The sequence below is a fragment of the Salmo trutta genome, chromosome 39 (assembly GCF_901001165.1).
Source record: "Salmo trutta chromosome 39, fSalTru1.1, whole genome shotgun sequence".
In the NCBI taxonomy this organism is placed as follows: domain Eukaryota; kingdom Metazoa; phylum Chordata; class Actinopteri; order Salmoniformes; family Salmonidae; genus Salmo; species Salmo trutta.
In genome coordinates, this window is record NC_042995.1 from 3532294 (window position 1) to 3652468 (window position 120175).

General features: G+C 44.7%; 12 protein-coding genes across 23 annotated transcripts; 4 read left to right on the forward strand and 8 right to left on the reverse strand.

The window, feature by feature from the left end:
• Positions 1-21123: 21123 nt before the first annotated feature.
• On the forward strand, positions 21124-27382 carry LOC115179131 (PCI domain-containing protein 2). The gene is made up of 13 exons (XM_029740414.1): positions 21124-21211; positions 21777-21831; positions 21985-22074; positions 22204-22343; positions 22524-22565; positions 22672-22726; positions 23302-23405; positions 25789-25864; positions 25970-26212; positions 26340-26413; positions 26530-26655; positions 26948-27071; positions 27185-27382. Exons 2-13 carry the CDS (start codon positions 21796-21798, stop codon positions 27272-27274), a joined length of 1200 nt encoding a protein of 399 aa, XP_029596274.1. The 5' UTR covers positions 21124-21211; positions 21777-21795; the 3' UTR covers positions 27275-27382.
• Positions 27383-27391: 9 nt separating this feature from the next.
• Positions 27392-30529, reverse strand: LOC115179130 (vitamin K-dependent protein Z-like). The gene is made up of 8 exons (XM_029740413.1): positions 30339-30529; positions 29413-29576; positions 29220-29244; positions 29007-29120; positions 28765-28896; positions 28590-28675; positions 28319-28439; positions 27392-28206 (listed from the first exon to the last, which is right to left on the reverse strand). Exons 1-8 carry the CDS (start codon positions 30427-30429, stop codon positions 27581-27583), a joined length of 1359 nt encoding a protein of 452 aa, XP_029596273.1. The 5' UTR covers positions 30430-30529; the 3' UTR covers positions 27392-27580.
• A 735-nt stretch (positions 30530-31264) lies between these two features.
• Positions 31265-35878, reverse strand: f10 (coagulation factor X). Its single transcript, XM_029740410.1, has 10 exons — positions 35861-35878; positions 35428-35579; positions 34730-34890; positions 34457-34481; positions 34084-34197; positions 33774-33905; positions 33262-33539; positions 32856-32973; positions 32399-32586; positions 31265-32233 (listed from the first exon to the last, which is right to left on the reverse strand). Exons 2-10 carry the CDS (start codon positions 35486-35488, stop codon positions 31811-31813), a joined length of 1500 nt encoding a protein of 499 aa, XP_029596270.1. The 5' UTR covers positions 35489-35579; positions 35861-35878; the 3' UTR covers positions 31265-31810.
• A 429-nt stretch (positions 35879-36307) lies between these two features.
• Positions 36308-40239, reverse strand: LOC115179128 (coagulation factor VII). The gene is made up of 8 exons (XM_029740411.1): positions 40079-40239; positions 39765-39928; positions 39581-39605; positions 39201-39314; positions 38527-38664; positions 38250-38356; positions 37722-37842; positions 36308-37594 (listed from the first exon to the last, which is right to left on the reverse strand). The coding sequence occupies exons 1-8, from the start codon at positions 40134-40136 to the stop codon at positions 36879-36881; spliced, it is 1443 nt and encodes a 480-aa protein (XP_029596271.1). The 5' UTR covers positions 40137-40239; the 3' UTR covers positions 36308-36878.
• A 3792-nt stretch (positions 40240-44031) lies between these two features.
• On the reverse strand, positions 44032-49626 carry LOC115179129 (coagulation factor VII). Its single transcript, XM_029740412.1, has 8 exons — positions 49506-49626; positions 49092-49255; positions 48933-48957; positions 48685-48801; positions 48453-48593; positions 46297-46424; positions 46073-46193; positions 44032-45984 (listed from the first exon to the last, which is right to left on the reverse strand). Exons 1-8 carry the CDS (start codon positions 49561-49563, stop codon positions 45359-45361), a joined length of 1380 nt encoding a protein of 459 aa, XP_029596272.1. The 5' UTR covers positions 49564-49626; the 3' UTR covers positions 44032-45358.
• Positions 49627-49821: 195 nt separating this feature from the next.
• On the reverse strand, positions 49822-52924 carry LOC115179356 (coagulation factor VII). The gene is made up of 8 exons (XM_029740791.1): positions 52759-52924; positions 52246-52418; positions 52114-52138; positions 51522-51635; positions 51254-51397; positions 50979-51073; positions 50764-50884; positions 49822-50635 (listed from the first exon to the last, which is right to left on the reverse strand). The coding sequence occupies exons 1-8, from the start codon at positions 52853-52855 to the stop codon at positions 50091-50093; spliced, it is 1314 nt and encodes a 437-aa protein (XP_029596651.1). The 5' UTR covers positions 52856-52924; the 3' UTR covers positions 49822-50090.
• A 9435-nt stretch (positions 52925-62359) lies between these two features.
• Positions 62360-71324, forward strand: LOC115179142 (histone-lysine N-methyltransferase SETDB2). 6 transcript variants are annotated; one of them, XM_029740437.1, is made up of 10 exons: positions 62360-62808; positions 66522-66598; positions 66736-66849; positions 66921-67073; positions 67210-68059; positions 68190-68359; positions 70016-70291; positions 70476-70681; positions 70761-70849; positions 70966-71324. In XM_029740437.1, the coding sequence occupies exons 2-10, from the start codon at positions 66571-66573 to the stop codon at positions 71090-71092; spliced, it is 2013 nt and encodes a 670-aa protein (XP_029596297.1). In that variant the 5' UTR covers positions 62360-62808; positions 66522-66570; the 3' UTR covers positions 71093-71324. The 6 variants fall into 6 exon arrangements, with proteins under 6 accessions (XP_029596297.1, XP_029596294.1, XP_029596300.1 ...); XM_029740434.1 differs by lacking the exon at positions 62360-62808 and adding an exon at positions 66153-66237; XM_029740435.1 differs by lacking the exon at positions 62360-62808 and adding an exon at positions 66161-66237 and having other exon boundaries at positions 66525-66598.
• On the reverse strand, positions 62813-66108 carry LOC115179143 (uncharacterized). Of its 2 annotated transcripts, none has more exons than XM_029740442.1 (8): positions 65547-66108; positions 65098-65308; positions 64789-64911; positions 64384-64616; positions 63984-64121; positions 63465-63738; positions 63253-63336; positions 62813-63157 (listed from the first exon to the last, which is right to left on the reverse strand). In XM_029740442.1, exons 2-8 carry the CDS (start codon positions 65282-65284, stop codon positions 63060-63062), a joined length of 1137 nt encoding a protein of 378 aa, XP_029596302.1. In that variant the 5' UTR covers positions 65285-65308; positions 65547-66108; the 3' UTR covers positions 62813-63059. The 2 variants fall into 2 exon arrangements, with proteins under 2 accessions (XP_029596302.1, XP_029596301.1); XM_029740441.1 differs by having other exon boundaries at positions 65514-66108.
• A 3466-nt stretch (positions 71325-74790) lies between the features above and the next one.
• On the forward strand, positions 74791-78302 carry LOC115179452 (protein CREG1). The gene is made up of 4 exons (XM_029741001.1): positions 74791-75156; positions 75777-75896; positions 76514-76744; positions 77074-78302. Exons 1-3 carry the CDS (start codon positions 74872-74874, stop codon positions 76742-76744), a joined length of 636 nt encoding a protein of 211 aa, XP_029596861.1. The 5' UTR covers positions 74791-74871; the 3' UTR covers positions 77074-78302.
• A 319-nt stretch (positions 78303-78621) lies between these two features.
• LOC115179451 (T-cell surface glycoprotein CD3 zeta chain) lies at positions 78622-89194 on the forward strand. The gene is made up of 7 exons (XM_029740999.1): positions 78622-78961; positions 87460-87560; positions 87688-87729; positions 87842-87916; positions 88021-88050; positions 88149-88238; positions 88546-89194. The coding sequence occupies exons 1-7, from the start codon at positions 78661-78663 to the stop codon at positions 88612-88614; spliced, it is 708 nt and encodes a 235-aa protein (XP_029596859.1). The 5' UTR covers positions 78622-78660; the 3' UTR covers positions 88615-89194.
• A 77-nt stretch (positions 89195-89271) lies between these two features.
• On the reverse strand, positions 89272-103111 carry LOC115179450 (POU domain, class 2, transcription factor 1). 6 transcript variants are annotated; one of them, XM_029740995.1, is made up of 13 exons: positions 103005-103111; positions 98527-98589; positions 98163-98245; positions 97092-97283; positions 96891-96999; positions 96712-96800; positions 96406-96582; positions 95955-96096; positions 95636-95790; positions 95193-95439; positions 93967-94201; positions 93798-93868; positions 89272-93579 (listed from the first exon to the last, which is right to left on the reverse strand). In XM_029740995.1, the coding sequence occupies exons 1-13, from the start codon at positions 103096-103098 to the stop codon at positions 93311-93313; spliced, it is 1926 nt and encodes a 641-aa protein (XP_029596855.1). In that variant the 5' UTR covers positions 103099-103111; the 3' UTR covers positions 89272-93310. The 6 variants fall into 6 exon arrangements, with proteins under 6 accessions (XP_029596855.1, XP_029596853.1, XP_029596858.1 ...); XM_029740993.1 differs by having other exon boundaries at positions 96873-96999; XM_029740998.1 differs by having other exon boundaries at positions 93810-93868; positions 103005-103110.
• A 390-nt stretch (positions 103112-103501) lies between these two features.
• Positions 103502-114638, reverse strand: LOC115179487 (inactive dual specificity phosphatase 27). Its single transcript, XM_029741033.1, has 6 exons — positions 114496-114638; positions 113589-113755; positions 111658-111776; positions 108848-109079; positions 107954-108171; positions 103502-106842 (listed from the first exon to the last, which is right to left on the reverse strand). The coding sequence occupies exons 2-6, from the start codon at positions 113699-113701 to the stop codon at positions 104087-104089; spliced, it is 3438 nt and encodes a 1145-aa protein (XP_029596893.1). The 5' UTR covers positions 113702-113755; positions 114496-114638; the 3' UTR covers positions 103502-104086.
• Between the last annotated feature and the right edge of the window lie 5537 nt (positions 114639-120175).

Here is a 120175-nt window from a genome sequence, read left to right on the forward strand (position 1 = left end):
GGCCTAGTCTAGGGGTGCCAGATAGGGACCTAGTCTAGGGGTGCCTGAGAACCTGCCCCTTTGCCCTACTATGACAAAAGTGCCCTTGCAGTTTTATTTTATGAATTTATGAATGCCACTAAGTTAATGTCAAATTCACAGAACCCCCTTTACAGTGTATATGTAGTTAATTCATATTTAAGCCAGAGAGCTAACAATGGAATTCATGTAGGATAGAGACTCATCCCAGGCTATGTTCCAATATCCACACTAGTCTTCTGATGAACCACTAACCTGTTCAGAGGTAATGTGTGTGGGGGAGTTATTTTGTCTACAGTGTGCCAGACACCAGTCACCTCCAACCCATCCTGCTGGTCTGAGACCTTAGGCTGTTTCATTATTCCCTATCACTGTGTCTGTGTCCCAAATGGCATTCCCTATGTAGTGCACTATATAGGGACTATGGTGTTGTAGTGCACTATATAGGGAATAGGGTGTCATTTGGGGGACACACCATCCATTGGCCTACATACAGCGTTCTCCTTGCATTCACTCTCTCAGCTGTCAGACTCATGGGAGGTTTGGCTGAATTGATGACCTTGTTCAATATTCCCAGATAATTAAATGCTGGGGAGATTGATTCAAGCCGTTACATTAGATGAAGCTCTGACATTTCAGCCGGTCCAGATTCAATTACAGTCTGTGAACAACATGCCCATCAAGAAGCAGCACTCGAACGTGTAACACTCTCCCCTCCTCTCCACCACAGGGGAGTTGTCAGAGGGGTGGCACCCCCCTCCCTTGATAGTTGATCATTATTCAGTGCCAGTGAGTTACCAATGAACATGTATCCAACTTGAATATTTTCCCTATGTTCATTTTCAAATGTTTTTATTTGAATAGATTAGGAGCACATACAAATGAACATTTGAAGCAGTTATTCAATACAATGCATCGTAATTTTAGCCAATTTTCAATGCTATTTGTGATATAGTTTTGCTGATTTCTTATAGCCACCCCTGACTGGTTCTTGGTCCCCCCTTTGCCCTGCCATTAAAACCTTCCTAGAAACGCCCCTGCTCCTTCAGCTCAGAGTGAAACCATGTTTGTTGACGGTGTAGCTCTCTGGGTTGTGATCCATAAAGGCGGTTGTCGTCACAATAGACCTAGCGTCGTCCGGCCGGGGTGTAATCAACCTCTTGCCATCTACAACCCTCTGTCATGGTAACAGTGTCTAGACAGAATCCCTAACAACTACTCCAGGTCCATCCTTAGCATCAGGTATAATGTAAGAAGCTCATGACATTGATGACAGGATCCTGATCATTTCTTTTGACCAGAGGATATTGGATATTCTTGCCATGAAGGAGACTTAGTCCTGATTTCTGTAGATAAAGTACTAAGCCCATCGAGCGTTTCCCTTCACCTTGTGCCATGTCAAGGACGAGCTGTAAACTGTACAGTCAGTCCCATTTTCAGATGTCCTTTATGCACTGGCGTGTTGAGGGTAAACGTTGTCCGGAGACTTTGTTTTACCTTTCAACACTTGCTAATTCTGGCTCAGATCTTGGTACTTTGCATTTCTCTATCAGAGAGTGACTCAGTAAGGGATATGTAGAGGGCACCTCTGAGCAGGGACAAGTATGTAGCACAGAGATCTCAAACAGCGATCCGAAGAGTCTAAGTTCACGGTTCAAGGGGTTCATGGTCAAACACAGAGAAGAGAATAAGGGTGGTTCTGCATCCCAAAGGAACCCTATTCCCTATTTAGTGCACTACTTTTGACCAGGACACTCTCGGAACTAGCGAGCCATTTGGGACGTAGTCAGGGTAGATGGGATGGTTCAGGGAAACAGCTCATTGAGGGAAGGATGTTCATCTCAATATAGGGGAAATCTATAGGGAGCTCCATTCACCCTATAGAAAATCCCACGATTGGAATGGAGAAGTCCCAACTACAGACAGAAGACAATGGACTATATCACTGGGTTTTATGCAGTGGTGTAAAGTAAAAATACTTTAAAGTGCTACAAGTAGTTTTTTGGGGGCATTGGACTTTACTATTTATATTTTTGACAACTTTTACTTTTACTTCACTACATTCCTAAAGAAAATATTGTATTTTCCCTGACAACCCAAAGTACTCGTTAATGCTTAGCAGAAGAGGAAAATTGTGAAATTCCCGCACTAATCAAGAGAACACGTGTGTTACGACCGTTGTTGTCATGATCGGACCAAGGTGCAGCGTGGTAGGCATACATCTTTCTTTATTAAATGAACACCAACAAAACAAATAGAAACGTAACGTTCAGAAGGGCTACACAGCACAGTACCAAAACAAGGCTGCCTAAGTATGATCCCCAATCAGAGACAACGATAGACAGCTGCCTCTGATTGGGAACCATACCAGGCCAACAAAGAAATAGAAAAACTAGATTGCCCACCCTAGTCACACCCTGACCTAACCAAATAGAGAATTAAAAGGATCTCTAAGGTCAGAGCGTGACAACGTGGTCATCCCTACTGCCTATGTTCTGGCGGACTCACTAAACAAAAAATGCATCTTTTGTTAATAAAGTCTGAGTGTTGGAGTGTGCCCCTGGCTATCCAAACATTTTTTAAACAAGAAAATGGTGCCATCTGCTTTACTTAATATAAGACATTTGAAATGATTTATACTTTTACATGTGATACTTAAGTATACTTTAACAAATACATTTACTTTTGATACTTAAGTATATTTAAAACCAAATACTTTTAGACTTTTACTCAAGTAGTATTTTACTGGGTGACTTTCATTTTTACTTGAGTAACTTTCTGTTAAGGTATCTATACTTTTACTGAAGTATGACAATTGGGTACTTTTTCCACCATTGGTTTTATGGGAGCTTCCTCTGATTCTACACACAGTGGCTCTCTGCCCTAAACCAGCTCCATAAACCCATAAACTAATACAACTCTGGATATTAATTTGTTTACTATGAATCTGGCTACATGTGGTGCTGACAACCTCAGCCAGTACACATTAGCGATGCATACGCTATTTGTTTTGGAACGTTGTCTGGGGGCCTGAGACCGTGCAGAGAAAAAGAGACGAAACACCAGCTCCAGTGCTCTTTGAGAAAACTCATCAACGTCAACAATAGGAAAAGCCACTGTTGCAAAAGAGGAGAATGGGGTGAAACATGAAGAGATCTCTGAAAGGCTCAGGAAACAAGGAAAGGAGGTTGACATTCATTGGAGTTCCGTGCCAAGACAAACAGGAAATATCAGTCAGGAAGTAGTGTTCATGTAACGACTCAGCAACACTAAGAGCCGGCCGGACGGCCAGTCTCTCTACAGGACGTCAAAGAACACAGTCGGACAATAGGGAACTGCATCATCACAGGCTGGCTAAGGAGCACTAGACATTGACATTGAACAAACCTTGGGACTAAAGAGAATCCTAGGGCATTATCGTGGTGCAAACAGGAAGAGACTGGACTATAATGTTGGCACTGCAGGTCAGAGAGTATCTTCACATCATCCATTGACATTTGCTGTGTTATTAGTCATATGAATTAAACCACACAATATGAACAGAAATTGAACTCAAATTAATTACGTTTCTAAATCTTGTACATTGCAATTGTGTCCTAAAATCCTATGGTATGGAAGCAGCAAACTCAGAATCTGTGTTACTGGGACAGTGGAGTGTTTAGTGAACCCTGCTGCTGAGCTACAGGGGACTAATAGAATTCTAATGCACCTTGACCCCATCTCTGATGTTAGGGCCTTTATAGCCTCCCTCCCTCCCTCCCTCCCTCCCTCCCTCCCTCCCTCCCAGTGTCCTATGGAGTCATCAGGTGTTCTCTCAGTTCATGAATTCACACATTCTCATTTACAGAAAAACGAACATAAATGAGCCACTGGTGGTTTTCCTATTAAACAGGTGTGAAATAATTAATGCATCGTTTTCTAAATGTTTTTCTAAGCTTTGACAGGGTATTTCCAAGCAACCACACCATGAGCAAGAGAGAGAGAAGAGAGAGCTAGAGAGAGAAGAGAGAGCTAGAGAGAGAAGAGAGAGCTAGAGAGGGAGAGAGAGAATCAGCAGGTAGCAGAGTGTAATTTGACCGCCAGTTTGTTCCAAATCATGTGTCCTAACACTTGCCATCGCTTCTCAGTGTGTGTGTGTGTGTGTGTGTGTGTGTGTGTGTGTGTGTGTGCGCACATGCGGCGTCCAGCAATTCTAGTTCTAATTTTGTTACTCTGAAACTAGTCAACAGTTCTCTCACGGCTTCATGATAGAATGGACACATCCTGTATGTCCAGCTATATACAGTACAAGCCTCATTCACATGTTTCGCCTTAAACTGAGATGGTTTGGAATTTTCTACAACCAAAGCCTGTAATTATTCCACCCAAGAGACCGTTTCCTCACAAAGGTATAACCCACTCACAACAAGAATGTGCAAACATTTAATACTACATCTCCCTTTTCCATCCCATTTCTCCGCCAACATTAATTGCCATGGTAACACAGGGTGATGCAGGTCTGACTGGCACTTAAAGGTGGAGGTGGCTATGAGAGGATCTGCACAATGGTCTGGCATCTGACTTCCAATCAAGAGTCTGACTTCCAATCAAGGGTCTGACTTCCAATCAAGGGTCTGACTTCCAATCAAGGGTCTGACTTCCAATCAAGGGTCTGACTTCCAATCAAGAGTCTGACTTCCAATCAACCAACCTTTTCCTTCACTTATTTAACCTACAAAAGCAAATGGCGTCATGATCATTATGACTCCCTGGCCTTTAGAAGAGTCATGATCATTATGACTCCCTGGCCTTTAGAAGAGTCATGATCATTATGACTCCCTGGCCTTTAGAAGAGTCATGATCATTATGACTCCCTGGCCTTTAGAAGAGTCATGATCATTATGACTCCCTGGCCTTTAGAAGATAGTGTCATGGTGTCACTGCAGGGGCTGTTTCAGCATATTACCCAGCATGCCTATAGGCATTTAATTTGAAATGTTTGTACAATAATGCTAGGCTATATCTGGATCATAATAAATTATTATTTTATAATATCATTCTGCCATAAAGTCCTCTTTATTCTGCCTACAATTCTTTTGATGTTTTAAAATTAATTGCATTAGCCCTCATGAATATCTAGGGCACCATTCAATCAAGCTCTGTCACCAGGTTTCCAGGGTAAAAAGTTAAACATATCATTTGTCTTCCACTGCAACAAGCCAGAAACACATTTCCACGACAACGGTGTCACAGTGGCATGATCAGTAGTGACACTCTGAACACTGTGGAAAACAATGACATATATGGAAAGATGCCATAGTCAACATCTTACTGGAAAATCCCATCGGTCCGTGTCTAGACGAACATAGTCAACATCTCACTGGAAAATCCCATCAGTTCCTGTCTAGACGAACATAGTCAACATCTCACTGGAAAATCCCATCAGTTCCTGTCTAGACGAACATAGTCAACATCTCACTGGAAAATCCCATCAGTTCCTGTCTAGACGAACATAGTCAACATCTCACTGGAAAATCCCATCGGTCCCTGTCTAGACGAACATAGTCAACATCTCACTGGAAAATCCCATCAGTTCCTGTCTAGACGAACATAGTCAACATCTCACTGGAAAATCCCATCAGTTCCTGTCTAGACGAACATAGTCAACATCTCACTGGAAAATCCCATCGGTTCCTGTCTAGACGAACATAGTAATCTCTGGATTTTTTCCTTGCTAGAGTGCAACACTGTACACGCCACTTACTACCAGGTTCTGTTTGGCTAGTCTAGTCCACGGCCGCAGGAAGATGTTTTGGATTTGGGGTGCTGTCGACGGGGGGTGCTGACGAGTGTCTAAATACCACACTAATAAAGGCCTAGTTCACACATTTTGTGAAAAATATTATTATTACAATATATATATAGATTTTTTTATTTCGATTTATCAGGGGGTGATGCAGCACCCTCAACACCCCTACTTCCCACGGCTATGGTCTAGTCCACTTGGCACTCCCTCTGCTCGTCTGTCTGTCTGTCTGTCTGTCTGTCTGTCTGTCTGTCTGTCTGTCTGTCTGTCTGTCTGTCTGTCTGTCTGTCTGTCTGTCTGTCTGTCTGTCTGTCTGTCTGTCTGTCTGTCTGTCTGTCTGTCTGTCTGTGTTAGGTGGCAGTGAGTGGGGGTGGTATTTGTGTGTGTGTGTGTGTGTGTGTGTGTGTGTGTGTGTGTGTGTGTGTGTGTGTGTGTGTGTGACATCTGGCCCATAAGCTTGGTGGCTCTCAGCATTACACTTTCTATCTATTCATGGCGACTACTTGGCCAAACGTCACAATGGTAACTATCTGTTCCCATGGGTCTAGCTGTCAACACTGTAACACTGAGTCAGGCCTGCTTGTGATGAGGCACAACACAAGTGTCTTAGTGTCAGCCTGGAGTTAGGCAGATCTATTCATAGTCCCTAATCGAATGCATTCATAGTGCCCTCTATCAACCAACAGTATATTATAAGACCATACCCACTGAGCACAGAAGTTAGTTTTGATTTACATTTGGTTGAGTTGTCAACTAACTTGAAATCAATGTAAAATCAACAAAAAATGATGTGGAAACAACGTTGATTGAACCAGTTTTTACCCAGTGGGTATAAGCATTCATAACAGTTCATGGCTTCTTATAGCAGCTAATATCAATACATAAATCCAAATACATTCATTTATAATGTGTTATATACAGCTGGCTCATATAAAGGGTTATCAGCTGTCTATGTACTATATATAACTCCGCAGTAGGAAAAACTGCAGCTGGCAGAAAACCTGGTGGATTCTGGGTAACAAATGTCCCTTAATGTGTCTGTATGCGTGCACATGTGCATGCATGTGCGTGTGTGTGCTTGTGTCCCCATCTCTGGGACTGACAGCGAGGGACAGTCAGTCGGTCGGTGGAGAGGATTACACTTTTCATACACAGCTGCATTCTCTGCTGAGTCATCTGCCTATGTTACCATGGTAACGGCTGGTAGTACTGTAGCATGGGGGCGTCCATCTGTCTGTACTGCGAGAGTACTGGCTGGGAATTAATTTCACTCCCGAGCAGCTCCGGGAGGCAGGACGCTGCATGGATGATGAAACTGGAGCAGGACCAAGTCACGACTTCTTTGTGAGGAAAGATGGGACACGGAGCAATGCGCATTGTGTTTGAGCCTCATGACATTCAATTAAACAGCTGTCTCTGGTAGGGAGAAAAACATCCTTTATGTTACCAGATAGACAGTATATACAGTAGGTAGAGGTAGGTGTAGAGGTAGGGGTAGAGGTAGGAGTAGGGGTAGAGGTAGGGTTATGGGTAGAGATAGAGGTAGAGGTAGGGTTATGGGTAGAGGTACGGTTATGGGTGGAGGTAGTGGTAGGAGTAGAGGTAGGGGTAGAGGTAGGGTTATGGGTAGAGGTAGTAGAGGTATGAGTGGAGGTATGGGTAGAGGTAGGGGTATACATAGAGGTAGATATGGAGGTGAGTAGAGGTAGAGATAGGTGTAGAGGTAAAGGTATAAATAGAGGTAGGGCAGATGTAGGGATAGAGGTAGGGGCAGAGGTATGTGTAGAGTTAGAGGTAGATATAAGGGTAGAGGTAGAGGTAGGGGTGGGGGTAGAGGTAGAGATGGGGGTTTAAGGTAGGGGTATAGTATTTGAGAGAAACACTATGTTCCATTCCATCAAAAGCAGTGTCTACTTCCTAATCAGTGACGTAATCAAAATAATTTGAAGACACAGTCCTGTCTTAGTTTGATGATTGTAGCTACTACTTACAGTATATATGTACATGAAGCAAGAACATGACTTGTGTCTTCAAATTCAACCTGATCAACGAAGGATGAAGAACTAGGCCGGAGGCTGGTGGTGGGTCTGGTAGGCATGAATAACTTGAACCCACTGATCCAGACAGCTGAGAAAACGCAACAGTGGCCAGAATGGCCCCTGTGACCCCCACAGAGGACACATACCTCAGACCACCCAGAGGGACACACACGCGCGTGCACACACACACACACACACACACACACACACACACACACACACACACACACACACACACACACACACACAGAGAGACAACCACGCATGTTACTCAGAAAGCCTCCAGGATCTTTCACTGCTCTCCCTGGAAAATGTAAACTATTCCATTGCATCATGTCCACCATGCAGCAACTGTTAGTGATGACAGTAGACGTCTACAGTCCCTCACTATATATACACTACCAAACATTTTAGCACTACGGTATATGCCTTTTTAGGGGTGAGGAAGTTCCCTTTCCGTTAGACAGCACCTCACCTTCCCACCTTACAAACTTTTTGGGGCATACATCTACTTATTTTATAGACTTAAACCCACACTGGTAAACGTCTCCCAACTTGTTCTACCGTAAGCCTAAGTAATTATCCCTCTGCTTTCAAAACAAAACCTCATGCCTTGGAACACTGGTAATGTGTATACAGTAAACCTGGGTCAATTGTTCCCACAACGCTGACCCTTCACCGGGCACATGCACAGATAGAGGTCTAAGGGTGCCTGAGCACCTAACCTTTTCCCTCCGATGAGAGAAGTGCCCTTTCAGATTGGTGGCGGTTTTGAATTATAACATTTTAATTGAATTTACTCTCGTTATTTAAATGAATTGCCCATCAAACTAGGTGTTTTCTCCTTTTTGGATCTTGGAAAAATTCCCCTACCCTGCTTTTATGCCCCACAACAGCATGCGCACTGCGCTACCGGCAACGGTAGTGTAGAAGGGCTCCCTTGTGAGTAGCATGTGTGATGTCACGGTCAGGAACAGGGAAGATTTCAATTTGACTGTTTGTTAGGAGGCCTAAGATGCAGATGTCAGCAGCAGAACAAACTCCAATCACAGGTAAAGACTAGTTAGATTGTTTCAACAGCATAGCTAGCTAGCTAACTAGCTGATTTACATAATATATTTTCATTATGATCAGCTGATAACCGACCCCTCTTTGCCCTCTCTTTGAGCAGTAGGCTGTAGGCTTGCTTACAGTGGGATAAGTGAGATGATTTTGCAGAAGGTCAATGAGGCCTATGCTTAATAATATATGTTGAGCATTAGATAATTAGCTATGAATGTAAGAAATGTAAGTAAACTTGTGTGTGTAACTTTGAGCACCTGCCCCACCAAAGGTCTGTGCACGGCCCTGCCCTTCACACTGTGTGGGATTGTGGAGATGGATTGGTGACATTCCTGATAGGCTTGGACAAGTTGTAGATTAGTTCTCAGTCATATTAGCTTTGGCTTTCATTGACTTCAATGAAAGAATCCTCAAAACATAGGCCTCCCACTGAGGGAGACACACCTAAATAGCATACTTGAGGCAGGTGTGTGAGCTAATCAAGGGATTGTTGATTCATTGAATCAGATCAGGTGTGTTAGTGCAGGGCAAGAACAAAAATGTGCACCCCTGTAGGTCCCTAATGACCAGATCAAGAAACTCTTCATCTAAGTGAAATGGTAAAATAGCATGATCCCTTCCCCCTCTCCTCCTTAGCAGACACCACTACACCTGTCTCCAGCATCTGTCCCTGACAGTAATGTGCTGCTGTTTCATAATGTAGTATAATTAGTCACTAACCCTCCTCCACACCGCTTGGCCCAGCAGCGTGCCATTTGCACTAGCACCATGCCAGTGGCCATGTGGGCAGCGGGATTATCCCCAACTTCCTGGTGGAGAGCCAAAAGCATGATGGGAAACAGGAAATTGACAAGTGGCCTGACAGGAGGACTGTCATCTGCTGTTGAGCTGAGTGAAGCCAAGATGACATAACAACATGGTTGCTAAAACGTTTTGTTTTAGATTACATTTCATTTTGTTTTACGTGTCTACATGAAATATCTAGGTAAATACTTGGTACACAAGCGTACATTAATGCAATAATGTACCATTCCTCTCAGCGGTTAGTACTGTGTATTTAGCTAGATTGATATGTTCTGCTGCTTGACTGACTTTGGATGTATTACAAATGGGAACAAATGTGAACAATGTGAACAATTGATCGGAACAAATGTCTGTCTTTACACCGCATGTGAACATGTGTAACCGATGTGAAATGGCTAGTTAGTTAGCGTTGGTGCACGCTAAATGCGTTTCAATCAGGTGACGTCACTCGCTCTGAGACCTGAAGTAGTTGTTCCCCTTGCTCTGCAAGGGACGGGGCTTTTGTGGCGCGATGGGTAACAATGCTCCGTGGGTGTCAGTTGTTGATGTGTGCAGAGTGTCCCTGGTTCAAGCCCAGGTTGGGGTGAGGAGAGGGACGGAAGCTATACTGTTACACATGACCTTCATGCAGGACCTCTCCTGAAGGACAAAGACAGTCTCATATTTCACCCATTAAAACAATTGTTCTGCTCTAAAGTCACCTTGTCCCTGCAGTAGCAGCAACACACTGCATAGAAGGCCCTCAGCTACTCTCTATCTCTCTCCCCCCTCCTCTCTGCTACTTCCAGGGTTGGGCAGTAACTGATTACATGTAATCTGATTACCAAAAAACCTGTGTTATCAGGTACATTACCAGAAAAAATATTGCAATCAAATTACACATACTTTTGAAAAAAAAGTGATGATTACTTCTTGGATTACTTTTCAATTCAGAAAGGATGATTGCGAAAATAAATACATTGACACCATTCTGTTTTCTCAATGACATTAAATTCAGCATTGAAAAAAGTTGGTTCAAGTTGGTTCCACCTGAGCGAGTCTGACCACAAGTCAGAGACCACTATGATGTCAGAGACCACTATGATGTCAGAGACCACTATGATGACTGAGACCACTATGATGTCAGAGACCAATATGATGACACAACAAATGTGTTTGTTGGATCCCTTTTGTCTTCTTCTAATGCCTCTTAAGGGGAAAGTAATCCGATTACATTACATTACTGAGTTTGGGTAACCCAAAAGTTACGTTAATGATTACAATTTTGGACAGGTTGCGAGTAACTAACGGATTACAAGTAGAAAGTAACCTAGCCAACCCTGGCTACTTTCTCCTCTACCTCTATCTGTAATCACAGTCCCATTAAGTTCATGCTACCTGCATAGGTTTAAGTTCCTCCTGAGTGCCGACAGTAGTGGTTTAGTAAGGTGAGCCACCCAGTTTACAGGGATGGATGGATCACTGCATCTCCTCCATGCTGGTCAGTGACAGACAGTGTGGGCAAACCCGTCCTGCAGGTAGGTGTATGAGGACTCTTGCAGGAGTGAGAGTAGAGGACTGTGGCTGTGGTAGCCGACCGTGATGATCTCTAGATTATTGGCACGAGAACTATTCTACGTGCGTGAAAAGCAAATCAATCACCTGCACTGACTTACAGGGGCCCTTTTCCTTGCAGCAGGCTCCTCCTCCTTCTGAATCCTCCTCCTGTGAGTGGAGGGCTGGGAGAAGAGGCCCCGCCCCCAGCAGATCACATGGGATAGGGGAACAGGAACAGGAAGAAAGTGAAGACTGCTGCAGTTACTGTGGACTGGAGTGTCCTTCCTGCATGCTAACCTTCAACTTCCCAGGCTCTCACTCCCACAACAAACCTACAGCCTACTGCCTGCTCCTATTCCCATCATAGATGCACTGTTCCCTCATCAGATAATGCCCATAATGCAGCAGATAGAATATATGGAATAAAATATTTAAAACTGAAATATACAGTATGTGAAATGTATTGTGATGCATACTGCTCCATGTATTTCATAGATGACTGCCCTGTCAGTCCTATTCTAAGTAACGTTGGAAGAGAGATACCCATGAAGCCCCACACAGCCATGAAGGTCACACAGTCTTGTTACTGCAATTATAGTTGAGAGGAGCCTTCAGTGTGTGTCCTACTCCCACATGCTCCTCCACACACACACACACACACACACACACTCAGCCAGGAGGGAAAGAGCCCTTTGCCCAGCCCGGGAAGCTGTGTTATTAATAGCAACAATGCATTTGGAGCTCAGAGAAAGAGAGTGAGAGAGAGTGGTAGAAAGAGAGAGCGGTAGAAAGAGAGAGAGATAGTAGAGATAGAGAGACAGAGACAGAGAGTAGGAGAGATCGTAGAGAGAGGAAGAGAGAGAGTCAGATTGCAGGGAGTTGTCCTATAAGTGCAGTGTTTCTAAATCAAGGTTTTGTCCTCCACAGACATCACTCGGAGTGACGGAAAAAGTACCACAGTTGACCGACAGACCGAGCGCTGCTTCTCTCTGTCTGCACCCCTCAGGAGCACATTGGGATTGAGAGATCATCAATCTTCACTCTCATTTATCTCCCGTCTCAGAGCCCAGCAGACAGGGAGCTTTGTCTTTCTATGAAAGAAGCATTCCTTTACTTGTCACTACAATCACCTTCATCTTCCATATGCTGTAAATTGGGTTGTAGAACATGAGTAAGTTAGTCAACACCATTGTAAAGTGTCAACATGCATCTCAGTGCATCTTAGTGTGAATAGCATGTTCTGGCTTCAGTTTAGATCAACATCTGAGCATGTTTAATTAGGATGAAGCAGAATACGAACACTTATAGGAATGTGTGGTTTTAAAGCATAAAGAGAAACTCTAAAGGTCATTCCATTTTACTTGAAATTATTAGGTTCAGTTCATTTTACTGATTAAAAACTAGAGGTATGCACCGATATTAGCCTTTTCTCAGACTGTAGACTACCCCGTAATCACTTTAATAATGGTTACATATTTTGCATTACTCATCTCATATTTATATACTGTATTTTAATCTATGCCGCTCAGACATTGCTCGTCCAAATATTTATATATTCTTAATTCCATTCCTTTACTTTAGATGTATGTGTATTGTGTGTCTTGTTGTACAATTGTTAGCTATTACTGCACTCTTGGAGCTAGAAACACAAGCATTTCACTACACCCGCAATAACATCTGCTAAACATGTGTATGTGACCAATACAATTTGATTTGAGTTCTAGTTTGATGTCACAGATATTGGAGGTGGCCCCCTACTGACAGACAGCCTCCATTGCAGGCTGAGCAAAGTCAAACAAGGCCACAGGACACAATTATTGAAGTTTTACATGGCTAGTCATCTCTAGTGGACATTGAGCATCTGACCAAATTACACACGATTTGGGTTAACTAAGATTACATTGCTAAGTTATCTTCTAGCTACTTACTGCCACTCTAGCGCCCAATACCCACACACTGGGACTAATCAAAGGCCCTAATATGCTGGAGGCAGGGAACCTGTCCTTGACTGTCCTTCATCTCCAGACTCTGTGCTCCCTAGCTACCCAGACTCTATAGGGACTAGGCTAAGAAGAGAGAGAAATAAATTAACCCAGAGCTCAGAAAACTCATCTATCTTTGCGGCTTATGTTTGGATTACCCCGCACTAAGCGCGTCAGTGGCATCGGGCAGAACGAAACCTATGCCAATCAGTCGGTAACAAAAGATGCCAACATGAGAGAAAAATGTGCGTGTGTGTACAGTGTCGTTTTTCCCCATGGTGAAAGCAGAGACACACCAACACCGTATTAGATAAACATGGTCTTTGCGGAGCTCGTAACCAGAGCCAGGTCACTTGAAACCCATCTCAATGGTGTCATTGTCCTGCTGAATGGTTTGATTACCAGGGCAACAGTCAGGGTTGTCATTATGGCTGACATAAGCTTTTCTTCCAAATCAAAACAACAATTTGCCTTTTTCTGGTTCCCTCGGGATGTTCACTGTATCTAATTTAGCAAAGGCTTTGGTGTAGTGTACAACTTATTTTGCGCTTTGCCCCAGTTGGAAATAGTAATTCCCTTGTTCCGCAAGCTATATTTACCTTAATACAGTACAGATGTTGGATCTTAATTTGACCTATATTGGCACACAAAATAATCCTGCAGCAACAGGATTTGAACGTTTAATTGCTTGATCTTTGGTAAGGCTAATAACTGGTCAAAAGTAAGCAACATGAAAAGTGCCATACTGTTAATAGAACTGTGTGTTAGTGTGGGTTTTCAGTGAATTTATGTAAATCACAAAGCTGCAGAAAAATTCTCAGCAACAAAAGAGTGATCAAATTAACATCCTACACCTGTAGCACCACAGAGAGTCCTCTAAGCTCTGACAATGACAAAAGACCACCAAGTGAAACAATGTCACGTGAAAATTACAGTATTAAAACTGAATTAGCTTTAGGTCCAGGGTAACAATAAAATGTTTACTGTTGGGGGTACTTGAGGACTGGAGTTGGGAAACACCGGTCTAGTGCACTAGATCCTGATCACTGTTCCTGAACACTAGATCCTGAACACTGCTGACTGTCAACAGAGGATGCGAGAATGTGCACCGCCCTGCAGACAGTGCTTACAGTACACACTAAACATGCACAAGATCACAACTGGGAAATAAGTGTCTAGCAACCACCACAAGCATAACTCCTCATAATGTATTACTGTACCCATTGTGTCTAGGAGTATACTTCTATTTTATCCATATTTGATCTATTATGCAAACTGTAAGAGTTTAATTTCTCTGCAAACTATGGACGGTTTTAGATTCATACGACTTATCATCCTTTATCTCCCTCCCTCCCTCTATCCCTCTATCCCTCCCTCCCTCTATCCCTCTCTCCCTCCCTCCCTCTATCCCTCCCTCCCTCCCTCCTCCTGCTGCGTCTCGCCTCACCTGCTCTGCGTCATGGCAGGATGATAAATAGAGACAAAGCCTGCACCGTGCCTCTCCATATTACTGCCATGCAGTAGGTGAACTCTGCGACACTCCATCCAATGAGAAAGTGACTCGCATCAAGGTTACTAGACACCGCCTTCAGTCACAAAGGAGATCACTCACTTGACATGTCACTACACCTGAGAAATGAACCACTTTCAACAGCTACAGAACTACTAATCAGAAACAACATGAGTTTCCATATCTGCCGCTTTCACTGCAGCACAAGTTTGGCTGAAATCTTAGCTTTCTCTCTTACAGGGACAACAATCCACACTATAGGAAGATGAGTGTGCATTGGTCCTTACTGCTGACTAGACTTAGACTCAGGACTCTGCGGCCCTATAGAATGTGCCACATATGCAGATAGTTCACGTCACAGGCTGAAACAGTAGACCTCAGCTGCAGAATGCTCAGGCTCTGGAGCTCAGTAACAAAAGGTAGAGAACCCTTTTGGGTTCCATGTAAAACCCTTTCCACAGAGGGTTCTACATGGAACCCAAAAGAGTTCTTCTATGGGGACAACCAAAGAACCCTTTTGGAACCCTTTTTTTCTAAGAGTGTACTATTTTTTGTTATTGCTGATAACTCTCAGAGATCCTATTAAATTACTAAACCTTATTTGTTCATCAAAAATTGTGAATAATTCACCGCAGGTTAATGAGAAGGGTGTGCTTGAAAGGTTGCACACAACTCTGCAATGTTGGGTTGTATTGGAGAGAGTCTCAGTCTTAAATCATCTTCCACACACAGTCTGTGCCTGTATTTAGTTGTCATGCTAGTGAGGGCCGAGAATCCACTGACATAGGTACGTGGTTGCAAAGGGCATCAGAGTCTTAACAGTGTGATTTGCCAAGGCAGGATACTCTGAGCGCAGCCCAACTCAGAAATCTGGCAGTAGCTTCTGATTAAATTACATTTTCACAGAACCGCTTGTTGCAATTTCGATGAGGCTCTCTTGTTCAGATATCGGTAAGTGGACTGGAGTCAGGGCATGAAAGGGAAATCCGTTTCGGGAAAGTACCTGCGTAATTGTGCACTCAACTGACTCAGGTGCTTCACTATATCACATTTGACATTGTCTGTAAGCTTGAGTTCATTTGCATACAAATCATACAATGATGTAAAGACCTGTGTGTTGTCCTTGTTAATGCAGACAGAGAAGAGCTCCAACTTCTTAATCATAGCCTCAGTTTTGTCCCGCACATTGAATATAGTTGCGGAGAGTCCCTGTAATCCTAGATTCAGATCATTCAGGTGAGAAAAAACATCACCCAGATAGGCCAGTCGTGTGAGAAACTCGTCATCATGCAAACGGTCAGACAAGTGAAAATTATGGTCAGTAAAGAAAACTTTAAAATTGTCTCTCAATTAAAAAAAAACATGTCAATACTTTGCCCCTTGATAACCAGGGCACTTCTGTATGTTATAAAAGCGTTACATGGTCACTGCCCATATCCTTGCATAGTGCAGAAAATACACGAGGGTTCAGGGGCCTTGCTTTAACAAAGTTAACCATTTTCACTGTAGTGTCCAAAATGTTTTTCAAGCTGTCAGGCATTCCCTTGGCAGCAAGAGCCTCTCGGTCGATGCTGCAGTGTACCCAAGTGGCATCGGGAGCAACTGCTTGTACGCGCGTTACCACTCCACTATGTCTCCCTGTCATGGCTTTTGCGCCATCAGTACAGATACCAACATGAGCAGCAGCTACGTTTGGCTACATACGGACAGTGAGAGAGTAACAGTTAATGTGATTGGATGTTAATTATTTGACTAGGCTACCTGTTATTTGACATTGTGTTGTTATTTCGCTGAACACTAGATGGTTTAATTTTATTTTTGGCAGTGAAACGAGGCTACTCAGGCGAGAAAAGAACCTCACCTAAATGTATAGCCCCGTTGGAATTTGTTTATCACATTTTTATTTGGTGTACCCCCGACGGCATTGTGCGTACCCCTGGCGGTACCCCAGTTAGGGAATACCTGTTGTAGACTAACATTTCGTTTTCAACAGTGGAGATTTGTATACATCTTCCTGTCTGTCTCTTCGACATTTGCTACATTGTTTCAATATTCAAATTAGATCTCCAGCTGTCCCATAGTAATGAACGTGTCGGGAGTCGGGACGAAACAGACAGGCAGGCAGGCAGCGTTTCTCTGCCAGTCGAAATCATGAATCAGCTGGCATCATTTTTATGGATATATACAAAGAACTGTCAATTGAAAAAAGGTAAAACGTGCAGCTAGTTAGCAGTCTTTACTGCTTGAAGTGATTGTGTTAGCTGTGTTGTTGGCTAGCTCCTCTGAACAACAGTTAGCCGTAGTTGACTAGCTAGCAAGCAAGGGATAAGAACGTTTCCAGCCAGTATGGCAATGGAACATTTAAAACCAACGACAGGGTTGCGTCCATAGATACAGAACAAAAAGACTGAACAACTGGGTTGCGTCTCTAGCAACCGAACCAATAGAACGAGCGACCAGCCGGCTTGGGTAGCAACCCTAGATTTGTGTCGGGACTACATCTTGTGGAAGGATGAAATAGTATGAATAAATTCATTAAAATAAAGTTTTTAATGAAAATATGTCAATCACTATTTGAAAATGTTGGTAACCCGTTGTATAAAAGTGATAATGCCCTCGAAGACGGTGTTTGCAGAATATATTGACTTCGTCTCGGGCCTATCAACACCCGTGCCAATATATCCTCCAAACACCGGCTTCTCGGGCATTATCACTGAATTAATCAGAAAAATGTATGGAGTCATTCTTCTAAAATTGGCTGGCTAGCTAGCTAAAAAACATACAGTGCAGATAAATTCTTCACATTAATTGTTTTACTAAATATCTTATTACAGCACTGGCAAACCATGGTCAACCAACATGGCTGACCTTTGGATCATCATAAGAAGGTTCATCTCCATTCTAGTATTGTAATTCTTAATTCTATGATATTTCTTACTGGCTGCCACTTTTTCAGGTGGCTTTGTTAACCCAATATCCACAGAATATGCAATGCAAAGCAGCATTGTCACCTGTGAGAGCAAATGTGTTTAATACCTGTTGTCATATATTCTAAGACATTTATCTGACTATTTTTTGCTTATTGGCTTCCTGGGATTTTTTATTCAAATTTACCTCATTAAAGAGGTAGGAAAAGTAAAATAGCAAAACTAAATGAGTCAGCTAAAGCTGACGTTACAGGGCAATTAACTAAGGTCAAAGCTAATGTGACTCGAAGGAGGTTTTCTGATTAGTGTAGCCCAGCCTGCAGTATTACAGTGCATCTGTCAGAGGGACGCCAGCAGAAAACTTTGATTCATGTCAATTCACAAACATAAGTATTTAATCTACTTGTCTTTCGATTTAATTCATTAGTAATTACAAGTTATGTGACAGGAAGGTCAGACTGAGGTCAACATAAGGTTCCTCTGCCCTCATCGGCTATTGTAAATTATGCATGTGTGCAGTTACTGTATGTCTCATCATCACACAAACTAATCTGACAGCCGACCTCATAAGTGTGGTTTATAACGCAGTTTCGTGAGGAGAGCTTTAAGCTTCAGACAACACAGCTAATCCACAGCAGGAACTTCCATATGTGGGCATTGTCTCCGGTATTGAAATTCAGCCTTAGAGCAGGAACTCCATATATGGGTACAGACTTTCATATTGGAAGTTGCCCGGAGGAGGAACTCCATGTATGGGCCCAGACACCCAAATTGGAATGCAGCCTATTAGCAAAGAACTTCAAATATGGACATAGAGCCGTGACCATGCCAATTGCTCACCTGCATCCAGTCTTTTACGAAACACCCTGCCAGGAAGCCACCTACCGGCCTCAGTCCACGACCAGGGTCTGGCCTCCCCATCAACTCACCCCCTAGGCTTCCTGCACAATGGTGGGCCAGCTCAACCCCGGTCCATGACCAGGGGCTGGCCCTGTCAGCAGGGGGGCTAGCACAACCTTGGCTTACGGCCGGGGATTGGCCCTGCCAGCAGGGGGCAGCTCAACCTCGGGCCACGACTAGGGGCTGGCCTCTCCGACCACCATCCACACCAAAACCCTCATACAAAGCTCTATGAACTACTACCCCTTCCGACATGTTCGTCAGATGGCGAGAAGACGAACCTGTGAGAGCAGACATGGTTAAATCAATACTACATTAGTATAGTAAAGCTAACAATAACAGGGCTTGGGGATTGGCTGTACTGTGGTTTGCTCCATTCACATCACCGACTGATATGCTGTCACACAATAATGATGGGGCACTCGTAAAGATTTCTACTATCTATGCCGAGGCCAAGGACAAAGCTTCAACACTAAAGAAGGGTACAGATAGTATAACTATGGCATAGAAGGGTTTTTTAGCAGGCAAAATGTCCTTGTGAAGAGCACTCAGATTCTATTAAGCACCAATTAAAGGGTAATTCCACCACTTTTCAACCTCATATTTATTATCTCCAGCAAAATACCAGTGTATGCATATTTGAAAATCGACCATTTCTTTTTGTTTTGTAAAAAATATATAAAGTTCAAAAGTTCTACCTGATGACATTATCAAAAGTAAAAACATTTTTAAAACAGTGATTTTAAAACAATTACATTTGCAGTTGTGTGGGTAGCAAGAAAATACCCTCCCTCTGGCTAGAAAGTTGTTGCAGGTTTTGAAAATCACAGTTTTTCCTTCATTTTAATCCAACCCTGTGATGTCACAGAGAAGCATTGTTTTAGGACCTTTCTTCTGATCTTTTTAACCGCAGATCATAGAAACGTGACATTTCACATACAGTATGTAGACACTGGTATGGTGCTGGAGATAATGATTGAGGTTGAAAAGTGGTGGAATTGCCCTTTAAAAAAGAGAAGGTAATTTTGGAAGATTATTCAAACTGAGTGGATTAGGATTTCACACAAGAGCCAACTAGTGTCAGCCACGACATGAAACGCCCATCAGGCGAGCTCTAGCACAATGACACTCATGCCAGCACAGCAAAATGTAGAGGAAGATCAAATAGGGGTTTTATTTACAGTATACAGACTGTATGGCTCCCTGCAAACACAAAGCTATATTAAGAGTTTATAGGCGCCCTATATGTTGCTATGCCAAACAGGTTTTACAGTCCAGAGTACAGATTGTCCTAATTTTTGGCTCTGGGTAGCAGCGTTCAATGTGATACTTTACCCTGTCTTACCCATCAGAGGTACCTGGGGAAAAAAAGATGCTCTCTGAGGTGTTGTGGGGACAAAAAGAGAGCTTTCTCATACAGCTCCCCTGAACACGGATTGAGACAGCAATTCGAAAGAGTCCTAGTAAGGAGAGTCATTTGCAGTCAGTGTAGGTACATTGGTGGCATTTCTGTTGCATCTGTACAAAGACACAGAGTGGGATGAAGGAGGGATGTAGAGCTTTTGGTGTGCCGAAATTGAAAATCATCTGAAAACATGTCACAATTGTGCCCAGCAGCGACCCCAAATAGACGCCTGGCTATTACTGATGTGACTCCTGAGTTTGACATCATCAAAACAGGGGCAGCAGGTTGCTAGGCAACAGAGGGGACAGCTGCTAAATCTACAGTAAGCAGATGTTCTTGGATGTAATGACAACGCTGTTGTTTTATGAGGGCAAAGAGATTTAAAATGTATGATTTTGACAGGTCTTTCAGAGAACTGAAGTTACTGCAGTGTCACCTACAGTGTCCTTGTTCTAGCTGTGCCGTGTCGGCATCTCTGGATGCTGCAAGGCTCCCATAGGGAAGCCTCTCTCGCTCCGACACACACACACACACACACACACAACACACACACACACACACACACACGGCTTCATGGCCTATACCAAAGTCACTTTAGAGGGCATGCCGGCAATCCATACCCCGGCTGGGATCCAATATGCTGCTGTGATACCTCAGCAACCTGAGAAGAGGAGCTGCGGAAGGATAGAGAATGGAGAGAGTGGAGGGGGTTAGAGGGATTTGAGGGGTTAGAGACAGTGGAGGGGGTTAGAGGGAGTGGAGGGGGAGGGACTGGGCCACGTGCTGAGCTGAGGAAGGTAGAATCACTGTGATATCATAACATTGTGAACAGGTTTGCAGGACACACAGGAACGCACACACACAGACACACAAGGCTAGCGGCACTCTGCAGGTTCTATTTTAAGAGCCCATTCTCACTCCTCCATTAATCACACAGTGTAGCGTGAAACACTCCCTCCCACAGGGCCAGACACATCGTAGATCACAGAGGCGCTGTGTGTGTGTGTGTGTGTGTGTGTGTGTGTGTGTGTGTGTGTGTGTGTTTGAGAGCGAGAGATTGCGAGAGCAGAGTCTTCATTGTGCATAGCTTCTAATAAGCACAGGGAGGCGACAAAGTTATATCTAGACTATTGTAGTACGTGGGGGGACTTTTATTTTGAAGGCTGAAGTGACCCGGAAGTGATTCGTGTAGCTACAGCTCAACAACATGAATACATTTTAAACAGAAATTTAACCACAACAGGTAGCTATAGACGGATACATTGGAATTATGCCATTAGGTTAGTACAGTGGTTCCCAACCAACCAGGAGTACTAGGAGCCCTGGCATACCTACAGGGGGTACTTGAGAAGACTCATGAGACCATAGGCTTTTACTGGTAAAATGCGCATGAGGGGGTACTTCAGGAGTACAGTACTCTGGGCAGAGCAACATTTTGTTGGTGCTACAATAACCGAAAAGAATTGGGAACCACTGGCTTTGTAAACTAGCTAGCTAACGTTAGTTACACGTTGATGTATCTTATCAGCTACAATCTAGCCGTCCTTGACAGTTATGAATGAATGCATGCTACCTAGCTAGCGTTAGTTAAAACGATACATAAAAGTTACATTATATTGATCACAATTGAATCATCACACTCGTTGTGATACTGAATTAAATTCTTAGCTAATCTACTAGTAACGTTAGCTAGCTAGATAAATTGCCAATAGCCATAGCACAGTAGTTATGACGTTGTCAGATTCAGAGCTCTTGCTGCTTAGCGGATTTGCTTAAATATCTGTTTTATTATTTACACTTTTTCGTAGGTTCACATCCCTGGCCGCAATGGCGCACATAACAATCAACCAGTATCTCCAACAGGTAGACATTTTTCTATTTTATCTTACCGGTTATCAAGTGAACCCATATAGCTAGCAGTCTTCTTCCTTAGCACAGACTTTCATTTAGCTATTCTTTGTGTTCAACACTAGTCGCGCATGCTCAGTTCACACCATGTTGCTTACCTGTTCCCAGGTGTATGAGGCCATTGATAATCATGAGGGGAGCTTTTGTGCAGAACTGCTGTCATTCAAACACCCACATGTGGCTAACCCACGTCTTCAGGTGAGGCTATTCAGGCTGCCTGAACCTTCCATGCCTTCAAGTCCTGCTGACCTGTTGTTACACTTGTATCTCTTCAGATAACACCCTCTGTGTTTTGCTCTAAAGACATGACTGTATGTTTGCCTACAGCTCGCCAGTCCAGAGGAGAAGTGCCAACAGGTGCTGGAGGTCCCGTACGATGAGATGGTTGCAGCACACTTGAGGTGCACCTATGCAGTGTCCAACCACGACTTTGTTGAGGCGTACAAATGTCAGACATTGGTGGTCCAATATCCTTTTGGCATTTCTGGAGATTACTTTGGATACATTTTCTCATCACTCCTCATCCCTGCCTGACAAATATATACATGCACACAGGATATATGCAGAAGCACATATTGTGCTATAGACTGGTTCATTTCCAAACTGTTCTGTCATGGTTTCTCTGCGGTTCCTCCCTGACTTTCTACGTCATTCTTGAGGGCCTTCCAATCTCACAAAGAGGAGAACTGGTAAGGATAAGCATGCAAAAAAATACATTTTTGATCAATTTGGCCTTAGTGTTTCTCTATTCTACATATACACGTCTGTGGGATGACTGCTCTATGTGCTGTTTAGGGCCTTGCCAGTGATGTTCGCTGTTACGCTGGACCTGCGGATATTTGCCAACAATGTAAGTGAACATAAACTATTGTGCTCTAAAGTGCTTCTGATCCAGTGATGGAAAAGTCATGTCCTTACAAACAACCATAAATGCATTAATTCATATTGACATCCTAAAAAGGAGGGGTTTGATGATTGTAGTATTATTGTCCTATAGGAGGGGTTTGATGATTGTAGTATTATTGTCCTATAGGAGGGGTTTGATGATTGTAGTATTATTGTCCTATAGGAGGGGTTTGATGATTGTAGTATTATTGTCCTATAGGAGGGTTTGATGATTGTAGTATTATTGTCCTATAGGAGGGGTTTGATGATTGTAGTATTATTGTCCAATAGGAGGGGTTTGATGATTGTAGTATTATTGTCCTATAGGAGGGGTTTGATGATTGTAGTGTTATTGTCCTATAGGAGGGGTTTGATGATTGTAGTGTTATTGTCCTATAGGAGGGGTTTGATGATTGTAGTATTATTGTCCTATAGGAGGGGTTTGATGATTGTAGTATTATTGTCCTATAGGAGGGGTTTGATGATTGTAGTATTATTGTCCTATAGGAGGGGTTTGATGATTGTAGTATTATTGTCCAGGCAGAGCAGCAGCTCCTGAGGAAGGGAAAAGGCAAACTGGGAGACATGCTGGAGAAAGCTGCTGAACAACTGATGGGCTGTTTCAGAGTTTGTGCCAGCGACAAGTGAGTCTCACAGGACATGGACACTCTTAACAGCATATTACACTATATATCTAACAGCATTTAACACTATTGACAGCATATTAAACTATATAGCTTACAGCATTGGACACTATTGACAGCATATTCAACTATATATTGAATTGAATTTATTTTGGGTAACAGACATATACAACAAAATGTACTATGTGGACCCAGAGGATATCACTTGAAAGTATTAATTAAAACGCTTGTTTCCAAAGTGGTCCTCAATGGTAAAAACAATAACGCATATTATGATTAAAAGGAAACACAAAATTACAAACAACCATAAATGCATTAATTCATATTGACATCCTAAAAAGTGGCACTATTCATTGCACTTTTCCCTAACCTTAAAAATCAACCATATTCTTTTCACATTAAAACAATCTATTAATTGCCCATCATACCGATCCTTCGAATAAATACACCTGACCAGCAGTAGGAGCCACAAGGGGCAGTGGAGGGGTTTCTCTTACTTAGACAACCTTGTCCAAAAGAAAAACTTTGCCTGCTTTTTAAAGCTATTTTTACTTTTTCTTTGCTTGATTGCCAAGGGGATGCTATTCCATAGACAAAATGCCTGTATAGAAAAACGTGCTCCTCGCAGTACTGTTTACTCTTGGGATTTTACTATGCATAACACTAGCTCTGGTATTGTAACTGTGTTGGTTATAGACCATATCAATGTGGTTTTTCATGTAATCTGGGGCACAATTATTTAAGATGTCAAATATATGATTAAGTTTAAGTTGGTCCACTCTGGATTCCAAAGGCAACAAGCCCACCGCCCAGAACTCCTGTTTCCTTATGTGGGTCCTAGGGGGGACATTTAGCATATACCTGATAACATTATTTTTGCATGACCTGCATTCTCTCTTTCAGCTTTTTTGATAGCCCACTATACCAAGCAGAGCAGGCATAATCAAAATGACACTGAATCAAGGTTGAGACCTGATACAAAAATGTAAATTTGTTCACTAAAGAATTTTAGCAGCAATCAGGTCTCCAGAAATGGATTGATCTAGGGACACACGAATATAAGAGTTGTTTTAGATTCAATCTCCTTGCCTGCACAGTTTACCTTTATTTTGGCGGCCCTAAGCAATCTACGTTTTGTTCCAAACAAAATCGATTCAGTTTTTCCCAAATGTAGTGACGATTTGCCGTCAGTCAACCAATCTCTAACAAAATGCAATTCCTTACTCAGGGTCTCTATGTAAACTGTATCCTTCCCTGATACCAGTATGGCTGAATCATCAGCATAAAGCAAGAGTTTGCACTTTATTGTATCTGGCATATCATTAACATATATAAGAAATAAGAGAGGCCCTAAAATGGATCCCTGCGGTACTCCACAGGATATTTCTTTGGTTTCTGACAGAACATCACCAACATTACATGTGTTCCGTTGGTAAGATAAGACGAAAACCAATTCACTGCTACATCATTTAGACCCATGCATTTCAGTTTCATCAGGAGAATATCATGGTCAAAAGCTTTCTGGGGGGCCTCCCGAGTGGCGCAGTGGTCTAAGGCACTGCATTGCAGTGCTCGCTGTGCCATTAGAGTTTCTGGGTTAGAGTCCAGGCTTTATCGTGACCAGGTGACCCATTTGGCCCAGCGTCGTCCGGGTTAGGGGAGGGTTTGGCCAGCAGGGATGTCCTTGTCGCGCACTTGCGATCCTGTGACGGGCCAGGCGCAGTGCACGCTGACACGGTCGCCATGTGTACGGTGTTTCCTCCGACACATTGGTGAGGATAGCTTCCGGGTTAAATGGGCATTGTGTGAAGTAGCAGTGCGGCTTGGTTGGGTTGTGTTTGGAAGGACGCTCGGCTCTCGACCTTCGCCTCTCCCGAGTCCATACGGGAGTTGCAGCGACGAGACAAGACTGTAACTACCAATTGGATACCACGAAAAATAAGCTTTCTGCAAGTCTAACATGACCATACCTGTATAGTTCACCTTCTCACATTCCGGCTTAATGTGGTCAAAAAGGCAAGTATCAGTGGAATGAGCTGTTCTAAAGCCAGATTGGAGTTCATGCAGAAGTTTGCTTGAAGGTATCCCTCAAGGTGCAGCATTGAACACTATTGACAGCATATTAAACTATATATCTTACAGCATATTAAACTATATATCTTACAGCATATTAAACTATATATCTTACAGCATATTAAACTATATCTTACAGCAGACAGCATATTAAACTATATCTTACAGCATATTCAAATATATATCTTATAGCATTCAACACTATTGACAGCATATTAAACTATATATCTTACTGCATATTAAACTATATACCTTTACCGTAGCAACCATAGCCCCTTGCTCATTGTGTCTTGACTGTTATCGTTTACAGTCGGGCTGGGATTGACGACTCCAAGAAGTGGGGAATGTTGTTTCTCATCAATCAGCTCTTCAAGATCTACTTCAAGGTAAGGCAGTAGTGTGATTGGGTGAAGTTTTGTTTACATGAATAGGCCCTACTTTGTGTGTGTACATCCCTGTGTGTCTAAACGGTTGTGTGTGTGTGTGTCCAGATCAACAAGCTACACCTGTGTAAGCCACTGATCCGGGCCATCGACAGCTCCAACCTGAAGGATGATTACAGTATGGCCCAGAGAGTCACCTACAAATACTATGTAGGCCGCAAGGCCATGTTCGACAGCGACTACAAACCAGCCGAGGAGTACCTGTCCTTCTCCTTCCAGCACTGCCACCGCTCCAGCCAGAGGAACAAACGCATGATTCTCATCTACCTACTTCCTGTCAAGATGTTGCTGGTGAGACAGAGCGCCTCACTGAGAGAGCTCAAACATACACTCATCTAGCCACACACGTCTGAATTCAAATTCAAAAAGCTTGACTGTCAATCAGAGACTAAGACTGGTGTTGCTCATGTTGATTCAGGGTCACATGCCTAATCACCAGCTGCTCAGGAAGTACGACCTCATGCAGTTTGCCGACGTCACGAAAGCTGTGAGGTGAGTGTCACCACCCGCCCGCTCCTCGCCATCTCTCTTTCTCCTCTCTCTCCCTACTCCCTCCTTGCCCCTCTTTTTCTGATTTCTCTCTCTCTGTCTCTCTGTCTCTGTAACAGTGAGGGCAACCTGCTGCTGTTGAACGAGGCCTTGGCCAAGCACGAGACCTTCTTCATCCGCTGTGGCATCTTCCTCATCCTCGAGAAGCTCAAGATCATCACCTATCGGAACCTCTTCAAGAAAGTGTGAGTCTACTCAACCAAGTCCAACAGTACTGGGCTGGCCTGGTTACACTTTTAACACTACTGAGCCAAGTCCAGCTGGACTGGGCTGACCTGGTTACACATCCATCATAGTTGCTGGAACCGCACTGAAAGGACCATGTGAAAATAAATGATCTGAGGCAGCACAGTACGATTCAGGTCAGCCCTATAGTGTGAATTGGCATTTGTGGAGTAGGAACTAGTGTGTGTGTGTTAACCTATGAGCGATATTGACTTTCTGTTAACATGTTTGTGGTATGGACTTGTGGGTTAGGTACCAGCTGCTGAAGACTCACCAGTTACCCCTAGATGCCTTCCTGGTAGCTCTGAAAATGATGCAGGTGGAAGAGGTGGACATTGACGAGGTGCAGTGTATCCTGGCCAACCTAATCTGTGAGGTGAGATCCCACCACACACACCTTTTCCTCTGACCATACTAAGTGCTTCCACCTGATATTTCAGACAGTATTAAAACATGAAGCAGCAGATGAACTCTCTTCCTCTCTTCTAGGGTCACATCAAAGGCTACATCTCTCACCAGCACCAGAAACTGGTCGTCAGCAAGGCCAATCCATTCCCCCTGCTGTCATCATCTTCCTAATCTACATATCCCAGAATCCCAGAAACTCCCAGAAATATATTTCCTTATTATTTAGGTTGCATTTTATTTTGTCATATTTTTTAAATTTTGAATAAAATTGTTTTTTTGTACTCCTTGTACCACATTTTTTGTTTATTAAGGAAGTGTGGAAGATGAATTATTTATATAATTATAGTACACGTTACAATATAACCACTCGCTTTCATTTACATTGTTAACCTTGGAAAAAACGAATTAAATCTTGAACGCAACCTTGTTGGCTGTAAGTCCAGTGTAGGTAGATATCAGGCTAACCCTTAGTTGGGATTACACATAAGGTCCAGGTGGGTCGTGGGTCATCTGTGGTGTCATCCTCATCTCTGTCATCTCCAGGCGCTGCTGGATCCATTGCAAGTAGCGAGACAGCTTGGTGAACAACAGGGTTTGTCTACAGCCATGTGACGTGGGTGGCGAAAGGAGCAGGCCTGTTAGGAACGCTGTACCCCTCTCCACAGTCACAACGGGGGTCCCGGACAAGAGGCTGCAGTTCCTCGTTAGTCCTGGTTTGAGGTCTGTCTCATTAAACCTAGTCAACTCAGTCCCACAGAAGCCCTTCTGGCTCCCCATACAGAACATCTTGTTGGTGAGGGGCTGGGAGACGTTCACCTGGTTTCTACAGCCCTCCGCTTTCAGGTACGAGAGAACAGGGGGGCCGTGGGATTCCCCCCGGAGCTTGTCCGGACCCCTGGCCACCCCCTCCCTTCCTGGACTCATCAACACGTTCTCACTGAAATCCTTAGTGGGCAGGCACAGGTGGGAGACAGAGGGGCCAAAGGGAAGGGGCTCATTCAGTCTCACCACGGCCAGGTCGTCCTCCAGACTGCCTCTCTCGTGGCGGTTGTGAATGTACAATTGGGTCGATAGAGGGATCCTCACACTATTATTTGAAGCACCTTAGGGGATGAATGGAAACCGTTAGATTTCAGAAAGATTTGAATCTGCCTGAGCTGGAGGTTTATACACTAACAGATCCAACGTCAGTGTTTTTATCGCTGTGGGACTCACCTGTCTGCATGCTGTGGACTTTCTTTCCCATGTACAGGCAGCTAGCTGAGGTCAGGACTGCCTGAGGCCCCAGGATCACCCCGCTACACAGCTCCGCACCAGCCTCATCCACAAACACCACCTGCCAATCACAAAGTCACAGGTTAAAGGGGAAGTCCAGTATTTCACAAATTAATGTTCCTCACCTTGAAAGCAGTCTATAGGCCAGGAGAAACAGACTTCCCCTTTAACTCACCTTGCTGTACATTGTGCTGGTAGGGGAGGGACTTACTTGCCATGGACAGCGGTTGTGTGGACAGACGTGATAAGCTGTGTTGATTTGGTTTGTTGGCTGGAGTCTTCCACAGGGGTGCTTAACTAAGGAAACAGGGACGTCTCTATTTAAAGTGTGTCAGAGAGAGAGAGTGTTACAGATGTCTAATTCAAAAGAATAGGTAGACGTTAACCTGCAGGTATGCAGCTCCTCTTATCACTGTGAATCTTGTACCCTGTGGTGCAGGAGCACTGGTATGCAACAAAGTTGGGACTGCAGAAGTGGTCACAGGAGAAGGGCCCCTTGGTGGGGCACTGAGAGATATCTGTTATGACACACAAGCATATCTCTTAGCGTACTCACATAACTATGAACACACACTCACACACATTCACACACACTCATAAAGAGTTCTAAGGTAGGTGTTCTGTTGACCTATTTCACAGTTCTTCCCGTGGTACAGCTCTGTGCAGCTACAGGTGTAACCTCCAATGCTGTCCTTGCAGCTGCCACCATGGAGACAGGGATTGGGTTTGCACTGGTCCCCATCTGGGGAGGAAGAGGAGAAAGAAGAAGGGGGGGTTCAATATCTGGAAGGGGGAGAAAACCCAACACCCCTCTGCCGCGATTCAAAAGAATGAGACTTACCCACGTAGACATTCCAGAAAGTGTCCTATTGAGGTATAAGAGAGAGAGAGACAATGGACACAGGGTTTGAATCAGAAAACTTCTGCATTAGTTGTGGATAATGGGATTGCCTAAGTTGTCAGATCAGTGCAGTTGAAGGAAAGGAATACATTTTAGACTATTGAGATGCACCCTGTAGGCCTAAACTTCTCACAGTTTTGAGTGTGTCTTCAAAGTACTCCCTGGCCTCCTCGTAGTTGCAGGTCTCCTCATAACACTCTCTCTCCAGGTTCCCCTGAAGCATCTCCTCCAAGAAGAACGCGTTCGCTCGCTTCGACCGTAGGAAGACCATGCTGGCGTGCGCAGGGGGTCTGAACACTGAGGGTCAGGGAAGTGGAGGTGGATGAAGAGCAGGGGGGATAGGAGGAGGAGGTAGATGAAGGGGTAGGAGGGGAAGGAGACCGATGAAGAGGAGGGGAAGGAGGAGGGGGAGGTGGATGAAAAGGAAGAGGGGAGGTGGATGAAGAGGAGGAGGGGCAGGTTCATGAAGGGGAGGTGGAGGAGAGGAAGGGAAGGAGGATGAGAGGGGGGTGGATGGAGAGGAGGAGGGGTAGGAGGATGAACGGGTGGAGAGGAGGGGAAGGAGGAGGAATAGAAGGAGGAGGGAGAAGACATAGGGAACAACAACAACTGAAAAGTGAGAAAAACCAGAAGTGACTCATTATTCATTTTTCTCCTTCCAGGTTGAGGATAATATGTTAAATGGTGGAAAGTTAAACATGGAGCAATGGGATTTTGGTGAAGATTATTCACTTTATGTGGTCCCATCATTGAGTTTCATGCCATTGAATTACATACAGAACAGTTTGCTTAATGTATACCTGTGGAAGCTGCTAAGGGGACAAAACATGGTTTTCATGGGTTTGATACCGTTCCATTCACTCCATTCCATCTATTAAACTTCATTCCAGCCATTATTATGAGCCGTTCTCCCCTCAGCAGCCTCCACTGCTGTATACCCGACACTATGCTGGTCAGATGTAGACTGGAAAACTATGCTAGCAAAGTCATTGTCAGCCTGAACGTATGATTAACAAAATGTCTACTTGGTCCTGTAGCTTTCACAGTGCAGTGGCTTACCTCTCCCATAGCTGCAGACCTGGAGGACACTGCTCAGAAGAGAGAGAGACAGAAACCACCATCGCCTGCACGAGCCCATTACAATCCACATCCACACTGTACCCACAAGCCTCTCTGCCTGTGCCAAGGTCCTGTCTGTAGTCCTGTCTATCTCTCTCTCTCTTGCGCTCTCTCTCTCTACCTTTCTGTCTGACACACACAACCATGCTACCGGGTTAACATTGCCAAGTAAACCCCCACCCGCTTGCCAGCCCAAATGTCAGTTTTTATAGTCATTGCTGTACACGCCAACAAAATTGCGCTTATGTTGTGTGAATTTCTCAAAGATAATGTAATTTATGTGGACCTCCCTGTCACCTGATGTAATAAAGGTAGCTGGTGCTAGCTCTAGACATTTTAAAGATGGTGCCTCATTAGCATAAACTGAATCGATCGTATCAGAAAAACAGCAGGGTTCAAAGGTCACCATTGACTTGAATCATTGCTGGTGTAATATAATAGCTAAGAAATATGCTAATATGTTATGAAGATAAATTGAGATGAAACATTCAGTAAAACTCATTGTATCACATTAGGTCCTCACAAACACACAGATGGACTCTAGACTGTACACACAGTAGAGCAAACAGCAAACCCACCTATCCTTGTGTGCTCGGTACTTACACCAGCAAGGATTCAAGTCAATGGTGACCTTTGAACCCTGCTGTTTTTCTGATACGATCGATTCAGTTTGTACTTTAAAAAAACAGTAACAGTAGGAACATTTCTGTCTAATGGCACTCCTGACTCAACTGTATAGTGTGTAATGTAGTTTAATGTTGTTATGTGATGACTGGACATTCAAACAAAACGTTTTTTTTCTTTACCATAAGTTACTTGGTCTTGGATACATTTTGTGAAAAACAATGATAAACCACACAACAATGTTTATTGCTCATAATTCCCCAAGCCTCTTTATTGATTGATTCAATATAATAATAATATAATAGCTAACAAATATGCTAATATGTTATGAAGATAAATTGAGATGAAATGTTCAGTAAAACTCATTGTATCACATTAGGTCCTCACAAACACACTGACCCACAGATGGACTCTAGACTGTACACACAGTAGAGCAAACAGCAAACCCACCTATCCTTGTGTGCTCGGTACTTACACCAGCAAGGATTCAAGTCAATGGTGACCTTTGAACCCTGCTGTTTTTCTGATACGATCGATTCAGTTTGTACTGAACAGTAGGAACATTTCTGTCTAATGGCTCTCCTGACTCAACTGTATAGTGTGTAATGTAGTTTAATGTTGGTATGTGATGACTGGACATTCAAACAAAATGTTTTTTTTCTTTACCGTAAGTTACTTGGTCTTGGATACATTTTGTGAAAAACAGTGATAAACCACACAACAATGTTTATTGCCCATAATTCCCCAAGCCTCTTTATTGATTGGTTCTCCTCTCTCCTTTGTCTCCCTCAAACCCACATCATTGAGTGCATTCTACCTGCCCCCCTTGTCTTCCTCTTCACTCCCTCCTTGGGGAGAAACTTCCCCATGACTGCCCGGATCCAGTCGATGTACTTGGACACCTGCGTGTAGATGCCGTACTTGCCCTCACGGGCGCACCCTTCGCCCCAGCTCACCACGCCCGTCACGAACCAAGTGTCCCCGTAACGGGTGACGTGGGGTCCGCCACTGTCCCCCTGGCACGCGTCCTTCTTCTCCTTATCGTAGCCGGCGCAGAACATGCGGTTGGAGATCTTGTGCTGGCTGGACTGAAGGCAGGTGGCCCGTGGTACGTAGGGCACGGTCAGACGCAGCAGGATGGTGGACGGCTGCTTGGCCTCCCCCACACGGCCGAACCCACTCACCAGTCCGTCGGGCTGTTTCATTAACACCTTGTATTGATAAGTAGACAGGACACCATTCTGTTAGGTTCAGGAACATCTTAACTAAGATATAAACCATAGACAGATTCATTATATACTGTATGTTTATATGCGTCACTGGATAAACCGGATATGTCACACAGAGAATTATGGGTAGTACATCATGCTACAGACCTTCTCTGCAAAGTCGCGTTCGGGCAGGCAGGCGGGGAGGATGTACTGGGTGAACTTGATAGGGTCCTTCAGCATGACGAGGGAGATGTCATTGTGATAGGTGGTGGAGATGTAGGACCTGTGGATGAACACCTGTTCCACCTGGTGTATGGCCTCCCGCCCATCCTTCACCTCCGTGTCAAACTCTCCTGAAGGCAGACAGACAGACGGACCGATGGGGAGGTTTGGTTTCAATCTATTCAATTCATTTGATAGGCTGCTACAACTTAGTATGTGTGGTATGGTTATTGACTGTTGTTATTTCACCCAGTAAACAACTATGCTGTACACAGCAATATACTTTAATGATAAAGTTTTGTGATTATGGCACAATTATATTATATAGGATATGATTAACTTAAAAACAGTTCCTAGATGTAGAGACCACAGTTAAAGGTGATTGGCTAACGGGACCTACCCAGGACAACATAAAAGGAGCGTGTCTGGTTCATGCAATGGGCTGCTGTTAAGATGAAGTACTTATTCAGGATGGTTCCTCCACAGAAGCCCCTGTCCTCATGGTTTACCAGGAAAGCCTGTGGAGAGAGGGAGAGAAAGAATGGAAGAGAGAGAGATAGATAGAGAAAAAGAATGAAACAGAGAGAGAAAGAAAGAATGATATATATATATATAGAGAGAGAGAAAGATAGATAAAGAAAGAGAGAGAAAGAAAGAAAGAAAGAAAGAAAGAAAGAGAGAAAGAAAGAAAGAAAGGGAGAGAGAAAGAAAGAAAGAGAGAGAGAGAGAGACAGAGTTGCAGAAACAAACAACCCTGAACGCTATTTAGAGGGAACCCCACTAGAGGTTTCTCTACTCTACTATACCTGCCAAGGACAATCTCCTGGAGGACACTCCTCCCCATTGACAATACGGGTGTTGCCTCTCGCCTCGGCAAAGACTGGCTTCTCCTTCACCATGTCGAGAACGTCCTCCTCAAATGTAAATTGGATTTCTCTCTGTTTGGTTACGTTCCAGGCCGTTTCCCTGATAGGGTCCTCCATCATGTTGGTCTTTTCAGTGGTGTTGGTGGCAGTGGTGTTAGGCTGGTAGATGAAGATGGTGCGGGTGTTCTTGGATACCACAAAGCCACACTTAAAGGCCTCTTCAATGACAAAAGGGAAACAATGTTATTAGGTACTAACTAAGCCCAACCTTCAACCTACTACCAGTCCATGTTGGAGAATGGATCATAGATCATTTTTCTCTCGATCGCTCTGTCTGTCTGTCTGTCTGTCTGTCTGTCTGTCTGTCTGTCTGTCTGTCTGTCTGTCTGTCTGTCTGTCTGTCTGTTGTTCTGTCTCTCTCTCTTTCTCTCTCTATCTCTCCCTCCTCTCACCGTTGGAAAGGCAGGACTTGTCGTCTGTGTCCAGATAGTAGCCATCGGCACAGGAGCATTGCACACTGTCCTTCTTCACGTGGCAGAAGTGATCACAGTCTCCATTCTTATTCTCACACAGCTCAGGAATGGCTGCAGAACAGCATCACATCAAGGATCCAGATTAGACACAGATCACAGTCATGATTAGAGCCAGGTGTTGTTCCTGACTATGGAGTAACCTGGAGTCAAGATATTTCTAGCGTCTATGTGGGAGTCGGGAATGAGATTGTTTGTCAAAGTTCAAGAGGAAAGGGAGAATAAGACATACCAATCTCACAGTTGTACCCCTTGAATCCAGCGAGACAGAAGCAGGTGTACATCCCAATCCCGTCCTTGCAGACCCCATTGTGGACACATGGCTTAGACACACAGGCATCTCCATCTGTGAAACACAGTTTATTTCTTGCCATGGACCTACCAGCACAGCAACACCAAACACACTGCAAACAATCAATTAATGAATTGAAAATAGGCCATTGTTTTGGTGTGTGGTCGTGAGTCCTTTACTTCCTGAACTGACTAGGTTGACCCCAATCTGACCCCAACCTGACTCCAACCCAGCTCTAATCAGAAAACTCCATGTGATCCAATCCCTAGCCTCTTGTGCCAACCCTTAGCCTCAACAGACTCCTGGGCCTTACCGTAATATTTGTTCCAGAATTCAGTCTGAGGGAAAGAGGTAAAAAGAGACACAACCGTCACAAATTCAAACCAGAATGGTCATGATTCCAAAAATAAAGGAATTTCTGGTTGAAATCATGAGCGTGTAAAGGTGGTGTGAATGAGTGCAAAGTGAGTGAGTGACTAAACAGGAATGTGAACAGATCTGTGATTTATGTGATTGGAACGCGGACAGACGTGTTTCCGGTTTAAAGAGAGATAGAGAGAAACAAAGATGGAGAATGGCAATTTACAGTCAGTTTGTCATCCTCAAAGATTTCCCTAGCCTCCTCTCTGTCACAGCGTTCCTCGATACACTCTCTCTCCATGTCTCCCTGCCGCCACTCCTCAAATGGGCTGTTGGCCCGCCGCTGCCGGTTCAGAACCTGGTTAGCATCGTCACTGTTCAGGAAGACTGGGGACACAGGGAAAAATCAGTATCAGTGGCAGCAGGGCACCATCATCATCATCACCCTCATCATCATCACCATCGTCATCTTCATCATCACCATCTTCATCACTATCATCATCACCATCTTCATCACCATCGTCATCATCATCGTCATTATCATCACCATCTTCATCACTATCATTACCATCATCACCATCATAATCACCATCATCATCATCACCATATTAATGACTATCCTCATCATCACTATCATCATCACCATCATCATTATCATCATCATCTTTTCCATCTTGATCATCAATTAGGCTGTTGTCATCATCACAACATGCTTGTCTAGCACACAGTCATCACAATCATCAAAGCAATCAGAGATAGACACACCATAAAATATATCAACCCACACATCCCAGTCACCCGCCCTCACCCGTACCCACACACTGACCGCAATCACTGACACTGACTAAACCCCAGAGTCTCCCTCACTTTCTCTCTATGTTACTATTTGTCAACTGTTTGAGACGGTGGGGTGTTTGAACGTACCCTCGGAGGCCACGCCGTGCAGCAGCAGGAGAAGGAAACAGGTCTGGGACAGCCGAAACATAGCCTGATCTCTGGGTGAGGCACCTCTCTACTCCTGGCTGCTCTGTGGAGCACAACTCTGGAGAGAGCAGGCAGAGAGGGAGGGCAATGACCTGAGAGACAGGAAGAGAGAGAACATGCTGAAGAGAGAGGGAGAGGAAGGAATGTGTGTGTATGTTTGTGTGTGGGGGGGGGGGTAAAAAATAAAAAGGGGAAGAGAGAAAGAAAGGGGAGGACAATAGAGGGTAAAAAAAGAGGGATTAGGGATGTTTGAGAGAGAAAGAGTGGAGAGAGAAGGGAGAGAGAGAGAGAGAGAGAGAGAGAGAGAGAGAGAGAGAGAGAGAGAGAGAGAGAGAGAGAGAGAGAGAGAGAGAGAGAGAGAGGGAGGACTCACTTCAAATCCAGTCTTCACCACTCAGAGAGGCAAGGCCTTGTCCACACCACCATTTAGCTCTGCACTCTTCAGCATGACAGACAGCCCTTATTTGAGCCAATCAGAACAGCTCTCAGGAAGGGGCAGAAAATCCTCAGTGATCATGTGATCAGTGTTCTGAGGTCCAAATCACTGAGTTAATATTGACACTAAAGGATCTATTCCAATGGTTAGGCCTGCTGTGTTGTGGTGCCTTAAACGGCAAATCTAAAGAAATGCGTATGATTAAGCTACTGCTGAAGTGTGGCTATGGATACATTTGGACTTTTCATTCACACACACACACACACACACACACACACACACACACACACACACACACACACACACACACACACACACACACACACACACACACACACACACACACACACACAAATAACACAAATAACACAAATGAGGCTAAGATGTAGTTTCTCAGTGAGTAATGTTTATTCTTCAGCTATCAGAGAGGAAACTTTGGAAGTAAATGTACGTATTGGGAAGCAAACATTCTGTATGGCATCAGGTCAAACATTCTGTATGGCATCAGGTCAAACATTATGTCTGGCATCAGGTCAAACATTATGTCTGGCATCAGGTCAAACATTCTGTCTGGCATCAGGTCAAACATTCTGTATGGCATCAGGTCAAACATTATGTCTGGCATCAGGTCAAACATTCTGTCTGGCATCAGGTCAAACATTCTGTATGGCATCAGGTCAAACATTTTGTATGGCATCAGGTCAAACATTCTGTATGGCATCAGGTCAAACATTTTGTATGGCACCAGGTCATCCAAATCACCACGTGAAATTTACACTTCACATTAAGAGTCAAATGAAAAGAAAGCGATGAAACAGGACGATATTCTACACCATTAGCATGATATACTGTAGCTTCCATGTACTATAAAAATATTTATTAATGTTATATGACAATAGATTCACTGTAATGACAATTGGTGTTGTGTGGTGACTGGTGACAAATTTAATGGGAGTTAGCCAATGCTATGCACATGTTTATTGGGAGGTGGTGTCATTAACTTCTCCGTAGCCTGCTGAATCTGAATTTCATCTAATGCCATCTCTAGCAGGAATGGCATCACTGGGGCACTGACTGAAGGCCCCGGAGCACTGACTGAAGGAGCATTCATCACCTCCTCAGCCCAGTCCAGGTAGTTTGCTACGGTAGTGTAGACGCCATAGTAACCCTGTTTGGGGCAGCCCTTCCCCCAGCCCACCACGCCCATCAGGAAGTGGGTGGTCCCGTAGTAAGTGACCAGGGGGCTCCCGTCGTCCCCCCTACAGGCCTCCTGGTTCCCCTCCATGTAGCCGGCACACAGCATGTTCTGGGTGAAGTTGAAGCCGCTCTTGAGGGTGCACTCAGAGTTGGGCAGGATGGGCACGGCTAGCCTGCGGAGGAAGGGCGAGGAGGGGGCTAGCGGGGTGCCAGGTTGGGGATTGTTGCCCCCGTTGGTGCGCTTCCCCCAGCCGCTAAGGATGTGAAAGCGGATTGCCGCCAGCTCGCTCTTGGCGAAGTGTTGCTGAGGCAGGCAGATGGGTACAGTGTCAGGGCCCAGAGTTACAGGCTCTCTCAGACGCACCAGGGCGATGTCACTGTCACCTGTTGCCGGGTCGTACAGGTTGTAGGGTATGGCTCTGGCCACGGGGATCCTCTGCTCGCTGCCCTCTTCTACGTCAATGTTGTATTCCCCTGGAAACAGTGTTGTTCATTAGGACAGTGTTTTGTTATGTGACATAGGGACACAAACAATGTTCTCACTCTATGTTTCTAGAAGCTCTATGAAAGGCACACAACCCACACCCACACCGTAACCTACCTGCGACCACCATCAGGTCCTTGGTGTCTCTATCCACGACACAGTGGGCAGCAGTGATGACCCAGTCAGGATGAACTATGACCCCACCACACAGACTAGTGCCTTTATGCTCCAATAGGACCTGCAACCAGTCCCATCACAAAGACAAATTGGCCACTCTTATCTATCACATCTCATTGCACATAAACCAAAATAATACTGTGGAATTATATAATGCCTAATGGAAGAGGTGGTAATAGATACTAACCTAGTTAATATTACACCCTTTGACTTTGAGGATAGTGGTTGTATGTGAATGACTGTGGTTTAGTTATTGTATCACAATGCCCCGTGTGGCTCAGTTGGTGCTTGCAATTCCAGCATGGTGGGTTTAATTCTCATGGGGGACAAGCACAAAAAATGCACTCACTACTCCAAGTCATTCTGGATAAGAGTGTCTGCTAAATTACTAAAATGTAGAAGGGCCAATGAAATGTGAACGAGGTGGATGGATCCATTGTGCTCCACAGCCAGGTGTTGATGTGTTACCTGCCACGGACAGGCTCCTTTGGGACAGTGGTTCCCACCAACTAGTCTGACTTGTGCCTGGCTCATCGGAGCTTCCAAGCCTGGGATTTTACCACACGGATACTGAACTGATAATAGACAGACAGACAAGTTGTTGTTTCTAACTCTATTCATACATCAACAAATACACGTTGGCTCCTTTTGGTTCTGTAAATATTACAGTCTGTTTGTAACAAACAGGGATTTCCAGTCTTTAACAAAACATCTGGGCTCATCTACTGTCAGTTACAGTCAGTACCTTGGGCAACACACTGTCTTCCGTCCTCTCCCAGGGCGTAACCAGGAGCACAGGAACACTTGCGTCTTGACCCAGAATTGTTACAGAAGTGCTCGCACTCCCCGTTAAGGGAGAGGCATTTCAGGGTGTCCTCAAACACTATAGTATGTTGGGATGAAGGGGAAAGGCAAGTAGGATAAGCATAATGGGGTCAACATATAATATCAGCCCACTAGCAAATGTGGGCAACACTTCACGTTACAGTGCTCTTACTACTGCGTAATTACAATCATCTATTGGAATGAAACTATTGTGAAAACCGGTGTTTCTTAATCCTGGTCCTGGGAACCCAAAGGGGTGCACATTTTGGTCTTCACCCTAGCACTACACATCTGAGCACACATACTTTCTTAACACTTGTTTTTATTAAAACTGAATTGTTGGTTAAGGGCTTGTCTGTAAGCATTTTACTGTAAAGTCTACACCTGTTGTATTCGGAGCATGTGACAAATAACATTTGATTTGATTTGATTCAACTAATCAACTCATTATCTAACATTTGATTAGTGGAATCAGGTGTGCAATGCTAGGGCAAAACCCGAAATGTTCACCCCTTTGGGTCCCCAGGACCAGGATTAAGAAACACTGGCGTAAACTATTGGTATAAAAATGGCAGCTAGGAATTCTCTTCCTACCTTTCTGACAGTATTTTCCTTCATAGCCTTCCAGACACTGACATGTGTAAGAGTCATCCATGTAAACACAAGTTCCGTTGTTTTTGCATGGGTTGACCAGGCAGGGGTCCTGACCTTAGAGGGATCAATAGGGTAAAGGTTTATGACATTTGCTATTTGACATGCTGGACATATCTTGTGCAAATAAATTAGGAACGTGTTTGTTGTGCACTGCAACCGTGCAGAGGAATATTATTCTCTAAAATATTGGATTTTATACAACAATATAATTAGCATTTGATGAAAATGACTGAAAGCACATTTGAAAGCAATACTCTAACATATATTTTAGGCTGGTTGGAAATATTTGTGTACAATCCACATAGAAAAATCGGATTTACCCGTGTATGTCAACCAAAACCTTTTCTGTGGAAACAAACCATACATAGTCAGTTTTAAGAGTTATCTCTGGAATTCTCACGTTTCTATGCATTGCTAAATATTTCATTAAATTAAATTAAAATAGTGCTTCAATTAAAAGTAATTGCAAATATTTCACCGACTGAAATGACTACAAAATTGCACCGTTTGGGCGTCGTCCTCGAAAACTTCCCGAGCCTCTTCATAGTTACAAATTTCCTCCACACACTCGCGCTCGAGGTTGCCCTGTTTCATCTCCTCGAAGTAGCCGCTGTTGGCGCGCCTGGCTCTGTCAAGCACCAGGTGCGCATCGTCCTTCTTCAAGAAGACTTAAACATCGAATGACAAGCCATAAAAGAAAGACAACAACTGGTGCCAAACAACATTTGGCACCTCTCCATCTTTAAAAAAAATATGACTTTATCATTTAACTAACTATAACGCTATATTCAAAATATATGTTTTCGAAACAAACTTACCAGCGGCAGAAATGACAGTTGAAATGGCCCAAAGTGCGCAAAGTGTTTTCAGCAGCATCGTGGCGGACCTGAATCACCCAAAACTGAAGAGATTTGAGTTCAACAATGCCAGCTCATATGACTCCCACTCACTCCAACAGCTCACTCCCACTGCTCTGCAAACAGTGGCCACATCTAGGTGATAGTGACCAGACCGGAACCAGAGGATTAGGCCTATGTCTTACACTACATGGACAAAAGGATGTGGACACCTTCAAATGAGTGGATTCGGCTATTTCAGTCACCCCAGTTGCTGACGTGTATATAATCAAGCACACAGCCATGCAATCTCCATTGGGATACAATGTCAGTAGAATGGCCCGTACTGAGCTCAGTGTCAGTTCCTCAAATTTCTGCTCTGCTAGAGCTGGCCCGGTCATCTGTAAGTGCTGTTATTGTGAAGTGGAAATTTCTAGGAATAAGAACGTCTCAGCCGGTAAGTGGTAGGCCACACAAGCTCACAGAACTGGACTGCCGAGTCCTTAGCGCTTAAAAAAATTCTGTCCTCGGCTGCAACACTCACTACCGAGTTCCAAACTGCCTCTGAGAGCAAAATCAGCACAAGAACTGTTTGTCGGGAGCTTCATGAAATGGGTTTCCATGGCCGAGAAGATGCACAAAAGCCTAAGCTCACCATGTACAATGCCAAGCGTCGGCTGGAGTGGTGTAAAGCTCGCTGCCATTGGACTCTGGAGCAATGGAAATTTATTCTCTGGAGTGATGAATCACGCTTCACCATCTGGCAGTCCGACGGACGAATCTGGGTTTGGCAGATGCCAGTAAAACGCTACCTGCCCCAATGCATAGTGCCAAATGTAAAGTTTGGTGGAGGAGGAATAATGGTCTGGGGTTCTTTTTCATGGTTCAGGCTAGGGCCCTTAGTTCCAGTGAAGGGAAATCTTAACTCTACAACATACAATGACATTCTAGACAATTCTGTGTTTCCAACTTTGTGGCAACAGTTTTGGAATGAGATCTTCTACAAGCAGCTGTCCAAATACTTTTAGCCATGTAGTGTATCTTAAATATGAAATTTGATCCCTATATTTACCTGTTATAATACATTTTTCACTGTCCTTTGTAATATCATAATCGTTCACATATTTGATTTCATGATATGCATCATTGAATGTATGTACAGTTGAAGTCGGAAGTTTACATACACCTTAGCCAAATACATTTAAACTCAGTTTCACATTTCCTCACATTTAATCCAAGTAAAGATTCCCTGTTTTAGGTCAGTTAGGATCACCACTTTATTTTAAGAATGTGAAATGTCAGAATAATAGTTGAGAGAATGATTTATTTCAGCTTTTAGTTCTTTCATCACATTCCCAGTGGGTCATAAGTTAACATACACTAAATTAGTATTTGGTAGCATTGCCTTCAAATTGTTTAACTTGGGTCAAACGTTTCTGGTAGCCTTCCACAACCTTTCCACAATAAATTGGGTGAATTCTGGCCCATTCCTCCTGACAGAGCTGATGTAACTGAGTCAGGTTTGTAGGCCTCCTTGCTCACACATGCTTTTTCAGTTCTGCCCACAAATTTTCTATAGGATTGAGGTCAGGGCTTTGTGATGGCCACTCCAATACCTTGACTTTGTTGTCCTTAAGCCATTTTGCCACAACATTTGAAGTATGCTTGAGGTCATTGTCCATTTGGAAGAACCATTTGTGACCAAGCTTTAACTTCCTGACTGATGTCTTGAGATGTTGCTTCAATATATCCACATAATTTTCCTACCTCATGATGCCATCTATTTTGTGAAGTGCACCAGTCCCTCCTGCAGCAAAGCACCCCCACAACATGATGCTGCCACCCCGTGCTTCACAGTTGGGATGGTGTTCTTCGGCTTGCAAGCATCCCCCTTTTTCCTCCAAACATAACGATAGTCATTATGGCCAAACAGTTCTATTGTTGTTTCATCAGACCAGAGGACATTTCTCCAAAAAGTACAATCTTTGTTCCCATGTGCAGTTGCAACCTGTAGTCTGGCTTTTTCATGGAAGTTTTGGAGCAATGGCTTCTTCCCTGCTGAGCGGCCTTTCAGGTTATGTCGATATAGGACTCGTTTTACCATGGATATAGATACTTTTGTACATGTTTCCTCTAGCATCTTCACAAAGTCCTTTGCTGTTGTTCTGGGATTGATTTGCACTTTTTGCACCGAAGTATGTTCATCTCTAGGAGACAGAACGCGTCTCCTTCCTGAGCAGTATGACGGCTGCGTGGTCCCATGGTGTCTATACTTGCGTACTATTGTTTGTACAGATGAACGTGGTACTTTCAGGCATTTGGAAATTGCTCCCAAGGATGAACCAGACTTGTGGAGGTCTACGATTGTTTGTCTGGGGTCTTGGCTGTTTTCTTTTGATTTTCTGATGATGTCAAGCAAAGAGGCACCGAGTTTGAAGGTAGACCTTGAAATACATCCACAGGTACACCTCCAATTGTCTCAAATTATGTCAATTAGCCTATCAGAAGCTTCTAAAGCTATGACATCATTTTCTGGAATTTTCCAAGCTGTTTAAAGGCACAGTCAATTTAGTGTACGTAAACTTCTGACCCACTGGAAGTGTGATACATTGAGTTATAAGTGAAATAATCTGTCTGTAAACAATTGTTGGAAGAAATACTTGTGTCATGCACAAAGTAGATGCACTAACCAACTTGCCAAAACTATAGTTTGTTCACAAGAAATTTGTGGAGTGGTTGAAAAACTAGTTTTTGAAAAACGACTCCAACCTAAATGTAAGTAAACTTCCGACTTTAACTGTAGCTAGGGCCTATCTCTTGTTTGGAGGGTCCAAAGGTACCCCCAGTGTAAATAGACCCACTGATGCAGAACAGGAGAAAGTAGCTAGGCTACAAAGGTTTTAACCAACTTTATAGAATTGCTTGCTTGTTTCAATGTCTGTCCTAGTCCATGGGCCAGTGGGGAAAAAAATCCACTTTGGGGTGGCAAAGGTTTGATGGTATTAAATTGTTCCCCACAAGCCCCTGATCAAATTGATATATGATAGCCTACCTCCTGTTGTATGGGAGTCTAAGCAATACAATGTTCACAGGCTGATAAAGGAATGTTGAGACAAGTTGGAATGTTCACATGCTCATTGAAAATGACTATGTAAAACAACAATGGAACATTCTGTTGGGTGGATCTCATCTTAAAAACCATAGGATTTGGTTAATGTTTGCCATCTGATCTAATGATTTACCTAGACTGACTCATCATTGAAAGTACAATGTTACAAATAGCCGAACTACATATTTGTTTTAGGGAAATCGGTCATACTGGGAAATAATACAAGTTCAAGAGATCCAGATCTAGTAGTATACTGGTTTTATCATTGCCATCTGTAATAGTCTGTTGTATAGGACTACTCAGCATGCTAAGATGAAAGGTGTGATCTGCTATTTGTTGAGTTGTCCCAGCAAGTTAACATAAATATTTAGGTAAACACAAATTATCTAAAAAAATTAACATCTCTTCTGTCCCTGACCATCATGATCTTAAAATAATGCTCTCTAACCTTACAAGTTATTTAATGAAATATGTTGCCTTATCATTTTGTAGCCATTAGTTCAGTTGCTGGTTGACAAAATAAATAGAAACAATTAAATTAGTGATTGAAAAAAATCCAGCCTTTTAACACTGACCAATACATATTTCAGTAGGCCGTATACTACAATATACTATTTTTCCATTAATTGTGTAACTAGACACTATCTATAAAGGCTGTGAAGCTAAGACTTTAGTACTTCACCAGCTATGGAAGTTGACGCCCTCATCAGCAGGTGGTTTGTTAGAATATTATGTTGGAATGTCAGGATTCAATACTTAGATTTTACATTTAACAATATGACATAATATTGTATATCATTATAATCACTACAAACCAGTGAAATAACCCTTTAGGAATATTATAATTTATTGTTGGAAAATAAAATACAGAAATTAGGGATCCAAATGTTAACCAGAGTCAGTTACATGAATACAGTTTTTTGCAAATTTGTAGAAGAATTTTGTTAACATTTTACAAAGATTATTTATTTTGCAAACCTGCCTAATTTAGTTGTTTTATCTGCATAACTATCATATTTTTTTTATTAGGATTAGGCAGATTACACCTATTATTGTTGTGGCAATGACAGACCAATCCAGTTAAAGCTAATTGGAGCTGGTTGGGAAAATGTGTACCCTATGGTAAATTACTAATAGCTAGGAATTTGACTTGCTTTATGTAAAGTTTGTTGGTACACCTGTAAAGGACGTCATGCTGCTTGCTTGAGTACCACTTCCTCCCGATTCTGCCCACACCTGGCGCAAACTTGGGACCGCCCTCCTTAAGCGTCTTACCAGTCAGCGCCACACAAAAAGCCAGCTATTCGTTGGCGCTTGTGGGGACACTTCAGGCTGAGGAGTAAGTTTCACACATACCCATGTGCAACACACTCATTATGAAGACATTTTGCCAAAATGGGTAACCTGTACCTCTTTGCTGGACGTAATACATTCCAATGGGATTTCAAGTAGGGGGCAATATACGGGGAAGGTTTCACATCACATTTCTTCATTTTAACACAATTTACAGAATCATATTGCATATCATGTTAATTAATAGACATCAGTGAATGCTTCTAGAACAGTGTTTTAATGTAATATATTTGAAACGGCTACAACACTCAGCAATTCTGACAGCTTTTGTGTTCATATGTTTACCACTATTCTGGTCGTATTTTGCTAAATACATATCAAATTGCCTTAGTTTGAGAAGATTGTTCCCTGATAATAAAAAAAATTACATTTTATACCCTCAATCCTGTTGGCCCAACTAACCGCATAGAGGTCATAACATTTAAGGCAGTGACTATCCTCTTTCTTATAACATACAAAAATAGCCTGTCGGGTCTGAGCAGAATGCAAGCAGATTTGTTTTAAGATGGCAAATGCATTGTAATTGAACACCAACTTACGTAAGAGTCAGTTTGCCTTAATGGTTATCATGACACAGCAGAAGGGTCCGTTTACTTTGGCATCAATCAATCAAAAATCAGAGGGAAATCAAACCATAAAATCAACAAACATACAGAAAAACTTTAGAAAGTGTAGTCGAAGCACGAGAAACATGATAAATATAAATACTATAATCAGAAAGCCAAATATGGTTTCAGAGATGTACTACAAGTTGAACCCAATAAGGAACTGGGCTCAGCACTGCTCCTGTTCTGTGACACTTATAAGACTGCATTTGGATTGACCGTGGTGTTTTGCATTGTGGCCGTGGTGTTCTGTGGCTGCATTGTCGGCTGCGCTGTCGGCTGCTCTGCCGTGTAGTTGTGGATCCAGTCCAGGTAGTTGGACACGCGGGTGTAAATACCGTAGTTCCCCGGCCGGGCGCACCCCTTTCCCCAGCTGACGATACCCAACAGGAATGTGGTGTCTCTGTAGCGGGTGACCAGTGGTCCGCCGCTGTCCCCCTTACAGGAGTCCTGCTTGCCCTCGATGTAGCCGGCGCAGAACATGTTAGCCGTTAGCGTGACGCCGCTCATCTCAATGCAGTCCTGGGTACGTATACGTGGCACCTCCAGCCGCCGGAGGACACGTGACGTAGGGCCGTTCTCGCTGCGCCGGCCCCAGCCACTCACCGTGTGGAGGTTGATGGCCCAGAGCTCACGCTCCGCCATCGAGCGGGTGGGCAGGCAGACGGGCACGGCGAAAGGCGTGATAATGATGGCCGTCTTCAGACGTAGCAGGGCGATGTCGCTGTCCGCCGTGTCTGACACGTAGCTGTTGTGCATGATGATCTCTGCCACATCTATGGTCTGTTCCGTACCCTCGTCTTTCTCTGTGTCGTGTTCACCTGGAAACATGCAGAAAAGGTTGAAACAACTCAGACTTCAACACACAACCGCTGCATTGACTCTTTTCTAAGGAAAAACAGTCCATACCTGCCACCACCTTTAGGTGCTGGGCCTTGATATTCTCCAAGCAGTGAGAGGCAGTGAGGATCCAGGTGGGTTTGTAGATGACTCCTCCACAGAAGCCCTTCCCATTTCTCACTAACAACACCTGTAGAAACACACAGTGGGCAAAGAGACTTCACCTCTACGACAGATACATAAACATGTCCGCCGCTTTGTTTCTGAGTTCAGGCAACTGGTTCATACTGTACCTGCCAGGGGCAGTGACCCTTAGGGCACTCTGTTCCCCCCACGATGCGTGCACGGGGGTCCAACGGGACGTCTCCCTTCTCGGAGGCGCTGCCGTGCAGGACAGGAACCTTCCCACAGGCCATTGTTTCTGGAGCCACAAGAGACCAGAGGTTATACAGTGCCTTCGGATAGTATTCAGACCCCTTGACTTTTTCCACATTTTGTTACGTTACAGCCTTATTCTAAAATGGATTAAATAAATACAAATCCATAGCAATCTACACACAATACCCCAAAGCGAAAACAGGTTTTAACATTTTTGCACATTTATTACAAATAAAAAACAGAAATACCTATTTACATAAGTATTTAGACCCTTTGCTATGAGACTCGAAATTGATCTCAGGTGCATCCTGTTTCCATTGATCATCCTTGAGATGTTTCGACAACTTGATTGAAGTCCACCTGTGGTAACTTCAATTGATTGGACATGATTTGGAAAGGCACACACCTGCCTATTTAAGGTCCCACAGTTGACAGTGCATGTCAGAGCAAAAACCAAGCCATGAGGTCGAAGGAATTGTCCGTAGAGCTCCGACATAGATCTGGGGAAGGGTACCAAAGAATGTCTGCAGCATTGAAGGTCCCCAAGAACACAGTGGCCTCCATTATTCTTAAATGGAAGAAGTTTGGAACCACCAAGACTCTTCCTAGAGCTGGCCACCCGGCCAAACTGAGCAATCGGGGGAGATTGGCCTTGGTCAGGGAGGACAACAAGAACCTGATGGTAACTCTGACAGAGCACTAGAGTTCCTCTGCGGAGATAGGAGTACCTTCCAGAAGGACAACCACCTCTGCAGCACTCTACCCGTCAGGCCTTTATGATAGAGTGGCCAGACGGAAGCCACTCCTCAGTAAAAGGCACATGACAGCCCGCTTGGAGTTTGCCAAAAGGCACCTAAAGACTCTCAGACCATGAGAAACAAGATTCTCTGGTCTGATGAAACCAAGAATTAACTCTTTGGCCTGAATGCCAAGAGTCATGTCTGGAGGAAACCTGGCACCATCCCTTCGGTGAAGCATGGTGGAGGCAGCATCATGCTGTGAGGATGTTTTTCAGCAACAGGGACTGGGAGAATAGTCAGGATCGAGGCAAAGATTAACGGAGCAAAGTACAGAGAGATCCTTGATGTGCCAAGCTTGTATCGTCATACTTAAGAAAACTCAAGGCTGTAATCACTGCCAAAGGTGCTTCAACAAAATACTGAGTAAAGGGTCTGAATACTTGTAAATGTGATATCATTTTTTTTTATTAGCAAACATTTCTAAAAACCTGTTTTTGCTTTGTCATTATGGGGTATTGTGTGTAGATTGATGAGGAAAAAGACCCCGTAACAAAATTTGAAAAAAGTCAAGGGGTCTGAGGACTTTCTGAATGCACTGTATATACTACAACCAGAGGGTGTATATACTACAACCAGAGGCACGTCTCAAATGGCACCCTATTTCCCTATATAGTGCACTGCTTTTGTAAAAGTACTACACTATACACTAAGTGTACAAAACATTAGAACCACTTGCTCTTTCCATGACATACTGTAGATTGACCAGGTGAAAGTTATGATCCCTTATTCATTCCGTGTAGATGAAAGGAAGGAGACAGGTTAAAGAAGGATTTTTAAGCCTTGAGACAATTGAGACATGGATTGTGTTCGTGTGCCATTCAGAGGGTGAATGGGCAAAACAAAAGATTTAGATGCCTTTGAACGAGGTATGGTAGTAGCTGCCAGGCGCACCGGTTTGAGTGTCTCAAGAACTGCAGCGCTGCTGGGTTTTTCACTCTCAACAATTTCCTGTGTGTATCAAGAATGGTCCCCCACCCAAAAGACATCCAGCCAACTTGACACAACTGTGAGAAGCATTGGAATCAACATGGGCCAGCGCCCCTGTGGAACGTTTTCGATACCTTGTAGAGTCCATGCCCTGACGAACTGAGGCTGTTCTGAGGGTAAAAGGGGGTGCAACTCAATATTAGGAAGGTGTTCCTAATGTTTTGTACACTCAGTGTATAGGACATAGGATGCCATTCGGGATACATCCATAGATAACATCATACATGATGACAATACAACTGGTCATACAACGTTGACATGGGACATGGCCTGTGACTGCTAACCTTGTGTCAGGCAACGCTGTCCATCAGTCCCCAGGAAGTAGCCGTCCGCACATGAACAGTTGCGTCGGCCCCCCTCCTCCTCGCAGAAGTGCTCACACCCCCCGTTCTCATGCAAGCAGGAGTCAGGAATGGCCTTGAATGCTGACATAAAGAATGGGTTTATGTAAGTAAATGGGGAAAGAAACCTTAGAAACTAGTTTCCACAGAAACTTCTCCCATCAATAAGTCTTACCTAGCTCGCAGTTCCGTCCACTGAAGCCTGGCATGCACAGGCAGGTGTAAAAAGATCCTGATATGCTCGAGCAGCTTCCTTTGTTCTGGCAGGGGTCCGATTGGCAGCTGTCTTGAACTGTAAGGATGAATACATTTGTGTACATTTGGGATCTCATGATCAACAAAGATGTTAAAAGATTAAAATATAATGGTGGTGGTGTCTGGGTATTTGTGACTGTAGAAATGACACACTGTACGGAAGCTCACCATTGTAGTTTCTCCAGAACTCCTCCTAAGGGAAGAGAATGGGGACAATTCACTGAGGATATCAGGTAGGAATCATGTTCATAGTCATTATTGTTTTTTTGCCTATCATGCAGACTATGGTCTGTTCATGATCAGATTGTGGTTCAACCAGGCACTGACCGTAGCCTGTTCGTGCTCAAACACTTCCCGCGCCTCCTCTTTGGAACACTTCTCCTCAAGGCACTCTCGCTCCAGGTCCCCCCTTTTGAGCTCCTCGAACCAGCCGGTGTTGGCACGCTTAGGCCGGATGAGGAGGCCATGGGCCTGGTCCCGCGCCAAGAACACTGCAAGACCGGAGGAGAGGGGAGTTGTACACACACACACATAGACACATATGCACAAACACACACAGACACACACATAAAAACACACACAAACACACACACACACACGCACAAACTGCATGCACACACACAAGCAAACAAGAAGACGACAGAGATAGATATGTATTGTACATAAATGAATGCATATTTACAAACTAATGTTAGAAACACACACACACACAAACACATACGTAGGGGTAAGTTAACTTACCTGAGGCGGGATGACAGCAGCGGATACTTAATGTAAGACAGAGAACATGAAGCCACATGATGACTGCCCTCAGAATATCTAAGCACACTGTCGCTCTCTGTTCCTCTCAGTCCACAGGTCCAAAGTCTGGACAAAATCCTGATTTGGGCCCTAACCCTCCCCTAACACGTGCTTACCTTCCTCTGTCACTGACCCTATGCAGTCTCCTCCCTCCCTTTCACAGCCCCTCATACTCTTTCAGTTACATCACTGATCTCATGGCTACATGCACACTAAGTTGTGTTATGTTTCTTATCAGTTAGGAAAACAATCCAACTTCATTTTCAAATAATTATTTATTTATTCTGGCTGAATACACTGTAATTTTCAGCAAACACAGACGTTAATACTTGGATCAAAGAAAATATATTTCTTAGATTTGTCTAAGAAACTATAAAGATTAATGTCATCATTATATTTATAGTTTATATCTTAATCCAGACTCTAGTTTGGTACAGGATTGTGTCTTGGACTATTATCCAGCATCATCCTTGAGGAGATCAGTCAGTGTTTTTTGGAGGGGTGTTTTTAAATGGACACTCCCACTTAGCCGGTCGCCATGGTCTGATTGATCCAGTCCAGGAAGTTAGAGACGCGGGTATAGATTCCGTAGACGTCCTCTTGGGCGCACCCTTTACCCCAGCTCACCACGCCCGTCAGAAACCAGGTGTTCTTGTAGCGGGTGACCAGGGGCCCTCCGCTGTCCCCCTGGCATGCATCTTTTTTCCCGTCCCTGAACCCAGCACACAGCATGTTCCTGGTCACATTGAGGCCTGTGGTGCGACACTCCTGTAGGGGGACCCGAGGAACCTCCAGCCTCTGGAGCAGAGTGGACGGGGGTCCTGACTGAGCCAGGCGGCCCCAGCCACTCACCACGGAGGTGCGCATGGCCCCCAGCGTGCGCCCGAAGGAGCCGTCCAAGGCGGGCAGGCACACAGGCACCACGAAGGGTCCAAGCACTACTTCCCTCTTGAGGTAGAGCAGAGACAGGTCCCGGTCCGTGGAGGTGTGGTTGTATTGGGGGTGGATCAGCATCCTCGTCACCCGCCGAACCTGCTCCGTGCCCTCCTTCTTCGCACGGTTGTGTTCACCTTGAAGGGGGAGGAACTCAGGATCAGTGGACAGTGAACACTCAGAGGTGATAGTTAGCATTGGGTTTTGTGGCAGCTGAGATACTGGGAGTGTTGAGAGAACACTGTAATACCATTTTCCCACTCACCCACTGTGACTTGCCAATGGGAGGCAGTCGTGTGCCACATGCAGTGGGCAGCAGTAAGGATCCAATGTGGAGCCAAGAGGATCCCCCCACATTTATATTCATTCATGTACTCCAGCATAACCTGCAGTGACAGAGGGAGAGGAGAGTGTGAGACAGATATAGATCTGGATCTAGCCACATGTTGGTCAGTCAATAACTACAGTGCAATGCTATACCTGCCATGGGCACTCTCCCTTAGGACAAATTGTGCCTTTCACAATTCGGGGCCCGGGCCTGAACGTTTTCACAATTCTTCCACAGGGAAACGGAACTAAGAGGGAGGGAGGGAGAGAGGGAGAGAGAGAGGTTAGGAGTTGAGGATAAAGAGAGAATACAGGCAAGAGAAGGACTACAAAAGGAGAAGATGAAGTGCTTGTATGGAGATGGCCTCAAGAAGCACAGGGCTAATGGGAGTTGTAGTTGTTAGGGTTTGGCCCAGTGTGATACAGACCTTGGGGTATGCAGCTAATGCTGTCATTGCCCAGGCTGTACCCAGGGGCACAGTGACAATGGTGAGACAGGTCTGGAAACTCTGTACAGAAGTGCTCACATCCCCCATTTCTGTACAGACAACCATCATAAGAGTTCATCAAGGCTGTGGAGGTAGAGATAGAGACAGACAGGAACCAAGAGACAAGAGAAATGGAAACCATTATTGAAGAAGATCCAAGAGCTAATTTCAGTGATTCGACAGACAGATACAGGTGTGTTGTACCTACTTTGGCCACAGTTTCGTCCATCAAACCCAGGGAGACAAATGCAGATGTAGGTGTTCACCTGACCTACACAGGTAGCTCCATTCAAGCAGGGGCCAGACTCACACTGATCCACCACTACAGACAGAGACAATATTAGATTATTATTAGAACCATTATAATGAGCAACGAGAAATATATGTAGATTTGGCAACATGTACAGACCAGTCAAAGGTTTGGAAACACCTACTCATTCTAGGGTTTTTCTTTATTTTTACTATTTTCTACATGATAGAATAATAGTGAAGACATCAAAACTATGAAATAACACATATGGAATCATGTAGTAATCAAAAAGGTGTTAAACAAATCAAAATATATTTTAGATTCTTCAAAGAAGCCACCCTTTGCCTTGATGACAGCTTTTAACACTTTTTTGGTTACTAAATGATTCCATATGTGTTATTTCATATTTTTGATGTCTTCACTATTATTACACAATGTAGAAAATAGTAAAAATAAAGAAAACCCCTGGAATGAGTAGGTGTGTCCAAACTTTTGACTGGTACTGTAAGTTAAAGTTGAGTGTAGCTTTGAGTCTGCTGAAGATACCTACCTGAGTAGCTCTTCCAGAACTCCTCCTGCATAAAACAAGAGAGAGGGGTATTTAAAAAGATTTGAATGTTCTGGGACAAATATGGAGAACCTACCTCCTCAGATTCCATCTGATCATTCCGTTTACACTCACCAATTGTTCGGGGAGGGTGAAGATCTCCCGTGCCTCCTCGTAGCCACATTGCTCCTCCAGGCACTCTCTCTCCAGGTCTCCCAGTCTCAGCTCCTCCAGCAGGCTGTTAGCACGCCGCGAGCGCTGATGATGGAGCACCCCACTGGCCTCCTGTGTGCTCAGGAATACTGGAGCTGCCAGGACGGGACATGACTGCTCACACTACATCGACTTTAAATTGATAGACATCCAACAAACTTCCACAGGAACGGAGTACAAATAGTAGGAAAATGAAGAAGAATCCTGATGAAGACCATGGGTGGTTGAAAAGTTTCTATTACTGCACACACAAGGCTGTAAACAGTCTCTGTACACAAATACAGTCAGACTGACAGAAAGACAGACAGATAGACAGACAGACAGGAAGTCAAGCAGGGCATTGAATAGCCAGCAGCGTGTGGTGCTGTATTTGAAAGGTACAGGGCTGATCCAAGAACCACCAAAGTAATTTACATCCTCAGATCTGAGACTCACTTCCAGGGAGTCCGGTGCAGGCTGGGATACAGAGGGCCAGCAGGATAAGGTGGCTGAGCTTCACTTTCAGAGCGTCCGTGGTCGTAGACGACTCCATTACTGAGCTCTCAGGGCTCGACCCAAGTTCAGTCCTCCCACAAACACATACTCCACAAACACACAAACAGCAAATCAGTCTCTCTCTCCCCTCCCTGACAGAACATGTATCAGGGTAAACCCACGGGGCAGTTGGCTGGGAGACTAACATTGTGAAATACAGTGACTGGACTGGAGCCAAGGAGGCATTACTAGTATCACACCAACAGGAGGTGCTGTTGTATGACAACACAGTGGAGGCAGGATATTTGTCCACATGATAAAGCATGTATTCAATGTATCAAAAATGTAAATAACTCATTTTTGATCAAATGTGCAGTTACTGCTCTTTTGCTTTGTAAGGCAGTATAGTTTACAGTGCAGAAAGCTATAATGGCTCTGAGGCAACATATCCTCAATGCAACTTCCTAAAATAACTGCCCACATCAATATTAATGTAGTCTATTGCCACTATAGAACTAACACTTTACATTGAGGGAGGGAAGACAGACCTGTCACTGAGGAAGATACAGTGCCTTCAGAAAGTATTTGTACCCTTTGACTTATTCCACAGTTCGTTGTATTACAGCCTGATTTCAAAATTTATCAAATTTACCCATCTACACATAATACCCCATAATGACAAAGTGAAAACATGTTATTAGAAATGTTTGCAAATGTATTGAAAATGAAATACAGAAATATATAATTTACATAAGTATTCACACCAGAGTCAATACTTTGTGGAACACCTTTGGGTAAGTCTCTAAGAGCTTTCCACACCGGGATTGTGCAACATTTGCCCCAAATTCTTTTAACATTTCTTCAAGTTCTGTCAAATTGGTTGTTCATCATTGCTAGACAACCATTGTCCATAGATTTTCAAGTAGATTTAATTCAAAACTGTAACTCGGCCACTCAAGAACATTCACTGAAAGGTGAATTCATCTCCCAGTGTCTGGTGGAAAGTAGACAAAATCAGGTTTTCCTCTAGGATTTTGCCTGTGCTTAGCTCCATTCCGTTTATTTTTATGCTAAAAAACTACCCAGTCATTAACGATTACAAGCATACCCATAACATGATACAGCCACCAATATGCTTGAAAATATGGAGAGTGGTACTCAGTAATGTGTTGTATTGGATTTGGCCCAAACATAACACTTTGTATTCAGGACAAAAAGTTCATTCCTTTCCCACATTTGTTGCAGTATTACTTTAGTGCCTTGTTGCAAACAGGATGCATGTTTTGAAATATTTGTATTCTGTAGATGCTTCCTTCTTTTCACTGTCATTTAGGTTAGTATTGTGGAGTAACCACAATGTTGTTGATCCATCCTCAGTTTTCTCTTATCACAGCTATTAAACGTTGTAACTGTTTTAAAGTAAAAAAAATTTACCTTTATTTGACTAGGCAAGTCAGTTAAGAACAAATTCTTATTAACAATGACGGCCTAGGAACAGTGGGTTAACTGCCTTGTTCAGGGGCAGAATAATGGTTTTTTATCTTGTTAGCTCAGGGATTCGATCTGAGCACATTTCATTTATTAATCCAATGCTCAAACCACAAGGCTACCTACATTGACCTCATGGTGAAATACCTAAGCGGCTTCCTTCCTCTCCGGCAACTGAGTTAGGAAGGACGCCTCTATATTTGTAATGTACACCATCCAAAGTGTAATTAATAACTTCACCATGCTCAAAGGGATATTCAATGTCTGTTTTTTTCTTTCTTCCTACCAATAGGTGCCCTTCTTTGCAAGTCATTGGAAAACCTCCCTGGTCTTTGTGGTTTAATCTGTGATTGAAATTTACTGCTTGACTGAAAGACCTTACAGATAACTGTCTGGGGTACAGAGATGATCAAAAATCATGTTTAACATTATTATTGCAAACAGAGTCCATTAAACGTTTTATGTGACTTAAGCACATTTTATCCTGAACTTTAGACTTGCCATAACAAAGGGTCTGAATACTTTTGACTCAATACATTTCAGCTTTTCATTTTTTATTAATTTGCAAAATGTTCTAAAAACATAGTTCAACTTTCACATTATAGGGTATTGTGTGGGTATTATAGGGTATTACCTTTCATTGTGTGTAACTGTTACGTGAATTAAGTTATCAATGTTCTTAAACCGAACTTCAATTAAACTACTCAGTCTGCCCCCCCAGAGTGTGTAAGATTCTGGTTGAATGAAGCAGACGGATAGCCAGCCTACAATGGTCAAAACGTCAAAAAGAGCTCTGAAAATCCTTACAATGCACAAAGCCTTTTATATTAACACACACACACACACACACACACATCAGTAGAGAACTCCACCCCGCTTTAGGCAGCTGTATTTTTCCACAGTACACATACATTCCTTATCAACCTTGCCACCTGTCTTCTAATCTCCTGCCAACGAGCCGTTCACAGGCCGTTGTTTCTCTCCCTAACTTAGGGAGGCATCTTCTCCTGTTCCTTTCCCAAGGTCGTCTTATCAACTCTGCCCTGCTCATTTTGAAGTGGTAACAGTGTCTTACTCACACACAGTATTGGAATATAGTTTTTAACCCATTATTATAGCCTTATTTCCAATACATTCCAACAGGTTATAGGTTTTCTGAGTGACATTTTTTTGTCAAACCTTTAAACATATAATTTCCATTACAGTAACCCACTTGATTTCTCAAATGACTGCTTACCTGGTTCACCAACTACTTCTCTGATAGAATTCAGTGTGTCAAATCGGAGGGCCTGTTGTCCGGACCTCTGGCAGTCTCTATGGGGGCCGACTCACTTCTCTGTATACATCAATGATGTCACTCTTGCTGCTGGTGATTCTCTGATCCACCTCTACGCAGACAACACCATTCTGTATACTTCTGGCCCTTCTTTGGACACTGTTAACTAACCTCCAGATGAGCTTCAATGCCATACAACTCTCCTTCCGTGGCCTCCAACTGCTCTTACAGTGAGGGAAAAAAGTATTTGATCCCCTGCTGATTTTGTACATTTGCCCACTGACAAAGAAATGATCAGTCTATCATTTTAATGGTAGGTTTATTTGAACAGTGAGAGACAGAATAACAACAAAAATCCAGAAAAACGCATGTCAAAAATGTTATACATTGATTTGCATTTTAATGAGGGAAATAAGTATTTGACACCCTCTCAATCAGAAAGATTTCTGGCTCCCATGTGTCTTTTATACAGGTAACGAGCTGAGATTAGGAGCACACTCTTAAAGGGAGTGCTCCTAATCTCAGTTTGTTACCTGTATAAAAGACACCTGTCCACAGAAGCAATCAATCAATCAGATTAGAGATTGTAACAGTGTATACTATTGTATGTGCGCATAATCGACCAGCATAAATGCTTTTATTCAACTTTAAAACACAATTTGGCAGGGCATATTACCTTTCAAATAACTTCCCTGGGTTCTATCCAAATGAAAATAAGACTGATAAAATAAATTACCATTGAACTGCCATAATCAAATCACAATGTTTCCCTTCGCGTAATTTTGAAACAAGGGATGTAGAAATGTTGCAGGCTACTGTCTACCTGCTTCTGCAATTAATGTATATGATCAAATGTTCTGTAACGACCCGGTATTGTGTTCTGTGTTTGTGGGTGTGTTATGGTTCTCATGGCTACTAGCAGGGGTTAAATATGTCAGGACAGAGGGAAAGGTTGGGGGGGTATGATGGGTAATCCCGCGGGATTTGGAAATTCATAAATAGGGATTACTGTCTCATCTATCTTTCTTTCTGTTCGGGGCCTTGATCTGTTCCTATGGGAGTGACCCTTAACTCGACATGGCATAATTGTGTACGTTCGGCATTTAGCGGCGTGGGCTGTGGCCTGAACAATAGCCCAGTTTAGGAATAAACCTGTGTTCTGACCTGCACACCTAGAGTCCGTCTCTTTTCCTTTTATGACCCAGCCGGGTCATTACATTGGCGTCAGAAGTGCTTTCGAACTACGGGATCGAGACTAGGCGAGTTAGCTGTTCAGTATAGGCCGGGTTGGCTTTAGCGTAACTCGCATCTACGGTCATGATGCTTGGGGCGAGGCGGAAAATTAAGGAAGAGTCGGACAAAGTGTCCGTTGTGGGCTCGGGGGTACCCGGTTGGGAGGGTCGGGCGGCGACTGCCGTAGAAGAGCTGGAGGGCCACATGGCGGGAGTTAAATTGTCAAGTCAGCAAGATGGCAGAACTGGCGGGTTTTCTTTCACACCGCTCGAGAGCAGACGTCACGGCGACGGGGATATCGACGTCGGCGGAAATCGGCGGAAATGGCAGGGCCTGCTTATGTAAACAGAGATGGCAGCGGCCTATTGCCATTAGCCACGGTAGCGGCTAAACTACCAAAGTTCAATGGACAAGGTAAATGGGAAGTTTTTTTCACTCAATTAGAGTTGTTGGCTAGAGCCGGGAGGTGGTCTGACGAGACGAAAGCGTTACAGCTTGCCCTGAGCCTGGCAGAGGAGGCGTCGGAATGCCTGTTAACGCTAGCACCGGACGAGAGGGGCGACTACGGTGCGCTAGTGGAGGCATTGGGGGGCCGTTTCGGCAGCGACGCGCAGCCCAACATGCTGCGGATTGAACTGAGTAACAAAAAGAGACTTCAGGGGGAATCATTAAAGACGTTGGCAAGTGGTATTCTGAGCCTGACCAGGCGGGCTTATGCAACTATGCCGATTGGGGTGCAAGACGAGCTGGCACGGGACAGTTTTATTAGAGCGCTCTCTTCCACCGAACTGGGTAAGCATGTTCAGATGGCGGACCCACCATCTCTGCGGGCTGCAGTGGAGATAGCCAGGAAGAGGGAGCTGATCTGGGGTGAGGGAGTGAGAGTGGAAGTCACCAGTCAACCAGAGGTGAGAGCAGCGGTGGCTGGGGTGCCAGGGGTCACGAAACCAGAGTGGGTCGACGAGTTGGGCGGGCTAGTCAAGACTGCTTCGCTTGTCATGGAGAGGGGCTCCAGGCAGCGCCGCAGTGTCAGCTCAACTCCTATTGTCTGCTGGGGTTGTGGCCAGCCTGGCCACATTCAGCGGGAGTGTGGCAGATTCCCCCGTCACCAGGGAAACGACGGCGGGTTCTCGCGCAGGGGGCAGCGCGGACCCACCCCCCCGCCCCCGAACCTACTGTAAGCAAAAGAGGTACCCAGCAGCGCAGACAAGAGGGTGGGGACCTGCTCCCCCAGCGTGTAGCTGCCGCCGTGTTTCCTAGTCCGGTAGTTGTGGTGGGACGTATCACCGTTGGGGACTTCTGCAATGTCATCGTCAAGGTAGAGGGGGTGGAATGTTTGGCCCTGGTCGACACGGGCTCTACAGTAACCCTGGTGAGACCAGACATACTACCTGTTGGGGTGCAGGTGGAGCCGACCCTTGTCCAGCTACGGACTGTCACGGGGGAGCTAGCCCCCATGTTAGGTAAGTGTCAGCTATCTGTGACTGTGGGGGGGAGAACTGTGGGGTGTCCGGCGTGGGTAGCAGCGGTGCAGGACCCCTGTATACTGGGAATGGACTTTTTGAAAAACTGTGGGGCTCAGTTGGACTTAGCGTCGGGCACTTTGAGGCTGTCGGGGGGGCCCACAGTGGGAATGTCGCCTTCGGGAGGGCCAGCAGGGGGCAGGGCTGTCCCTCCGTCTTCCTCCAAGCTTGCAGAAACTCCACCGGTCATCCCGGCTGCTCCCTTGGTCGTTGTGCCATTCCAGCAGCTGTCTCCGGCGGCGACGGCCTTCACTCCCCATCATGGTGCAAGCACAGGCAGCTCAGTAGCCCAAAACACACTGGCTCCTTCACCCCATCAGCCCGACGGGGGGAAGGAGGAAGCTATCGACGCCGTCGAGGCTGTGTGGCTGAAGAACTGTCAGGGTCTGGATGAGAGACAACAGAGACAGTTAAAGCAGCTGCTGTTGGACTTTAAAGATAGCTTCGCTTGGGGGGAAGATGAGGTAGGACAAACGCACCTAGTTCAGCACGAAATAGACACTGGGGACGCCCGACCCATTAAAATTCGGCCCCGTCGTATTCCCCTTGCCAGGAGGGAAGCAGCAGACACAGCTATTGTTGACATGTTGCGGGCTGATTTCATTGAGCCATCAGATAGCCCATGGTCCGCGCCGGTCGTCATGGTGCCTAAGAAAGGGGTAAACTTAGGTTTTGTGTTGACTACAGGGGCCTAAATTCTGTCACCACTAAAGACTCTTATCCCCTACCGAGGATTGATGAGTCGCTAGACCACGTGAGAGGGTCCTCGTGGTTCTCCTCCCTTGATCTGCGCAGTGGCTACTGGCAGGTGCCCCTCTCGCCAGGGGCACGTGAAAAACGGCCTTCTCCACAGATAGGGGCCATTGGCAGTTCAAGGTGCTGTGCTTCGGGCTCTGTAATGCTCCTGCCACCTTTGAGAGGCTCATGGACAGAGTGCTGGCGGGGGTTCCGAGAGACGAGTGTGTTGTGTACCTAGACAACATATTGGTGCACGGCACATAGTTTGAGGGGGCACTGGGGGCAATTAGGTGAGTGTTGGAGAGGATCTCGGGGGCGGGGCTAAAATTACATCCGGGAAAGTACCATTTCATGCAAAGGGAGGTGGCGTTCCTGGGGCATCAGCTGGGTGGTGAGGGCATCAGCACGATGCCAGACAAAGTAGAGGCTGTGAGGGGGTGGCCAGTTCCAGGGGGAAAAAAAGAGGTTAAGAGCTTCCTGGGGCTGGCATCCTACTATCGTAGGTTTGTGAAGGGGTTTGCGGGGGTAGCGGCTCCTTTGAACCACCTTCTCAAGGAGGACACTGTTTTTCAGTGGACCGAAGAGCACCAGCGGGCGTTTGAGGCCCTCAAACGTGCCCTGATGGAGGCCCCTGTCCTGGCCTCACCAGACCCGAACCGTCCGTTCATCCTGGACACCGACGCAAGCAATGAGGGTTTGGGGGCTGTGCTGGCTCAGCGTGGTCATGATGGGGAACACGTAGTAGCTTATTACAGCAGAACTTTTGATAAGGCTGAAAAACGCTACTGCGTGACAAGGAGAGAGCTTTTGGCTGTCGTGGCAGCAGTACGCCATTTCAAGTACTACCTGGGGGGCCTGCCGTTTGTGGTCCGGACGGATCACTCCGCCCTGCAGTGGCTTCTCTCCTTCAAGGAGCCAGAGGGTCAGATTGCCCGCTGGCTGGAGGAGCTGCAACCCTACGACTTCCAGGTGGAGCACAGAGCCGGCCTTCGCCACAGCAATGCAGACGCCTTGTCCCGCCGCCCGTGTGCTGAGGATGGCTGTGGGTACTGCGCCAAACGGGTGGAGCGAGAGAGAGAACTGTGCAGGGAGGAGGGAGTCACCGCCACGGTGAGTCAGCTGAGGGTGACAGAGTGCCGGGAGCTTGAGGCTGTGGACGTTGGGGAGTGGAGGCGTCGCCAGGAGGAGGACGCAGAGCTGCGTCCTGTGCTGCGGTGGGTGGAAGAGAGAAGACGACCGCCGTGGGGGGAAGTAGCCCCTCTATCACCAGTCACCAAGGGACTGTGGGCTAAATTCACAGTCCTTAGAGTGGCTGAGGGATGCTCCAGAGGGGGTGGAAAAAGTCAGCGACTGGAGAAATTACGTGGCAGGTAGTGGTGCCCAAAAGGCTGCAGGGGAGCGTGTTACAGCAGCTTCATGGGAGAGTTGGCGCAGGGCATTTTGGGGTCTCCAAAACGTTAAAGCGCGTGCGTAAAGGCTTCTATTGGGCCAGGCACAGGAGGGATGTTGAGGACTTTTGTAGGCAGTGCGACGAGTGTGCTGCTAAAAAAGGACCTCCAGGTCAGTCACACGCCCTCCTACAACAATTCCCAGTAGGGGAGCCCATGGAGAGACTGGGGGTAGACATAGTGGGGCCGTTTCCAACCACAGACAGCGGTAACAGGTGGATTCTAACCGCTATGGACTACTTCACCAAGTGGCCGGAGGCTTACGCTCTCCCAGACCAGGAGGCAGAGACAGTAGCTGATGCGTTGGTGGGGGGAATAATCAGTCGGTTTGGGGTGCCACAGTCTATTCACAGCGACCAGGGGAGAAACTTCGAGTCACGGGTGTTCTCAGAGTTGTGTAGACGGTTAGGCGCGGAGAAGACGCGCACTACTCCGCTTCACCCCCAGAGTGATGGGCTGGTGGAAAGATTTAACAGAACATTAGCACAGCAGCTGGCCATCGTTACCTCAAAACACCAGCGAGATTGGGACACCCACTTACCGTTTATTCTTATGGCATGTAGGTCGGCTGTTCAAGAATCGACTGCGTGCTCCCCAGCGCTACTAATGTTAGGTCGTGAGTTGCGCACCCCAGCCGAACTGACGTTTGGCCACCCTCCTGATAATGACGACGCGGTTTTGTCTGGCCCGAACTATGTGTGTCGTCTGCAGAACCGGTTAGAAGCGGCTCACACCTTCGCAAGAGAGCAACTCGAGAACGCAGGGGTGCGCCAAAAGCGCCACTACGACTCGTGCGCTAGGGGGAGGCACTTTGGAGCGGGAGAATGTGTGTGGCTTCACAACCCCACTCGCAAGAAGGGGCGGTGCCCAAAGCTGGACAGTGCATGGGTAGGGCCGTGTCTGGTGATAGAGAGAGTGGGGAGGTGACGTACCGGGTGGAGGTCCCCCCACGGAGCAGGAAGGTGGTGGTCCACCGGGACCGATTGGCACCCTACAGAGGGAGGAAAACGGTAGGAAATGGGAGTGAGGTCTCTGATGTAAGCCCACGGGAACAGTCTAACGAGGAGACTCTAGCGCAACCTGGGATGGGGGCTGCTTCTTCGGAGGGCGCTGGAAATGACACGGGGAGGCCCAAGAGACTGATGCGACCTCCGGGTCGTTTTAAGGATTTTGTTGTGTAACCCTAGGGGCTAGGGTTTAGAAAGGGGGGGGGGCTATGTAACGACCCGGTATTGTGTTCTGTGTTTGTGGGTGTGTTATGGTTCTCATGGCTACTAGCAGGGGTTAAATATGTCAGGACAGAGGGAAAGGTTGGGGGGGTATGATGGGTAATCCCGCGGGATTTGGAAATGCATAAATAGGGATTACTGTCTCATCTTTCTTTCTTTCTGTTCGGGGCCTTGATCTGTTCCTATGGGAGTGACCCTTAACTCGACATGGTATAATTGTGTACGTTCGGCATTTAGCGGCGTGGGCTGTGGCCTGAACAATAGCCCAGTTTAGGAATAAACCTGTGTTCTGACCTGCACACCTAGAGTCCGTCTCTTTTCCTTTTATGACCCAGCCGGGTCATTACAGTACTTTAAAAAATGTTAACTTTTTCTTCTTCAACTCAAACTCGATATGACTTTAAAGTTTACGGTATAATTCCAAGTCGAAACAGATCGCGCATATATTCTGATGAAATTCTGTGACGTTTTGGTTGTTCGGCAGGGTTTTCCCCCCGGCTGTTCATCACACATGCTTTTCTTGAGGCTTGTCAAAGTTCCGTAGCCGAAGTCTACGCCCCTTCGTCGGTGATTGGTCAACAATACGTTGTCATTCAACGAGAGACGACTAGTTTTCATGCAGATGTTAAGAAATACTGCACCAAAAATCTTAGATGTAAAATTGCGCAACTACGATCTCCTCAGCAAAAACGCAAAATGATTTACAGATTTCTCTTAAATTAATTGAGACTATTTTGAGGACGTGTACTGACTATGGCGTCTCAAGAGGTACAAACAGTAATATTTCCACTTCTTTCTAATTTTTCAAGTGAAGGTATTTTAAGGGAGTATGCGAGCACAGACGTACACTTCGCCTGGCCGAGTTCTGCTAGGAGCAAACCGAACCTATGTATGCGGACGCCTTTAGTGCGTAAACTCCAACTGATCTCTAAAATATATTTAATGGAGACACAGCTGTGAACAGTTACTTGAAGTGTGGTCGAGAGAGATAACTGAGCTTTCAGCTGGGGAGTAAACCAAGGCAAACCTGGAAGGCCTTAAGAGTAAAATTGGGAAAATAAGCACTTTTACACAAGGTAATTATTTGTGCATAGTAATCTTTTTCATTGTAAGGTACCTTTTTGTGCATACAACGACTAGCATGTGAATACCAAGGCCAATATAAGGGTCAAAATCAACAAACATATGTACACAGATGTTGTTATGAGTTACAACAACCAAACGGAGGTAAGGTATGTGTGTCAGTGCTATGATGCGCGCTTTATGTCCTATAGGGGGCAGTCTCAGAACATCTTTAGTATTTCATGGATGGGTTCCTGTGCATTCCTCAATCCATCCTTCCACTCCTGGGGTACAGATCCACCGTGTACCCTGCCCTCACCCCCAGCAGAGCCCCCAAAGCAAAACCTCTGTTGGAGTTCTCTCCTGAAAAGGACACACAGACACTTTAGACTGACAATTCTCAAAACACACACCTTAAAACAGATGAATTGGCACCACATGCAAACAAACAAACTTACCGCCACAATTGGTGTTTGCCAGGATCCCTTCATGAGGGTCACTGTGAAACTCGTGTGCTAGGTAGAACATACTACTGAGGGCACCTATAAAGGACACACAAACTTCTATTAGACTCAGTGGACACTTGCATCACACACTTAAATGGAACTAAATGACACTGCTGTGGATAGGTAGACAAAGAGAAGAGAGAGAGAGAGAGAGTGATAGACACCTCGGGTGTAGCAGGCCATGCCAAGCATTTCCACTGCACTCTGGTGAACCTTGAGCCCCTCTGCAGAAGAGGTTGGAAACCTGGCTGCTTTCTGTATGTAGGGCTTGCAAGTGTCCCATGCGTCCAGCTCGGGTGACTTGAGGGCGGCCTCCGCTTGCTGCTTCAGACACGCCCCATTCAGAGTGGCATGGAGGGCTCGGGCGTACAGCGTCACATATTTCTCCACCTTGGGGTGGGGGTGGGTGAGCCGGACAAACTCTACCGCTGCAGACACCTGGGAGAGGAAGAGAGAAAGGACAGTAAAAGAGGGGGAGAGAGAGAGGTTCATTGGGAAAATCTTAATTTATTGTGTTCTCGTCTCCTTCTCAAAACCCATTAGATGAGAAGTTCAACGGTCCCTCCCCTCTGACCTTCTCATCCAATGGGTTTTGAGATGAGGCAAGGAGAGAAGGATGAAGAAAATGCAATTGAGATTGTCCTATTCAAATATTCCAAAAAGGGGTGGGGTGCAACTCTTGCAGCTTGGTCCTCATTGGCTGTGGCAGAGAGAAGCACAAAGGGGATGGCCATGGGGAGGCAGCCAATAGCGTCTAGCTGGCTGTCGGGGACTGACACGTTCATCTTCTGCTGGTAGCGCTGCTCTGCAAACTCCAACACCTGGAACACATAGACAAGACACAAACTCCAACAACTGGAACACATAGACAAGACACACAAACATAACACCTGGAACACATAGACAAGACACACAAACGTAACACCAGGAACACATAGACAAGACACACAAACGTAACACCAGGAACACATAGACAAGACACACAAACGTAACACCTGGAACACATAGACAAGACAAACTGTGAGACACTGTCTGGTTAGGTGTGTAACCTCGTATGTATGCATGCATGTGCGTGTGCATTACCTTGCTGGAGGAAGTGGGTCTGGGGTCTTGCCAGTCGGAGAAGAATGCTCTGTGGAAGGACTCTGCGTAGGTGTCTCCATGTGTTCCTGGCGGGGTCATGAAGTGTACGTAATCAGCCAGCACCGCGCCCCTCGCCGCTGGTTCTGCCACGCTGGCAAACTTCCCCCCTGTCAGGGCCTGTGCCACCCTCAGGGAGCAGATGGCATTCAGGGTATTCTCACCTGCCTGGAGACCTGCACAGAGATGTAGAGGTATACTTTAATGAATAATTGATCATATGTATTGTTAATAATTATTTTCCTTACAGAACCGCTTTTAAAGATGTATACAGACCAAGGTCATAGACAGGTACTTTTTTCATTTAGTTACATTCATTCGTGAGATGAACTGAAATTAAGTGAGCACCTTGGTGATAGTGGACCGATCCGCCTGATGCCTTCCAGAACTTGAGCTTGTTATGGAGGATTACGCTACCCACAACATGGGGTCTGTTCCCACCAGAGGACCATGCAGTGCGACCGCTCCCCGCTATGGACCCGAGGGAAAGAGACAACAGATGAAGGACTAACTCTAAATGTTTCAATGTACCTATTGCCAGTTTGATGAACATCAGGTGAAGAATGAATGCTCCTGCATATATCAAACACTCATGTCATAATTCATGACCAATAAACAACTCATTTTCAAATTCAGTAAAGGGTGATGTTAACATACCTGAGTTGGAGAGGGTGAGGATGCTGGACGGGTGTCTGTTGTTGGGTGCGTTGAAGCCGGTGATCCATCCTCCAAAATCTCTCTTGATGTCATCGATGTTGTAGTACCAGTGCACGGGCACGGACATGGCGTCGGCGGCACACATTCCCCACAGCGCCTCTCCCACCGACCTTCGCACCTGGGTCATCTCGGCTAGAGACTGGTGGTGTTACTTCAGAAATCAAACACAAAAACATGTATATTTAAATAATAATAGTAGTCTATGTTCAGATGGGTTACCCTGTGGCTACTGGTGCTCCAGGGGGCTATATAGGTAACGTTATGCGAGCTGTAATAAAGAGTCCAAACGTGGACATAGACAGGACAGAATTCCTTGACATTGTTTAGAGTGGTTTAAGAAACATATGCGGTCCTACCGTAGAAATGTCAAATTGTAGAATGATCCTCACCCTATTGTAGTAGTTTCAGCTGCATGCATGAACACCAGAATGCCCATAATAATTTCGATATAGAACTTGAGTAAATTCATTATTGCTGTGTTTTCAAAACTACACAGGGTCGTATTGACTTGACACCAAACGGACCAAAACGGGGAGGGACTACCTAAACTTGTCCAATAAGAAACTCGTTGTCGTTGCAAAACGTTTCCGTTGCAAAACGTTTTGCTCTAATGAATAGACCTAGAAAATAGCCGGCTGCATAACCAGAGTTTGACATAACTACCAATTGACATATTGTAACCGTCAGACAATCAACTCTCGCCAACTGTACATAAGTCCCTCAACTTGCAAGATGACGAACATTAAAGTTGAAGAATGTTTCATATTCGTAGTGAAATTTAACTGTCTCACTTTTCAACGGGGTCAATTCATGAAAAGCTAATGGAGAATAGATATATATTCAGTTTTAAAAAGGAGACATTAAATATTGAAACGTTTGACTCAAGCGAATGTAAAATTGGTCAATTCATCTGATTCCCATTCCTTTGTTACTCATCTGTGGATTTGCAGATCGGTAATATGTTGGATTTGTCTTCTATATGAACAAAATAGTGAAGTGCATTGTGGGTATTCGACAGTCATCAATGGAAGTAGACAAAGTAAAATGTCTCGATACCATCAGGGTTAAATAGATAAGGCAGTAGGTACATTAGCTTATGTTTTGAACGAACTGTAAATTGGTGTCGACACTTGTATAATGATGATTTTTGCAAGCAGCTTCCTGAAATCAATGCATGCAGCATAGCAAAGATAGCTAGAGATCTAGCTAACGTTGTTACTTACAACATCCTTACTGGTGTACGTTAGCTGGTAGTACTAGCTAGGCCATCGACTTTGGATACCAACAATATAGATTGGTCTTTGGTAGGCTGTATATCCGGCATAATATTGACTATGTGCTTAGCCAATTGCACATTTTCTTAGCAGGTATCCGAGGAATTCATAACCAGCTGACCATCCATCAATATTGAAAATGGATGGGTCAGAGAAAACAGAAGTTGGTGAGGAATTTTCACTTACACCGTTATATTGTTTCTAGTTTCACATACATCTCATCCAGATTGAAAGATGGAACCAGTTGTTGTTGGAGATCATCATGCAAATGATTTGTTCCTGACATTGTTTTCTCTGATTTCAGCGAGGGCGAAGTCATTCTGGGTACAGGTGGATGTGGAACAAGCATTTGATGAGCTGTATGAATATCTGACACACCTGAAGCATGCCATCAAGACCTGCACTGCTACAGACAGAGGTACATATACATTACACACACACACACACATACTGGCCATTGATGCAATAATTGTTCTGTTTTTGTTTTAGAATATGTACAGGGGATGAATATGATTACTTTATTGGATTCTGGGCTGATTGTGACACCGGCAACTACAGGCCCAGCTACAACTACAGCCCCAGCTACAAATACAGCCCCTGCCACTGGGAATGAGTCTTTTGTGGAGGTGGTTATTGGTGCAGGTACACAGCCTACTTCACGCCCAGTATATCATTAAAGTATTGGATTGATTGGATCCAAACGTGGTCTCTGAGCTATCCCAATATCTCAGTTTGCTGCTAGCCTAACATCTTCCCAACATCTGTCTCCACCACACAGAAATCCTCACAGTTTCAGTCCCTGATATTGACGACCCCCAGACTCCACTGCCCCCCCAACAGACAGAGCCCGTCTCCCCTCCCTCACCCCTCCGTTACGATGGTTCCATCATCCCCCTGTCGCCCCTCTACCCCAACAGAGAGGACCTCACGGCTCCCCTGCTGCCCCTCCAGCTCCCCTACCAGCTCCATACCTGCAGCCAGGCCTGTGTGCCCCACCTGCCCCCGTCCGCACACCACTTCCGGGGCCACAACCCTCTCAGGATCCCCCTACTCTGCTCCTTCCAGCGGCAGTGTGCTCCCACCCCACCTCTCACTACAGGGATTGAGACCGATTGTGATGGGTCTGAACCAGACTCTAAGGGGGAGGGCTCTGAGAATTCTGAGGGTGCAGAGTTGGACTCTGAGGTCACGGAGCGGGGCGTTGTTTACAAGGCTCCATGTGGGCTGAGTCTCTGCACCCCAGGGGAGGTGCTATGCTTTCTGTTTGCCACGGAGAGTCACGGTGTTCTGCAGGTGGATGACTTCACCTTTGACCCCCTGGTGCAGTTGGAGTGTCTGCGGCCACCGCAGTGGCGCCCACCCGGGCTGGCCGAGAGGGATCTGAGCCGGGGGTCAGAGCCAACGCCGGTGGAGTTGTGCCTGCGGGAGGAAGGAGTGAGGCCGGAGGACTTCCGCTATAGGAAGGAGCGTTGGCCTCACGGCTGTTTCCTCAGTTCGGGCCCACTGTTCACCAGCTGCTGCGACTGCACTGACGGCTGTGGTGACACGGAGAGCTGCGCCTGCTCTCGGCTGACCCCCGGCGGCAAACACTACTCCCACCAGAGACTGTCTGAGCCTGTGCCTAAAGGGTGAGTTGGGCTGGGCGTCTGGGCCTTGTCAGCAATCCGGCTGTGTTAATGTCCTTTGTGTATCTATTGTGCCTGGTGAGTGCATGCCATTACCAACTACTTATGGGATATGTATCTGTGTGTCTGCTAGGCTGTACGAATGCGGTCCATGGTGTGGGTGTGACCGTGGAATGTGCCAGAACCGTGTGGTTCAGCGGGGTCTGCGTGTCCGGCTGCAGGTCTTCCCCACCGGAAACAAAGGATGGGGGGTGCGTTGCCGTGACGACCTGGACAGGGGCACGTTCGTGTGCACATACGCAGGTAGGGGAAAGTGACAGTTTGGTCCTGTACGCTTAAAAATTATTGTTCAGCGAAAATGTACATACAGTGGCTTGCGAAAATATTTCCCCCCCTTGGCATTTTTCCTATTTTGTTGCCTTACAACCTGGAATTAAAATGTATTTTTGGGGGGATTGTATCATTTGATTTACACAACATGCCTACCACTTTGAAGATACAAAATATATTTTTTGGTGAAACACACAAGAACTTGAGCGTGCATAACTTTTCACCCCCCCCCCAAAGTCAATACTTTGTAGAGCCAGCTTTTGCAGCAATTACAGCTGCAAGTCTCTTGGGGTATGTCTCTATAAGCTTGGCACATCTAGCCACTGACATTTTTGCCCATTCCTCAAGGAAAAACTGCTCCAGCTCCTTCAAGTTGCATTGATTCCACTGGAGTACAGCAGTCTTAGTCGTACCACAGATTCTCAATTAGATTGAGGTCTGGGCTTTGACTAGGCCATTCCAAGGCATTTAAATGTTTCCCCTTAAACCACTCGAGTGTTGCTTTAGCAGTAGGTGGTGAACCTCCGCCCCAGTCCCAAATCTCTGGAAGACTGAAACAGGTTTCCCTCAAGAATTTCCCAGTATTTAGCGCCATCCATCATTCCTTCAATTCTGACCAGTTTCCCAGTCCCTGCCGATTTAAAAATATGGTGTTCTCAGATTGATGAGAGGTGTTGGGTTTGTGCCAGACACAGCGTTTTCCATGATGGCCAAAATGCTACATTTGTCTCATCTGACCAGAGTACCTTCATCCATATGTTTGGGGAGTCTCCCACATGCCTTTTGGTCGAACACCAAACGTGTTTGCTTATTTTTTTTGGCAACTCTTCCATAAAGCCCAGCTCTGTGGAGTGTACGGCTTAACGTGGTCCTATAGACAGATACTCCAATCTCCGCTGTGGAGCTTTGCAGCTCCTTCAGGGTTATCTTTGGTCTCTTTGTTGCCTCTCTGATTAATGCCCTCCTTGCCTGGCCCATGAGTTTTGGTGGGCAGTCCTCTCTTGGCAGGTTTGTTGTGGTGCCATATTCTTTCCATTTTTTAAATAATGGATTTAATGGTGCTCTGTGTGCTGTTCAAATTTCAGATATTTTTTTGGTTGATCTGTACTTCTCCATAACTTTGTCCCTGACCTGTTTGGAGAGCTCCTTGGTGTTCATGGTGCTACTTTCTTAGTGGTGTTGCAGACTGTGGGGCCTTTCAGAACAGGTGTCTATATACTGAGATCATGTGACACTTAGATTGCACACAGGTGGACGTTATTTAACTAATTATGTGACTTCTGAAGGTAATTGGTTGCACCAGATCTTATTTAGGAGCTTCACAGCAGAGGTGGTGAATACGTATGCACGCACCACTTTTCCGTTTTTGAAGTTATTTATTTTTTCAAACAAATTAATTTCTTCATTTCACTTCACCAATTTGGGCTATTTTGTGTATGTCCATTACATGAAATCCAAATAAAAATCTATTTAAAGTACAGGTTGTAACGCAACAAAATAAGAAAAACACCAAGGGGATGAATACTTTTGCAAGCCACTGTATTTGCATAAGAACCATCCCTTTAATAAAGGCTGAACTGTGGATCCAAATCAAGGATCTGAAACGTTATTAACTTCCCTTCCTTTCAGGTGTAGTTCTCAGGGCAGGACTGGACTCCGACGAGCCCCTCCCACCCAAGCGCCAGAAGGTGGACCTTCCCTCCGACGACGAGGTGGAGGTGGTAGATGAATGGCTGGCGCCGGCAGGGGAGGGACGAGCGCCTGCAGAGACCCTGGAGCCCTCGCCCCCCTCCTCACCTCCTGACGGGCTTCATGTGCCCGTTATCCAGAGGCCCGGGGTGGAGCTTTCTCCACAGATACAAGCCGTGTTGGTGGGGAGCTCCCTGCCAGTCCAACCTCTCACAGGTACTGGAAACTGGGCCAACGGATGCTTCAGGGGGCTTCATGGGGCCATTAGCCTAGCATTGTTCCACTGGTTTAACCAGGCTATGGTTCCCAATGATGAACATTGAGAAACGAGGCATTGTGGGTGCCTAGATAATATGCAGTCTAACTTATTTTCTTTCCTGTTACACTTTTCCTTCTTCAGGCATGGAGGTTGAAGAGGGTCTGGAGCAAGAGAATGGGGTACAGAAGCCACAGCTGAATTCCCAACCAGACATGAAAGAAGTGGATGTGAAGCTGTCTGTGTCCACAAGCACAAGCCCCAAAAAACTGGGCCCAAAGCAGAACCCTATGGAGCACCTGTATTACCTAGATGCCACGAAGGAGGGGAACGTGGGAAGGTTCATAAATGTAGGTGTATGACGGTGTGACTATCTACTCCCATTCTTTAACCCACCCACTCATAACCTCTGACATTTTGTCTCTACAGCACAGCTGCGACCCCAACCTATTTGTGCAGAACGTCTTCACTGACTCTCATGATCCAAACTTCCCCGTCATCGCCTTCTTCACCAGCAAGTAAGTGTCCGGAATAGTCCCTTTTTAATGGGTAATGATTTTGTGATAAAACTACGCGATTGGGTTGATATATCAGTACCAACAGCAGATTGTGCTTTTTCTATATTTTCCTGCAGAGTGGTGAAGGCGGGGACTGAGTTGACCTGGAACTACTCCCACAGCCCTGACAGTGACCCGGAACAGAAAGTGCAGAAAGTGACATGTCAGTGTGGCTGTGAAGGCTGTCAGGGACTGCTGGCCTGAACCTTGAGATGAACACAGAAACAAAATACTCCATTATAGCCTGCTTCTACACCCATTACATAGTCAGTTTGTGCTGTAACCAAATCTGCCTTCAGACCAGGCCACAATGACCCCAAGATGTGTATGATCGTGGACAACCTGTTATGCTTTGCCCTCATCACCTTTGTCTATTAACCTGTAAATGGGCCTTTGTATACTTAACAAAAATAAACTCAGCAAAAATAGAAATGTCCTCTCACTGTCAACTGCATTTATTTTCAGCAAACTTAACATGTGTAAATATTTGTATGAACGTAAGATTCAACAACTGAGACAGAAGCTGAACAAGTTCCACAGACATGTGACTAACATAAATGGAATAATGTGTCCCTGAACAAAGGTGGGGTCAAAATCAAAAGAAACAGTCAGTATCTGGTGTGGCCACCAGCTGTATTAGGTGCTGCAGTGCATCTCCTCATGGACTGTACCAGATTTGTCAGTTCTTGCTGTGAGATGTTACCCCACTCTTCCACCAAGGCACCTGTAAGTTCCCGGACATTTCTGGGCGGGAATGGCCCTAGCACTCACCCTCCGATCCAACAGGTCCCAGACGTGCTCAATGGGGTTGAGATCCAGGCTCTTCACTAGCCATGGAAGAACACTGACATTCCTGTCTTGCAGGAAATCACACACAGAACGAGCAGTATGGCTGGTGGCATTGTCATGCTGGAGGGTCATGTCAGTATGAGCCTGCAGGAAGGGTACCACATGAGGGAGGAGGATGTCTTCCCTGTAACGCACAGCGTTGAGATTGCCTGCAATGACAACAAGCTCAGTCCGATGATGCTGTGACACACCGCCCCAGACCATGACGGACCCTCCACCTCCAAATCGATCCCACTCCAGAGTACAGGCCTCGGTGTAACGCTCATTCCTTCGACGATAAACGCGAATCCGACCATCACCCCTGGTGAGACAAAACTGCGACTCGTCAATGAAGAGCACTTTTTGCCTGTCCTGTCTGGTCCAGTGACGGTGGGTTTGTGCCCATAGGCGACGTTGTTACCAGTGATGTCTGGTGAGGACCTGCCTTACAACAGGCCTACAAGCCCTCAGTCCAGCCTCTCTCAGCCTATTGCGGACAGCCTGAGCACTGATGGAGCGATTGTGCGTTCCTGGTGTAACTCGGGCAGTTGTTGTTGCCATTCTGTTCCTGTCCCGCAGGTGTGATGTTCGGATGTACCGATCCTGTGCAGGTGTTACACGTGGTCTGCCACCGCAAGGACGATCAGCTGTCCGTCCTGTCTCCCTGTAGCGCTGTCTTAGGCGTCTCAGTACTGACATTGCAATTTATTTCTCTGGCCACATCTGTAGTCCTCATGCCTCCTTGCAGCATGCCTAAGGCACATTCACACAGATGAGCAGGGACCCTGGGCATCTTTCTTTTGGTGTTTCTCAGAGTCAGTAGAAAGGTCTCTTTAGTGTCCTAAGTTTACATAACTGTGACCTTAATTGCCTACCGTCTGTAAGCTTTTAGTGTCTGAACGACCGTTCCACAGGTGCATGTTCATTAATTGTTTATGGTTCATTGAACAAGCATGGGAAACGGTATGTAAACACTTTACAATGAAGATCTGTTAAGTTATTTGGATTTTTACAAAATGTCTTTGAAAGACAGAGTCCTGAAAAAGGGATGTTTCTTTTTTTGCTGAGTTTTAAATGCAACATGCAACAATTTCATTGATTTGACTGAGTTACAGTTCATATGAGGAAATCAGTCAATTGAAATAAATTCATTTGGCCCTGATCTCTGGATTTTACATGACTGGGAGTACAGATATACATCTCTTGGTCACAGATACCTTAAAAAAAATGGGCCTCAGGATCTCATCATGGTATTTTTGTGCATTCAAATTGCCGTCAATAAAATCCAATTGTGGTTGTTGTCTGTAGCTTATGCCTGCCCATACCATAACCCCATGTCCACCATGGGGCACTCTGTTCACAACGTTGACATCAGCAAACCGCTTGCCCAAACGACACCAAACATGTGGTCTGGTATTGAGGCTGGATGGATGTAGTGCAAAATTCTCTAAAATAATGTTGGAGGCAGCTTATGGTAGAGCAATGAACATTTAATTATGTGGCAACAGCTCTGTTGGCAGGTAGCCTAGTAGTTAAGAGTGTTGGACTAGTAACTGAAAGGTTGCTGGTTTGAATCCCCAAGCTGACTAAGTAAAACAAATCTGTCGATATGCCTTTGTGCAACGCACATAACCCTAATTGCTCCTGTAAGTTTCTCTGGATAAGAGCGTTTACAAAATGACAAAAAAATGATTCATGCAGTCAGCATACCAATTGCATGCTCCCTCAAAACTTGAGATGTGGCATTGTGTTGTGACAAAACTGCACATTTGAGAGGCCCTTTGTCCCCAGCACAAGGTGCAATGGTATAATGATTGTGCTGTTTAATCAGCTTCTTAATATGCCACACCTGTCAAGTGGATGGTTTATTTTGGCAAAGGAGAAATGCTCATAAATAAGGATATTAACAAATCTGCAGAAAATGACAAAGCTTGGTGTGTATGGAACATTCATGTAATCTTATTTCAGCTCATGAAACATGGGACCAACACTTTACATGTTGCATTTTGGTTCAGTGTTGCAGTTTGTAGAGCATGGGGCTTGTAACGCCAGGGTAGAGGGTTCAATTCCCGGGACCATCCATATGTAAAATGTGCACATGCATGACTAAGTCTCTTAGGCTAGAAGCATCTGCAAGAGGGCATATTTTAGAAATGATACCATTGTATGAGGTCCACCATTGAGCCAAATCAAGTTGTGTAGATTAAATAGTCACTGAATGCTTTTAGTGGACCAGTTCAGTTGACTGCGTTGTCAACTAAGACCTGTAGAAATGGAAAGCAATTGAAGAGGTTCAACTGTCTAGGAGTTTACCCAGTTGGAAATTCTAAAGGAAATGTTTTCCACATCAAAACCCCAGAACACTTACATACAAGAGGCAAATGTAGGCCAACTAGGGTCTTAGTACAATACTTATACGAAACACAAAAATAAGTGCACTTGCAGTAAAAACATTGTACATTTAAAACTATTGACACGGGATGTCTTTGGCAGTACAGTCATCTCTAGACGTCTCGTCAGTCTTCTGGAGGAACAGCACGGCTTGGATGTTCGGAAAAACACACATCAGAATTGTGGACGCCGCCCTGTGTTCAGCAATGCGCCAGTTGTGTCATGGACAGCATTACCCGACAACTCGAGAATTTATGAACAGATGGCAGCGATGTCGCTTGTGTGTAGATGCAGTTTCCCGGCCTTTAGACGGCGAAATCGGTCTACATAAACTGGCGATCTAGCGGAGCGGCGTGTCGGTCTTTTTGGTGACAGCTTCCTTTCCACAACCTACCATCTTGGGGAATCTGAGAAGCGGAGTATAAAGTGTTTGTGGGCTGTTGAAGTAATTGACAGGTGTATTACATGGTCAGGTTTACCACCAACAGGAGGGATACAAATCTCCCCAAATATTGAATATGTTGAAATGCTATTTCACGCTATTCTTAACGTTTTCGTAGACAGCAACTTGTTTTTTATAATGGGAACAATTACTGGTAATTGAGTGCGCCTGGATTTGAGAAAAAAAGTTAGGCTCGCGCCCAGCTGTAAAGTCACATGACACAGGTCCCTGATCACGTGACCGCAGCATACAAAACACTCCTCTTTCCTTTCTTTCTACATGTGTTAACGACGTTCTTATACCTCGGTGGTTTGTGGAGGAGATGGAAGTCAACATGAACACATTTCTGGCAGCAGGGCTTCTACTGCTTTTCGCTATGCCCGGCGAACTTTACAGAATCCCTCCGCACGAGGAAGTCGCCAGGATGGCTAGATTCGTCGCCAACCAGTGCAACTGGGCTTCCATGGCCACAATATCGACCCATGAGCCAGTGCAAGGACAACCCTTCTCCAATGCGTTCTCTACCAGTGACGGGCCAGTTGGGTCTGGGACTGGGGTGCCCTACATGTACCTCACCACTATGGAGATCTCTGTCCAGGATTTAAAGGTGGGTAGGACACTATTTCTGTCAATGGCAACGTAGGAAAGGTATGGATCACTGTTGTTGCCAACAATGTCAAGACAAAACAATGACGTAAAGTCGATGACAGATAAGGTTATTATTTGCATTATGTCGCCTACTGCAAGAAAAAGTCCTTGTTCTATTTGTAGATGACACTTAATTTCCATTTAGAGGCATGACTGAAAGTTGTTAAATTATGCAACTCATTGGCCCGTCATGAGTCAGCTGCTTTTGGGGAGTGACACAGCAATTTTTTGTAAAGACGTCACATTTCAGTCTTATGTTGATGGTGGCAATGAATTGACAGCTCAGTCTGACCCAGCCAGCACCATGTATGCCAGTTTACAACACACTCTTTGGGCTCAATCCGATCCGCTTTAGCCAACATCCGCATAGCAGTTGTTTTGACGGTGTCAGATGTTGAACTGCGTTAGAGCTGTCCAATCCACAAGCGGCTCCTGGCATATACCTAAAGCGGGCAAAGCCATAGGCTAAACTTTTAACCTTTTTCTCTAATATATAACCTACACAGGCCTATATGTGTGATGCCATTCATAAGGGATGTGCTGAAGAGTAAGGAGATATTGACTGACTGTGTGTTTCAGGTGAACCCCCAGGCTTCCTTGTCCATGTCCCTGGCCCAGACAGACTTCTGTAAGAACCAAGGATACGACCCTCAGGATCCCCTTTGTGCCCACATCATCTTCTCCGGCTCTGTGCTGGAGGTGAGGGTTAATGACATACACACACAATCAGTCTCACTCACTTGCACAGAGTTTATCACATCATCTTCTCCGGCTCTGTGCTGGAGGTGAGGGTTAATGACATACACACACAATCAGTCTCACTCACTTGCACAGAGTTTATCACATCATCTTCTCCGGCTCTGTGCTGGAGGTGAGGGTTAATGACATACACACACAATCAGTCTCACTCACTTGTACAGAGTTTATCACATCATCTTCTCCGGCTCTGTGCTGGAGGTGAGGGTTAATGACATACACACACAATCAGTCTCACTCACTTGTACAGAGTTTATCACATCATCTTCTCCGGCTCTGTGCTGGAGGTGAGGGTTAATGACATACACACACAATCAGTCTCACTCACTTGCACAGAGTTTATCACATCATCTTCTCCGGCTCTGTGCTGGAGGTGAGGGTTAATGACATACACACACAATCAGTCTCACTCACTTGTACAGAGTTTATCACATCATCTTCTCCGGCTCTGTGCTGGAGGTGAGGGTTAATGACATACACACACAATCAGTCTCACTCACTTGCACAGAGTTTATCTTCATGAATCCTCACTGTTCTGTTTACCTGTATGTCTCTGACAGATTAACGGTACAGAGGCCACCTTTGCCAAGAAAGCCCTGTTCAGCCGCCACCCTGAGATGGTCGACTGGCCCACCGACCACAACTGGTTCTTTGCCAAGATGAACATCACCAAGGTGTGGGTTCTGGACTACTTTGGAGGGGTGAAGACAGTCACCCCAGAAGACTACTTCAAGGCTACACCCTACAAGGCTACACCCGTCAAGGCTACACCCTACAAGAGACACCACTGAGTGAGTAGCTATTGATGCTTTTCTCTTGCCTCTGAGGCCCTGTCCAGAAACAGCCCCCAGCCTCTGACACAGGATCAGTGACTAGGGGTTTCACTGCCTGGTGCAAATCATCTCAGGATGCACTGTTGTGGAGTGCACCTCTGAAACAGAGTCTGATTGGTCAGATGTCATGGTGTTTGATCAATGTGTCATCGATATGGTTTATTGTCAGGAATGAAAGTAATGAATAGCACAAAGTGCATGTGACAAAAATGTACTGAGTCACTGTTTTAGTTTACAGTGGCTTCAGAACAGCTGACTGTTGTATTTCTGTCTTGTGATTCTTGTAGGAGGACACCACAGTCAGTTTGATGCGGAGGAATCGTACGTTTTCCATAGTGATCTAGAGGGCAGGGGATGATGGACCCAATATTTTGAACGATGAAGCCATTTTTATTTATTTTTTTCCCCAACTAAATTTGCTCAATAATGGCCATTTGCTGAATTCCAAATAATGTAATATCTACTGGGGTGTCTGTGGGTGAAGGGGGTGGTTTGGAATTCAGTTTCTCTCATATGCTTCCAATTGAAATGTATGGCTATAGGGATGGATCTCTGTGTGTAATTGCATGAGTGAGCAGGTTATACCCTTTAGGAAGCTCTCTTGTTGTGAAATATAATTATTTTAAGAAGGACTGCCTTCGTTGTTAGGGAGTTCATTTGGCTTTTGTAGTTATAAGAAAGAATTGATGGCATCACTCTCCCATTTGAGCAGTCATATGCAGTGTTGTATTTTTACCACAAGAGGGGGAGGTGTGAGGCTTGGTACAGACAGAAGCAACTGGCTTGAAGGGTAGTTTGACCAAATTACATCTGTTGTTGTAGTCAGGAGGTGATTGTTTTTGTAATGCCATTTGGGGTATGCCAACAAGGGTACCACCACTCTATTGCTTTTGGACAATGCCACCAATAAGCTGTAGCAAGGTAAACAAACCCACATTCTGGGTGGCAGACGCTAGCTCCATAGAATACCTTTAATGTAGGTATCCATCAAATTAGAATAAGTTGTAATTTGGGTGAACCATTTCTTTAAAGCAAAGGGAAAACATGATGCTCTTGTTGAATTAAATTGTGTGTTATAGTTAGTGGTATGTGTTGATTATGAAGCATTGCACTTGTCATCTACAAATCCATTTCTCATTTTACAAGTAAACCTTTTTTTAGTCTAGTCTTCATTTAATCAGTTTGGGTCTAATTCATTTAAAATCAATTTCATGCCAAAATATAACAAAATATGACATTAATTTAATACAAAATGTATTCAGATTTACAACTTCACTTCTGATTTTTGCTGGAATTTAAATACATATATGTTCTACGTGAAATAAGTATTTTTTTAATATATATATGCTACTATATTAATTAAAAAAAACATCAGTGCCTGAAATGGCTTCAGAACCTTTCTGATCACCACCTGTAAAACAAACTGATTGAGGTTTTGATGCTGACATGATACATATTTTTGTAAACAAAATGATGGATGATTTGTATAAATAAAGCTATATTTTATATGTACAGTACTTTCCTTTGTTCTTGTTAAATGTAATATTTATCTTATTAAATAATCAGGTTGGTTTTCCCATGTAGGATGCAAGTAAGCATAACTGGTCACACTGGGCTATTAGGTAGATGAGTCCAATAGAACTAATAGCACAGAGCTCTTCAGTCACTGGGCTACTAAGTAGATGAGTCCAATACAATTGTGTAACACACGGCTCTTCAGTCAAAAACATATTCCTCTCAACATTGACAGGAAGTGCCTCCTCTGAGTAATGAGAAGGAGCCATGTCTTTAGAGTTGAGGATAAGGGAAGTATAGGCCAGGCTGAGAGAGGCATGTGTGTCTGTCTTGTGGAGGAACACTAAGCCACTTCCTGTATGCTAAGGCGAGGAGCCGCCAGCGAGTCGAAGCATCACTCAGCCTCAAGCAGCTGCTGTAGGAGGACAACACCACCCCAACACAGAGAGAGACAGGAGAACGAGAGGTTGCCCACAAAACCCAGCTTTGGAGGGCCATCATCCCCCAAGGCCCAGGAAGACAGAAGAGAGGACAGCAGAGAGGAGTGTGGGACGGTTTCTAAGAGAAGGGCCTCGACCGCACCCATCCAGAGAGGAGCGATGGACCCTCGGAAGTGGACAGGAGGCCTGCTGGTCCTGTCTACTGCACTACCCTATGTCGGTAAGACCCCTCCAAACCCTGTTTCTCTTTGCACCTGGGCTCATCCCTGACCCCTGTCAATCGGTGCTCAGCCATCCGACGCCTCCAACAACCTGGTATCATCAAAGAGCTGGTGTAACTCTGCAGTATTTAGCTGAAAGTCTAGTTTACTCATTATAGACCACTATACAGCTGTACAGGCACACACTCAAATGGAGTCGTACTACCTATGATGCCTGCATGGTACTTTGAATCCTGGCTGGGTAAAACACAGCTCACTCACGGTGGTGTCCTCCGTTGCTCAACAAGAGTCAGCCATCTTTGATGAAGCAGGAAAAGACAAACGAGGGAGAGCAAAACACAGCACTGAAGTCATATAGAGGGTTTAATAAACACAGGAGTTCCAGATTCTCACACGGGTGTTTAGAACCAGGGCATATTGTTAGAGGAAATAATAACTTGACCTGTATTTAACTTCTTGGCCCTGAATGAAGGGACTTTTTTGCACCACATTTACTACTCTCTCCATCATGTCAATGCCCTCACGTTGGTTTGGATTGGCTTTCAAATGTTACGTTACTGTGAAGTGTGTGTGATCTGTATTGTACACAAGTGAACAGACGGACAGAGACCCGGCTCTGACTTTGAGTTGGGTTTTGATCATGTGGAGAATAGAGGTGTCTGTCTCCTTCCACTCTGATTGTTGTGTTTTCTCATCAAAGGGGACAGATTTATTTTTTTTTTTTTTAAACACGCCAATTTAAAACATCTACCTAGATTTGTTAATTCCAGTAAAATTATCATATTCTTGTTTCCTGTTCCAACAGTCATTCTCAAACCCTCACTGTCAGTGTAAGTTACGGTATTGTTGTTATATTGTTATATTTAAGCAATAAGGCCCGAAGAGGGTGTAGTGTATGGCCAACATACCATGACTTAAGTGTTGTTCGTATGCGCAACGAGGAGTGCCTGGATAAAGCCCTTATCCGTGGTATATTGGCCATCTACCACAAACCCCTGAGGTACCTTATTGTTGGTATAAACTGGTTACACATGTAATTAGAACAGTCAAAATAAATGTTTTGTCATACCCATGGTATACGGTCTGATATACCACGGCTGTCAGCCAATCCGTATTCAGGGCTCGAACCACCCAGTTTATAATAAGTATGTGGTGCGTTACTCTGAATCAATAATATTATTATATTGAAATTGGGGATAGTCTATCTGGACAAATACTGTTTTCATTGTGAGTAGCTATATACCTTGTCATTATCACTTAGCTCCGTGCCATAATGTAATGTTCTACCAGAAAGGGTAATGTAATCCTAGAACACAACCAGTGAAATAAAGGTTATGGTAAGGTTTAGAAAAGGAGGAGAGATAGCATCATGATTTTACTTTTTCAACTTTATTTTTCTTCTCAAAGACAGAGAATGAGGGGTCGCTTGAAGAATATCTAATGTAGAAACATATTTTGGATTGGTTCACGCTAACAACTAAATTGCTAATGATTACTTCATTTAAAATATATATTTCATAATTCTAACGTTCTGATTTTGCAGAGTCAGTGTCGGCGACGTAGGCTAGTCTACAGTATGTGTAACTGATCGTGTGAGCGCACGGGCCCCGTTGTCAACCAATTGGTATTGATTAGAGATCCCGCTTTAGCTGCTGCCATTAGCTACTCTTCCTGGGGTCCAAACACATTAAGGCACTTACATTACACATAAAACAAAAGATAACAGTACATCATATATCATTATTACACCACTACATATCTACAATACAAAATATATAATATTACAATGTACGTGTGTGTGTAGAGTGTGTGTGTGTGTAGAGTGTGTGAATGACAGTCAATGGCCAACTCTTTATTTAGATAAGCAATTTAAAATGCTGGGAAAGTTATGGTTACTGTTCTATGTGTTTAAATAATGGTGGGTTCTTTTGGACAGTATAAAAGTGTCCTATTCGGACGGTAAAGATGTATAGATTGTGATATACTGCCTAACTGGACAAGTCCTCTTACACGCTTATCAGAGAAAGTGTCAGTGTTGTTAATAGCGTCTCCACTTTGCACTTTATGATTTGCTCATTGTGTTTGCATTAGAGAAACTATCAATGTATATCAACTTCTCCATTTAATTTTCAGTTAGCGGTTCGCTCCTTTCTGCCAGTTGGCTGTGTCATTTTGGGGAAGCTTTGTTTTTGTACCCATCATCGAACACGAAGTGTCTGGTGTGAGATACATTACTGTAACCATGGCAGGGTTGGGGTTCTCTCTCACTCATATCCCACTGTGACAGAGAACTATGTAGGAGGGCCTTCTGTTTCCGCTCTGAACAACACTAGAGTTTGAAAGTTGATACTACCAGTTACACTATTAACTAATTAAATCCCAATGACAAAGGCAGGTCCATACAATCTGAAATTACATGTAGTGATATTTATTTCATCACAGTGAGCAACTTTTGGGGTTTAAGATGCAGTTTATGTAAAATTACTAATGTGTTGATTTGCAGAATTTTTATTTAAAAAATGCAATAGTCTATTCAAAATGTTTTAATGCAATTCATCCAGCTAAATTGCACCCTTAATTTTGGCCTGCGTGTTAAACTAAACTATGCTGTCATTGCTCAACAGGCTCTAAACTGATCAACATTCTCTGAAAAATAAAAAAACAACATTTTTTTACTACTCAAATCATCTGATTATGCAATTGAAACATAAACAGTCTGTCTTCAGAGGCTAAAGCTGAATGGAAATGTATTCACGTCTTCAGACAAAGTTTTCCGTGGGTGAAATCACATCACTCAATGACGGTACATCAAAGTTGCTGAGTGTCACTTTTTAAACAAGGATTTTAACACACCTACTTGTTTCTCTCTTTCCAACAAACTTCTACCGAGAAATGACAGATGTTGATGTCGCCATACTGCAAAATAATCTATCAAAACAAAGATTTCAGTCAGTTTCCTTTTAGGAGACCAGTAGATAGATGGTATGTTCCATTAACACGGTCACAGGCAGTACAAGACACTAAAGTTAGCAATAAAAGACCTCAGCAGCAAACTCTTTAACAACAATTAAAAAGCTTGTAACCTTTGACCTTTACATTCAAATTGTCGCCGTTTACCTGTGGCCACTGCACTGGTCAGGCCTGAGATGGACTAGACTGAGGCTACTATTCAATCAAACACACAATACTAGTTTTAGGGGTGTGCTATTTCAAAATGAACTCTCCCCTTGCTGTAATAATCAATGTTGGATTCACATACTCAGTAAAAAACAGGCTAGGTTCCCACACAATGTAGCCAAATTCCAATATTTCTGTTTAAAATATATTTTTTATTGCAAATTCACATACATTCACACACTCAAAATTGTGCAATATATTATACAACTGGACTCTGTAGCGTTCTCAGGGTTTGAGACACGAACTCTGACCGCAATGCAGAGAGAGAGAGCGCGAGAGAGAGAGAGATGTTCTTGTAGCGATGCAGCTGTTTCTTAAAAATAGTTATTAGGAAACAATCTGCAGAGCTCATCATGTCAGGTCTGATACACCCGCCCCCCACCACCTCTATCCATGCCCCCCAGCCTCTCACTGACAGCTTCACACTCAAAGCTTCCTGTTTCAGATAATATCACTTCACGATAATCTAGCGATCTAGGACTTGACCGTAATCCTACCTCACGGTTCATGGTGCTGGGGTTAATCACATTCCATTTAATTTCCTGTCAGTAGGCCTCTTACAGGACAGGTGGTTTCTCCATAGCCCCGTAATTCAGTTTGGAGTGTGGGTGTAGTTGACCTTAACTTATTAACGTGCACAACATGTAATCAGGGTTAACCTTCACTAGAACTTGTTCACATGTAAATGTGTTGCACAATGGAAGTATTGCACAATATGGTGCTATTAAGCATCACATTTGAGTATGAAGTGATGAAGAACACAGATCTATTTTTTTATTTACATCAAATGATGAACTATCTGGAGCAAGTACTTTGAAGTGGAGACAGTATTGCTGTTCCTGCCACATGTGTTTGGCCCTTTCTGCAGAGGCCCCTGAGGAGGCTTTAACCACACTAGGGGTTACCTGTGGTGGGAAGGGAGAGTCTGTGTCTGTGAGGCGACCACAGCCACAATCATGGCAGTGCTAGTGGAAACTTCTCCCTCCTAAGTCAAAAAACTAAAAGTTATTGAAAGCAAATCAATTGTTTACTGAATGACCTCATTTAGTATGTTTTGTTTTGTAGTATGTACACATTTAAAAGGTGCTACAAACACAGAACAAAGACTGTTCATTTAGTCAATCACTCACTCAATGTCCAATTCCGCTCAGTAAACTGTAGGCCATCTGTCGTTTAAACATCAGAATCATCTTTTATTCCTACACATGCCCAGAATATGACTTGGTGCTGCTAGCAATTAACAATGTAGTGAGAGAAACAGAATTTACACACACGGCTCCATTCAATCAGGTCCACTTTAGCCAACATCCGCATAGCAGTTGTTTCGGCTGTGTCAGACGTAGAACTGCGTTAGAATCTCTCAAATCCACAAGCAGCTCCTGGCATTATACCTAAAGCGGACATTGCCATTGGCTGCACGGAGTTGCATGAACAGAAATCCCATGCAGCCTTGTTTCTAAGTCAGAACAGTGGAATGTGAGATGTGATCTACACCTCCATTATGATGATAGAAACTTATTGGTTTAATGGTTTTCAATGTGAACGTCATTATTTCTATACAGCCTACACTTTCTCCTTCTGAACCTCTAACGCGAGTGGGACAGTGTGGCTTGTTTGTTGTTTTAAGGGTCAGGGTGCAACTTTATGCTTCTGATTCCACACTTTCAAAAGCTCTGCCTCCGTCACACTTTCAAAAGCTCTGCCTCCGTCCCACTTTCAATAGCTCTGCCTCGTCACACTTTCAATAGCTCTGCCTCCGTCACACTTTCAAAAGCTCTGCCTCCGTCACACTTTCAATAGCTCTGCCTCCGTCACACTTTCAATAGCTCTGCCTCCGTCACACTTTCAAAAGCTCTGCCTCCGTCACACTTTCAATAGCTCTGCCTCCGTCCCACTTTCAATAGCTCTGCCTCCGTCACACTTTCAAAAGCTCTGCCTCCGTCACACTTTCAAAAGCTCTGCCTCCGTCACACTTTCAATAGCTCTGCCTCGTCACACTTTCAATAGCTCTGCCTCGTCCCACTTTCAAAAGCTCTGCCTCCGTCACACTTTCAAAAGCTCTGCCTCGTCACACTTTCAAAAGCTCTGCCTCCGTCACACTTTCAAAAGCTCTGCCTCCGTCCCACTTTCAAAAGCTCTGCCTCCGTCCCACTTTCAATAGCTCTGCCTCGTCACACTTTCAAAAGCTCTGCCTCCGTCCCACTTTCAATAGCTCTGCCTCCGTCCCACTTTCAATAGCTCTGCCTCCGTCCCACTTTCAATAGCTCTGCCTCCGTCACACTTTCAAAAGCTCTGCCTCCGTCACACTTTCAAAAGCTCTGCCTCCGTCACACTTTCAACAGCTCTGCCTCCGTCACACTTTCAACAGCTCTGCCTCCGTCACACTTTCAACAGCTCTGCCTCCGTCACACTTTCAACAGCTCTGCCTCCGTCACACTTTCAACAGCTCTGCCTCCGTCACACTTTCAACAGCTCTGCCTCCGTCACACTTTCAACAGCTCTGCCTCCGTCCCACTTTCAACAGCTCTGCCTCCGTCCCACTTTCAATAGCTCTGCCTCCGTCCCACTTTCAACAGCTCTGCCTCCGTCCCACTTTCAACAGCTCTGCCTCCGTCCCACTTTCAACAGCTCTGCCTCCGTCACACTTTCAATAGCTCTGCCTCCGTCACACTTTCTGAGGATAAACAACAGAACAGACAAAGGGTCAGGGAGGATGAAGGAAATGCATTTAAATGGAAATAACTTTGACGTTGTGATGCTGTAGTCTGTGACAGAGCAGACCTCAATGAAACAATTCACAAATTACCATACAATCTAGCTGTGTTCTATAGCTGTTGCCATAGGTTTTATTATTTGCACAATTAATTAAATAAATTATTTGGATTCTGAAAGGCAAGGAAAACAAGCAGAATGTTCAATTCTGAACTCAATCATCAAGCTGCAAACATTTTGAATTGAGTATATCTTTTAGTCTCCTTGGATAAACGCATTCACCAAGTGACTACATTATTACTTGATTAGACTAAGAAAGCATTTCCTGTTGTAGTGCTTTGATGAGGCCCCTCTTACAAGGTCCTAACAGGGTCGTCTTCATTAGCGCACATCTTAGCAAAACATTTTGCAACAGGAAACGAAAACAAATGTTTATTATTGGACAATTTCAGGTGGTCCCTCCCTGTTTGTCTGTTTTCTTCCGTCCAGATACCTAATGAATACAACCCAGCACCAGTCTGCTACTGGAGCCCTGACCCTGTCTTCTATGAGTCACATGCTGTGTTCTGACATGGCTTTTAGTGCAGGTGACATGAGGCGAAGGACCATTTTCTTTAGGCTGGTTGAACAACCCTGGTGGTACAGTGTTGCTAATGTAGACCACATATCCTCCCTCTTTCCTTCACTGACTGGCACATATAGACTACTGCACAGCCTCCTCTCTCATTCACTGACTGGCACATATAGACTACTACATATCCTCCCTCTCTCCTTCACTGACTGGCACATATAGACTACTGCATATCCGCCCTCTCCTTCACTGACTGACACATATAGACTACTACATGTCCTCCCTATCTCCTTCACTGACTGGCACATATAGACTACTGCATATCCTCCCTCTCTCCTTCACTGACTGGCACATATAGACTACTGCATATAATCCCTCTCTCATTCACTGACTGGCACATGTAGACTACTGCACAGCCTCCTCTCTCATTCACTGACTGGCACATATAGACTACTGCACAGCCTCTTTCATTCACTGCAGGTGCAAGCGGACAGCAGATTGCAGTAGAAAACATGCATCTCCACATCTACAAATACATGTGTTATTACTAAACAGCAAGGGCTCTGTGCATGTAGACAGTTACCTGGAGGTCACATGATCATCCAGACACACAGATCAGGAAATAAAGGAGAATTGTGAACTTCTCTGTATATGGAAGCACACACACACACCTCTGTATTCACCATGCTGAAGGTCTCCTCCTATTTTCCCTCTGAAAGGGAGAGAACAGATGGAGCAGCACCACATACAGGTAAACTCAGTTCAAGGCTAGGTGTTCGGTATACTCAGTGTATACTGTATATACTTCTTAAGAGCTGAAACACTGTGGTCAGGCCTTAGGATGGCTGAGACACTGAAACACTGGTCACTGAAACACCTGACCACAGTGTTTCAGTCATCCTAAGGCCTGACCACAGTGTTTCAGTGTCTCAGCCATCCTAAGGCCTGACCACAGTGTCTCAGCCATCCTAAGGCCTGACCACAGTGTTTCAGCCATCCTAAGGCCTGACCAGTGTTTCAGCCATCCTAAGGCCTGACCACAGTGTTTCAGCCATCCTAAGGCCTGACCACAGTGTTTCAGCCATCCTAAGGCCTGACCACAGTGTTTCAGTGTCTCAGCCATCCTACATTTACATTTTAGTCATTTAGCAGACGCTCTTATCCAGAGCGACTTACAGTAGTGAATGCATACATTTCATACATTTTTCTCCACACTGGTCCCCCGTGCGAATCGAACCCACAACCCTGGTGTTGCAAACACCATGCTCTACCAACTGAGCCACATGGGATCCTAAGGCCTGACCACAGTGTTTCAGTGTCTCAGCCGTCCTAAGGCCTGACCACAGTGTTTCAGTGTCTCAGCCAACCTAAGGCCTGACCACAGTGTTTCATCGGCTTCTGTAATCCTGACTGCATCCTTATCGTCAGTCTCTCTCTTGAAGGGAGGCCAAACTGTTTCTAGATCAGATATGTCTTAGTGGAAATGACAGATAAGGAGGGGGGAGAGTGTATTTTGCAGTCCATGGACCGATATCTATCGTTTGGATGTGGCTGATTTGGTCTCTAAGCTTTAGTCAGTCCTGGTACAAAGTAAGTTGGAAATAGGTCTTTGCTGATTCCATATAAGTAACAGAAACACACACCTGGGGCTCACATAGGCAGTTATACCACCTCAGACTCAGAACGTGTTGCAGCTGAGGAAACCACTGAGCTAGATACAGCTCTACTCACCCCCACCACAAAAAGGCTTTGAGTCACAGCAACCACACGGAGCCTGACTGTCATATGACTGTCTTCCTGAGACGCACAGAGAGAGAGAGAAGTGAAAAAGTTAAGAAACTGTTTCTGTTCAGTACATGAGAAAGAGTATGTGTGTGAAAGTGAGTGCACATAGACACATACTCACTCGCGCACACACACACCTACTTCCATTCACCTTCCTGACATATTCTTTCTACCAGTGAGGGGTGGGTTTTACCGGGGGTGTTTGGTGTGTGTGTGTGTGTGTTCTCATTAATGTCAACCTCTCCCCTGCAGAGGCGATGACCCCACTGTACGACCCTAAACTCTGCTACATTCTGGACGGCTTCCTCCTGCTCTACGGTCTCGTCATCACTGGACTGTTGCTCAGAGAGAAAGTGAGTCCAAGTTTACACACCACTATATGGGTAGACGTAGATAAACCTCTGATTGGATATACAGGTACCAGTTTTATTAGGACCAGTTATTGTCTCAACATATTTGGCTGATCTCTCTGTCTTGTAGTGCTTCAAGGGCAAGATATTGGAGGATGATGATATCTACACTGTGAGTAGTCGTGTGTGTGTGTGTGTGTGTGTGTGTGTGTGTGTGTGTGTGTGTGTGTGTGTAGGGGGGGGGTGTGTTGATGATCCTGGAACACTGTCCCTGTGTTTTCTAGGATCTGAAACCTACGGACGGGGGCGGTTATGGGCGAATAAACAGGGATCCAGAGAGTGCTGCAACGGCACGCGATGTAAGTCTGTGTGGATCTATATCTCGTGTAGAAGAATGAGATTCGTATTTCCCCAATCATGCATCAAAAGCCTGATTCTGTGTACCTTCTTATATTATTCACAGAATCGCAGGAATAATGACGACACTTACACGGTAAGTGCATTACCCAACATACAGTATCATTTCATGTTAGTTTAAATATTATAATAGATATGGATATGTTTCTCCTAACTCAGTGTTTCCCTCCGCAGTCCCTTAAAAAACCAACCGACGACACGTACAGGGAGATCGCTGTGAAGGACAAGCAGCGCCGCAGGAACAAGAACGACCAGGTGTACCAGGTGTGTAGATGAAGTTTATTTGTCGGATGCACAGGATACACATGGCTCACACAGTCCAACAAAACACTTGCACGTTCCCTATTGACCACGCCCCACCGCTGAAACCAACCAATTAACAAGGCCCGAATACACAAACATAACAGCCCTTGTTTCACTGTTAGTTTCTCTCTGAGGGGACAGTGGTAGGGAAGTAGATGAGAGGGAAGTGTGCAGTGAGAGGTTTGGAACCAAGTGGATGAGGCAAGGGTTTAGTGAGAGATTTGGGATCAATCCTAGTTGACGGTGTCCCCCCCTCCATCTCTATCAGGGTTTGAGTGCCGCCACCAAGGATACCTATGACTCTCTCCAGATGCAGCCTCTCCCTCCGCCTCGCTAACAGAAACATCATGGAGGATCACGCCTCGTCCAGCGGTCTCTCCTGTTTACCTTTCTATCTGCAGCGAGTATACTGCTACAGTGTTGTTGTATGCAACAGTTCCATATCCCTCTTCTCAAATCATTTTAAATTGGTGAAGAGTTAGTTATTTACCCACCAACATCTAATAATCACTGATATCTAGAACAGTCCTTGTTGTGTAAAAAGTATGTTTGCAGTTGTGTTACTCCCTTTTTATCTTTCAGGCTTTTGTTGGAAAATCTGGAGACTTTTGCGCCAGTGACAATTTCATAACTGTCTTAATATATGAACTTGATCATATTTTATCACTATTTTATGACTTTAGCTCTAGTCTCTTCTCCCCATACACACCCAGTCTGTAACCTTTGACCTTAACTCATTCTACCGACCCTACTGACCCTTCCTCATTGGCTACTGCTTCTCTAGTTTATACCTGGAGTAATGTAATTAAAGAATAAATATGTAGGTTGTTATTTTGCATACAGTGTACAGTGTAATTGTGTTCCCTTTCCCCTCATGTTTATAATAAATAATGTGCCTCAGCACTATAATAAAGCCATCTCATTACAAAGATCTGATTATCAGGTTTGTCCTTTACCACTGAGTCTTCTTCTGCAAAGGAGAGACACAATGGCAACAATGTTACTACTTTTAATGATGTTTATAACAAAGTTACAGTAAGAGATTTTTCATATACATTTGTAAGTAAAAAAAACGTCACCCCCCCAATACAGCAGACAAACAGGTCGACAAGATGGGACATAGTTAAACGACTACAGTCTCCCTACGTTGTTCTTGTTCCTGTGACAACAGTGTGGCGTGATAGTAGTTGATATAGCAGTAGTAAGCTAGTATACTGTTGAGTGGGTGTGTTCATCATCTATGTAGTCTGCCAAGTAGTGACATCACACCTTGCACTGCCACAACCATTGGGTGTCACCACCTAGTGTTAGTGTGACAACTGCTACCTCACTAAACGAGACAGGAGGAAGTAGGGACCAGATTTGGAGTGGTGTACAGAACGATTACAAAAAACTGTAATCCGTTACATTATCAAACATATTGTAATCAGATTAGATACTTTTGAAAAACTAGATTACTTCTTGGTTTACAAAAATGTTACATTGACACCTTTGTTTTATCAATTACATTAAATTCAGCATTGAAAATCATTTTATTTCCCCTGAGCGAGTCTGATCACAAGTCAGAGACCACTATGACACAACAAATGTGTTTGATGGATCATTTTTGTCTTCTAATGCCTCTTAAGGGGAAAGTAATCTAAAAGTAATCCGATTACGTTACTGAGTCATCTAAAAGTTAGTTAACTGTTTACAATTTCAGATAACGGATTACATTTAGAAAGTAACCTACCCAACTCTGTGTGGGTGTTTAGAAAAAGATATGCAGGCCTACACGTTTTCTTTGTTTTGTTAAAAAAAAGTATTAAATCCCGATACACAGGCAGTGAATCGAGGCACTGAATCCTAAAACATACAAAAATACCTTACATTTGACCATCTACCAACAGTAAGATCATTCTGTATTGACATCCATACTGAATGAGAAAAAAAACTCGCTCTTTTCAAAAAACATTTTCTGCTTGACGATATCTTCCCTGAAATGTACCATAATATACATTGCGCTTTGGATGCCAGTGCTTGGTTCTGTATCAGTCTACTACAGTATAAATACGCTGTAGGGACGGGAGTAGAAAGAGAAGCGTGGAGAGTGGGAAAGACCGTCAGAGGCCGGGATTCAATCCGGTCCCAGGTTATAAAGAAAGGTATTACGTATTTTAAAGGCAATGTACCCTGCTTTTGCAGAGGTCCCATTCACAATAAATGCTGCATATGTTCAGCTCAATCAGAAATTGCCTTTAAAAGCCGCAACACTTATAACCCTGCGATCGGATTGAATCCCAGCCAGAGTATTCTTTGGTATTTGTGTAGATGAAACATTTAACAGGATTTTTGCTTTGGAATACAGCTGGAGGAAAAGATCTGCCCTCTACTTGACGTAGAAACAAAACAAACAAATGTTAAGGGGTGGGCCACATCGGGATTTAAAAAATTTAGCGGAGGGCCGCACTTTTTTGGGGACCGATTTGTTCGGCAACAGCAATTTGTGGGCCAGAAAAAGGGCAGTTATTTTAAAACGTAAAAGGTCCATTATAATTTAAATACTTTCTAGTTTTTTTTCCTCTGACCGTATGTTGCCGACCCCTGCATTACTTGGTGTACAAATTAAACTAAGATGATGGGTAAGAGATGTGATGACTAACTGCACAACATTCTGGTAAAGCGACTACAAAGGACAGCAGCACCACTGATCTAAGTGTGTGTGTGTGTGTGTGTGTGTGTGTGTGGTAGAGCGTTATGTCTTTGGTTTCTTTTGAGATGCAGCCTCCTGGTGTTGAATAGGCCCAACAGTCCCAGATGAACCCAGCACTAGACAGCCTGTCCCTCCCCAAGACTGGAACCACCAGTTAGGATGTCAGTAAAGCTTTGCAAACAGGTTGTTTTTTAACCTGCATTAACATACAAGTAGTAGTCTGGAGATACCATATATCCCATCCATTAAGGCCACAAAATAAAACATTTTCTCCCTTGTGATGTAAACATAAAGGCATGAAAAGTACAAATTAGTGTGAAAACTTCTGGCTTTACATTTTTTTGATAAAACAGCACACACAAAAGTAAAAAACAAGTACAGCTTGAGTACATTTCCTTAGTTACAAGAGGACCATAATAGAAACAAGCATTTGGACTTCGTGTTTATATCCTCAACAGTTTGGTATGGGTATCTGTTGCCAGGTCAAAAAAATGCCATGGATTTTAAATTGGCAAATCAAATCATTAAACTGCAAATCAACAGACAAAAAGGCCAGAAATGGATCAGTCCACACCCTGTGGTTTACTTTGGTCCAGAGTCACACAAACATTTCTATCCTAAAGAGGATGTTAAAGAATGCACTACATTCAAATTACAGGAACCTACTAGTTCAGATAGAAAACAGGAATATTTAATGTATATATATTACTTGCATGTGAATATCGAGCGCTAGACGTAAAGTAAAAATGGCCCTCGGATATATATTTCAAAAACTTCTCAATATAGCAGAGCAAACCCACAACAAAAAGACTCAAGTAAGCAGAGATACAACTACATTTCCCATAAGGCTTTGCAGGAAACCCCCAGAACAAACAAACACCACCAAGAGACCTACCCATCAAACCAGCTACAAAATGAAAACGCTAATGCTTTGGTATGTAGGATCAGACAAGAATAAACTACAATTTCCGTGAATATATTACATAATAATAGCAGTAGTACTGGACACTGCAGTTACAGTGCATGTGGAGTCAGCTCATGTTGTGTATCAAGATATGATTCTCTGCTATAGTCACCGTTTCAAATGTACAGCAAAGCTACAACAAAAAAAACAGGTAAACATTTCTACATTCTTAGAATTTATGATTTCAGTTTTGCTTGACTATATATATTGTTTTCTTGCTGCTGAGGTATTTCAATATATTATGTTATGAGCCAGTACTGATTGCAGTACCCGGGGCTCTAGTGGCAGCATATTTGGTCTTACGAGAAAGAATAAGCTCAGAGAAGGCCAGACCTGGACAATCTCCTTTAACTTGTACATGCAGTGACTTACTGGGAAATGGCTATCCTGAGTATTACTTCAAGATCATTACTCTTGTAAATACCTTCTTGAACTCATGTAATCCAAGGCAGAGACTCAGTATGCGCCATGCAACCCCACTATACTACTGACACCTTACCCTGCCTTCTCCAGACGCTCTTTTTGGTATCCTGCCTCTGTCTTCTATAGACCTCGGCGTAAGCGAGGAGAATATCAGAGAGAAACATCTTTGTTAGTCTTTGGAAAGTCCCCTTCAAAATATTGCATTAATCTCTCCCACTCTGGAGAGGTCCATTAGATAAATCCCTATGCTACATTACACTAGTGTGATGATAATATAGAGCTAAGTCTAGTACACTAATATTTTTGGGTTGGATAAAGGACATTCCAAGTTCTCTTGAAGTGCGCTGTTTTTAACTCTTCCTAGAGACTGCAGTAAAGCTCTTCCATAGCAAGTCTACATCCAGGCTCTCTCACGCTCTAGTGATTATTTAAAGACTTGAAACTATGTTGAAAAACATGTTAAAGCAACAAAACTTTTAATAAAAGTTTTGAAAAATGTACAAACGGCAAATATCAGAGAGCACACAACTAACCGCAAAGAACATTTTAGGTAACATGAAAAACACGCAGAGAGAAATCTAATCTTTAGTTGTAAATCTGACGTCAACGATCAAGGCCTGCACAACACGCCCTCAATTAAAACTTAAAATTAGAGAACCTAACACACAGATCATCATGAAGTCTCTCTAGAAAGTTAAACCGTGTCAGTTTCATTCAATACTCAGCAAAATTAAATCAAATGCACATTTTTGGTTTTAGAAGCAGTTCTGAGGAAAAAGAGATTCTATTGCCAAATCTCAATCAATCTTTGAAAGGACCGTTAGGACCCCTTGTGGCAGACACGGGGAGGAAAACATCTTAACAACAACTTTTTGGTGGTAGCAAAAAGAACAAAGATTAAATAACGACCACTGAAGAGGAAGAAATGGTGAGCGACCCGCCCCGCGAGTTCATTCATTGGGCCTTAGAGGCTCTGACGATGGTGTTGACTGGTGTGGTTGCCGTGGTGATAGTATTGGTGCCAGCGGTGAGTTGCAGGCTGAGGGCACTGGCAGGGATGAAGCTGACAGGGTTACTACCCAATAAGGACAGGCTCTGGGGGTTCAGGAAGAGGGGCGTGTTCACCATGCTGGGGGCGGAGCCAGGCATGCTGGTGTTGGCAAATAGCAGGTTCCCGTTCCCGTCCAGGGTGGTGATGGGGAAGGACCCGCTGGAGGCCAGAGCTGCGAGGAAGGAGGAGGAGGGAAGGTTAGACTAGCATAGTGACTGGGGATCATTTCTCCCTGATAAGACAAGAGAAAGCAAAGGTTCCACATCCCTTCTTGTAATCAAAACAACCCTATTTCAGAGCTCTAGTGACTTTTAAACAAGCCAGAAAGGAACACATTAAATGTATATTTAAGTATGTATATAAAGGTGCATAGTAGCGGGGTGTACTTGCCACTCAACACACCTTGGATGGTGGCGAGCGCTCCTCCAAAACCTGCAGTGGTTAGGTTCAGTAAGGCCCCCCTGGAGGAGTAATCAGTCACTTATGTGATAATGGACAATACATATTTTTCACTTAGATACTGAGTGGACACAGCACTTTGTGTCTGTGTGAGCCTCACCCTGTGTTGAACTGCGATGAGGGCATGAGACTCGGGCTGATTCCCGCCGCTGCAGCCGCCATTGCAGCCAGACCGCCGCCGTTGCTGTAGAGCATCTGCCCCGCCTGCGTCATGGTAACGGCTGGCTGTGACATGGTTGTCACGGAGGAGGAGGGTGTGAGGGACATAGAGGGGACTGTAGGGGTGCTGGAGATGACGGATGCTGTGTTGCCGGTGGCTGACGCTAGGGTCCTGTCTAGAACACAGGATGGTCAACATTACACCATATAAATAATATACTATCAACATCAAATAAATAACTACAGGACAAAAGACAGGACTGCATCACCTTCAACGATGAGGGGAAAAAACTATCAATAGTTAGTCGGATATTATTTTTGACGGCATATCGTATCGTTTTGACAATATATTTTTTTGCGCTAGTTTTCTGTACCAGCACTATTTTTCCTTCATAGCTTCAAATCAAATTTTGTTTGTCACATACACGTGTTTAGCAGATGTAGCGAAATGCTTGTTCTCCATCTTCTTTTAAAATAGGAAGCCAATTTGTTTTCAGCACGTTTATTTCACTGACTGATCAAAACCAGTTTTCTCATGGCTCTCCCTCATCCCTCCGCTGCAGACATATGGTGAGTAATATGTTTGGAACATCGAAATCGCAATAAAAATCATAGTATCAAATCGCAATACATATAGAAGAATCGGCACCCAAGTATGGTGATGTGGTATCGTGAGGTCCCTGGCAATTCCCATGATCTTAGTCTGGATAAACTAATGTGGAACTGCTACTACCCATCAGTGTTGGGATTAGTTACTTGAAAAAGTAACGGTTTATATTACTTTCATGAAAAATATCTCAAAAGCTCAGTTTGACTGTGGGAGAGAGGAAGGCAGGCCGCTCGCTCTACTTACTACCTCAGCTTTGATCACTAATTTCCTTTCATCCGTGGCGCTGCCTTCCTGTGTCAGTCTACAAGTGCTGCGAGATATATATATATATATATATATATATATATATATGGGCTGCTTAATTAGCCATATATAATGTAAACCAAACATCAGCTATCAGTTGTGGTTATAGCCTGCATGTATATGGACCCATAGAGATGCACAGAGGACACACTTTCCACTAGACGGTGAATCCCTCTTTGGGCTTTGCCATCACAGAAACTATCAATGGCAAAGATCAGACGAGTACACCCCAGACTAGAAAAATATACACGTACCTGTGAGGCTGAAGCTGGTGACAGGCAGAGAGGGGGTGACGGTCACAGTGGTCTGGGGTACAGTGTTCACCAGGCTGGCAGTAGTAGGGGACGAGAAGATGGACTTCTGGAAAGCTGAGCTGCTGGGAGGATTGATCCTCTTCTCCTTCTGCCGGCGGTTACAGAACCACACCCGGATCACCTCCTTCTCCATGTTCAGCTGGTCTGCTATCAGGGAGATCTCGTCTGACGACGGCTTCTGGTTTTGCTGCAAGGGGACAAAGAGCACCAGACTCAGTGAGAGAAAGTAGACACCAAGAGCTGGCAGTGTTCTGTAGACACCCCGGCTACTTCTAAATGCACGGCGTACAGTCAAACATCCCTTATTTGGGTCGAGCTCTTCTAAAAGGCATCTAAATCTCGTCTGAACAGGTACAATCTTCTTTGTTAGAACCAGGTCTCACCTGGAGGAAGCTCTTCTCCAGGGCCACGCGGATATTGGTGTCGATGCTGGTCCTCTTCTTGCGGCGCCGGCTATTGAGGTCAGACGCCAGGCTGGGTGACCCGTGACCAGAGCCCAGGGGACTGAGGCTGGGGCTGGACTCTGAGCTCACATTCTCTGCAGCCAGGGGGACAAGGAGAGTGGGTCAGAAAACACAGAGGGAGAAAAATTCTCAGATACACTATCCAAATATAAAAATGTACATAATGACAGAATTTAAAAAATAAAAACAATTAAAACACACACACACACACACACACACCTTCCTTATGAGGACCTACCTGCGTCGTTGAGCCACTTCTCCAGCAGCGGTTTCAGCTTGCACATGTTCTTGAAGCTCAGGTTGAGTGCTTCAAAGCGGGAGATGGTGGTCTGGCTGAAGTCATTACCATACAGCTTCCCCATGGCCAGCCCCACGTCACCCTGGAGGGAGAAGAGAGGGGGAGAAGACGCAGGCAAAGTAAGACTGACATCAATCAGGTTGGTAGTATATAGGGTGAGTTCCCTTCCTTAAAAATGTAGTTTGAAGCACTGAGTATTTAGGAAAAAAAGCTCAAGTACAATATAAATGCAATCCATGGAACTCTTTCATATCTTGTTTCTATGGTAAAATAATGAGGGGGGGGAAAAATCAGTTTTGGATTAAATAATTTATCACAAACACAAAAAATAAAATCCAATCTATTATGAGCGTATTACAGCGGAAGCCAGTCCTGAGTCCCTGGGCCATACCTGTGTGAAGCCCAGTCTGATCCTCCTCTGTTTGAAGGCCTTGGAGAAAATCTCCAGCTCTTCCAGATCACTGGCGTCCTCCAGAGTGGGCGTGCCCAGACCCTTAGGGGGCGGGGTCTGGCTGTGGATGAGGAGCTGGCCGGGGGTGGCAGTTATGGTCCGCGTGGGAGCGGCCGCCTGCGCGCGATAGGAGAGAAAGATAGAGGGAGGAAGATAAGAGATGTGCATGGTCCGTGTTCCTGTCCTGAAACAACCCACAGCCACTAACAATTCGGCTACTGTGAAAAAGTGTGTGTTTCCCCTAACCTGTGGAGCCATTGTGATAGTTGGAGTCTGTAGGAGGTTGGCTTGGCTCTGAGGTAGTTGAGTGAGAAGATTTTGGGCTTGCAGGAGATCTGTCAAATGAGAGACGGTTTAGTGAAAGGTCCTGAAACATGAAACTACTTCAGTGCTGGTGTATAGCTTACTATGATACTGAAACATACTGGGCTGTCCCTGTGGAGTCTGGGAGATGAAGAACTGAGGCTGAAGCTGGGTGGCCATGGAATGACCTGGCTGGACCAACACAAACTGCTGCAGGCCCTGCTGCTGGAGCTGAGAGGGGGAGAGAGAGAGAGGAGCCAGTGTTAGACAAGTATGAGTCACTGTGTGTGAGTGAGTATATAACACTATAGTAGATCTCTTACAGGAGTGATGTGTATAGGCTGGGACAGTGGGAGTTGGGTGGTGATGGGGGTGGCTGCGGAGGCAGAGATGGCGGCCCCCGTGGTGCTGCTGTTCTGGGTCTGGCTGGCGGAGTGCTGCTGAACGGCTGCTGCAAGGAGCTGGGCCTGAGCCTGCTGGAGAAACAGCTGCTGCTGCGCTGGAGACAAGGTCAACTACACAAACAAACACACACACAGAGAGACACAGAGAGACACAGAGAGAGACAGAGAGAGACAGAGAGAGGAGTGAGGGAGAGGGCGTGTGAGTAAGAGAGATAAAAGGGGGTGTGTATCAGAGATTTAATCTGTGGCTTAAACCCTACTACTTTTAAATTGTAAAAAGCCAGTGCAACCTATGGGGATATGACTGCAGAGAGAGAGAGAGAGAGAGGAGGTGGGAGTATTATAATCAAAGACTGGTTATGAGGCACATGTAAATTGGCATACATTTGCATATCCACCCCCACCTGTTTCTAAGCGACGGTTGGAGTGGGCTAATTAGCATGCAGCGCGCTGGTTTTTTGTTTCAGCGAGAGGAGGCATGCCAGGCAGCAGGTTGCTGTACTTCCATTTTAACGGCTAGTTCCAAGCTGGCGGGCTAAAATAGCGGGCTAAAGGCGTCACCATGGCAACGCTGGACGCAATGAATGGACCCCTGAGTATTTTATTTTACCTTCATTTAACTAGGCAAGTCAGTTAAGAACAAATTCTTATTTTCAATGACAGCCTAGGAACAGTGGGTTAACTGCCTTGTTCAGGGGTAGAACAACAGATTTTTACCTTGTCAGCTTTGGGATTCAAACTTGCAACCTTTCGGTTACTAGTCCAACACTCTAACCACTAGGCTACCCTGTAGTCCTGAACTGTAGCCAAGGGGACGGGATCTTATCCGTCTTGCCTTGGTGTTAGCATCATGTTGGCTATGGAGCTAACTGACTATTGGCTTGTAGAGTATTAGAGACTAAAAGTATGCAAATGAGCATTTCTGGCTTTTGTAAAAATAATAATAATAAGAAGAAGAATATGGGTAATGCGTGGGAGTGTGTGTGTTACCTGTTGCAGCAGAGCCTGTGACTGTGCATTGGTGAGGGACATGACAGTCTGCTTCTGAGAGTCCCGGCCATTGGTCAGCACGCCTAGAGAGACGGAAGGTCAGTCAGAACAACACAGTCAAAATCCTCCAACATCTTCGCATTGGACTAAATATACAGACTCAAAGTTGTTACTACTCTGTTACCACAGTACAGTACCGAGGACAACACCATCGAACCGCAAGTCAGTTCAGGACTACATTTTCTGTGATGGAAATGAAACAGGCCATAATATATAAAGATGGCCAAGCTCATTCCAAGAAACACATATTCCATTACATACTAAAGGCACTAGCTGTAATCAAAAAAAGGCTGTAGGAACTCACCTTTGACTATGTCCCCGTTCTCCATGTTGCTTTTACTGGATACTGACAGGTTGATTATCGAGTCTGAAACAGAGAGGAAAAATAGAAGCTTAGCTTACCAGACGGCTCGGAAACAGCACATGACAATTCAATTTATGCCTTCAGAAAACAAAAGAAAATGGCAAATTCAATGGATCAACAAGTGTAGAATTCCACAAACCATCACAGGTGTTCTGGAATAGTCTATTGTCATGACACACGGCACAGTACCCATACTACTAGCATACCAATTGAATAGCACTGTATCCAAACCCAAAACATTGCTTCATTCAAGTGGTATGTTAGTGTGGATATTGGAACAGATCTCTCACACTGCTCTGCTCACCGGCTATTGCAGAGTCCAGTCTGTGGCATCACCAGCGTGCCATCCAGGCCAGCTGGCACTGACCCCGCTCAGTTGGGCTCACTGACCAGGAGCAATCAGAACCCAGAAGACTGGCACAGCCAGATGTGTTAAACAGAACCCAACAGGAGGAGATCCGTCTAGTGTTCTCTCTCGCTGACTGTAACAACACCGCCTCTCTCACTGTAACAACTAGCTGCTCGGCACACCGCCTCTCTCACTGTAACAACTAGATGCTCGGCACACCGCCTCTCTCACTGTAACAACTAGCTGCTCGGCACACCGCCTCTCTCACTGTAACAACTAGCTGCTCGGCACACCGCCTCTCTCACTGTAACAACTAGATGCTCCGCACACCGCCTCTCTCACTGTAACAACTAGCTGCTCCGCACACCGCCTCTCTCACTGTAACAACTAGCTGCTCGGCACACCGCCTCTCTCACTGTAACAACTAGCTGCTCGGCACACCGCCTCTCTCACTGTAACAACTAGCTGATCGGCACACCGCCTCTCTCACTGTAACAACTAGCTGCTCGGCACACCGCCTCTCTCACTGTAACAACTAGCTGCTCGGCACACCGCCTCTCTCACTGTAACAACTAGATGCTCGGCACACCGCCTCTCTCACTGTAACAACTAGATGCTCGGCACACCGCCTCTCTCACTGTAACAACTAGCTGCTCGGCACACCGCCTCTCTCACTGTAACAACTAGCTGCTCGGCACACCGCCTCTCTCACTGTAACAACTAGCTGCTCGGCACACCGCCTCTCTCACTGTAACAACTAGCTGCTCGGCACACCGCCTCTCTCACTGTAACAACTAGCTGCTCGGCACACCGCCTCTCTCACTGTAACAACTAGCTGCTCCGCACACCGCCTCTCTCACTGTAACAACTAGCTGCTCCGCACACCGCCTCTCTCACTGTAACAACTAGCTGCTCGGCACACCGCCTCTCTCACTGTAACAACTAGCTGCTCGGCACACCGCCTCTCTCACTGTAACAACTGGCTGCTCGGCACACCGCCTCTCTCACTGTAACAACTGGCTGCTCGGCACACCGCCTCTCTCACTGTAACAACTGGCTGCTCGGCACACCGCCTCTCTCACTGTAACAACTGGCTGCTCGGCACACCGCCTCTCTCACTGTAACAACTAGCTGCTCGGCACACCGCCTCTCTCACTGTAACAACTAGCTGCTCGGCACACCGCCTCTCTCACTGTAACAACTAGCTGCTCGGCACACCGCCTCTCTCACTGTAACAACTAGCTGCTCGGCACACCGCCTCTCTCACTGTAACAACTAGCTGCTCGGCACACCGCCTCTCTCACTGTAACAACTAGATGCTCGGCACACCGCCTCTCTCACTGTAACAACTAGCTGCTCGGCACACCGCCTTTCTCACTGTAACAACTAGCTGATCGGCACACCGCCTCTCTCACTGTAACAACTAGCTGATCGGCACACCGCCTCTCTCACTGTAACAACTAGCTGCTCCACACACCGCCTCTCTCACTGTAACAAATCAACAAGAGTGTGGCAAACAGTCCTCCTGTCTTTTTCTCCTCATTTTCCTCTCTCGCTCTCTCCCTCCCTGTGGAATGGAACAGAAACAGAGTGGAGCTGGCAGCGTAGCGCCCATAACGAAGCAGCGTAATCAGTATTCAGCTGATTAGAGCCGTATGCAAATTCAGCCCCCCGTTTCTCATTAAGCCAAGGCGCCCACTTTGAAGTTGCGGCGAGCAATTCATTTCACACAGCGCTCCGAAAGCTTTCTGCATAATTCAAAAAATCTTTATAAATATTGATCAGCTAATTTGCATATTAATTGGATATCTTTTAAGGAGTACGTGGCATGTGCCAAATAAGTTCACTCTTGTGCGCACTCTCTCCCTCGCAACTCTTATAATGTGAGGGCGAGGGGGATAAATTACTTCCAAGCTGTAGGCCCCACTTTGCCATTTGATAGCAAACTGATAGTAAACGTTGTTTCCAAATCCAAGACATGAAGGCGTGAGCGAGTGTATGACTACTCAAACCCTTATCATGGCCTTCTCTTCAATGGCAAATCTCCAAAACAAAACATATATGACATTGAATGTGTATGAGACTGATGGCTGTAAGCCTACATTGAAAATGTTGGAGCTTCAGCAGACAGTTGTGGATAAGAGCCTTGAGTTCCATAAACCTAATTGGCACACAATGCATTATGCAAATCATTCAATTAATAGAATTTCAGATTAGCAATGAATTATGCTTTCATGTTATTGAAAGCCCAAATGCATAATGCAAAGTAGATAAGGAAGATAGAGTGCACAGGAGAGAGGGGGCAGAGAGAGGAGATGGCAGAGAAAATGAAAATTCAGCATATTCAAATAACAGACATCCAAAATATGCAAAACATTGATCATATTCTATCAAATTGGAGCTGAAAAACACTGCATACGATTCCTCCTGACCATTGGAGGCCCTGACACTCAGGGCTTTACGACACTCCGTAACATTCTATCAGAAGTCGTTTACCTCCAGGTAGACAAATACAGGACTAGACGGTAGTAAAAGGAAAAATGGGAAAGGAATAGGCTAAGTGAAAAATGTGATTGTTTTGGAAGAGACTGATGGGTAGCCTATATGATGAGTAGTCTACATGAGATCCACAGAAGACCTTGTTCTTACATCAACCTCTAGTACACCGTGGGGTGGCTCGGGAGGGGTCTCTTACTCAACTGTGTCACATTTACTCTTCATAAAAACACAGGCTGAGCTAGTACTAGGACAACTCAAAGTTATTCCACTGGCATGCCTGTAGGCCTAGCGGGGAAGACACAAACGATGACAAACTTGGCCATTTCAATTTCAGTCTGCTTTCACTAGCAAACAGAACAAACCAGTTGGGAACAGTAGCCCTCTTTGCCCAAAAAGTATTCAACCTGATAGCTAGTCTGTGACCTCGGCCTGGAACTTGGTACAGGTACTTACTTGCCTGTAACCAGAGTTACAAACGTGGTGGCAAACTCCACTCCAAGCTGTTAAACATTTTATCAAAACGTTTTAGTTCAAATGTCGAAGAGAAGTTAGGAGAACTACGCTATAAGGATGTCAACGTTTCCATGGATTTTCATAGTTTTTCGTTGGTGCGATCTCATTGATACAGTACCCAAAACGTTGACTGTGTTCATTGCTACAATCAAGTTACTGTAGTCAAATAGTAATGAAAATAAGTGATCTCCTCCTAGCGGTAAACCCCTCCTCCCAACTGCATTGCAAATAATAGATTTACTGAATTAATGCAATTGTTGTATCAAGTCCTCGCTAGATTCTTTAAAATTAATTCTAAGCATACCTCTGAGATAAATTAATATGCAAAATGTAGCGAGCTGCTAGTTAGCACGAAGTAACACTAGCTATTTGCTAGCTAGTGTCCATGCAAGCGAAGCTAGCTCGTTAACTATTGCCTTTTTTTCTGTAGCTATGTTCCATTACAAATAAAAAAGTGAAATAGCTAGAGCAAAAAACTCAACAGCGTTGCCGATTACAGATAAAATATGTTAAATTGCTGTGACTTTTGGGTATGAATATGGAACGCGCACCACACAAAGGAGGGAACGTCTTCTCCTCGAACGACAACAACAATCCTGGCTAGTTTTTTTTCCTCCTACACGCGCCGGGTAAGATTGTAAACTGGACCAACCATATGGTGCTGGTCTTTTCGTTTATTTATCACGAAGTCAAGCCTAATAAGATATAATCTGCAAATGAATATGTAAAATGTAGTAATGATTACCTGGTCCTGAACTTTCATATTGGCTCATTACTCCTCCGTCCGCCATATTGAATATTTAAAACAAATGCGTTCAGTCAACTATAGAAGCCCTCCCACCCGTCACTATCTGACCATGCTAGAACCGACGGAAGTAGGCCTACAGCGCTTCAAAAACCTCAAACACGATTTTAAACACTTATACCCGACCAACCCTAACATAATCCTACAATTAATTTTAGAACAGATATCGGCTGTTCTAGCTCAGTTCTGCATATACTTTTTTTTACTTTTGCCCATCTATCATGTTCATCTAGTCACTAGCCTAACACTCACCTGGCATCAAAAGAGACAATAACATCACTACAAATAAACCATGGCAGAGAGTAGTAATGACATGTTTTTCTTTCGCAAAGTGGAACAGTAGCATTGACTATGTTATTTGCGCGCGTGTATGTCTTCTGGCTTGAACTGTGCGAGTGCATACAGTACATGCCCATACTTGTAGGGCTAGACAGATGCTCAATAGGATATTGACTGCCTTGTCAAAGTGTGTCTTGCGGTAGTCTTCTACCCATAATATAACAAGAAGATAGTATGTATGGGGTAAAATATTGTGATAAAAAGCACCCAGTTCAGTAGTGATGAATATGTTGAGTTCCCCCTTACAATGTAAAGTGCTATGCGATTTGGTTCATGCTTATCCTAATTCCTTCTATTCTGTCTTCTATTCTTCTACTCTGTGTCATGTTTCCCATAAAGATGTGATCAACTAGAATCCAGGTGTCCTTAGGCATGAGGAATGAGATTAAAAAATAAAAACAACCAGATAATTGCTTTAACATTTATTGCAATTATAAGTGCTTTGATATGGGTTGCGTTTGGGCCTCAAAAATTGTACAGCATAAATATTTTATGTCTTGAACAGTAATCTAGTTTAGATTGTTTTGTAGGTTAGTTGTTGCATTTTACAATCAATGCAACAAACAGCAAACGTGTGTTCAAGTGTTACTCTACTTGCACTGCACAAGCAATGCAGTTAGGTTGAGGCAATATTTAAATATTGTGAATATGAATATTTTGCGTCCATTTGATTATAAAATTCACTATGAGAAATAAACTCGTTTGAGTTTAGAAAGCAAGGTGCACATTTTCCCTTTTCCATTCTAATAAAGCGTAGATATTTGATTTAGATTAGTATTTACATGTCAGAATGATCTATAACAAGTACCTATAGAATTATAAAGGTCACCCCACTTCTGAGACTAAAAAGACCACAAGTGATGTTCTAAGAAATCCCCATTGACTAGCGGCAGCATGTGTAGCAAGTGTGCAATTTTAATTTATTAGCTGAAGAAACATATTAACATTGGATTGAGTTTCTTTCATACTGTAAGTGTGACACTGTCTTTGATTGGTTAAGAGTCACTGCTTCTGTAACCATTTGACTTTGACTCTTGTTGTGCCCTCCAAGCTGCTACGATGTCATCGTCCTGCATTTCTGCCTCAGCCCGAGCCCGAGACCTCTGCCTAAGCTGGCTGAGGAATCTGTCGACATCTTCTTCCTCCTCCTTTTCTTCCTTCCTTTCTATCCTCCCCTCCGTCTCCCCTCCACTCTCATATTGTGAGTGTTGAGTAAACTTCCTCTTCGATGTATAACTCTCCTCTTCTTCCTCGTCTTCCTCAGTGGTTGCGAAGGATCTTCTAGCCCTGTAGCTGCTGGAATCCACGCCGTTGGAAGACAATTTGCCAAGTACACGTGACTCTGTGTCTGCCTGGAATCTGGAGCGATATCTGGATGCGACTTCATACTCCTCCTCTTCTTCTTCCTCCTCAGATGAGTCCCTCCGGCCTCCGAAGTTATACACGGAGGCAGATGGCCCTGGATCAGTCTCGTCTTCTGCACTATAGGATGCTGGTTTCCTCGAAGGAGGCATGACGTTGGTTAGCCATTCATCAACACTGGTTTTCTTTTCTTTCTCCAGAGCGGTGGAGAGATTTAGGCAGCCCGAAAGGCCATAGCTTCGCGTAGGTGCTTTCTTTTTCTCTGGTGCAGGTGGGAGAGACGTCTTTATCTTTCCCGTTAAATAGTCATCCTCCTTCTCTTCCTCCTCTTCACCCTTGTCCTTGGGCTTCTTCTTCTTGTAGAGTGTGCTGCGCTTGTTATCTTCGGCGATCTTCTTCACCCCGTAGCAGGCCATCTTGTTCCTCATCTCCGACTGCATCTGCTTGTCCATGGAGTCCAGCTTCTGTAGGTTGACCTGGTCCGCAAAAAGGCTGTAGAGGGGCACGCTGGTGGTGGTGATCTTGCTCCTGCGGGAGCCCAGATCGGAGACGCTGGAGAGATTACTGGTAGAAGAAGCAGCACTTCTACCGGAGAGCACAGACTCGGCCCTGTCAGCACTGACACCGTGATGAGCCAGCGAGCTCGAATAGGACGCTCCACTCAGCATAGAAGCCTTGTCATTGTCCAAGCCACGTCTTGCTGGCCCTACCACACTAGATGCCCCACCGAAACTTAGCACCGATCCAGCCTGGGACGGGGGGAGGCTCATCTCACGCTCCTTCTGGATGAGGGTCTCGGACACCACATTGGCGATCCAGTTTTGAATGCTGGACAGGTCGACCATGGGCTCCCCACCAGGTCCCTGCATTGTGGGCACAGGGATCATGGGGACTTGGGGAATGCCCTGCGGAATTCCTGAGCCCATGGAGGCCTGAGATCTGGTGCTGCGAGCTTGGGATACAGAAGACCTGCCACTCAGCATGGACATGTTGTCATCATTGGCAACACTTCCGGCTTGTGAGCCGCCAGGCTGGGCGAAGAAGGCAGAGAGCGGCAGGGTGCTTCCGCTCATGGAGCTCTCCTTCTCCCAGCCGCACATGGACTGACTCTCCTCCAGCGTCTTCCGCGAGCGCTCCAGGAGCTCCTCCCGCCTCTGTCTCCTCTTGGCTGTGGCCGAGTCCTCGCCGCGGCTCATCTCCACAATGTCATCTTTTGTTGCCTTGTTGTCCTCTCCAAGCCGCTTCGCCTGTTTCATCTTCCAGGTCTGGTAGGCTGTGAGGTTGACGTCCTCCAGTGCCTGAGTGTGGGCCTCAGCATTGCCCTCTCCCTGCTCCCCACTGCCCCATATACCCCCGGCTCTTTTCTCCCCATCCCTCCCTTCATCGTTCTTATTCCAGCCAAACTGGATCCTCTTCACCCTCCAGCGCTCCAGGGGAGTTAGGTTCTCCTTGTTCCTCTTGCAGAAGTTGTACATGGAGCTGGTGTCCGAGAGCACACTCTCCACGTCGTCCTCGATTGTCTGCTTCTTATTTTCTGTCCCCTCCATCGCTGTGCTCTCACTGTTATTGTCGTCGTCCTTCTTGCGGTAGCGCGCCGCCGCCTGCTCCTCAATCTCCTTCAGACGCTGCTTCCACAGGTCAGAGTAGCTGCTGCAACTGGCCGTGGACACTGTCTCTGAAGGGGAGCGCCGCGGGCGCCACTTCAGGCGCTCTTTCATGGCCTGGACGTCCTCGCTGGTCACGCTCTCCAGGTCTTCTGGTGCCCCAGGACCCTGCATGCCCCCCAGGAGAGACTCCTCGTCCCCAGCCTCGCTCATCAGCTGTTGCTCCCACCACTCCTCGCTCTGGTACTTCTCGTTCCTCCTCTGCCACTCGCGGATCATGCTCATGCCATCTTCATCCCCATCCTCTGCATCCTCTCCACCGTCGCCAGGGTCTTTTCCAGGCAGGGCCAGGCCCTCTGTCGTCTCTGCCCGTTCCAGGCCCATCCGCTGCCCTCCAAAAACCCCATCCCTGAGGGCGGCGGCTGCGGCAGACGAGGCCACGCTACTCATCACGCTTTGGCTGTCCTCCTCCTCCTCCATCATGATGGAGTGGGCCTTCACGCCCATCATGCTCTCTTCGTCGTCAAACAGTTGGGCGCGGGTGTGGGCGTCGATGACGGAGCACTGGCTGAGGGTGTCGTCATCATCGTCATCACGCTCCTCTAGTAGCGTCTCGTTGAGCTGACGCAGCTGCTTTAGGAAGCCCTCGTTGGGGTTGATGGGTCGCTTCTTCCTCAGAGTGGTCAGTGCCTCCATGATGGTCATGTGTTGGAAAATCATGAGGTAGGCGGCCACCAGCACAGCGGAGCGGCTCTCGCCCATCATAGAGGACACCAGGACCTTACCTGCAGGAGAAGAAGACAAAAACACACTTCCCATTGGTTACCCTTGACATAAGAAATAAATATTTTTCAGGGTTTATATATAGTTAATTAAAGATACATTTGCAACATAAGGGATGAGCAAATGACAATACTGATTTCATGAATCTGAAAGCATTAGGTACCAGTTTGATGATAACAGCTGTAGCTGTAGGAGGCTAATACATTTTATGTGCAGGTAGAGCCAGCATGATGTCTGCTCTGCAATGACACTCTATAACCACCAGAGGGCTGTATTCCCTTCCAGTTGTGACTGTGTCACTCCTAAGCACTGTACCCCACCAGTTATAAACTCTGAAATCATAACCCATGATATGATAACCCCCAAGGTGCCAGGTTTGAAATGTGATACGTTGCCTAGTCCCTCCCTGTAGCGGAAAGGAGCGCGAGGCCCCGCAGACCTAAACCAATGACATGAATACTAGTCACTACTGCTTGACATTTAACCTGATTCTTAACAGCTATGTGTTTAATTAACTCAGAAGAGGTCAGTGGATCTAATCTATTTGGGGTTTAATTAGAGTTGAGGCGGAGGGGGGTAAAAAGCTTTAGAAGATGATTCACCCGCCTAAACAGAGTCCAGATATAGCTAGGCTATCCCTGTCCATTGGCTCTGAGTGACCTCCCTAAAATAAAACTGACAGCCACCCCTGGTTATGATGAGTAATTAGGAGTAGTCTATAGATTAGTCTAGAATCTAGATGGAACTCCAAGCAGTCTCTGGATTGGTCTAGAGATGGAATTCCAAGCCTCATCATCACTGAGTCCAGTTAAACCAAGTAAAACAATCCAGAGATTGGTTCTACTATGTCCAGGTCAGCCCAGACTCAACGTAAATGGAAATGGGAGAAAAACATGAGATCATACAAGAAGACGTTCATATCGTATCCATTAAATATCCTGGTAATAGCTCTCCCTCGCTGTCTGATAGGCTAGGTGGAAGTTTCACCATATTACTTTCATCAATCAAATCCTGGTAGATCTACAAATGCATAGGGCGTAGGGTCTAAGGCGGGTCCATTAAGAATTGGGCCTTGATCCACCAATAAGAACACACAAAAGAACCCTGACTCACCCTTGTGTGTCAACAGGGCCTCATCCAGGAACTCAGCGCAGGTTCTGAAGTGAGGGGAGATGTCAGACTCTGCAAAGTCATCTACCTCGATACCCATGTAGCCGATGTTCATGCCAGCGTAGAAGGCCTCCCCGGTGTAGACCCCGGTACCGTGGGCAGCGTTCAGGATGTGGGTGATGCCCATGCGCTTCAGACGAGCTTTATTGACAGCCACGGATCTGCAAAACAGAGGAAGGAACAAGCAACGCTGTTGTTGTTGTGGTCATATAGTCACGGTTATGAAATGGCTGGTAAGGACATGGAGTATCCATGACAAGTACACTGACCCGAAACAGACTGCAATACACAGGCCTCTTTTACAAAGTATTATATACTACTGGATGGTTCGAGGGATGAATGCTGACTGGCTGACAGCCGTGGTATATCAGACCGTATAACACGGGTACGACAAAACATGTCTTTTTACTGCTCTAATTATACGTTGATAACCAGTTTATAATAGCAATAAGGTTCCTCGGGAATTTGTGGTATATAGCCAATATACCACGGCTAAGGGCTGTATCCAGGCACTCTGCGTTGTGTCGTGCATAAGAACTGCCCCTACCCATGGTATATTGACCATATACCACACCCACTCGGGCCTTGTTGCTTAATTATACCATAGGAGGTGAACAGCTATCTATCTGTCATTCTATTGACACTCAGTGAAGTAGTCTATGGTGAAAGTGAGGTGGGGGTAAATCTAGCTGGCATGATGTTCCATGAGCTATGCATATAATACTGTATTTTGAAGGGCAGAGCATGTGTGTGTGTGTGTGTGTGTGCTTGTGTGTGATGGGTGTGTGGGGATATGTAATGCACACAGTAACTTCCACGGCACAGTGTGTGACTCACTTCTCAGCGATGAATATGTTGTTCCACACCTCGTCCACGGGGTTGTTGGGGGCCTCCAGGCGGTCCTGTACCATGGCCCGCTGGATGTCCATCACACAGGGGGTGTTGTAGGGGCTGCGGTCATCGATCATGTCCTTCACCCGGTTGTACAGGTCCTCCACCATCAGCTGTTCCGCTGTCTCCAACATGCTGTCTGGGGTACTCTCTGCCCTGATACCCCGTTGTGGGAGCTCTGAGGAAAGGAAAGAGCAGACTATTCAGATACACACACACACACACATACACACACACACACACACACACACACACACACACACACACACACACACACACACACACACACACACACCCTACTGCCTAATCCACAATATTACATAATTCATTGCATCTAAACGTGTAAGTAGGCTACAGACAGTGGCTAGATTGAAGGAAATAACTTTGTGCTGCAAAAATCCCCACCCTCTGTGTCAGTCTTCACAAACCATACCGGGAGTATGTCACATTTTCAGACAGCATCCGTTAAGGATAGACAGCTGCTGCAGGGACACACTGTTAGAAAGCAAAATAACCTATTCAAAGTTAGCTAGGAGCATAATTGTGGTGTGTGGGCGAACGCAGTACCCCAATCAGACAGTCTAGCTATGTACAATGGCTTGGACGTCTCTAGCTGGATATTGCCATAATGAACACATTGTATTCTCAGGTAAAAGATAGAGGTGATTATTCTAACGCTACAGTATAATCAAATCAAACTTTATTTGTCACATGCGCCAAATACAACAAGTGTAGACCTTACCGTGAAATGCTTACTTACAAGCCCTTAAAACCTCATAAGGATCCGCCCCTTTTTATTTTTTTTGCCTAAAATGACATACCCAAATCTAACTGCCTGTAGCTGAGGCCCTGAAGCAAGGATAGGCATATTCTTGATATCATTTGAAAGGAAACATTTTGAAGTTTGTGGAAATGTGAAAGGAATGTAGGAGAATATAACACATTAGATCTGGTAATGCAAGAGAAAGGCCATAATGTATTATTCCAGCACAGGTGCAATTTAGATTTTGGCCACTAGATGACAGCAGTGTATGTGCAAAGTTTTAGACTGATCCAATGAATCATTGCACTTCTGTTCAAATGTTGTATGAAAACTGCCCAAATGTGCCTACTTTGTTTATTAATAACTTTTCAAGTTCAAAACTGTGCACTCTCCTCAAACAATAGCATGGTATTCTTTCACTGCAATAGCTACTGTAAATTGGACAGTGCAGTTAGATTAACAAGAATTTAAGCTTTCTGCCAATATCCTGAGAAATGTTCTTGTTACTTACAACCTCATGCTAATCGCATTAGCCTACGTTAGCTCACACGTCCCCGTGTGGGACCCACCAATCCAACAGTGCAGTTCAAGAAGAGTTAAGAAAATATTTACCAAATAAACTAAAGTAAAAATGTTTTTTAAAGTAACACAATAAAATAACAATAACGAGGCTATATACAGGGGGTACCAAGTCAGTGTGTGGGGGTACAGGTTATTTGAGGTAATTTGTACATGTAGGTAGGGGTGAAGTGACTATGCATAGATAATAAACCGCGAGTAGCAGCAGTATACAAAACAAATGGAGGGTGGGGGGGTGTCAATGTAAATAGTCCGGTGGCCATTTGATTAATTGTTCAGCAGTCTTATGGCTTGGGGATAGAAGCTATTAAGACTTGGCGCTCCGGTACCGCTTGCCGTGCGGTAGCAGAGAAAACAGTCTATGACTTGGGTGACTGGAGTCTCTGACAATTTTATGGGCTTTCCTCTGACACCGCCTATTATATAGGTCCAGGATAATAGAGCATTGCAGTGCACGCTGTATGTATTCAAGGTCTCTCTGGAGTGTCTTGGATAGATTATTGAACCTTGTATGTAATATAAGTATCTTTATCATGCCGAAGAGAAGTAGCTTTGTCCGTGACATTGTGTAATGCAATGCAACCAAAATTGGCCTTCGGGGACAATACAGTTCTATTGAATTGAATGGGGACAAACCACAGAGCTAAACTGCTTTATCTCTATGGAACAAATAAAATATGTACTGGAGCCAAACACTCCCATAGTGCTTGGCACCAGTACAGTATTTTTTTAAACTAGGCAAGTCAGTTAAGAGCAAATTCTTATTTACAATGACAGCCTACCAGGGAACAGTGGGATATTTTTACCTTGTCAGCTCTGGGATTCGATCCAGCAACCTTTCAGTTACTGGCCCAACGCTCTAACCAACCACTAGGCTACCACTAGGCTACCTGCTGCCCCAAGGTACTCTCTGTATAAGGTGAACCTGCAAACATGACTAGGGTTGGCTGTTTTTCCCCGGCTTTCTTTGTGGTTCCACCCTTCAACTTTCTTTAACCTTTCGAGAGCTTGGGACTATTGGTTCTATCTGTATTTTAGTCAGCATTTAGTTATTGACATAACCTTGTTCTGTTCAACGTTCTCTACCTATACAGTAGTCTAAATACCTCAATTCATGTTAAGTTAAAAAGAATACAAGATAAAAGTAGTTGACACCATTCAAACCAATGAGGGTTCAGAACTTTAAAGCCAATTATCTCAGAATCATCTTTTTCCAGATAGAACTTTACAGTCCCAAGCGCTCGCTTTGTCGACAGCCATGCTTCTCTAGGTGAACAGCATTTATAAAATTGTATTCTGCCAATATGAAAGCTTTCATTTAGATATTTTAAATCATAATGTTCAGATCCACTCACGAAGCCACAAAAACAGCATGTGAGTTATGTGTGGTTGGTGGAAAGAATCTGTGTCTCACCCTCGTTGATGATTTGTTTGGCAGCTATAGCTGAGGACAGGTGAATGGGCTCCATATAGATGCTCTCGGCATCTGACCCTGATATCATGGAGAATCTGGACTCAGAGATCACGGAGAAACTGCAAAAAGTATAGAGACATAGTCATAACCATATAAATATAATTACTATGGAGTACTGAGCAGATCGGGGGGGTGCAAATATATGTAATGTCAAATACTGGAGGTGTGATTGATTTAGCCTGACCAGTGACATGCAGGGTGGGTGGAGTTGGCACTTTTGGGACTATTAAACAGCTTGGAAAATTCCAGAAAAATGATGTCATGGCTTTAGAAGCTTCTGATAGGCTTTTGAGTCATTGGGAGGTGTACCTGTGGATGTCTTTCAAGGCCTACCTTCAAACTCAGTGCCTCTTTGCTTGACATCATGGGAAAATCAAAAGAAATCCGCCAAGACCTCAGAAAAAAATTGTAGACCTCCACAAGTCTGGTTCACCCTTGAGAGGAATTTCCAAACGCCTGAAGGTACCACGTTCATCTGTACAAACAATAGTACGCAAGTATAAACACCATGGGACCACGCAGCCGTCATACTGCTCAGGAAGGAGACGCGTTCTGTCTCCTAGAGATGAACGTACTTTGGTGGGATAAGTGCAAATATATCCCAGAACAACAGCAAAGGACCTTGTGAAGATGCTGGAGGAAACAGGTACAAAAATATCTATATCCACAGTAAAACAAATCCGATATCGACATAACCTGAAAGGCCGCTCAGCAAGGAAGAAACCACTGCTCCAAAACCGCCTTAAAAAAGCCAGACTACGGTTTGCAACTGCACATGGGGACAAAGATCGTACTTTTTGGAGAAATGTCCTCTGGTCTGATGAAACAAAAATAGAACTGTTTGGCCATAATGACCATCGTTAAGTTTGGAGGAAAAAGGGGGAGGCTTGCAAGGCAAAGAACACCATCCCAACCGTGAAGAACGGGGGTGGCAGCATCATGTTGAGGGGGTGCTTTGCTGCAGGAGGGACTGGCGCACTTCACAAAATAGATGGCGTCATGAGGAAGGAAATTTATGTGGATATATTGAAGCAACATCTCAAGACATCAGTCAGGAAGTTAAAGCTTGGTCGCAAATGGGTCTTCCAAATGGACAATGACCCCAAGTATACTTCCAAAGTTGTGGTAAAATGGCTTAAGGACAACAAAGTCAAGGTATTGGAGTAGCCATCACAAAGCCCTGACCTCAATCCTATAGAAAATTTGTGGGCAGAACTGAAAAAGCGTGTGCGAGCAAGGAGGCCTACAAACCTGACTCAGTTACACCAGCTCTGTCAGGAGGAATGGGCCAAAATTCACCCAACTTATTGTGGGGCGCTTGTGGAAGGCTACCCGAAACATTTGACCCAAGTTAAACAATTGAAAGGCAATGCTACCAAATACTAATTGAGTGTATGTAAACTTCTGACCCACGGGGAATGTGATGAAAGAAATAAAAGCTGAAATAAATAATTCTCTCTACTATTATTCTTACATTTCACATTCTTCAAATAAAGTGTTGATCCTAACTGACCTAAGAGAGGGAATTTTTACTAGGATTAAATGTCAGAAATTGTGAATAACTGAGTTTAAATGTTTTTGGTTAAGGTGTATGTTAACTTCCGACTTCAACTGTATGTATTTGACCCAGGTCTAGTGTGCATCATAGTCAGTGTGTGACAGTAGTAATCAGTTCTTGTGAGCACTTCTGATGAAAGACGTTCTATATGCTATAAAATTGACATGGCTATACTCTCTACAAATTGACCAAATTGTGCTTGGAAGCTGAATTGAAGTTGAACAATACATTTATTTCACACACTATTAGAGCCCTGGGTGGGTCATTTCCCATTACAGAACTACAAGAACAGTGGGTCTCCACGTACGCCTACCTGCTGGGGGAGGGACAGCGGAGATACTGGGACTGAATAGATTTGACCTTAGTCGCCTCCTTTTCACTCTCTCCATCAGGCACGGTCTGATCGCCCTCGCTCGGTGACGCCATGGCAACGCAATCCTTCCTTTCTTGTCTTCAAGGATGTGGGAAACAGAAATTCCTCTGTTGATTCACAGAGGAAATTCATTAGTGAAACAAGCTCAGATTAGAATTCAAGGAATGTACTAATGGACCAAACACAAACTATTGCAGACACAAATACACACAGAATATGGTTGATATTTACTGTGTTTTCACTGGATTCCCAAACACAATTATGTGTGTTATGAAAGCAGACATTACTCTTTAAAAAAAAATACAGTTCTTGATCCCGGAAAGATGTTCCAGGAAATCTGAATGTCTCTGCCATTACCATAACATTAAGTGCTAACCTTAACTCATAAGAAGTGCATCATTCTAACATATTGCTATTTCTTCACAGCCACATAAACATCTAAGACACACAGCCTCCATTTGTGGATCATGACAGACTAGAGAGATGAAAAGGCCTGTTTCAACTGTTCATCACATAAGCCCAGTAAATATGATGAGGTACGTATGCTTCATCACGCTTAACCCTTCTGATAGTCAACAGGTAGTCACTCACTGTCACAACTGAAAAACTGCAATAATCTGAGATTATACTGAAAGCATGAATGTGTGTATGTGTTGTGTGTGTGTGTGTGTATGTCAGCCTGAGTATTTATTTTTAGCAACAAGGACAGCTGCACAGAGCCTTCAGGCCCAGTGGTGTGACAGAGCAGTGAAAAGAGGGTGAAGACACCACAGTTCTGTGGTAACCACCCCTCCCCCCACAAAGGTGTACCAAACCTCGACCCCTAACCCCAGACGTTGTCTCTTACCTGAGCTGGTTTTAGCTGTGGTCCGCCTTTCACTGTCAGGACGTTGGGACTGTGGGATTGTAGGGGTCCGAGCGAGGAACCTATACCTAACTTATACGAGAGTCCCCAACCCTATCTGCCGCCCCCTCCCCCACCATTACCCCTCTATGGGCACTCCCCCTGACACCTTACACCCCTGTGACATCACCACAGCTTCTCTCAGAGGAACATTATTAACCCTGTGAGCCTGGGGTCCAGCCAAGTCCAGATACAAAGGTGCAGCAATTGGTTACACACACACACAGACACACAAATATCTGTTTATTTAGATGAACAATGGATGCACGTCCGATTAGTCTTATAAACCTGTTATTATTTGTCTGTGTATGTGTGCATGTGTATGTGTGTGTGTGTGTGTGTGTGTGTGTATATGTGTTTTTGTGATTGTCATTCTATCTAGGGTGTCTGCAGTCTGTGTTATCTCCAGCTGACAATGTGTCTGGCTCTAAATATATATATATAGAGAGAGAATGCAGGCTAGTCACTGGGTCAGGCTCTCACATCTACCTAAGGACACACAGAGACACACACAGACCTTCCCTGTGGCTCAGTTGGTAGCGCATGGTGTGTGCAACGCCAGGGTTGTGGGTTCGATTCCCACGGGGGGCCAGTAAATTTAAAAAAATAATAATAATAATTTAAAAAATGCATGAAATGAAATGTATGTATTCAATACTGTAAGTCGCTCTGGATAAGAGCGTCTGCTAAATGACAAAAATGTAAAATGCAGATACACACAGAGAGACACACACACATACACAGAGACACACACTGAGACATATAGACACAAACACACACACACAGAGAAACACACACCAAGACACACACATGCAGTACCAGTCAAAGGTTTGGACACAACTACTCATTCAAGGGTTTTTCTTTATTTTTACTATTTTCTACATTGTAGAATAATAGTGAAGACATCAAAACTATGAAATAACACATATGGAAGCATGTAGTATCCAAAAAAGTGTTAAACAAATCAAAATATATTCTATATTTGAGATTCTTCAAAGTAGCCACCCTCTGCCTTGATGACAGCGTTGCACATTCTTGGCATTCTCTCAACCAGCTTCACCTGGAATGCTTTTCCAACAGTCTTGAAGGAGTTCCCACATATGCTGAGCACTTGTTGGCTGCTTTTCCCTCACTCTGCAGTCCAACTCATCTCAAACCATCTCAATTGGGTTGTGGTCGGGTGATTGTGGAGTCCAGGTCATCTGATGCAGCACTCCACTCTCCGTCTTGGTCAAATAGCCCTTACACAGCCTGGAGGTGTGTTTCGGGCATTGTCCTGTTGAAAAACAAATGATAGTCTCACTAAGCGCAAACCAGAAGGGATGGCATATAGCTGCAGAATGCTGTGGTAGCCATGCTGGTTAAGTGTGCCTTGAATTCTAAATAAATCAGACAGTGTCACTAGCAAAGCACCCCCACACCTCCTTCTCCATGCTTCACGGTGGGAACCACACATGTAGAGATCATCCCTTCCTCTACTCTGTGTCTCACAAAGACACAGCGGTTGGAACCAAAAATCTCAAATTTGGACTCATCAGACCAAAGGACAGATTTCCACCGGTCTAATGTCCATTGCTCGTGTTTCTTAGCCCAAGCACGTTTCTTCGCCTTATTGGTGTCCTTGAGAATTTGTTTCTTTGCAGCAATTCGACCATGAAGGCCTGATTCACACAGTCTTCTCTGAACAGTTTATGTTGAGATGTGTCTGTTACTTGAACTCTGTGAAGCATTTACTTGGGCTGCATTTTCTGAGGCTGGTAACTCTAATGAATTTATCCTCTGCAGCAGGTCTTCCATTCCTGTGGCAGTCCTCATGAGAGCCAATTTCATCATAGCGCTTGATGTATTTTGCGACTGCACTTGAAGAAACTTTAAAAGTTCTTGACATTTTCCGTATTGACTGACCTTCATGTCTTAAAGTAATGATGGACTGTTGTTTTTCTTTGCTTATTTCAGCTGATCTTGCCATAATATGGACTTGGTCTTTTACCAAATAGGGATGTCTTCTGTATACCACCCCTACCTTGTCCCAACAGAACTGATTGGCTCAAATGCTTTAAGAAGGAAAGAAATTCCACAAATTAACTTTTAACAAGGCACACCTGTTAATTGAAATACATTCCAGGTGACTAACTCATGAAGCTGGTTGAGAGAATGCCAAGAGTGTGCAAAGCTGTCATCAAGGCAAAGCGTGGCTACCTTGAAGAATCTAAAATCTAAAATATATTTTGATTTGTTTATCACTTTTTTGGTTACTACATGATTCCATATGTGTTATTTCATAGTTTTGATGTCTTCACTATTATTCTATAATGTAGAAAGTAGTACAAATGGAGAAAAACCCTGGAATGAGGTGTGTAGGTGAGTCCAAACTTTGGTTCTGTACTTTACATCCTTTCTGCCTCACTCTATGAAGAACCATCAACAGCTCTATTATCAGGTCTGGGTGTGCCTTTAACTTCCCTCCTTTCAGTGCAACCAGGCTGGCAGCAGAGTCTGAACACAAAATGACCCTTTTAGGCCCCACTTCTTCCACCCATCCCAATGTCCACACTAGTGCTAGCATTTCAGCAGAGAAGACTGAAACTCCATCAGACAGCCACCTCCCCTAGTATATCCGAAACAAACCGGGGAACAGGTATCCCAAACCCTGCTCTCCCACTGCCTGGATCCTTTGATCCATCTGTGAAGATACCCAAGTAGGGATCCCAGGCTCACCGCAGATGAGACACAACCTCACGGAGACCAAATGCATTGCAAGTGACTACCACATGAAGCTGGTTGAGAGAATGCCAAGAGTGTGCAAAGCTGTCATCAAGGCAAAGGGTGGCTACTTTGTAGAATCTCAAATATATTTGGATTTGTTTAACACTTTTTTGGTTACTACATAATTCCATGTGTTATTTCATAGTTTTGATGTCTATTATTGTACAACGTAGAAATTTGTAAAAATAAAGAAAAACCCTTGAATGAGTAGGTGTGTCCAAACTTTTGACTGGTACAGTACATATATACATACATACATACATACATACATACATACATACATACATACACACACACACACACACACACACACACACACACACACACACACACACACACACACACACACACACACACACACACACACACACACACACACACACACACACACACACACACACACACACACACACACACACAGACACAAATACAGAGACACACACAGACACACACACAGTTTTCTGTCGACAGGTTGGCATTTCACTGACATTTTCATTGGATAATGACGTGGAATCGCATCTGCCCTTTAAATATTTCAATCCCAGCTGTGATAGATGATGGTTATTTTAGCTTTCAGTGCACTCACTGAAGTGCAACACTCGCTGCTAGGGAATTCCTGCCAAAGTCGATCAGAGGTAGTGGTGTGTCCGTGTGTGAGAGTGTTCAGGAGAATGGACGAGGCTGAAGTAGAGACAGGTCAGCAGTAGGCTTTATTCACTGCATGGGAAAGATCTTGCAGCAGGGGACATAGTTTCCAAAACAAACAACATAACTCACCCACCCCACCGTATCCAATGTACAGAACAGAAACAATTTCACCTGACTGTTTCTACGTGTCCTATATGGCCTTTACAAATACAGCTGTTGTCTGTGTTATCGCGTGTGTGTGTGTCTGTCTCGTTAGAAAAATATATAATTTCAGTCTACCAGTGTGAGCACTTATAAGGACAGGAGAGTTCCACACAGTCAAGTCAAGGCACAAACTTGAAGCGGCACAGCAGAGTACAACAGTGAACAGAACAGTATGACAACACAGAGAAAAGCTCTGCACAGGACTACTGATGGCAGAGAAACCACCTGACTTCATAGAGAGGGGGGAGAAAAAACCAAGAGAGAGACATTAAAAACTAAAAACATCAGTCATTTAAACCTTAAAAATGTACCAACACGTCAAACAGACTGACCAAGGTCCATCCATAGGGCCAGTTTAACAGACTAACCAAGGTCCATCCATAGGGCCAGTGTAACAGACTAACCAAGGTCCATCCATAGGGCCAGTGTAACAGACTAACCAAGGTCCATCCATAGGGCCAGTGTAACAGACTAACCAAGGTCCATCCATAGGGCCAGTGTAACAGACTAACCAAGGTCCATCCATAGGGCCAGTGTAACAGACTAACCAAGGTCCATCCATAGGGCCAGTTTAACAGACTAACCAAGGTCCATCCATAGGGCCAGTGTAACAGACTAACCAAGGTCCATCCATGGGGCCAGTGTAACAGACTAACCAAGGTCCATCCATAGGGCCAGTGTAACAGACTAACCAAGGTCCATCCATAGGGCCAGTTTAACAGACTAACCAAGGTCCATCCATAGGGCCAGTGTAACAGACTAACCAAGGTCCATCCAGAGGGCCAGTGTAACAGACTAACCAAGGTCCATCCATAGGGCCAGTGTAACAGACTAACCAAGGTCCATCCATAGGGCCAGTGTAAGACTAACCAAGGTCCATCCATAGGGCCAGTGTAACAGACTAACCAAGGTCCATCCATAGGGCCAGTGTAACAGACTAACCAAGGTCCATCCATAGGGCCAGTGTAACAGACTAACCAAGGTCCATCCATAGGGCCAGTGTAACAGACTAACCAAGGTCCATCCATAGGGCCAGTGTAACAGACTAACCAAGGTCCATCCATAGGGCCAGTGTAACAGACTAACCAAGGTCCATCCATAGGGCCAGTGTAACAGACTAACCAAGGTCCATCCATAGGGCCAGTGTAACAAACTAACCAAGGTCCATCCATAGGGCCAGTGTAACAGACTAACCAAGGTCCATCCATAGGGCCAGTGTAACAGACTAACCAAGGTCCATCCATAGGGCCAGTGTAACAGACTAACCAAGGTCCATCCATAGGGCCAGTTTAACAGACTAACCAAGGTCCATCCATAGGGCCAGTGTAACAGACTAACCAAGGTCCATCCATAGGGCCAGTGTAACAGACTAACCAAGGTCCATCCATAGGGCCAGTTTAACAGACTAACCAAGGTCCATCCATAGGGCCAGTGTAACAGACTAACCAAGGTCCATCCATAGGGCCAGTTTAACAGACTAACCAAGGTCCATCCATAGGGCCAGTTTAACAGACTAACCAAGGTCCATCCATAGGGCCAGTGTAATAGGAACACAGTGTTTTAGTACAAAGTATTTAAGCTACTCGTTGCATCATATCTTACTGTGTGTGTTATCATTGTTATCCAGTGTGACGGCTGGTAACCAAGAAAATTCCCAACTTTTTTGTTCAATGGCTAATGAACTGCTTCCGATGTCATTAAACTGCACCCCGACATTTCAAATGCCCTGAGACTTTAGGTTTATTTCACAGGCGATGCATATTATTTGTTTCTCCATGTTTCTTTCAAAAAACAATGCATATATTTAGTGTAAAAATCCTCTGTAGATATTAGACTGCCATCCACACACCTTCAAGGTCATCTTGCTAGCAACTGGGAGCGTCTTTTGTCATTAAAAAAGCCTCCATTTTCTAAATAGCATACATGCCCTCCTATTCACCAGGAAATCTTGTCAAAGAAGATTTTATGAAGAAATCACTGTGAAAAACACATCTACTCAAGTATG

What these genes read in the sequence shown, in the direction of transcription:
- LOC115179451 (XM_029740999.1), top strand. Translation starts at nt 78,661, where the DNA reads ATGCTAAGGCGAGGAGCCGCCAGCGAGTCGAAGCATCACTCAGCCTCA. An exon ending in GTGCTGCAACGGCACGCGAT is followed by an intron (nt 87,917 to 88,020) that starts GTAAGTCTGTGT and finishes TATTATTCACAG; the next exon opens with AATCGCAGGAATAATGACGA. An exon ending in AGAACGACCAGGTGTACCAG is followed by an intron (nt 88,239 to 88,545) that starts GTGTGTAGATGA and finishes CATCTCTATCAG; the next exon opens with GGTTTGAGTGCCGCCACCAA.
- LOC115179143 (XM_029740442.1), bottom strand. Translation starts at nt 65,284, where the DNA reads ATGACCCAGGTGCGAAGGTCGGTGGGAGAGGCGCTGTGGGGAATGTGT. An exon ending in GACCCACTTCCTCCAGCAAG is followed by an intron (nt 64,122 to 64,383) that starts GTAATGCACACG and finishes TATGTGTTCCAG; the next exon opens with GTGTTGGAGTTTGCAGAGCA. An exon ending in GGCAAACACCAATTGTGGCG is followed by an intron (nt 63,158 to 63,252) that starts GTAAGTTTGTTT and finishes TGTCCTTTTCAG; the next exon opens with GAGAGAACTCCAACAGAGGT.
- LOC115179142 (XM_029740437.1), top strand. Translation starts at nt 66,571, where the DNA reads ATGGATGGGTCAGAGAAAACAGAAGTTG. An exon ending in TCTGAGCCTGTGCCTAAAGG is followed by an intron (nt 68,060 to 68,189) that starts GTGAGTTGGGCT and finishes TGTGTCTGCTAG; the next exon opens with GCTGTACGAATGCGGTCCAT. An exon ending in GTTCGTGTGCACATACGCAG is followed by an intron (nt 68,360 to 70,015) that starts GTAGGGGAAAGT and finishes CCTTCCTTTCAG; the next exon opens with GTGTAGTTCTCAGGGCAGGA.
- LOC115179487 (XM_029741033.1), bottom strand. Translation starts at nt 113,701, where the DNA reads ATGGCGTCACCGAGCGAGGGCGATCAGACCGTGCCTGATGGAGAGAGT. An exon ending in CAAACAAATCATCAACGAGG is followed by an intron (nt 109,080 to 111,657) that starts GTGAGACACAGA and finishes TCCTTTCCTCAG; the next exon opens with AGCTCCCACAACGGGGTATC. An exon ending in AACATATTCATCGCTGAGAA is followed by an intron (nt 108,172 to 108,847) that starts GTGAGTCACACA and finishes TCTGTTTTGCAG; the next exon opens with ATCCGTGGCTGTCAATAAAG.
- LOC115179131 (XM_029740414.1), top strand. Translation starts at nt 21,796, where the DNA reads ATGGCGCACATAACAATCAACCAGTATCTCCAACAG. An exon ending in TCAACCAGTATCTCCAACAG is followed by an intron (nt 21,832 to 21,984) that starts GTAGACATTTTT and finishes ACCTGTTCCCAG; the next exon opens with GTGTATGAGGCCATTGATAA. An exon ending in GACGTCACGAAAGCTGTGAG is followed by an intron (nt 26,414 to 26,529) that starts GTGAGTGTCACC and finishes TCTCTGTAACAG; the next exon opens with TGAGGGCAACCTGCTGCTGT.
- LOC115179128 (XM_029740411.1), bottom strand. Translation starts at nt 40,136, where the DNA reads ATGCTGCTGAAAACACTTTGCGCACTTTGGGCCATTTCAACTGTCATT. An exon ending in AACTGTCATTTCTGCCGCTG is followed by an intron (nt 39,929 to 40,078) that starts GTAAGTTTGTTT and finishes TCGATGTTTAAG; the next exon opens with TCTTCTTGAAGAAGGACGAT. An exon ending in TCGAGGACGACGCCCAAACG is followed by an intron (nt 39,606 to 39,764) that starts GTGCAATTTTGT and finishes TTGTTTCCACAG; the next exon opens with AAAAGGTTTTGGTTGACATA.
- LOC115179450 (XM_029740993.1), bottom strand. Translation starts at nt 103,098, where the DNA reads ATGCTACTGTTCCACTTTGCGAAAGAAAAACATGTCATTACTACTCTC. An exon ending in TCAGACTGGGCTTCACACAG is followed by an intron (nt 96,097 to 96,405) that starts GTATGGCCCAGG and finishes TTCTCCCTCCAG; the next exon opens with GGTGACGTGGGGCTGGCCAT. An exon ending in TGGAGAAGAGCTTCCTCCAG is followed by an intron (nt 95,440 to 95,635) that starts GTGAGACCTGGT and finishes GTCCCCTTGCAG; the next exon opens with CAAAACCAGAAGCCGTCGTC.
- LOC115179130 (XM_029740413.1), bottom strand. Translation starts at nt 30,429, where the DNA reads ATGTGGATTGTAATGGGCTCGTGCAGGCGATGGTGGTTTCTGTCTCTC. An exon ending in TTTCTGGAATGTCTACGTGG is followed by an intron (nt 29,121 to 29,219) that starts GTAAGTCTCATT and finishes CTTCCTCCCCAG; the next exon opens with ATGGGGACCAGTGCAAACCC. An exon ending in CGGGAAGAACTGTGAAATAG is followed by an intron (nt 28,897 to 29,006) that starts GTCAACAGAACA and finishes GTGTCATAACAG; the next exon opens with ATATCTCTCAGTGCCCCACC.
- LOC115179452 (XM_029741001.1), top strand. Translation starts at nt 74,872, where the DNA reads ATGGAAGTCAACATGAACACATTTCTGGCAGCAGGGCTTCTACTGCTT. An exon ending in TCTCTGTCCAGGATTTAAAG is followed by an intron (nt 75,157 to 75,776) that starts GTGGGTAGGACA and finishes TGTGTGTTTCAG; the next exon opens with GTGAACCCCCAGGCTTCCTT. An exon ending in TCTCCGGCTCTGTGCTGGAG is followed by an intron (nt 75,897 to 76,513) that starts GTGAGGGTTAAT and finishes TGTCTCTGACAG; the next exon opens with ATTAACGGTACAGAGGCCAC.
- LOC115179356 (XM_029740791.1), bottom strand. Translation starts at nt 52,855, where the DNA reads ATGGAGTCGTCTACGACCACGGACGCTCTGAAAGTGAAGCTCAGCCAC. An exon ending in AGGGAGAGTGCCCATGGCAG is followed by an intron (nt 50,885 to 50,978) that starts GTATAGCATTGC and finishes CTGTCACTGCAG; the next exon opens with GTTATGCTGGAGTACATGAA. An exon ending in CCATTGGCAAGTCACAGTGG is followed by an intron (nt 50,636 to 50,763) that starts GTGAGTGGGAAA and finishes TCCCCCTTCAAG; the next exon opens with GTGAACACAACCGTGCGAAG.
- LOC115179129 (XM_029740412.1), bottom strand. Translation starts at nt 49,563, where the DNA reads ATGTGGCTTCATGTTCTCTGTCTTACATTAAGTATCCGCTGCTGTCAT. An exon ending in TTGAGCACGAACAGGCTACG is followed by an intron (nt 48,958 to 49,091) that starts GTCAGTGCCTGG and finishes CTCTTCCCTTAG; the next exon opens with GAGGAGTTCTGGAGAAACTA. An exon ending in GTTCTGGAGAAACTACAATG is followed by an intron (nt 48,802 to 48,932) that starts GTGAGCTTCCGT and finishes TCATCCTTACAG; the next exon opens with TTCAAGACAGCTGCCAATCG.
- f10 (XM_029740410.1), bottom strand. Translation starts at nt 35,488, where the DNA reads ATGTTTCGGCTGTCCCAGACCTGTTTCCTTCTCCTGCTGCTGCACGGC. An exon ending in GCACGGCGTGGCCTCCGAGG is followed by an intron (nt 34,891 to 35,427) that starts GTACGTTCAAAC and finishes CTGTGTCCCCAG; the next exon opens with TCTTCCTGAACAGTGACGAT. An exon ending in GGGGTACAACTGTGAGATTG is followed by an intron (nt 33,906 to 34,083) that starts GTATGTCTTATT and finishes GCTGTTCTGCAG; the next exon opens with CCATTCCTGAGCTGTGTGAG.